Here is a 123,852-nt window from a genome sequence, read left to right as displayed (position 1 = left end):
TAGACACATATTACATTTGCTATTGATACAATGCCTCCAGAATATTGGAGAGCTATTGCCCACAATGACGGAGTGAGAATGTACAGCGGTATGTGTAGTAACACATACAGTACACATACAAAGATACAGAGCGCACACCTCGGAGCTTGTCGGCCCCCATTAAATAATGAAGAGGAGCTCATCTTCCACAGCCAAAACTACACCATCACACGCTCCTCCACCCTGTCAAGTAGAAAACACATGCATAAAACATAGCAACCAGTATCTTTTTTTTTTTTAAAGTGCAATCATAATATTACAATCTCATTTTTTCCAACCAATACTATTCCAGAAAGGATTCCACCTTCAATGATAAAAGTAAACCCCCAGGTCATCATCAACAGCTTTCATGCCAATGTAGTCATCATTCTAAGTCTGAAAACTTCCGTGCTTCAAAATTACTCAGATGATTTTAAATCAATATTTAATGCATTTCTGCCGTGAATTGTGCATGAGTATTTAATGTTAATGCTTCTAGTCTGGAGGATGCACTAATATCACTTTAAGGGGAAGTTTACCCGTTTTTTGTTTTGTTACAGAGAAAATAGTTTTTTTTAAAATATTTTGCTGAGTCATGTTTGAATTATGCTGTTTACAACATCAATAACAACAACAACAAAAATAGTATTGAAATATGGATTTATGGGACAGTGGAACCTTTAAAAAAAAAAAATTGTGCAGAAACATTCAGAATGGCATTCTGATGTAGTAGGAGTTGGTTTGGAGTGTTTTCAAACATACTTTGGACACATTTTCATAATGCATTGTAATCAATGGGCAAGTTATGACTAATGGAGAAAAAAAAAATATATATATATATATAAAATAAAAAGTGGTTTCGGGATGAACTACAATCACAAAAACTGTGAAAAAAGTATATATGTAAAAATGTCAGACAGGACAGAAGGAATGTATAGTCTGTGCTGAAAAAAACACTACAATCATGTAAAGCCACTCAGTCAATGGATATCACAAGATCTTGAAAATACAAACAAATACAAGGTTTGTATGCCCGTTTTGCGGGGGAATACAGCTACATGTCACCTTGACTTGTGCACAAATCAGCAAGGAACATAAAACGAAAAACAAATGATCAGTCAGAGCAGTCTCCAGCCTGCCACCTACTGGACAAGAAGGATATTATCATTGGGTTTGTGATAATCTCCCGTGGGCACCCAGTTGACCAAATGACTCTGTCATGTTTATACTCTGTCAGCATTGGTGTAAAATACTTAAGTAAACATACTTGAAAGTACTACGGAAGTAGTTTTTTGGGGTATCTGTACTTTATTTGACTATTTATATTTTTGACAACTTTTACTTTTACTTCACTACATTCCGAAAGAAAATGTAATTTTTACTTCATACATTTTCCCTGACACCCAAAAGTACTCGTTACATTTTGAATGCATAGCAGGACAGGAAAATTGTCTAATTCACACACTTATCAAGAGAACATCCCTGGTGATCCCTACTGCCTCTGATCTGGCAAACTCACTAAGCACAAGCTTTGTTTGTAAATTATATCTTAGTGTTAGAGCATGCCCCTGGCTATCCGTAAATTTAAAAAAATACAAATTATGCCGTCTGGTTTGCTTCATATAAGGAATTTTAGCAATTAAATTTACTTTTGATACTTAATTATTATTAAAGCAAATACTTTTAGACTTTTACTCAAGTAGTATTTTACTGGGTGACATTTTCCATTAAGGTATCTTTAGTTTTACTTAAGTATGAAAATTGGGTACTTTTTCCACCACCGTCTGTCAGAGAACTGGCAATCACAAGAGGTCCAACTCATTGCCCAGAGATTTCTCTCTCCCGCACGGTGTTTGGGGGGCTTTTATAGTAATCCACATGGTGCCTGCTGTGTCTGTGACCCCTGGGTTGTTCTGTAGCTGAACACGTGCAGCTTGTTTTAGGCTGATTATGCCTGCCTGCCCAACAGTGTGCATCTAAACATACTGTACTGGTGGAAGCTGAGGGTGAGTATTTCATGTGAGAGAAGGCCACGCAGCTGCAAATCAGGTTGCCAGTCTCTATATTTACCCATTAGCAGAGACACACAGTGGTGTTGTCAGTCAAAATATAAGTAACTTAATGTATGTTCCTCTGAATGACTCTGTCAAGCTGACAGTTATTGTCAGCAGTAATCATGCGCCTATGAACCTGAGTTACACTGTTACCACTGAGACGGTTTTCCCTAGCAGGAAGCCCACTGTGAACAGTTCACCCTGGACTATCAGATCAAATACAAATATCACTGTCATGTCTACCTCCGATAAGCCTCTCAGTAAAGCAATTAAAAACAATCAAGCAACCAGAAAAGTGTGAAAATAGGTCACATTAACATACACTGCCTTCAGAAAGTACTCAGACCCCTTGATTTGTTCCACATTTTGTTAAGTTACAGCCTTATTCAACAATGGATAAAGAAAATAAAATCTTCAGCAATCTACATACAACACCCCCATAATGCATTTTCTTTTGCAAATTTATAAAATATAAAAAAACAGAAATACCTTATTTACATAAGTATTCAGACCCTTTCCTATGAGACTCGAAATTGAGCTCAGATGCATTCTGTTTCCATTTTCCATCCTTGAGATGTTTCTACGACTTGATTGGAGTCCACCTGTGGTGAATTCAATTAGACATGATTTGGAAAGGCACACACCTGTCTATATAAGGTCCCAAAGTTGACAGTGCATGTCAGAGGAAAAACCAAGCCATGATGTCCAAGGAATTGTCTGTAGAGCTCCGAGACATGATTGTGTCGAGGCACAGATCTAGGGATGGGTTCCAAAAAATGTATGCAGTACTGAAGGTCCCCAAGAACACACTGGCCTCCATCATTCTTAAATGGAAGAAGTTTGGAACCACCAAGACTCTTCCTAGAGCTGGCTGTCCAGCCAAACTGAGCAATCGGGGTAGAAGGGCCTTGATCAGGAAGGTGACCAAGAGCCCTAGAGTTCCTCTGTGGAGATGGGAGAATCATCTCTGCAGCACTCCACCACTCAGGCCTTTATGATAGCGTGGCCAGACGGAAGCCACTCCTCAGTAAAAGGCACATTCCAGCCCACTTGGAGTTTTCCAAAAGGCACCTAAAGACTCTCAGACCATGAAAAACAATATTGTCTTGTCTGATGAAACCAAGATTGAACTCTTTGGCCTGAATGCCAAGCGTCACGTCTGGTGGAAACCTGACACCATCCCTACGGTGAAGAATGGTGGTGGCAGCATCATGCTGTGGGGATGTTTTTCAGCAGCAGGGACTAGGAGACTAGTCAGGATCGAGGCAAAGATGAACAGAGCAAAGTACAGAGAGATCCTTGATGAAAACCTGCTCCAGAGCATTCAGGACCTCAGACTGGGGTGAAGGTTCACCTTCCAACAGGACAACGACTCTAAGCACACAACCAAGATAACAAAGGAGTGGCTTTAGGACAAGTCTCTGAATGTCCCTGAGTGGCCCAGCCAGAGCCCGGACTTGAACCCGATCGAACATCTTTGGAGACCTGAAAATAGCTGTGCAGCGACGCACCCTATCCAACCTGACAGAGCTTGAGAGGATCTGCAGAGAAGAATGGGAGAAACTCCCCAAATACTGGTGAACGTTTGATATATAGGACACTTTAGTAATGCAGTTATTGAACAGTTGTCAGTAATTTTGGTTTAGATTCATACTTATCAATTATCTTCCTTCACCTACAGATTTTCTGTTTGTGTGACAGAATGAAGTGAAATACAGACAATGTCTTTCACAAAATACCATGCACTTTAAAATGTTGTTTGCTTTTTTTCGTATCCAGAACAATTACTTTTATTCATGTAAACTGTCCACATTTTAAAAGGAAATGTATTTTGATTTAAATAGCGCCTGATGTGCTTTCTTTCATACAAGTATGGTCTAATGAACAAGGGAGTCTCTTCAAATCATTTACAAGACCTAACCCACAGCAGGCAGAAAGCCATTACCAAAAGGGACTTGAGTTGGACTCTACCTCAAAGACTAGTGAACATCTCTGATATACACAGAGCGCTAACATCAATAACATGCATGTCAATATCTCTGGCTCAAAGTAGGAGGTTGACAGTATCACTACTTATCTTTGTGAGAGGTATTGACAAGAAGCGGCAGCAATTGGGGATCCTTAATAAATACAAATACAGACTTAAAAAGCAGCACCTCCACAGTTGCCATAGCAGGAGGGAGAAAATGACACTCAATCGAGTTTTGCCCCTCTGCATAGTAAAATACCATGGGCAGTGCAGCAAGCCAATGCAATTATGTACTGATACTTGCAAAGACATTGAATTCTTAGAGACATGGGTAAATGCATCACTTTCACTGTTGCGACATGTTAAAAGCTTCAACGTGAAAACAGATTACAATAGCTGATGGCATCAACATTAAATAAAATGGCCACGGGTTACATGATTCTATATCTCTGTACATCATTTTATTTACATGATACAATTTTGCAGTAATGTTGTGTAACAAGATTATATGCGCAGTACATAAATATAATGGTTTGTACAAACTTGCATAACTAAAAAGGGTTAAAAAGGTTAAAACATAGATATTAAAGTGAAATCTCACAGCCCTACAGCGTGAACAGCAGGACCAAATAAAACAGAAAAACGAAAAGAATCTAAATCAAGAGTGAGTCCACTGGACCAGTTCTGACTACTGAGGAACACAAGCACTTACTTGCACACATACACAATACTCATCCACCATCCATCCAAGTCTACTGGACTACACTTGTGTTTAATAGATAGCATGTGACACGCACTCCACAATATAATCAAACATATCAGCACACATACATTAAAAATAAAAAATTAACAAAACACAGAAGTGAAACATTGATCAAAAGATTAGTGGACCTAACCCTTCCAACCTCAGCAATCTGGTTCATTTAGGCTTTTTGTCATTGATACAACAACCCATGCAAAACACCCCATATCCTCATAAAAACATGGACACGAGAAGGGAGGAAAAAAAGAACACAGAAAGGGCATCAACACTGTCACATGACCTGAGTGGCTGGATGAGTGAGGTCAAATGACCCGACCTTGATCACATTGCAGGAAGTCTTCCTCCAATTTCCCATCCACCCAGTCAGAGGCAGCGCCAAGTTTCCCCTTCAAATGAGCATCACAGCATCAAACCTAAATACTTCTTTAGGAAATAATCTTTAACGGATACAAGTAAACCTAAGCAATGTTTTTTTAGTGCAGCACACATTGCCTGAAGAATGAACCAGTGGAGCAGGCTTGTATGACACAATGATATTCGGTTTGATTCAGATGCATCTCTGATGAGAGCCAATAAGGTTGGAATAGAACACATCCATCCAGCCATCGTCCAAGTGTCAGGGGTCTGGCTGCTTTCCCCATGCCTACTGGATGATAACTTCATCAATTCAGATTCATAAGCTCCTCCAAGATGTTCTTTAGTTGACTAATAAATCAAGCTTTTTTTTTGCGTCACTACTTCACATCTTATCTCACAATAGGGAAATGTGCTTGAGGACCTCCCCTGAACCGAGGCCCCATGCAGCACAGAAACAAACATGTCTGGTAGTACATATAAAACAGACTCCACGAGGACACCATGACACATTATGAGATAAGTTGAGCAAAAACAGCTATTTCCAACATATGCCAGCTGTGACCAGCCACTGCGGGAGTGATCCAGTCAGGGCTGTAACAGTCTCATAGGCAAGTGTCCCCCCCCATCCTCAGAAATCTCAACAATACACAGAGATAGCCAGTCACAAAAGTAGTTAACACATCAGATCGCCTACTTGACAACAATCAGACTCCCCCATAAACAGTGAGAATTAAGCCAGGTCCAGGCGTAACCGGAAAAGCAACATTTGTAGTCTGTAGTATATATATATTTTTTAACATTTTTGATCTTTCTCATTTTCTTTAATCATAAGCACAGACACCGACAGAATACAAAAGAAAAAATGTGATCGTTCATGCATTGCAGGAAACTGGACCCCCTCCATACTGTAATTTAAAAAACTAGTCCTTTAGAACGCAGGTCAGCACGAGTCCTTTTTTTGAATCCATTCACTCAATGTTCAAGGTCAAAGTGAGAAAAGGTCTTATATTCTCTGGATCTTGTCGGCCACCACCACAGGGTTCTCCTTGCGGATCTTGGCGGCGGCCTCTGCTTTGTAGTCATACGGGCAGTTGTGTTTGTCTGAGTAACGGTGGAGTCCACAGAACAGGTTCCCACAGCGGCAGTCAAAACCTGGCAGATTAAAAAAGGTACAGTGAGTCACACTAATAGACCTGGCTCATATCAACTCATAGAATTATATGATAAGCCACAGCCTTCTTCAGGTGTAACTGACTGAATAAGCAGTAATGGAATGTTTGTCATCACCTGTAAGGCCAACCTTCTTGCGGCACATGAAACACCTGTTCTTCTTCGGTTTGGGGGGTTCGGGTAATTTGGATTCGTTACTTCCAGCCGCACTGGGAGGGGAAGCGGAGGCGATGGGCTGAGTGACCACTGGAAAAATAGGGGAAAGCAAAATAAGACCTCAAAACTGGCCCAAAGAATATTCACAACCACCTCCCATCACAGGCCTGTAACCACTCACACGTGACCCCCCCCCATGAGGCTCTGAACACCCATATGAGTCAGACACCCACCAGGTTCTGCAAGCTCTGCTTTAGGCGATACTTCTTCCTCCACACAGGAAATGCTCATCTCGGTCATCTGTTGGGTAACAGGAAGAGCTGCTCCTGCCCCACTACAGCGAGAGAAAGAGAAGCTACAAAGTTTTACTCCAAATCGTCCACTTCATTCTAGCCGTCTCACTCAGATGTAATGATATAACAAACGTGGTGCAAGATAAGCGACAGTCATTTGGTGTGGATTGGTCTTAAAGAATTGTTTCCATGGTGATTTCTAAGTAGCAACAGACAATCACCTGGCAGCTTCGGCATCAGCTTCAGCGGCAGCAGCGGCAGCATTATTCAATGTGGCCTCAATTCTCTGGATGGCAGAGGCCTCCATTGTGGGGCTACTGGAGACACTGCCACCTAAATGAGAAACTATTGGATTTACTAGGAGAAAAAGGTCATGACCACAAACCTGAGTCTTAAGGCATCTACTTCTCAAACAGATAAAAATGACCAAAAACGATGAACAGTTTATGGAGGAATGGCAGATCTTACCCATTGCACTCAGGGGGCTCACTCCTCCATTGTTCTGTCTGGTCAGGTGGTCCTTATAGCAGACAGAGCACATGCCACTGGTCCTGGGGTTTCCAAAGAAACCACAGCCGGTAGCACAAAGCATGGGTGCTTGGCTCTGATTGGTCTCCTGTGCCATCTCTGCTGGGTAAATTGCCCTGGACAGAATCAAACAGACACGCTCATTAGAGAGTGAGACGTGTGGCCTACAAAAAGTCAGGCAGAATTTCATCCGTCAAAAACAGAGATACGATGGTTCTCTTATTTGGGGGGGGGCATATGGCTGGCTGAGCCCCTTCTAATGATTCTAGTACAGTTATTAGCCTATCATTTGACAAAATGTCTAAACATAACCAATTGTTAGTGAGACAAAGCTGTATACAGTATTTGTCCAGTCACGCATCAGACAACATTCAGTACACAGATTACCGATAGAAGATAATGAACCCTTAACGAAGAAGCAATATTATATTCCAGCATTTTAATCTCTCTGGCCTTGAACTGCTTACCGCCATTCTAAAAGCACTGCCACTTCAACAGTTGAACCTGAATGATCTCGCTCGCCCTGTACATCAGGGTCTCAGTGGGTTTATTTTGAGCCACATTGAAAGTTCTCTAAATCAGAGATTTTATCTCCACCTTTTGATAGCCTCACTGTCCGCAGTTCAGTTTTTTACATCTTCATACGTTTAATCACCATCTGTTTCAAGTCACTCTTTCTGCACTGAGTGAATCAGTGCGGTCTAAGCCTAGTTAAGAGTTAAACATCGAGATAACGTCGCCGGTGGGCTCATCGCAGTCAATATGCAGCTGCCTGCATTGTTATCGTCAACACAAGGTCAACAGACAAGACAGGACTCTTTAAACAGCGGGTGGGATGTGCAGTCTTCAATCATAGGCAAGAAACAACTTGTCCCTCTGGTTGAATCACTCACTATCACAGCCAGAGACAAAATAAAGTGACGTATGAGACTCGGCCCAACCAATCAGCTAACGATTTTCAACTGGACACAAAATTAACAGTCAGTTAGCATTAGCCAAGCTATAGCCCACTAATATTTTCATGGGAAGATTAACTTTCAAGCAAGAGTGGGGGGCGGGCCACAGAAATAATGAATTAAATTACTATGGCTGGGGCAGTTGTATCACTCAGAACCAAATGGGCCCCATGCAAAAAAACAAAAGCCAACAGTATACGCCATGCTTTTTTTGCGAAATGCGTTGGACGGTTTCCCCGGAAATGCACTGCTATCGCCCCATCACGTGTTACTGCTGACTACAGTGTTGTTCACCGTCCCATGCTGCGTTCCTAACCAAGTGGGACGTGGGAATTTACCACCATAGAGTTAAATAGGAATCTAGATGGATAAAACCCATTTGGTATGGAGGGCTTCTACCGTTTTAAATGTAGTCAACTGGGTGGGACCTCCTATGGGTGAAGGAAGGATCACATGATTCCATCCAGGGTCATCAGGAGGAATCAGACAATTAATTATACTTGTGCGCAAACATTCAATAAGTGTAGGAGGCAGTAAATCGCCATCATTGGCTTCATACCGGATTAAAACAACACACTTGTAGAAGTAAATTGACTACTTCAAAATTGATATGTTTTCAACGGTGCTGCTGGTGCGTTCAGACGCAATAATGGGACACACAATATCTATGTTTACCACATACGACTGGGAAAAATCTATTTCAACGGCCCTCCAACTGATAATTATTAGGACTGTGACGGAATTTTACACCAAATCCAAACCGTTAAAAACCTGCTGTATGTATGCATGCATGTAAGGCGTGTGCTATAGCTTGGAAAATACACCGAACAAAAATATAAAAAAAAGCAGCATGTAAAGTGTTGGCCCCATGTTTCATGAGCTGAAATAAAAGATCCCAGAAATGTTACGAATGCACACAAAAAAACCAATTTCTCTCAGATGTTGTGCACAAGTTTGTTTAGATCCCTGTTAGTGCGCATTTTGCCTTAGTCAAGATTATCCAGCCAATGACAGGTGAGGTGCGGGGGGCTGCCTTAAACCGACATCCACGTCTTCGGCGCCTGGGGAACAGTGGGTTAAATCTATTGGTCATGGGTTGTAGGTTTATGGGCTATTTCTCTTAAAATATATATTTCACTGACTTGCTCCAGACTGGTCAGGTAGATGCTGAGTGAGTGGTGGGGAGGGCCTGATGGGTGTGTGTGGTTGAAAAACCACTACAGTTATTGACTGAATCACGTGAGCGAGAGGAGAGCGAGCAGCACGCGCGCATGTCGTGACATCTATTTACCAGTTGTAGGTAGGCTATTTAGATTGTCATTATGGAGACACCCATTTCCAACCCCTTTTCCAGAAAGCATTAAAACTCTACAACTGATGCACATCAAGAAATAATGGAGACAAAGCACTGGAAAATGATTTTGGGCACATGACAAATCCACTCAGAGGAGGTTTAAAATGCATTCTAATGTTGACTGCTGTCAAGCGCAGTGATTCATGCATGCTCAATTCTTGGAGGTTGCCAGAGTGGAAATCTAAAATGGAAGTTGTGGAACTCCCTCGCGTGGTTCTTTTTTTTTGTGGGGGAGGGAGTCCTAAATGTAGACTAAATGTGGATAATTATACATTTGCCTCTGTTGGCCATCAAGTAGCCTATTAACGTATACACCGTTGAAATTACAATATCAATGGAGTCAAATCAATTTGTGCCACCTGTATAGCCTACCTGGAGCCGGCAAACCAATGTAATAAATAGTCTATAACTTCAGTTTATTGTAGCCTGATGTTCTTATGAACGCATTAGATTGATGTAACAGTAGTCAGATTAGGCTACAGAAAAAAATAAAACATAGGAACATTGGCTGTTGACAGCATATTGAGTTAGTCTGTTCATTTTAACTAAGTAAGCTGCTAAATCGTTCAGTTTACATCTAGTCTACATCTTGTCTAGGCTACTGTAGACTGAAATGAGATGTGGTCCTATAGGCAACCTGACTTTATCTAAGCAAACTATGGCATTTAATTAGAATCATAAACCCAGATTTTAGTCTGTGTCCTACGCCTATTGAAATGACAAGTAAATCTGGCAAATGGGCCATTTATAAGAGTTCAGTCTTAACATCTAGCGCATAAGAACAATTGCCAGAAAATAGCCTAACATTAGTTTATGTTCATCCAAGTGTTTCTTGCTCAGAGATTGAGATTCTCTGTCCAACTTTCATATGTCAAACTCCTGACAGATTTATCTATAGTTATGCACATGCTCAAAGGGGATTTATTTACAAATATAAACCTGGTTTGAGCCCCGAATGCAGATTGGCTGAAAACAGTGGTATATCAGACCATATACCACAAGTATATCAAAACGGTACTTATTACTGTTCTAATTACATTGGTAACCAGTTCATAATAGCAATAAGGCACCTCGGGGGTTTGTGGTATATGGCCAATATAACACAGCTAAATGGCTGTATACAGGCACTCTGCGTTGCGCTTAACAGTCCTTAACCGAGGTATATTGGCAATATACCATACCTCCTTGTGCCTTATTGATTAATCACAACAATCAAGCGAGTTAATAAATCGACATTCATTGATGGAAAATGATCTGGCAAGTTTAATAAGGGCAAATTCTTTGCCATAGCTTGCAATAATTATTTTGAGGAACCCCAAATTTTGCTTCTAATGTCTTCACAAGTTAATATGATATTCCTTCTTCATTACCTCGATAACGGTATGAAAAAAATTGCTTATTGTATAGATATGGCAACTCCTCCCTTGCTGTAAAAAAATAAAATAGGCCTAGTTTTCAGGTCATTTGGGCAGGTTTTTTGTTGTAGAATGACGTAGAAACAAAGTTGATTCAACCAGTTAGTGTAACAGTGGTGTTACTCTTCTACACAACTCTTCAATGAAAATATATTACAAAAATAAAGTATTACCTATACCAATTAAAAGAGTGTTGCAGGGTGAGGCCCATTGAAACTATGCATTAACAAATTCCATGACAGGTTTTTAAATATGTTAATGGTAGCTCTTTAGAATACTTTGGTTTAAGCAAATATTTGCGCTCGCTCTCTTACAATGCTGTTACACAAGTTCTCTGAACATTTAAATGAGGGATATCACCTTTTGCTGTGACAGATCTTTCAACATCTCATAAATGTCTGTCTTTTCAGTCCAGCTCTCACAAACACAGCCTGATTAAACACATACGTTCCTCAATGAATTAGTCATTGTGATTACTTGGGCTAAGCTTTAGTTTGTGTTGTACCTCACCAGACTGATCAAACTCTAAAGTGCCTGCTTGTCATCTCTGTAACCACTTCAAAACACAGTACCAGCCAAAAGTTGACACCTACTTATTCAACGCGTTCTAAAACCCTTGAATGAGTAGGTGTGTGTCCAAACTTGACGAACTGTACTTTGAAAACAGCCACTGCGCATTTTTCTAATAGAAATCGCAACTCGCACGTACTCAACTTTTTATTCGCACATGTAATGCTCGCATTAGAGCCCTGCAAATTGACCGCCCGCCAATGTGGCTGGTAAAATCTGCATTCGTAGCCTCCAATACCTAAATCTACTCTCATTTGGCAGGTGTTCATTTTATGCCCTGCTAGACTGCCATTTTTAAGTGTTGCCATATATTTTCAAGCAGATTTAAGTCAACACCAACTAGGCCACTCAGGAACGTTCAATGTTGTCTTGGTAAGCAACTCCTGTCTATATTTGCCTTGTGTTTTAGGTTATCGTCCTGCTGAAATGTTATTGTCCATGCTGATGACAAGCATAGCCATAACATGATGCAGCCTCCACCATGCTTGAAAATACTATGAGTGTTACTCGCTTTGTATTCAGGACTAAAATAATCTCCACATTTTGCAAGCCATTGGAAAACCTCGCTTGGTCGTTGTGGTTGAATCTGTGAAATTCACTGGTCAACTGAGGGACCTTACAGATAATTGTATGTGTGGGGTACAGAGATGAGGTAGTCATTTATAAATCATATGAAACAGTTGTTGCACAGAGTGAGTCCATGCAACTTGTGACTTAAGCAAACAACTTATTTAGGCTGGCCATAAAAGGGGTTGAATATTGTCATTTGAACATTTTTAAACATATCTATAAAAAAAAAAAATCCACTTTGACATTATGGGGTAGTATTTGACATCCATTTTAAATGCAGGCTGTAATCACAAAATGTGGAAAAAGTCAAGGGGTGTGAATACACGTCCCATTGTGGAGTCTGAGCATGCAGGCATCGACATTGAGGCCATCTCCAGTTTGAAGTAGTCAATTTTCTTTCTACTACTTCTTAGTTGGCAAACAAACTGAAAGGGTGCATACTGCCAGCTAGAGTGTTTGAACTGGTATAAAGCCAAGGTTGGCGATTGACTGCCACCTATAGTTATGGAATGTTTACTCACAAGTATAATTCCTTGACTGATCACTCCTGATGACCCAGGTTGAATCATGTAATCCCTCTTCGCCCATAGGAAGGCCCACCCAGTTGGCTACTTTAAAATCGTGTGGAAGCCCTCAATGGCAATGCCAAAACAGGTTTTATCCATCTAGAGCCCTCGAACTCTGGTGGCAAATTCCCACCACACTGACTCACATGGACAGGGGTATTCGCTTTCGCCTGTTACAAGCAGGGTTGACACGCTGATCTCAAACAACCTCGCTAGCCAACAGCTCGGGTGACTATTTTTAGGCAACCCTGGAAGCACCACTAAGGTTTGGTTACATCACAAAAAGCCGGCTGGCACAGCAAGACTGTGCATTGGTTGTTTATTTATACAGGAACGAATGTAGGGCGTTTAAATTTTGTAATATATTTCTCAGTCAATCTTTAGCTACATACCAGCCGATTAAACTCAACTCCACAATACTATGGAGTTGCGCGGCGACTAGTGTGGGCGGACTGGAGATCCGGCTTAACATAAAAAGAATAGCACCCAATTACAACATTATACTGTATAATGCCACGTTCAAAACAACTGGCGAAAAATTGTTTTGAACGGTCATCCATCTCCAGACCTGAAGCTCATCAACGTCATGAACACGGCATAATTGGGTGGTATTCTTTGTGTGCTAAAAATCAGTAGTTTGATAGAATGTCGCTCAACTCCATTGTAAATCGTGGAGTTCGTTAGCTACATACCTACAAGCTGCAAACCCACATGCATATGTCTTGCATTGATAGGAAATGTGTGTTGCTAGCTAACTGATAAGCCAACAGTCCTATGATGTTTAGCTATAAATAATATATATTATATGAAAATCAACATGAAGGAAAATGTGCTGCCTGCCTACTGCCACGACCACCACCCCCCTACATTAGGGTCCAAGGACAAAGTTTACTTTATATCGAAATAACGTTAGCCAACTGACAACGTTATATAGACAATAACACTATAATGCATCTCAACATATAATAAATCCATACAAACAGACTGGCGAGCAAGCTGGAACGAAAGCTCAGGCCAACGATTCAGACACTGCAGCCAGTGGAGGCCTCGACTGCTCTGTAAATCCACTGAGTCATGCTAGCTAACGTTAGCTAGGGAAGATTGCCATTCCGACATCTAGCTAGGTAGCTAACGTACTGTACTAGATATAGCAATAAAGCTACGGCGTTGTTTCCTAACTATACATGACATGATTATATTGCAGTAGCTAACTACCTACTGATGAATAATATATGATTCAACAATATATCCAACGTTAGCTAGCGAAATGTGGTTATTCGCAAATCACCATTATTATATCTTACTAGTTAGCTAACGTTAGCACTTTGTCATGTCTTTGTTCCTGCCAGACTCTTCCTGTTTTGGCAGTTTAAGATGAACAAATACTTTCGGTACACCAATGACTAATTACATACATCTAACGTACGTTAAATAAAATGGATGCCCATTTCGACAGACGTTGGTTGCTAGCTACGTTAACCATATAAAATATTCGAGGTTGAGGTTGCCTCGAGATGATCTGCACATCACACTCTCGTCAACCATCATCGACCACGATGATGGAACTCAAATGGTTGCCGTTTTAGGTAGCTAGTTAACGTTAGTTAGCTGGCCAGTTCTGTGATGGTTACAGTAACTCCAATGTTCCCTAACGGTTGTTTTCCGTGGTGAAACTGTTCTGACCCCCCCGAAGAAAAAGCTAGATATACGTGACGCCAACTAGCCATTTTCACTTCGTGGACAAAAACAGTAAGTTATCTAGCTAACGACGGTAGGTAGCCAGCCGTTTGCCCTTAATACTTCACCATACATTAATTAAACTGGATAAAAATTGCTTAGACTGACCTGCATAGTTATGACATTTTACCTTAACTTGTAAAAGTAAAAACTAGCTGGTTGTAACGTTAGCTAGCTAATACAATTTCGATATCCTTTCAAACTCACAGTAAACAACTGTTAGTTAGCTAACATTGGCTGGAAAATATTTTTAAAGGCATTTCACTTACCTTATTATTGGTGTAGTTTTATAGTAGCTTAATTGAATAAGAGGGTTCTTGCTCCGTGGGTCGTTCGGTGTTAGAAAAGCCCTGGCAGACTCTCCGTTTCCCCTTTCTGCGTTACTAAGGGCTCCGTCAGAGTTTAATCCCACCAGCTGGCTAACCTAGCTACTGTTTTCCATCAGTTGTGCGTTTGTTGCCTTAGTAAGAGGAGGCGTGGCAATACACGTCATGGAAGATAGCGACCCTATGGTTGGAGGAGAGAAAGGTAGGGACACCCCTTTTCGGTCGTCGCGAATATTTTAAACACATACAGGACAAGTGTTAGGTACAATGTAACCATTGTGAAGACCGGCAGTGGATGTTTTGGAAATCAGTGAATTTGAGCAGTCAACGCCCCCAAAAACCATCGGTAATCATTCGTCATCGTTTTTGCATCAATCGTGGCTTGGACACGGTGTAACAGCAAAACAACCGAGTAAACAATGACTGTATATTAGGTAAGTAAATCATGTCGAACTTGAGTAATACCTTGTTGACGTTACACAATGTCATACTAATGTTAGCACTGACTCTTGTAAAGAAAATATTGGGTATAGTTTAATTTCAGTAATGGCAATGAACAATCATTTGAACAATATAAGACCACAAGAAAAGGAAAAAGCACAGAACAAGACAATATAAAATATGAGGGTTATCAGGGCCCTAGCCTTTTGGGGGACCTAAGCGAGAGAACATTTTTAAGTATTACAGCTAATTTCCTGTAATTCTACCCATTCTGCCACAGGTTGAGATAAGTTAAGCAAATTTCCTGCAAATCTACACATTTTGACTGGTAAATGAGTGTCACAGAGGCTCTCCACACGGCCAAAACTGACTCGCTCCTTTGTTCTCATCCTGCTAGATCTATCCGCTGTCTTCAACACCGTGAACCATCAGATCCTCCTCTCCACCCTTTTAGGACTGGGTGTCTCAGGCTCTGCTAACTCTTGGATTGCATCCTGCCTGGCAGGCCGCTCCTACCTGGTGATGTGGAGAAGATCTGTGTCTGCATCAAATACTCGCACTACTGGTGTCCCTGAGGGCTCGGTTCTAGGCCCGCTCCCTCTGTCTATACACCAAGTCACTCGGACTCTGTCATATCCTCACATCAGGGATGGGCAATTTTGATGGGGGTGGGGGCCACAAACAAATCTGAACTCCTCATGAGGGTCTGCAATTGCACACTGGTCTAGGTACCCAGATCCATACCCCCCACATTGCAAGCAAAACATGTGTCCCCACTCTTGACAGCAGATAAATAAATACAACATTGTTTGCAATCTACACATTTTGCCATGGGGTGGAGAGAAATTGATCAGTTTTACAGCAAATTTTCTGCCATTCTACACATTTTGCCATGGGGTGGAGACAATGTTACAGTTTTAAAGCAAGTTTGCTACCATTCTACATATTTTGCCATAGGGTGGAGAGAAATGTTTACAGTTTTTAATATATCTGAGTGAGACAGACTAACAGAATCAATGGGGGCCTCCCCGCAGGCAATTTGACCATGATAAGTTTAGATAGTTGAGCGGCCAGCTAATTAGCAATAAAAAAAAAATGCAAGTGACCTTGGACAACACCTTGTCATTCTCTGCAAACATCAAAGCGGTGGCTCCTGCAGGGTCATGCTCTACAACATCCATAAAGTATGACCCTACCTCACACAGGAAACAGCACAGGTCCTAATCCAGGCACTTGTCATCTCCCGTCTGGACTACTGGCTGGGCTCCCTGCTTGTGCCATCAAAGCCCTGTAACTTATCCAGAATGGATTCCCCCCCCCCAAAAAAAAAAAAAAACCTTTAGTGAACTAACGCTCTCACATGACTTCCTCGCCCACCCACCCACATACATAACTTAATCAAGGCTTTTCCGGCTCTTTTGCACTATAATGTGATCAGAGGTGATGAGCGCAACAAAATGATTACATTTTCACTCTGGTTTATAGACAAAAGGTATCCAAGTTGATTAAGAGACCATTGATACAATGGGAGGGGGTGAGAAAAAAGCTTGGTGATTTCAGTGTCTGATGTCCTAAGCACTCAGCAAAAACCATTAGCTAACATACTAACATGTATTAAAAATAATCCAGAAAATGTGTCTTTTGCCATGCTGAATGCTAGATGTCACTGAAATGTAAAAAGAATCCATTATTCATTTGTTTGACCCAACATTTAACAGCGCTTGTGCAGCAGATAGCTTAGCAGTTACAGCTTTGGGACAATAAGGGGGGGGGTCGTGTTAAATGTGTTATACACATTTTGGTTTAATGCATAGTTGTGCAACTGACTAGGTATCCCCTTCCCCACTTGCATCTAAACAATTGACAATTTACTTTTCTTAGTCCTATAAATCTGAAAGAAAACATTTCGAACAGTGTTTCGAACAGTATTTACAAAATATCTATTAATTTGATGAGAGTATATAAAAACAAACAAATAAGTTGAGCAAATGTGTAAGGGGATGTCAAAATTAAGTGATTGTGCATACTTTTTTTCTGTCAAACCCAAAATTAGGGCACCAGGCGGCCTTCCCTGTGGCTCAGTTGGTAGAGCATGGTGTTTGCAACGCCAGCATGGTGTGTGCAACGCCAGGGTTGTGGGTTCGATTCCCACGGGGGGCCAGTACAAAAAAAAAATGCATGAAATGTATGCATTCACTACTGTAAGTCGCTCTGGATAAGAGCGTCTGCTAAATGACTAAAATGTAAAATGTAAATGCGTTAACTGGTGATTTCACTACTTGACCTTGCGGCGGACACAGCGTCCGTTATGGACACACAGGACGGTCATCTCATCTGCATACTGGAGGTTCTGCAGGAGCTGGAAAGAGAGAAACACACACACACACTGGGTGCGTTCGACCAGATCCATTTGGTCTAGTCGGTGACGCAAATGAAAAGGGACATGAGACTTCTCTCTAACCATTGAATCGTACACACGTTATGTTATCAGTTTGTGAGTATGAGATACGGGGGTACAGAGAGTTTTCCAACATTTTAAGAAAAACTTTTAGAAACAGTAGCAGCTACTGTTTGTTGACATTGCCATATTGATCGGAGCCTTGCTATCAGAAAACCACTGCTGTGTCTGACATTCGGCTGTCGCAGAGGCACCTCCCTCTAAGGATGGGCATGAGTAATCAAACAGGTGTCAAAACTATCTTTAACCAGAGATCTACATTTTGTATTGAAGACAACATTCATTTGCTTTGACTTTAGTGTTCCATTTGTACGTACGCATTCGCAGGGCATAGCAAAAAAGAAACCCAGCCAACCCTCACTCAATTGCGTTCTGACCACTCCCTCAACATGCGTGCTGAGTGCGCACACAAGCTCCCGTTAGGCCTACAGAAATAAATGCCTAGAAAAACATATCTAACTGACAGGATACACAAGTGTCATCCCTTGCCAAATGACAGTTTTATCACACATTCTAAATGGACTGGTTGATTGAAGTACGGAAATGTGTTCAACAACAAGCTGCAGTTTTGGAATAATTGGGTCCCTCTAGGCTACTTTTCTAAATGGCACTAGCAGTTTGCATTAGTTAGCCTAGGCTATAACCTCTCTAAACATAACACTGAAAATATGCAAAAACATTTGTTTAATAAAGACAAACAGCGTATTTATCAGAATCATTAAGCCTAGGCCTACTCACCAAACAGATGCCGTGGTCGTAATTCATCCCCATGCAGTGTTTAATGTGGAATTGTTACATTTTGAAAATCCCAAAGTACAGGCAGAATAAACTAAATCTCTCGTTGAGAATAAGTTCCAGACGCGAGATGCACAGCACAAAAATATTCTGTTACATTTTTATCCTGTTATATATTACATGTGTTTTTGTTTTACTATAAAATAGGTGTCTTGACTGTGATAAGGGCTTGGGAAATAATAGCGTCTTGTCTGCTAGATAAACAAAACAAGGCTATGCCATTGCACAGCCATAGGATTTTACAAGCAAGTGCCACTGCTGAGGTTACTGCCTTTTTGAAGATTGTTTTCTAACATATAAAATAGTTGTTATTACAGCTTCAAAAAATGAATCTTAAAAATTGCCCTTTTTTTATTGACTGGATAGAGATATATATTTCTATGGGCAATTTGGTTATGATAAATGGTTATGACACATTTTTTCCAATGAGGGCCTTGTCTAAAAGTAGCTCTTTTTATTTTATTTGAGTATTTGAAGAAGAAAAAATAATGCAAAAAAAATTCCACCCTAGACTTCCCTCAACTTTTGTCTAGTCTACAGTCCGTTTCTTTAGCCACACTTGTCGCAACACACCCACTCACTAAACAGTAAGTCACCACCTAAGCAGTGTGATACTTACCTTAGGTGTGATGAAAAAGTACTGGGAGGTAGTCTCCTTGCAGGCTGTCCGTATCACAATGTCAAAGACTCTCCTCTCATTGACTGGGTCCATACCCTGGTTGGAAAAGGAAGAAAAAGCCTGTGTGAATACAGTTTGGATATTTAGGTGATTTAGCACTCTTAGCGGCAAGTTGGTGTTAGGGATGGGAATTGCCAGGACCGTACGATACATGGGAGCCGATACGATATGTATTGCGATTCTATACAGTACCAGTCAAATGTTTGGACACACCTACTCATTCAAGGGTTTCTTTTTTTTATTACTATTATCTACATAATAGAAGACATCAAACCTGAAATAACACATATGGAAACATGTAGTAACCAAAAAAGCGTTAAACAAATCAAAATATATTTTAGATTTGAGATTCTTCAAATAGCCACCCTTTGCCTTGATGACAGCTTTGCACACTCTTGGCATTCTCTCAACCAGCTTCACCTGGAATGCTTTCCCAACAGTCTTTGAGTTCCCACCAGCAAAGCACCCCCACACATTACACCTCCTCCATGGTTGCTAATGGCAGCCTGCAGTACCCCCCTACCCCTGGCAGCCTACAGTACACCTGTTGTCCTTCAACTTGAGTTACTCAATGAGAGAGGGCAGCATGTGTTCTAGAGACGCCATCTTAACCAACTTAATTTGGCTATTGAGTCGTCACATACGACTGAATGGTGCCACGTGATCGATGGCTTTGTCCATTCATATACAGTCATTGGCTGCCACAAACATGTAAGAGGAAGACACTGGCACCTCCTCTTAGTCCAGAGATATAGAGCAGGTTCCCCAAATGGCAGCCCGCAGGATAATTATTTTAACAAAAAATAAAATACACATTTTGGTTGTTGAACATAAGACTAAAACCACCAGGAAATCAGCTCAGTGATTTTCATTTTAGGAAATGTGTTCAAGTATTCCCACGCATAAATAGAGAGGCATATGTGATCGTTTGTTTGAAATTATTATGTTTTACGTCAAATACTATCTGTTTGGGCTTCTTAAGATCAATTTGCATTGTACACATTTTTTGCCTCCCGGCAATCCACTCAAGAACAAAAATAGTCTGAATGTAGTTGGAGACCCCTGATAGAGGGTACAACAGCGGGCAACAGCAAATTCAAGGACTTTCAAGTACTTTTTCAAGCACTAATATTTATTTTCAAGGACCATCAATTTGTCAGTTCCTATTATGCAATTGTTTCTAGTCGCCACCAGATGGCAATATATCACCACAACCTCATGAAAAAAACTACTTACTATTCATCACTACCTTACAAGTTCTACTCAATAATACGTATTTTACTACATACAGGAGTGGTAAGTCAGTACTGGTGTTGACTTATTTCCTTATATGAACTGTAACTCAGTAAAATCATAGACATTTTTGCATGTTGCGTTTATATTTTGGTTCGGAGGACATAATATTAAATTGTCTTTATATTTTCATTAAATGTTATGTCCCACAGGTTGTCCCAACACATGACATGAAAGTGAATTCTGACAGTATAAAAGGCCCTTAGTTGGCTCTATACCCATTTGAAGAGAAACAAGTTATTGTGTTTGAGAAGATTAAAAAGATTCTCTCATGGGACCCTATTTAAATGTTATGGGACTCCAAAAATGGGTCCCCAACCACAAGTTTGGGAACCACTGTACTACTAACCCCTCTCCCTGTTTGCTTCAATGCTTCCTCTGTATCTCCTTTGCAGCCTGACTCACCACTGTCTGTAAAGAAAAGGTATTTTGTTATGAGAACTCATAGTAGCCCATCTTTTGATTATAGCTATCTTAATTTCAGTCAATTGTTCCTGCTAAAGTCAGGCTCCATTCAACGTTAACTTCATCCTTGTAGCCAGCTAGTTATAGCTAGCTACCTGGCTAACAGCCAGAGCCCTTGAGTACCTAGCTAGCTAGACATCTGACTGAAATAGCAGCGACTCTTTTCCAGTTGTACACTCATTCTCCAAGAGTCAGGGGGCTTTTATTTGGGGGATGTATTGACACGGTAGGAGTCGAGGAATTTAAAAAATAAATCCCACTGTCAGCGGTGTCTCTGCTACTTGCCACTCTAGGTCTGGGCTGAAGTAGTTTGTTTCACCTCTTGGGCCTATGTCCTGAGCGGAGTTTCCCGTTCGACAGAGTGGTGAATGAATGCGCTGCTAACAAGGTTAATCTGAGGAAGCAGGCGAACATAACGAGCATACATGAATCATTCATAATCCCACTCGTTCGCAGAGGTAGGCGTGATTAGAACTCAGATCTAGAAGCCTTCTGAGCGTTGATCAACGTTGGAAATGCAATAAGTGAGTAAACCATATTTCACAAATATAAAACGGTGTGTAAAAGGTGTTTACTCTCCACGACATCCCTGGTTGGGTCTGGCAAAACCAATTCATAAACATCAATATCCTGCCAGGCCGAATTGAATCTACATTGCTCGGCATTTTAGCTATCGATGTGATGTTTGTCGCCACCTAATCAGTCAGTTCTGTACCTTCCTGGCTGAGTGGCAGTGTGGGTGGAATGAGCGAGCTCTCCTGACAACCAGAGCGCGAAACACGTAGGGAAATAAATCTCTGTAGTGTACCTGGAAATTAATTTGCAAGACCAATACATTTCTAATATTTTTCATATTAACATACAGTGCAGTCGGAAAGTATTCAGACCTTCACTTTTTCACCATTTTGCTACGTTCCAACCTTATTCTCAAATGGATTAAATTAATTTTCCCCCCTCAATCTAAATACAATACCCCATAATAACGTGAAAACAGGTTTTGAAAAACAGAAATGCCTTATTTAAGTAAGTATTCAGACCCTTTGCTATGAGACTCGAAATTGAGTTCAGGTGCATCCTGTTTCCATAGATCATACTTCAGAATTTCTACAACTTGATTGGAGTCCACCTGTGGTAAATTAAATTGGACATGATTTGGAAAGGCACACACCTGTCTATATAAGGTCCCACAGTTGACAGTGCATGTCAGAGCAAAAACCAAGCCATGAGGTCGAAGGAATTGTCCATAGAGCTCCGAGACAAGATTTTGTCGAAGCACAGATCTGGGAAAGGGTGTCAAAACATTTCTGCAGCATTCAAGGGCCCCAAGAACACAGTGGCCTCCATCATTCTTAAATGGAAGAAGAAGTTTGGAACCACTAAGGCTCTTCCTAGAGCTGGCCGCCGGGCCAAACTGAACAACTGGAGAAGAAGGCCTTGGTCAGTGTGCTGACCAAGAATCCGATGGTCACTGACAGAGCTCCAGAGTTCCTCTGTGGAGATGGGAGAACATTCGCAGCACTAATCAATCAGGCCTTTGTGGTAGAGTGGCCAGACGGAAGCCACTACTCAGTAAACAAGGCACATGACAGCCCGCTTGAAGTTTTCCAAAGACTCTCAGACCATGAGAAACAAGTTTCTCTTGTCTGATGAAACCAAGATTGAACTCTTTGGCCTGAATGCCAAGCGTCACATCTGGAGGAAACCGGGCACCGCTCCAATACCATCCCTATGGTAAAGCATAGTGGTGGCAGCATCATGCTGTGGTGGTGGCAGCATCATGCTGTGGGGATGTTTTTCAGCAGCAGGGACTAGGAGACTAGTCAGGATCGAGGCAAAGATGAACGGAGCAAAGTACAGAGAGATCCTTGATGAAAACCTGCTCCAGAGCGCATCTATCTCATCCAGAGTGTTGGGCAACTGACTGAAGGCCTACACAACACAAATGAAAAAATACACAAATGAATGAATTAAACATGGTAGAATGAATGGATGACTCCGTTTTGAGTTGTGCCGAGGTTACTGTACTGACCGTGTGTAGGTCTGGGGGTACAACACTCTCCCCAGGCTCCATGTTACAGATCTCCCTGGCCCTCTCTCAGCATGCCCTTACATTTCTCCAATAGACGGGCCTTACGCTGCTCCAGCATGGCACACGCTTGCTGCGAGGGGGAGAAGAGGAAACACACACACGGTTAGCACTCAGCAAATGATACATTAAATATTGTGTTGTGTAATAGTTTTTGTGTGTGCGTGTATGACCTCTAGGACCCTGAGCTCAGCCAAGCCCTCCCTGCAGTCAGTCTCCAGCTTGGTCTTCTCTGCTGTCATGCCCAAGGTCTCTAGAGCCATGTAAACCTTCTCCATGCTCAACCTAGCCTTCAGCTGGAGAAGGGAAAAGAGAAGGAGAGAGTTGAATAAAAAGAAAGGGTTTTAGTATACACATCTCATGTAACATAGAATCTGTGTATATAGAGCCTTCAGTATTAACCCGTGACAGTACCTTCATGTGGGCCATGAACTCAGCCACAATGTCCACCTTCTGGGAGTTGACTGCAGAGATCTGGGCCTTAGTCTCTTCCTCAGCCTTTTGCAAGTCAATGCCCCCCTGCTCCATCTGCCAAAGACTACACACAGAAGATGAAATGGTATGTGAGAGAGAATGAACAAATACGAAGCTTATTCTCTAAACGTTTACACTGTGTGTGTGTGTGTGTGTGTGTGTGTGTGTGTGTGTGTGTGTGTGCCACCCACCTGTCCTGCTTGGTGCTGATCTTGTGTTCCAGCTGTCTCTTTTTGCCCTTCAGCTCCGAGAGCGCCTTCTTCTGGGCCCGCAGCTCGTTGTCGCGGCGATCCTGTTTGGCAGCACATTCCTGCATGGCTATCATCTGTGCGTCGATGGCCTGCATGCTCTTCTCAGCTGCCTGGGCATGGCCAAAGGTTACACTTCACTTTCAAGGTGTAATGCTATGCTAAGCATCTGGTTTTTACTACATTACTGCAAGTTATCTATGCCAACTAGCATCATTGTGTGTCTATGATATAAATGTATTACTATGGCAGGTGTCGAGTCAATCTTAAGAAAGTTCCTTTCCTATGTGAAATGACAAAAGTATACTGACTGCTAATGGACAGTTTATAGCATGTGTTATTTCAAATTCATATTGTTCCTGGCCTCACACTGATCTGCTCCTCCACATGGCGTTTGTCCTCGGCGTCCACGGCCATGGTGAGGTACTGAGAGGGCCGCACAGCAGTTTACTGGTGCTGGTCTTGCCTGAGTAGGACTTCTTCAGGGAGTGCTTCTCCTCAGCCGTGTAGAGCACCTTCAGATAAGGCTCCTCAATCACCTGACAAACATATATGGTCGAAGGATTATTGAGGTGAAATACTAGGGATGTGACAAACTGACCGATTTTTTATTTTATTTTATAAAATCGGTTTTCCGTTAAAACGATAACAAACAAAAAAAATCATACAATTCCACGTCAATTACCAATGCAGAATAATTTCCCTATTATGCATGCATGTCTGCTAGGGCTAAATTATATCTACCAGACAGGACGCAACTACAGTAACGTGTCAATAGCAACAATTGAGAACTTTTCAGACAAAAATACATTAAAAAAGCTGCATCAGAAGTGTCTAACTTTTCAGAATTCTGCTCCGGCATAGAATGTTCTGTATTGTTTCCCTGACAATAAACAGGGGATTGATGTGCTGCTGTGTTTTTTATGGTAGGGTAGCTAGATTTTTTTTCTTCTACTAAATGTCTTTGTATGTCACAGTATTTAAATGTCTGCGTGCAGGCAACAAACAGGCAGGTTGCGCACAGGCAGTTTGAGATTATTTGATTGACAGTTCTGGTCGCCTGGTGATGAATGTTAGTCCCGCTTCAGAAACGGCATTCCTTTACAGACAAGTAAAATGCCCGTTCATATGTCTAGAGGTTTCGTGTCGGCATTTAAAAAGCCATAGTATACTACCCTAACAGGCGAACATGCCAGTAGCCTAATGTAATTTCATATGAGATAAAAGCACCCCTACCCACTCAGTAATGAAGAGTAGGCTATCCCGTGCTCGTTAGACTGGCCTGAAGATACCTCTGTATCCCGGCAACATCGGTGTCATGAAAAGGCTAGGATATTCTACACGCAACAGACCAAAGAATGAACACACACACTTGCATCATTAGTGAAGAGAAAAAGCAGGCAGGCCAACACGAGGGAGAACCATGAGCATATATTTTGGTAATCTGAGTCTCACAATGTCTTGTCTCGCATGCTTTGCAGTAGCCTAAAGTTCACCTCTTCTTCTCTGCTTTTATTTACGTTACACAACTTTCCCCAGGCCTTTATAGCCTATTGTCTAATAGGCTATAATGCGAAAAATATTTTGTTAGGGATTTTCTTAACATTAGGGATCCCAATTTAACAGTCACACCCCTAGTTTTGAGCATTTTATATTCCAGTCTGTTCAGAAATCAAATAAGATATGAAAGTGACATTTGTTGAAATTCCCCCCCAAAAAACTCTCCATCCTCCCAGCCACTCTGGGGTATGGAACGTACCGTCTTGATCATGGCTTTGGTTTGGTCCGTTCCCACGGGAACATCGTGCACCTTGTACTGGTTGCAGAGGTAGCTCATAACCTCTTCTGGAGCATCGAAGAGCTCCCGCAGGTACGCAAAGAACCCGAAACGTCTACAGACAGGGGGGAAAAAAATGCATTTAACACATACAAATGGAAGGGTTAGGATTAGGGTTGAGGTTAGGTATAGGCTTGATACATTTACAATCCATATTGGGACAGTATGAGAGGACTACTCACTTCAGGGACTCAATGGGTCGGGAAGGGGGCACAGGACTCTTCAGAAGCAAAGACTGAATTCACCCTCAGGTTCTGGCTGTCACGTACCTGAGGCCAAGGACAAATCCATTACAACTTTTCCCACTGTATATAGTTCCTTTAACTAGAGCCTATAACTAGGGCCTTGGCGTTACTCTGGACCCTGATCTCTCTTTTGAAGAACATATCAAGACTGTTTCAAGGACAGATTTTTTCCATCTACGTAACATTGCAAAAATCAGAAACTTTCTGTCCAAAAATGACGCAGAAAATTAATCCATGCCTTTGTTACTTCTAAATTGGACTACTGCAATGCTCTACTTCCGGCTACCCGGATAAAGCACTAAATAAACTTCAGTTAGTGCTAAATATGGCTGCTAGAATCCTGACTAGAACCAAATTTGATCATATTACTCCAGTGCTAGCCTCCCTACACTGGCTTCCTGTTAAGGCAAGGGCTGATTTCAAGGTTTTACTGCTAACCTACAAAGCATTACATGGGCTTGCTCCTACCTATCTTTCCGATTTGGTCCTGCCGTACATACCTACACGTACGCTATGGTCACAAGACGCGGGCCTCCTAATTGTCCCTAGAATTTCTAAGCAAACAGCTGGAGGCAGGGCTTTCTCCTATAGAGCTCCATTTTTATGGAATAGTCTGCCTACCCATGTGAGAGACGCAGACTCAGTCTCAACCTTTAAGTCTTTACTGAAGACACATCTCTTCAGTAGGTCCTATGATTAAGTGTAGTCTGGTCCAGGAGTGTGAAGGTGAACGGAAAGGCTGGAGCAACGAACCACCCTTGCTGTCTCTGCCTGGCCGGTTTCCCCTCTCTCCACTGGGATTCTCTGCCTCTACCCCTATTACAGGGGCTGAGTCACTGGCTTACTGGTGTTCTTCCATGCCGTCCCTGGGAGGGGTGCGTCACTTGAGTGGCTTGAGTCACTGACGTGGTCTTCTTGTCTGGGTTGGCGCCCCCCCTTGGGTTGTGCCATGGCAGAGATCTTTGTGGGCTATACTCGGCCTTGTCTCGGGATGGTAAGTTGGTGGTTGGAGATATCCCTCCAGTGGTGTGGGGGCTGTGCTTTGGCAAAGTGGGTGGGGTTATATCCTACCTGTTTGGCCCTGTCCGGGGGTTTCATTGGATGGGGCCACAGTGTCTCCTGACCCCTCCTGTCTCAGCCTCCAGTATTTATGCTGCAGTAGTTTATGGGTCAGTCTGTCACATCTGGAGTATTTCTCTTGTCTTTTCCGGTGTCCTGTGTGAATTTAAATATGCTCTCTCTAATTCTCTCGTTCTTTCTTTCTCTCTCAGAGGACCTGAGCCCTAGGACCATGCCTCAGGACTACCTGTCTTGATGACTCCTTGCTGTCCCCAGTCCATCTGGCCCTGCTGCTGCTCCAGTTCCAACTGTTCTTCTTGCGGGTATGGAACCCTGACCTGTTCACCGGACGTGCTACCTGTCCCAGACCTGCTGTCCCAGACCTGCTGGAACCCTGACCTGTTCACCGGACATGCTACCTGTCCCAGACCTGCTGTTTTCAACTCTCTAGAGACAGCAGGAGCGGTAGAGATACTCTCAAAGATCGGCTATGAAAAAGCCAACTGACACTTACTCTTGTGTTACTGACTTGTTGCACCCTCGACAACTACTATGATTATTATTATTTGACCATGCTGGTTATTTATGAACATTTGAACATCTTGGCCATGTGCTGTTATAATCTCCACCCGGCACAGCCAGAAGAGGACTGGCCACCCCTCATAGCCTGGTTCCTCTCTAGGTTTCTTCCTAGGTTTTGGCCTTTCTAGGGAGTTTTTCCTAGCCACCGTGCTTCTACACCTGCATTGCTTGCTGTTTGGGGTTTTAGGCTGGGTTTCTGTACAGCACTTTGAGATATCAGCTGATGTAAGAAGGGCTATATAAATACATTTGATTTGGACAGGTGGGTCACATGGTCAGTAAACTTTTGAAGTAAGCGTAATGTTGTATCGACTCTGGGAGGATGCTCTCTGATCCCATGTACCATCACATGTCGTTGTGCAAGGCATTTAAGCCCCCACAGTGCAGAACACCTGTTAGGTAACTACATAAAACACGTGGTCAACCCTCAGTGAGCTACTGGGTGTCAAGGCTTTTGATCAAGCTCTGCTCAAACACAGAGCCAGTCTATCAAGGTCCGGTTGAGCAGCTCATTTCTAAAATGTGGTTGGTTAGAGGGCGACTGGAACAAAGCCTGCACACCCAGTAGCTCTCCTGGAGGATGGTTGACCACCCTTGATGTAAAATATTACAACAGTACAAACAAATACTTTATGCCTTTCGAAATAGTTAGCTCAATCAATATATCAAAGATCAGATAGCTATCGTAGGTTACAAATATTTTTATTCAGCTGAAGCAAGCCCACAAATTTTCTTCAGGAAATATACCTTTTCGATTTGAGTCATATTTATATATCTTTAGCTACCTTAGTCGTGTTTACTTTGCAGGCTGACTAGCATCTATTGAGTTGCAATGTCCCATACATTGGCTGCCCAAACGAACTGGAAGTATCCACATAAACCAAAAGGCTACATCAAATATTTTTCCCTAAAATTACTATTCGCCATTCACAAATTATAATTTTTATTCACATAATTAGAGTCACCACAATTGAATCGTATCCCAACTAATATAATGGCAAAGTGAATTGTTTGTTTTGTCAAAAAGAATAGTTTCAATTCATTATACAAATTGTTCAAAAAAGATTGTGATATATATATATATATTTATAACACACACAGTGAGGGGAAAAAGTATTTGATCCCCTGCTGATTTTGTACATTTGCCCACTGACAAAGAAACAATCAGTCTATAATTTTAATGGTAGGTTTATTTGAACAGTGAGAGACAGAATAACAACAAAAAAATCCAGAAAAACGTATGTCAAAAATGTTATAAAATGATTTGCATTTTAATGAGGGAAATAAGTATTTGACCCCCTCTCAATCAGAAAGATTTCTGGCTCCCAGGTGTCTTTTTTATACAGGTAACGAGCTGAGATTAGGAGCACACTCTCCTGGTCACCCAGGTTAGCCACCTCTGCCCGCAGGTCGTCAATCATGCATCGGGTGTTGCTGATTCGCTTCTGCCGGTCCGCCTCCTCAGTCTGCTTCAGGCTGAAGGCCTGCTTGATGTCCTCAATCTAGAGGGATAAGGGAGATCAAGCATTTGTACATGTATTTTTATATCATACTTTCTCATTGGTATCAAGAGAGTATATAAACAAGGCAGAAACAGAAAGAAAACAGCACTAGACCTCTCTGTGCTTACTGTCCAGATGGTCCCGTTTCTGTTGACGCTGGCCGTCTGGAACACAAGGATACGTCACCACCAGTCCCTGGGCTACACAACACACTGGTTCCCAAATGTCTTTGCAGTATCACCCAACCAAGTAAATATAACCCATACTTCTATCCAGGGCCCCGTTTCAAAATGAATCGACCCTGGAACTAAGTGGAATAAATGGACATCCCCATCCAGCCCAGCTACACAGCCCAGGGAGCCTATCTGACCTTGTCTTTCATTTGGTTCTCGATGGGCCTCAGCTGGCTGTCGATGTGCTGGATCTTCTTCAGCATGGGGGCCTGGGACTCCCTCATGGTTTTCAGCTGCTTCTTGGCATCCTCCCTCTCCTTCTTCACCCCCCCCCCAGCTCATTACGGGCGGTCTCATATTCCTGGAGAGGACAGAAAGGGTTGACAAAGATTAACATTTTCACATAACATTCATATAAACACACTCACATGCAATTTGTTTTTACAAGGAGGATAATCTACCCATGTCCAGTGTCTTATTGCAAGCTATGAATGACTACAGGGTTGTATTCATTGGTGCACAACATAGCAAAATGTTTTGCAACAGAAACAGTTTACATCACGTTGTAGTGTCTGGAGTAAGCGGTTTACGTTGGTGTGCATAATAAATACGACCCAGGTGTGTCAGATGATCTTACTATTGAAACTCACCACCCAGGGTTTCTTCTTATCCAGCATCTTAATCATGTCCAGGTGTCTTCTCATAGTAGCGCTCCACGTCATGCTTGTTCCGTTCGTTCCTCTGCTTGAACTTCTCCAGGGCGCTGGCCTTCTCCTTGCACACATTCTACCAAAAAACAATACCAGCATACCTTTGAACTTGCTCTCCCCTGAGCGGTCAACACTGCAGCAAAAACCTATTTATAAAAGAAGAAGCAATGAGTCCCCATTCATCCATAGAGCTAGAGTTAAAACTGTGCTCACCTCCAGTTCCCTCTCTTTGGTGCGGAAGGTCTTGAGCTTGCAGTGGAACTCGTACATCTCTGGAGGCCCCACTGACTTCTCTGTGGCCTCTAGCAGCTCAATCTTGGTCATCTTGACAAACTCACCCACCTTCTCCTGCAAAGTCACAGGGCAGGAGGCAAAGGGTGGTCAGATAATTGGAACGAGTAGGACGTTAGCGTTCAAGTAAAAAAAAAAAGAAGGAAAAAAAGAGTTACCTCCAAGTTTACACTCACCTGTGGCAGGAACTGGCAGAGGTTGCTTACTTGGATCTATAGAGCCTTCACCTCCTCCTCCACAGCCTTCTGGTTGGAGTGTCTCCCATTCAGCATCCACACTGACTGGTTATTCTCCACGTGGATCTCTCTGTTGATCACCAGGTTCCCCCTGGCCTTGTACCTGAAAACACAGGTGGGGTTCCATCCATGTTATTATACCCACTATTGGAGACATATGGGAATCAGTATGATGGCATTTCTGATTTAATCAATAACCGACTTACTTAATCTCAACCGATCCTTTGTTGCACCCATGCTTCACCTACAGCCCAACCTAGTCAGAATAATACAAGTTATCAATTAAATTCTGTACAATCAAATACAAAACCCAAAACAATGAGAAATGAAGTACAATATACAGTGCCATACATGCAACAATCCAAAATAATAAAGAAAGTTTGAAGCTCTTGAAGTTAAAAGTTAAATAAAAATTGACAACATATCCCAGTTGTAGCTAGCTAACATCAGTAATGTTACACTTGTTAATAAATAGCCAACTACCTTGTCCCTTCTGCCCAGGATGATAGTCTTTCCTGCCAGACATATGGCAGAGACAATACTGGACTTCCCAGTTCCATTGGCTCCCACAATCATGTTCAGGTTTGGTCCAGGGTGCGCTATGGAGTGGTCGTAGGTTCTGTGTGAAGGAGTGAATTGTGTCAGCTTAACTTAAGTGCAGCAACTTTATCTAATAGTTAGCACATTCAGTTAGTTAACGTTCGTTTTTTTTTTATTGTAGCCGAGGCTACCTATGTCGGACACAAGCACATTCAGCAACTTTGAAGCTTGCTAGCACATTTAGTTAGCTACAAGACTTGGTCATATATAGAATTACCATACTCTTTGACTCGGTTGTTCATGGCAAGTAGGGGTCTCTCTGCAAAACAGCAACATCTCTCACAGCTAGCTAAGTTACCTAATTAGGTAGATCAGCTTACTTCAAACATTTCACAAGGCTAACGTATGCTAGCACACAAGAGAGACCCCATCACATTCCTGTCGTGTATTAGCTGGGGATGACAACCCGCTGGGAAAACCCCATCACATTCCTGTCGTGTATTAATTATCGAGGCTAGCTATCTTCGTCCTCCTAACGTAGTCAACACTGTTAGCTGCTAGCTAGCTAGTCATCACTGCTAGTTAGCCAACTTCTACCGACTAGCAGCACTGCAGAAACTATTACATTACAACGTAACGACTTGATTAGTGTGGTGTTAGTGTTAGTTAGCCAGCTACATAGTTGTCTTTGCTGTCTCTGTATCTAAGATAATTGTGTAGTTTGAGTTTGAGTATTATCGAGGTGAGCTAGCCAGCCGCGACGCGGCGCCTGACTTAGTCAACACACCTAGTCATCATTAACCCACTGCCAGCTAGCCAACCGTTACCGACTAACAGCGCTGTAGATACTAATACTTTACAACGGAACGATTTGACTAGTGCAGTGTTACCTAGCTAGGTACTTAGTTGTATTTGTCATAACTTGATAATTGTTAGCTAGCCAGCCATCGAGGTTAGCTAGCCAGCTATTTCCGTCCCCCGCGACGCCATTCTTCCTAACCCAGCCAACTATTACCGACGAGCAGCATTGTAGAAACTAAATACATTACAAGGAACGTCTTGATTAGTGTTATGTTAGCTAGCTCCAAAGTTGCTTTGTATCATGACAAGGTGTAGTACTGAAACTATCGAGGTTACCTAGCCAGCTACACGTTCAAAGTCAACAACGCAGCCACTGCAAGCTAGCCTACTCCACCAGCCAGCAGTACTGTATCATTTTAGTCAATAAGATTTTTGCAACGTAAGCTTAACTTCCTGAACATTCGAGACGTGTAGTCCACTTGTCATTCCAATCTCCTTTGCATTAGCGTAGCCTCTTCTGTAGCTTGTCTACTATGTGTCTGTCTATCCCTGTTCTACACCCAAACAAGGGCACTCCGTTCATCCACCTGTGGCCTGCTCGCCTCCCTACCTCTGAGGAAGCACAGTTCCCGCTCAGCCCAGTCAAAACTGTTCGCTGCTCTGGCACCCCAATGGTGGAACAAGCTCCCCCACGATGCCAGGACAGCGGAGTCAATCACCACCTTACGGAGACACCTGAAACCCCACCTCTTCAAGGAATACCTGGGATAGGATAAAGTAATCCTTCTACCCCCCCCCTTAAAAGATTTAGATGCACTATTGTAAAGTGGTTGTTCCACTGGATATTTAAGGTGAATGCACCAATTTGTAAGTCGCTCTGGATAAGAGCGTCTGCTAAATGACTTAAATGTAAATGTAACGTTAGGTAAAACGGCATTGTGGTTGGTTGGTTAGCTAGCTTGTTTGTTTGTGAGCATTTCAAAGGGGAGTTGACTCACAGGAAGTTTTGCATTATAATGCAAAGTATGGATCCTTCGACAAAACCAGCCATTTTACCATCTCCAACGGGACGTGGGTCAGTACCAGAGGACGAGCTAACTTCATTATTTGATGTTTGTGTGTTCGTTACGTTACTTACTCGTTTTCTCTTGCCCATAGAAGCCATGTTCTTGAAAATTATAAGATGCCCTAGCAGTCTTTCACTGAGATTCGAGCGCCTAGTGTGGAAGGTTTTCGATTGATGATTGGACAAGATGGATCACGTGTAGTTCATCAACAAAACATGCAACACGTTCTTCTTCGGTGGGTTTTATGGCGGACTACAACCCCACAAGGTGTATTGCCGCGACCAACTGGACAAGTTGAAACCAAAACAAGGTAAAAAGAAAATCCATACGTGATAGGGAAACTAACTTACTTCACACAAATAAAAATAGTACATTTACAAAACAAAACTCCCTTCTTTCAATACTCCATATCTCCCTTCTCAGGCTCTAGGACCTAAGAGGGTGGTACAGCTTGTGATAATATTCCATGTTACTCCTTCACCGAGAAGTCTTTCAGCCCCAGGAACCGCTCCTCCTCTTCCACAATGATTTCTTCCTGGACTTGCTTTCCACCTTGGCAATGCCATTTATCACCATAGCTATAAAGGCCACAAAGTCCACCTTTTTAACCTTTAAAATGTCAGGATCCTGCTGGTGAAAGGCAACCCCTGCAGCCTGCAGTGAAGGCCAATCCACAACCATGGACTCTTCATGTGCACCATTCCCACCATCAACCCCTTCAACACCCTTTAACAGCTGCTGCATATGATATGCTCTGGATAGCCCCGACGTTGGGAACCTCGTTCTCTTTCACCCTTGTGGGGCATTCGAAAGACGTAGCTTCATGGTTCCCACCACAATTGCAACGTCACATTTATCACTTTTATACCACATAATATGATATTTTCCACAACTTGGACATCTTGTCTTCTCCCTTCTGCAAACACTTGAAACATGACCAAAAGCTTTACAATGATCACACTGTATTGGTCTGTATTCTCTAACTCTGTAGTTAATATACCCTAAATGTACTTGAGTAGGGAGAGACTCCATATCGAAAAACAAAAAGAACAGAGACTTCACTTTTTCTTCATTCACCACACAATTAATCCGATGTGCATCAATCACTCCAGGAATAATTTCTTTTTATTTAACCCTTATTTTACCAGGTAAGTTGACTGAGAACACATTCTCATTTACAGCAACAACCTGGGGAATAGTTACATGGGAGAGGAGCGATGAATGAGCCAATTGTAAGCTGGGGATGATTAGGTGACCATGATGATATGATTGAGGGCCAGATTTGGAATTTAGCCAGGACACCAGGGTTAACACCCCTACTCTTACAATAAGTGCCACGGGATCTTTAGTGACCACAGAGAGTCAGGACACCCATTTAAAATCCCATCCAAAAGGCAGCACCCTACACAGGGCAATGTCTCCAATCACTGCCCTGGGGGCATTGGGATATTTTTTTAGACCAGAGGAAAGGGTGCCTCCTACTGGCCCTCCAACACCACTTCCAGCAGCATCTGGTCTTTTCATCCTGGGACTGACCAGGACCAACCCTGTTCAGCATCAGAAGCAAGCCAGCAGTGGGATGCAGGGTGCTTCATCTTTTCAACATCTACTTCCCACAAGATATAACCCCCTTGAGGGGTGTCCTGTTCCTAAAAGAAACACACAACACTTCAAACTTATTAAATCAGGCGAGACGCAATACACGTTTCTTCTGGAAGCGCAAAAAATCAAAACCAGCCTGTCTCTCGTGATCCTCACAGCCTTCACTCTACCCAGCACTCTCTCCACCAGTTTGGATATCTCAAATGGATTCCTCAAGATTAGTAGTTTGATCAGCTGCTCCTCATTTACAAACCGTGCTCCTACAAGATACTTAGTGACATTCTCATCATTGTACTCTACTGTGATCCGTTTTCCTTTCTTTTGGACAATATTCAAATTCTCCTTGATTCTACAGCCAATAGATTAAGAATCCACTTGAGCCATCTTTTCTCTACTGCTCCTGTTACCACATGCAACTCATGTCCACTAAGTGGGGCAGTAACAGTTTGTTACAGTAATTACAGTAATTCATTATGTCGGCCTTCCACATTAGCAGTGGAAGGTGGCCGAGTTACAGCGGTGTTTGTCAGACAATGAGACATCCCAAAACTCGGTATTCTCACAAAAAAGTCTGTTGCGTCCGAAAGGTTCTTGATAGCACAAAGGCATGCTTTGTGATTTCTGATAAAATCAAGACAAGGACACATTTGAAGCATGTTGAAAAAGCTTCCCTCTTTCTTTTTTATTTACCATTAATCCAATTCATATTCATCTGAAGACAAAGTATCCTCTATTGCTGTGTGAATGTTGACTGACTATTACCAGTTTCAATACAAAGAGCAAGTATAGCCAGGTGTGACGTAGTTAAAACGTTTACAGTGATATAGCAATTTGATTGGTTGTAAATGCAGGATCTCTTTTACTCATCATGGCAAAGTTGTATTTTGTGTTTGATATGATTATGTCTTTATATTATCTCTTTATATATTGCATATTGACCTCATTTCGACAGTAGAGGATGCCTGGTTATTCTTTAAAAGTGCTTTCTCACCATCTTAAATAAGCATGCCCCATTCAAATAATTTAGAACCAGGAACAGATATAGCCCTTGGTTCACTCCAGATCTGACTGCCCTTGACCAGCACAAAAACATGCTGTGGCGTATTGCATTAGCATCGAATAGCCCCCGCGATATGCAACTTTTCAGGGAAGTTAGGAACCAATATACACAGGCAGTTAGGAAAGCAAAGGCTAGCTTTTTCAAACAGAAATTTGCATCCGGAAGCTGAAATTCCAAAACGTTCTGGGACACTGTAAAGTCCATGGAGAATAAGAGCACCTCCTCCCAGCTGCCCACTGCACTGAGGCTTGGAAACACTGTCACCACCGATAAATCCATGATAATTGAGAATTTCAATAAGCATTTTACTACGGCTGGCCATGCTTTCCACCTGGCTATCCCTACCCCGGTCAACAGCCCTAAACCCCCCACAGTAACTTGCCCAAACCTCCCCCCTTTCTCTTTCACCCAAATCCAGATAGCTGATGTTCTGAAAGAGCTGCAAAATCTGGACCCCTACAAATCAGCCAGGCTAGACAATCTGGACCCTCTCTTTCTAAAATTATCCGCCGAAATTATTGCAACCCCTATTACTAGCCTGTTCAACCTCTCTTTCGTATCGTCTGAGATCCCCAAATGAGCGCAGGGGGAGACACTCTAGACCCAAACTGCTACAGACCTATATCTATCATACCCTGCCTTTCTAAGGTCTTCGAAAGCCAAGTTAACAAACAGATCACCGACCATTTCAAATCCCACAGTACCTTCTCCGCTATGCAATCTGGTTTCCGAGCTGGTCATGGGTGCACCTCAGCCACGCTTAAGGTCCTAAACAATATCATAACCGCCATCGATAAGAGACAATACTGTGCAGCTGTATTCATCGACCTGGCCAAGGCTTTCGACTCTGTCAATCACCGCATTCTTATCGGCAGAATTAACAGCCTTGGTTTCTCAAATGACTGCCTCGCCTGGTTCACCAACTACTTCTCAGATAGAGTTCAGTGTGTCAAATCGGAGGGCCTGTTGTTCGAACTTCTGGCAGTCTCTATGGGAGTGCCACAGGGTTCAATTCTTGGGCCGACTCTTTCTGTATACATCAATGATGTCACTCTTGCTGCTGGTGATTCTCTGGTCCACCTCTATGCAGACGACACCATTTTGTATACTTCTGGCCCTTCAATGGACACTGTGTTAACTAACCTCCAGACGAGCTTCAATGCCATACAACTCTCCTTCCGTGGCCTCCAACTGCTCTTAAATGCAAGTAAAACTAAATGCATTCTCTTCAACCGATCACTGTCGACACCTGCCCACCCGTCCAACTACTCTGGACGGTTCTGACATAGAATATGTGGACAACTACAAATACCTAGGTGTCTGGTTAGACTGTAAACTCTTCTTCCAGACTCACATTAAGCATCTCCAATCCAAAATTTAATCTAGAATCGGCTTCCTATTTCGCAACAAAGCATCCTTCACTCATGCTGCCAAACATACCCTCGTAAAACTGACTATCCTCGACTTCGGCAATGTCCTTTACAAAATAGCCTCCAACACTCTACTCAGCAAATTAGATACAGTCCATCCGTTTTGTCACTAAAGCCCCATATACTACCCACCACTGCGACCTGTAAGCTCTCGTTGGCTGGCCCTCGCTTCATATTCGTTGCCAAACCCACTGGCTCCAGGTCATCTATAAGTCTTTGCTAGGTAAAGCCCCACCTTATCTCAGCTCACTGGTCACCATAGCAGCACCCACCGGTAGCACGCGCTCCAGCAGGTATATCTCACTGGTCACCCCCAAAGCCAATTCCTACTTTGGCCGCTTTTCCTTCCAGTTCTCTGCTGCCAATGACTGGAACGAACTGCAAAAATCACTGAAGCTCACTAACTTTAAGCACCAGCTGTCAGAGCAGCTCACAGATCACTGCACCTGTACATAGGCCATCTGTAAATAGCCCATCCAACTACCTCTTCCCCCATACTGTTATTTATTTTATTTATTTAGCTCTTTTGCACCCCAGTATCTCTACTTGCACACTCATCTTCTCCACATCTATCACTCCAGTGTTTAATTGCTATATTGTAATTATTTAGGCACTATGGCCTATTTATTGCCTTACCTCCCTTATCCTACCTCATTTGCACACACTGTATATAGACTTTTTTCTATTGTATTATTGACTGCATGTTTGTTTATTCCATGTGTAACTCTGTTGTTGTTTGTGTCGCACTGCTTTGCTTTATCTTGGCCAGGTCGCAGTTTGTAAATAAGAACTTGTTCTCAACTAGCCTACCTGGTTAAATAAAGGTGAAATAAAAATAAAACTTGTGCAAAATGAGTCGGTGCCATCAGTACAACAGAAAATGTTTGTCCGCGTGTGCAATTTTCAACTCAGTTTTGATGCATGCATCATATTCAGCACTATTCCCCTCTGCTGCTCCTTCACTCAATGTCAGTTGCGTTTCCAGGGGAATGGGTCATTTTGACTTCAATATCTGTGGACAAAAAAGAAAACCAACTGGAGTAATGAGTTCCATGAAAGACACAATCTCGTCCCCAGCCGGATCTCGAACTGAGCCTGGGGACAAGGTTATGCAAGACTACATGAAAGCAAAACAATACATTTTTGGAGAGGTTGTATGACCCTTATAGGGCAACAGATACAATACCTGGACACGGTCCACTTTCAAACACAATGTTGTCAATGGCTATATCACTTCTTATTGAGGAACCCTTGATGGCCTCAAATACAATCTAGAACAATAGGAGAAAAAGAACAAGTGATGACTCAGTAAAAAAGTATTTGGCCAGAGCACATGTTGTGAATAAGACTGGGTGCAGTAGTAGTGAGTGTAATTCTTCAAACCCTTGCCTGAATATCTTTTTGTAATTTGGAGGTGGTGTTATTAAAGAAAAGATGGTGAATAAATGAATATATACTGAACAAAAATATAAATGTAACATGCAATAATTTCAAAGATTTTACAGAGTTACAGTTTATATAATGAAAATCAGTCAATTGAAATAAATAAATGATGCCCTAATCTATGGATTTCACATGACCAGGCATGGATGGGCCTGGGAGGGCATAGGCCCACCCACTCCTGGCTGTCCCCAGTCCACACTATTCTGCCTGTGGCTAGGGAACCCTGACCTGGTCACTGGACGTGCTACTTTGTCCCAGACCTGCTGTTCTCTCTCTATTCTCTCTCTCTCTCTACCGCACCTGCTGTCTCGACCACTGAATGCTTGGTTATGAAAAGCCAACTGACATTTACTCCTGAGGTACTGACCTGTTGCACCATCTACAACCACTGTGATTATTATTTGACCCTGCTGGTCATCTATGAACGTTTGGACATCTTGAAGAGCAATCTGGCCTTAAATGTCCATGTACTCTTATAATCTCCACCCAGCACAGCCAGAAGAGGACTGGCCACCCGTCAGAGCCTGGTTCCTCTCTAGGTTTCTTTCTAGGTTCCTGCCTTCCCAGGGAGTTTTTCCTAGCCACCATGCTTCTACATCTGTTCTGCTTGCTGTTTGTGGTTTTCGGCTGGGTTTCTGTATAGCACTTTGTGACATCTGCTGATGTAAAAAGGAATTTATAAATACATTTGACTTGGGAGCCATCAGCTGTCCGGGTGGATGGTCTCAGACAATCCCACAGGCGAAGAAGTCAGATTCTGCGGTTGTGAGGCTGGTTGGACGTACTGCCAAACTCTCTAAAACGACTAAGGAGGTGGCTTATGGTAGAGCAATTAACATGAAATTATCTGGCAACAGCTCTGGTGGACATCCCTGCAGTCAGCTTGCCAATTGCACGCTCCCTGAAAACTTGAGACATCTGTGACATTGTGTTGTGTGACAAAACTGCACATTTTAGAGTGGCCTATTATTGTCCCCAGCACAAGGTGAACCTGTGTAATGATCATGCTGTTTAATCAGCTTCTTGATATGCCACACCTGTCAGGTGGATTGATTATCTTGGCAAAGGAGAAATGCTCCCTAATAGGGATGTAAACTAATGTTGCAATTTTATAACACGTTTCATGCAATTCCACTCATTTTGCCATGGGATAGAGAAAAGAAATGTGTCGTTTTACAGCAAATTTCATGCAATTCTACCTATTTTGCCATGGCTTGGAGAGAAATGTTTGCAGTTTTAAAGCAAGTTTCCAGCAATGCTACACATTATGTAATGACTGATGCCATGTCTATATGATATGAGTGAGAATGAATAACAAAATCAAATGGGGGGCACGTGCCCTGTGTGCCGGTCAGTATTCGGCCATGATTTCTACAAGTTTAGATTAGTCTAACCAGCTAACTGCCAATCTAAAAATTGTTAGCTGACATGGCTAGTTGAGTGACTGGTGATGCACAAGCAAACTTCAGAATTGCACCTGGTGTATTCTACTATTATTACTCTCACTTGTAAGTTGAGACCCCGATTGAGCAGCCGGGGGCCCTAAGCAACCGCTTATGTCGCTTATACCTATAGATTTTACTATGGGGCGTTGAGAAAATGTTGCAGTTTTAAAGTAAGTTTTCAATTGTACACATTTCGCTACGCTCTGAGAACTGAAATTATAGGTTATTTGGGGATTTTTTAATAACTTCCTTTAAACTTACACTGAATGTTTCAAGAAGACAAACGATGCCATCTTATTTTGGGTTAACTTTCTTAAACTCCAAGCACTGATAGGACACATGGAAATTAATTTCCTTAGGCATTAATCATGCAAACACATAATTTGTGCAATTCTAACCTATAATCTTCTGTTCTCTATCCATGAAATTAGTCCACCGCACCACCAGGATGGAGCTAGCATGCCAAGTTTTTTTATGCATGCAAAGCTGTTCATTTTTGTCTATTTAAAGAGACCCCATTAAAAAGGAAACAAGCAGATCAGGTGTGACCAATTAGTGACCAACACATCTGAACGCACTTAACAAGACACAAGAGAGTTTTGTTGATGTTGAGAACGGAATGTATGTGTTTAAATAACATTCTTAGAACATTACTAAAGTTTTCTTGTGGTTTTTATGGAAAGTTTTCTTAACTTTCTCTGAACAATTTGAGAACATGACTTTAAATAGAACCAAGAGGAAACATGTAGGTAACGTTCTGCTTAACAAATTGTTTCTTAACGGTCTCTGAACTATGAGAACATTCCCAATGTCAAACCAGTTGAAGAACGTTCTTAGAACGGAAAAGTTCCGTTAAAGTAATAAAATACCAATTAATAAAAATGTTTTTGTCAAGTTCCTTAAATGTGCTGAGAACGTTCCAAAGCAACTATTCTGCACCGTTCCCAGAAAGTTTTGGGAAGGTTGTATGCAAAATAACAAAAGGACAACCAAGCTCTAAGAAACATATGGTTCTCAGAACATTATGTGCTAGCTGGGAGGTGTGTGTGCATGATATCATACACTTTCAAAGTCTTACAAATCCCATGGGTATATGATATGTGTGCGATTCACTGACCTAAGCAGTATCCAGAGCTGATACGTATCTCAAAGATGGCCACACTGCTGCCTGTGCTCTCACCGGGTCTGCCATCAATGACAATCTGATGAGTAGCAGATGTTCAGTAATGGCCCTCAATCAGTAATGAAGAAGACGGGGAAATGGAGGTATAGTATGTCTGTGCTCCATTATCACTGCTGAAAAAAAACAGCATAGACCAGCACACATTTCAAGCTGGTCTATTCTGGTCCATGCTGGTTTATGCTGGTCCATGCTGGTCAGATGCTGGTCAAGTTGTCCTGACCAACATCATCTAACAGGTTCTGCTGGCCGACCAGCATGGTCTAGCTCAGTGGTCACCAACTGGTCGATCACGATTGAATGGTCGATCTACAAGGCATTCCTAATTGATCACCAAACATTTGTTTGTTTGTTTTGTTTTACGCTGTTGGCGGTAGTAGCACTTGATTCAGCAGCCCTAGCCCCCGGGATGGCAAAGTGTTCCCATTTTGAACCATTTCATGTGTCTGAAGGTAGAACTCCTACTCAGCAGGCCCAGAGAACAAATCAAGTGCACCTATAGACCTACAGGTAGTTTATGAGATAGCTTAGATCAACATGTCTGCACAGTTTCCTCGAGCTATAGACTGTAAAATTATGCCTCGAACGCACAGGAAAGTTGATACAGTGAGATTTCAAAACGTTTAAAACTATGACCACAGAGACTCAACGAATACAGAAAAGAGCTGCTGTTTTTATGACTAAGTCCATGTTTAAGTTGTTATTCAGGACTATTATAAGCCATAAAATGCATGTTCTCCCTACTTCCACTCACACTACAACCAGCACTGCAGCTACAATGAATGAGTAGCCTATTGCAAAGTGTTCCAATAAGCTTGCGTTGTTATTATTAGTGACTTGCATCTTTTTTAATTGCGAGGGATATTTTACTTTCTCTGGTCATAGGAGTAACAACATGAATTAGTGCATGAAGCAAAAAATAATGCAGTGCAACTTGAACTTCGCCATCAGCTGGAAGACTGTGTCCTTTTTTCTCATCAGAGGGAGAGAGGAGGGACGTGAGTCGGGTGAGAGGCAGCCTCACCGCTGCTCCCTCCCCTCAGACTGACCATAGGGGCAGGCTATCAGTCCAGTAAAAAAAATATGCTTATGCTCACTCAGCTGTGCCTCACAAGTAATCCAACAAATGATCTATTACCAGTGTGATCATTTACTGTACCTACATTTTTTTCAATATAATTTCTAAATGGTCTGAGAAGAACAACATTGGCAGGGTAGTTCAAGCATAGCCAATATGCAGTGATAATGTACTGGGCCTATATATAGCCTACTGCACAAACCTAATTGCTACAGAACTCTTTTCAAATGGTTAAATGTTGCATAGGCTTATGTTTTAAGTCATGTTTAAAAAAATCTGAATGCTAGTTCTCAGGCATTTTGACCCAAAAAGTGATCTTGACTCAGAAAAAGTTGGTGACCAATGGTCTAGCTGGTTATGCTGACAGACCAGCATGGTCTAGCTAGTTATGCTGACAGACCAGCATGGTCTAGCTGGCTATGCTAACAGACCAGCATGGTCTAGCTGGTTATGCTGACAGACCAGCATGGTCTAGCTGGTTATGCTGACAGACCAGCATGGTCTAGCTGGTTATGCTGACAGACCAGCATGGTCTAGCTGGTTATGCTGACAGACCAGCATGGTCTAGCTAGTTATGCTGACAGACCAGCATGGTCTAGCTAGTTATGCTGACAGACCAGCATGGTCTAGCTAGTTATGCTGACAGACCAGCATGGTCTAGCTAGTTATGCTGACAGACCAGCATGGTCTAGCTGGCTATGCTAACAGACCAGCATGGTCTAGCTGGCTATGCTAACAGACCAGCATGGTCTAGCTGGTTATGCTGACAGACCAGCATGGTCTAGCTGGTTATGCTAACAGACCAGCATGGTCTAGCTGGTTATGCTGACAGACCAGCATGGTCTAGCTGGTTATGCTAACAGACCAGCATGGTCTAGCTGGTTATGCTGACATACAGGCATCCATTCACATTAGTGATGTTTAAATCCGATTGGAATCCAGCCAAAGTGGATTCTCACAATCTGCATTCAGAATGACTGCCAGGGTTAGAAAGAGACTACCTCAATGTTCTAAACTGGAACAACTATTTCAGTAACGGGTGCAATAAGTCCAACTAACAGTTGGATTAGTTTAGAAAAATGTATGTTATTTATCTTTGTGTAGCGTAAGATTGATTAATTAGTCAATTAATTTATCAACACTGGCATACCACACACCCCCACGTGGTCTTTTCTCTCTGCCTCATTGCAAAATGTGTAGAATAGCATTAGATTAGCTATAAAAAGGCATATGTTTCTCTCTGCCCCATGGCAATGTGTAAAATAGTATGAAATTAGCTATACCTTGCGGGGCCCCGCGAAACTGTGGTATGTCACTGTCAATCAATGTACATGCAAAAAACAGATTCAGTGAGCTCCAAAGAATTGAGACAGTGACACATTTTTGCTTGTTTTGGCTCTGTTAATGTGCAGACTGACATATTTCATTTGAGGGTATTGTCATCCATATCAGGTGAACTGTTTAGAAATTACAGCACTTTTTATACATTTTCCCCTCATTTTAGGAAACCAAAAGTATTGGGACAAATTCAATTGGGTACCCTTCCCCAGATCTGTGCCTTGACACAATCCTGTCTCGGAGCTCTACGGACAATTCCTTAGACCTCATGGCTTTGTTTTTGCTCTGACATGCACTGTCAACTGTGGGACCTTATATAGACAGGTGTGTGCCTTTCTGAATCACGTCCAATCAATTGAATTTACCACAAGTGGACACCAATGAAGTTGTAGAAACATCTGAAGTATGATCAATGGAAACAGGATGCACCGGAGCCAATTTTGAGTCTCATAGCAAAGAGTCTGAATACATATTTTTAAATAAGGTATTCATCTTTTTTGTTTTTAATAACCATGGCAGCAATTCTGAATGCAGATTGTGGGTGAATACAAGTGAAAATGTTTTGATATACCCAGTCAGGCTGGATTCCAATAGGAATTTGACATCACTTTGCAAGCCATCATAATGTGACATGATGCTGGTTTTGCTGGTGAACAGCATATGCTGGTATGCTGGTGACCAGCTTATGTGTCCAAAGGCTGGTCACCAGCGAAAACACAACAAAGGCAGGTCACCAGCGGAAACACAACGAAGGTAGGTCACCAGCGGAAACACAACGAAGGCAGGTCACCAGCGAAAACACAACAAAGGCAGGTCACCAGCGGAAACACAACGAACGCTGGTCACCAGCGGAAACACAACAAAGGCTGGTCACCAGCGGAAACACAACGAACGCTGGTCACCAGCGGAAACACAACAAAGGCTGGTCACCAGCGAAAACACAACAAAGGCTGGTCACCAGCGAAAACACAACAAAGGCTGGTCACCAGCGAAAACACAACAAAGGCTGGTCACCAGCGAAAACACAACAAAGGCTGGTCACCAGCGAAAACACAACAAAGGCTGGTCACCAGCGAAAACACAATGAAGGCTGGTCTCCAGACCATGCTGGTCTATGCTTTTTTTCAGCAGGGATGTTTGTGTGAATGTTTGACATATGGACTATGTAGCCTTGGGCTAATGGTACAATCCACAGCTCCCAAGTGAGTCATAGCTAAGGCAGGCCCCTCCAGGCAGGTTCAAGGTCAAGTGCATGATTAGTTCCTGTAATATTCATACCTGACTGCCTGTGTGCAGTGCACCACACGTTTCTACCATGCTCCCTTATTTCTATCAATCCAGTCAGGTTGTGCAGCAAAAAGCACCTTTAAGAAGTTACATGCCATACAACAGGGGTCGGCAACATAGGGCACGCCATGGCTTGGCAAGCCACCCAAAAACAAAAAAAGGAAATATTTATTTTATTAGTTTTTTTGCGTGGTGTGCTAAGCCTTGGCTGGACGTTTATTATCTCACTTATTTTTGCAGTATTTCAAAAAATATATATTAAACTGGAGAAAAGAATTGAAATTGCATGCATTGGTTTTTCGAAAATGCATTGGTATTCACTGCAATGAAGTAGTTCAAGGTATGCCAATCTTGATTAGCCAATGGAATTTCATGATTTTGTAGGAGTTTCATATTATTAGATCAGCGCAAGACGATCCGCCTCTCCCGACAAATTCAAAACCAAGGCAGCACTGAAGATGAGAGATTCGTTTTCACATGGCTAGCAGCTAGCAAGCCTTCTTTTGTTATTTAAAAAAGTTCAGGGTGAAAAATGTCATTAGCAAAGAAAAATAAGGCAGATGTCCGCTCATGTATTGCCTCTTGGACAAAGGAATATGGATTGTTTTACTCAAGGACCGGTCTGTTTGCGCTCTCTGTTGTAAAACTGTTGTTTGTCGGACATCAAGTGTATGGCGTCATTTTGAAACGAGACATGAGAAAAACTTCAAGGATGAGGCGGTTAAGGCTGAAGGAATCAAGAGGGCCGTGTCCTGGTATGAAAAGCAAAGCAATGTGTTTACAAATCTACATGTAGTCAAATATCAAGCTACAGAGGGGAGATATAAAGTTGTACAGTGCATTGCTAAACATGGAAAACCATTTCCTGATGGGGAAATATATCAAGGAGGCTTTCCTCAGTAGTTCACAGGCTTTATTTGATGGATTACCTAACAAAAACACAATCATCTCAAAGATAACAGAGATGCCTGTGTCTGCCAGAACAGTTGAAAGGCACATTACTGAGATGGTTGAAAATGTAAAGGAGCAGCAAACTGTAGCGTTAAAAGATGCCCCTGTGTTTAGTGTGGCTCTTGGTGTGGATGTGAATGACGTTCCACGTCTGGCAGTTGTTGCAAGACACTGTGACTCAGAGCAGGTACATGAAGAGCTGCTTTGTCTCAAACTCTGCATGGTACTACGAAAGGGGAAGATGTAGCAAAAGCCTTCACGCATCATTTTGAGGAGAGAGGTGTCGATATTAAAAACATATTCGCTATTACAACTGACGGTGCCCCCGCTATGGTGGGGAAACATAAATGATTGGCAAAGCTGATTGAAGATAAGATTGGCCACCCCGTGGTTAAATCTCATTGTATCATTCACCAAGGGAATCTGTGTTCCAAGATTAAGCCCGTCGTGCTAATGGACAGCGCCTCTGTTTAGTGAGCTATGGAATTCTTCCGTTTGTGGGCAATTAGATATTCACTAGACACAATTAGTTGTAAAGCACATATGAAAATCATAACTGGCATGCAGATCATTAGAAACTGTAGGATAAATTGTAAATGGGCACTCCACACTAAAAAGGTTGCTGACCCCTGCCCTGCATAGTAGCAGTACACAGACGTGAGAGATTGAGTAGCAGATACGAGAAATGCATGTCATTTGATGTTTGGTCTAATCAATGTGAGGGCGCTAACATTTTCCAGGCCCCATTCCTCCACCTAAGTATGGCAGTGTTTAGATTAGCACATATGTTTTAACAGTCTGTATGTGCCTCCCATGTTCCTGAGGGTGTATTATTTACCCTGTACGGCTCTGTGGTGTCCTGGAGGTCGATGCTAGAGATGAGCCAGCTGTCAGAGGCGGTCTGGGTGTTCCACAGTGTCCAGTCGAAGCTCTCTCCCTCCCTACGCAGCTGGACCTGCAGGGAGCCCGAGACGGAGAGTTGGTACATCAGCCTGAGACAGCTCCAGTCCTCTTGCTCCATGGCCGGGCTCAGCAGAACCCCCCTGCCCTCACCCTCGGACCTTTCCTCTCCCTCTGGCCTCTTCTCCTGTCTATTCTGGTACTCCTGGCCTGGATCCATTGAGATACAATACCCTGAGAAGACAGAGGCAGTTTGAATAGAGGTACTATGAAAACACACACAGAGAGAGAGAGAGAGAGTATAACAGAATCTACTTCATCTATTGTCAATTGACCTTATTTCAAAAGATGCCAAGGGCGACAGTGGCAGGGAAGGATGGATAGAAAAAAAGATGAGAGGAATCAGATGATGAAGATGAAGGATGGGAGAAGTAAAAGACAAACACAGGAGGAGACATTCTGTTTGCTCAGCGAACAACAGTTTGTGTCCCTGTCTCAGGGCAAAACAGAATCATTTACAGAGCAATGATGATTACATGGTTGCCATAGAATTTCACCTGCTTTCTTATGTGTCCTTTCATCATTCTGCTTAAGTGATGATGGACTTATCTGGGTTATAAATATGTATCTAGGACTCTTCAGAATAGTACCACCTCATAGAGCTGTGAATGCCTAAATGTGCTATTTCACTGTCTCCAGATGTGCTCTGATGTTGGAAACAATGCATTCCAGATGTATCTCTCTTGCTATTGTCCCTCTCCTTTCCATCAGAACAACTGCAGAAACCACATCAACAAGTACAACAACTAGTACAACAACTACTATAGGCACTAGAACATACAAATATTTGTAATAAGCCCCAATAATCTTTGCTGCATAGAAGAGGTCACTGTCTTCTTGTGTTTTCCACACACAACAGGTTACCATGCATTTCAAGCACTTCAAAGGGTATAAGCTACTGTATTATAGGCACTTGTCAGTGTAATTTAAAGGATATAGGCTTCAACCTTTTTCCAAAGTCTCCTACCATCTTTGTTGAGCGTCCAGCTCGTAAAGTCTGGGTCTGATGTGTATCCGCAGGTGCTGGACTCAAAGCTACAGGAGCCTGGCAAGGGTCTATTCTGGGCTTGGACTATGGCTGGGAGAAGAGAGAAGATGGAAGATAATGAATCATACACATATACTAAAACAAGCATCACTTCACGTACAAAACCATGCACATATTCACTGCAAATTAGTTTTCTATACTCACCAAACAGGGTGAAGAGGTAGAATGGAAGCATTGCAGTCTTACAAAAAAAGTATCCAAGACCAGGAGACAAGCTGAAGTACCGTCAAACTAATGCAGGAGCAAGTGTACGTGCCAACTAAAATCAATGCCACACCGAGGTCCACACCTTCAGTATCTCTCCGTCTGGTCATCTGTCAAAGTCTGTTCCTGTCAGTATCAATCTGTATCAGTGGCTCTGTCAGTGTCTCTCCAGCTCACAGACTAGCAGAACACTGTAGAGTCTCCGATTGGAAGACTGTCTGGAGAGCATGCGGAGGTGGAGAGGATGAGAGAGGGAGGGAGGGAGTACTAATCTGTGCCAGAATCAGACTGCAGAACTTTCTCACACTTCCCTCACCTCAGATTCCTGGAGAGTTTGTCTCTAGTTACACTGTTGTAGGTAGCCTTTAAGTTACACTGCTTTTGTATTTATACATATCGGCTAGTCAGTCCCCGGTAACCTTGACTCCAGCAGTTCTAGAGAGGTTTCTTCAGAATGTCAAGCACTGATTCTCAATTCACGAGAATATGGTGATGACCTGAGATATGGTTTGCAGTCTATAGGAGATCGAAAATAATAATACAAGAGACGTAAAAAATGTCCAGCAAGTAAGACATGCTACCAATAAAAGCTGAACATTTTGCAAGCTGCTATGCCTTTTTCCTGGCTTGTCTGTTATCCCAGCTAGCACATTTGGTTCCTTGGTAGTAGTGGGATCGTAGGTTTTTGGTTTCACATTGGTTGTTGGAACAATTTGAGAACATGACTTTAAATAGAACCATGAGGAAACCTGTAGGAAATGTTATGCTGACGTACTAAATTCCCACAGAAGAATGTTGTTTCTTAACGTTCTCTGAACTATTTGAGAACATTCCCAATGTCAAACCATTTGAAGAACGTTCTTAGAACATTACAAAAATTGAAATTAAATGAGACCATGTTTGAACTTTTAGGAAATGTTCTATTAAAGTAATGAAATACCAATAAATATATATTTTTTCTTCAAGTTCCTTCAATGTGTTGAGAAGGTTGTATCCAAAATAACCATAGGACAGCCATGCTCTCACCAAGCTCTAAGAAACATATGGTTCCTAGAATGCTATGTGCTAGCTGGGATGCGTGTCATATGTTTGTATACATGTCCTTGACAACCAAAAATGAACATTGTGAGCTGGCCCTTAAATCCCTGCTCTTAATTAATAATGTTTACAAAAGGCTGACATTTCAACACACACACACACACACACACACACACACACACACACACACACACACCTTTGTGAAGCTTCCTTTGTCAGAGAGGACTGGCAGTATTCTGTGGCATGGAAACTTAACTAAAAAAGTGACCTGATGGGAATTACAGGTTAAAATGATCAGAAGTAAATATCAAGAGGCTGAACAACAGCCATGCTTTGAGTGGCTTTTATAATAAAAAGATGGTTGTCTGTCCCTTCGTGTTCGCCTTTCCCTCTTTCCTGAAGGTGCAGTGAAATGCTACACGGGAAAACAGGTCAGTTCTGGGTGAAATATTACAGTATACACACTTGATTATGTGAAGAAGGACTTCAGCAATCAATGGATCTCCTCGCTAAGAGAGAAGAGTGGGGTCATTTACAGTGTTAGACCAAGTATTGAGAGAACTGAACCAGCAAGATACACAGAAATCAATTAGTGAGGAAACTACCACAATCATCATAAAATGACAATCAACAAAAACGGGAAAATAACACGTCATTTCTCAAGCACCTTGTAAACACTGGGAGAATGGTTTCATAAACACATAAGTGTGCTTGAAGAATATGACATCTGTAGCCATCTGGGTCGACACAGTGCTGTTGTGTGTTAGTTGATACCCTGACGGGTTCTGTGCAGAATGTGGCAAGGGACCAGAGGACTCTATGCGTCAGGTCCTTTTGGGCCCCACCCATCCCTGAGGCCAGCCCAGCCCAGAGGGCCTCATCAGGGGCCTGGATGTATAAAAGCTAGTCCCTCCTCCCAGAACAATCATCGACTACAGAATCCCCAAATAATGTCTCTCAACTAACTGCTGTTATCAATGTGTGGAGTTTCCAGGCCGTCATTGTAAATAACAATTTGTTCTTAATGACCTGGATTTTTTTTTTTTAAGTCCCTGTTTTTGAATGGGACTACCATATGGTTGGTCAGCTCATATAAAAAGATTAAGAACAGTTCAGCCATTGGACAGCACCACCTGCAGCCCAGCACAATGACAAGTACTGGGAAGATAGGAGAGGAAGAAACAATACTACACCATGCAACCCTTGCTTTCTTCAGTGCAGTCTAAGCCAGTAATACTGGAGGTCTTGCATGTGGGCCATGGGTTTGCGTGACAACACTGCAATGGATCTGATCAAACATTTATGAATGATAATTTCAAAGATGGGTTTTAAACATGCTCTCAAGCCTGTCATGTTACTAAATAACTTAAGACAGAATATATACCTTCCTCAATGAATGAAAAGAAAGGAGCAGAAATTATTGATGCCCAGTTTTAAAATAGAACAGCAAATGTGTGAATGGGAGCATGAAATGCTAGGTGGCACCAATAAGAAGGGGGTATATGATAGGCTACTTTGGGAATCCAACATGGATGAATCCACATTTGCCAAACCAATCACTCCCTTACTGTTTATCAATAATGAGCTGAAATGATGGATGTGCGGGGAAGAGAGAGGGAGATGGGACAATCAGGCCCCTCTAGGTTTAAATGCTGACACAGATTGGATACCATGGTTACTACTCACATTTACTGCAATCCGGAATCCTTGAGACGTCCCTGCCTAACGCTAAATTTAACCCCTACCCTTAATTTAACCATAAACCTTACCCCAACATTAACCGTTTTAAACTTCAACAGGTTGACGTCAGAGTTGGGACGTCCCAATGATCTCGTTTAGACTGTAGAGGAGATAGCAGTAGAGGTGTGAGTGCGCTCTAGGGAATATTTTCCTAATAGATATTGTAGACTAGTCTACATACATAGGCTATTCTGATAAAATGCGGTGAGCGAGGGTCCTGGAATAGTTTGTTTTGTGTGCTTGACACCGGTGTTTCTTAGCCCTAGGGCGTGCATTGTGGGCAAAGGAAGAGTTTGAGGGCTCTAATATCTCACTGCGCGTGGGAAAAAGTGGTGCAGACCAAAGCAGTGTAGCCTACGTGGAACACGATCGTTGCAGCGCCATCATGTTGAAACACAGCAGTGTAAAGTCGCGTTGTGCATCGGTAATCCGCTCAAATGTCACGATGCAGCAGGAGTTGACCGATCGGGCCTAATCCATGCAAATTGTTTGACCGTATCGAGCAGAGGGACCAGTAGGATAAAGATGGTGAAGCGGAATGTTACGCGATCGACCAGTTCCTAGTCATGAACAGGTAAGCGCCTATTTATGATCCAGGAGATAGGGCAAAGAGCCTACATTATGACGACTCGCATAACACCACCGAATCGATAAAGGTACCAGTGGCGCCGATGATTTGACCATGAAAAGCACCTGGCGGATCATTTTATTAGAGACGTGTCACATCGTATAGGCTTTCATCGTCGTCGGACATTGACAGGTGTCTGTTCGTTAAATAGGATGTTAGCCCGTTCGTTGAGCAGTTGTCAATAAGTAAACATGTATTAGAATATTTCATCGCAGAGCGCCTACTCGTTTTGCTTTCCTTTTGGGTTACGTCCCACTCCATACATGGTGACAGAATCGGAAGACCGTTTTCTGCACAAGTTACCTGCTGTCCTACCCTTTTAATTTCCTCACGTTCAGGCAGATATAAATAAACAAACAAAAAAAGTCCTCCCAGCAGCCATTCAACGTGGGACTTGAATGGTCTACAAGCGTTTGCCAGTAGTCACACCACCTTGCTTAGTCTATGCATTAATCCTGTCCTGCTGAAACCACAAATATATCAACAAAATATAACCAATTGGCCTATTGATACTAGGGGAGAGTGGGGTTAGTTGAGCCACCCCTTGTTTCTAAGAAACCATGCACAAAATGAATCATGTGACAAAATATTTAGGAGTCTGTGAAGGAAGAAACCAAATGGAAAAAGTGGTAAGCAAGATAGGTCCCAAAAAATTGATTTTCACAAAGTCAAATGAATTTGTTATACGTTTCATGTTGCTTGTATCTAAACCAATGTTTTATCTAAACCAAATATTGTTTTATACATAAATTGGGGTCTCGATAAACTACAAATGAGCAGGGGCGAAAATCTGATATCAACTTTGGGGGGGACAATTACATGAAATTTTCTCAAGAGCAATTCCTGAGGGGGACACCAAAAGTAGTGCTGTAACACATAGCCTACATTGTAATATGGTAAATGTATATTGAGGAACCAAAGAAATAAGGTGTTTGCCGTACTCCTAACTACCGGTACCCAAAACTACACAACTACTCACAACAGCAATACCATTGCCTTTAACAAATCTTAGTTCAGTCACCAGTTTAAGTTGAGAGTGGGGGTATCCATGGCATTTTCCAATTATGTTCCTATTTTACAAGTAAAAAAATGGAGAACCTTTCATAATGTTGCCAAACAAAGACTCAACAAACTTACCTGAGACTCCCTGTCTCTGCCAGTCTGTCCCTGCATATCTGTCCCCAACTCTGCTGTCTGTGTGCCATCTGTTGCCTGCTCTGCCTAATGACATCATTGTGAAACATTTCCATTAGAATTTCATTTCTTTCTTATGAACATTTTATCAACTAGTCTTTGAGATATTAGGCTACTAGGGTTTTTACTTTGCGTTTTGGTGTACTGAAAAATACTCTGATGTCCGTCTTTTATTTTTCTGCCATTTTTCTACCTGGCTGGCTGGCTACACACACACACACAGTGTGTAGGTTATTTACAGTAGGAGATGGGCTTCTATCATCTTATCTTTTACCATTCTATTTGGGCTTCGATCTAAAAGGTAGCTAGCAAATGTGAAACGGATTAAAATGACACGAGTTGACAGCTGTATGAGTTCACCATTTACACAACATATGCTGCAACCTTTTGTAATTTTAATAGTTTGTTTCATATTGGCTGGCTTCCAACAATAGCTGAATTTGCAAAGCTAGCGAGCACCAATTCAGTTTCAGTGGTGTTTGCTATAATCTTTGCTACCCGGGTTAAATAAAATAAATAAATAAAAGTTCCCTTGCGACAATTTAGCTTTTGCAACGAGACCATTAAATATATTTAAGACAATGGTAGAAGAGAGTGTAGTTCTGTTCAGTTTGGACTTCAGTTTATCGCTAACCTTACCACAGGGACTTTGAAGCACTAACTTACATCATCTGCATGCTGATCTCGGAATAAATTGACGATAGCAAAGATTCCATCTTTGACGAGGCCACATAAATGGAATAGGTACTAGCTAGCTTAATAGTTAATATTTGCGCGCTAGCTCTGCATATTCAGCTAGTGTGTGTGCGCGATTGACTGGATTAACCTCACGTCAGTTACGTTCATTGAGTGCCTTTCAGACAGTGGCTACAACCCCTCTGTTACCTTGCCAGTGGATCAAACCATTGTGAGGAAAAGGGTGGGGGGGTCGCAATCTTTTGAAACTTAAAAACGCGCTATTAAGTGTCTATAATCAGCACAATTGCTTTCATTGCGTATTATTAATATTATTTAAATTACATAGTTATGTTTCAGTGATATATTGGGGGGGACAAATCATATTTTTCCCAGGATGGGGGGGTCGTGTCCCCCCCGCCCCCCCCGGGATTTCCGCCCCTGCAAATGAGGTCCTTAATCTAGCATGAAAGTGCATCCTTGTAGCTGTGTGGGCTAATATTGTCAAAATGTTTCCCTTGGGGTAAGTGAGGCAATGTCCACCATACTCCATACAAATTATGATTACATTTTGTCAGTTTTATGCATAATATGCATAGTATTTTTGCAATGTGTCACGCATATGAGCTCAAGTGCATTTTTGTTGTTGTTACAGAGCAGACGTCATTGAGGTTCTTGAGAGAGCAGCCAAGGAAGGGAAGAAGTCCATTTGAGCAGCAGCAAGGGATGAAAAACATCTACTGAATGACACTGAAGAGGTATATTGACAAAAAAGAAAAGGAATATGTACCTGTGTGAAAGAGTAGCAGACGCTCATGAGGTCTCATCTGCTGACATGGAGTCTGAGCTTGCTAAACATATTAAGAATCTCGCGTACCAGTTTCATGGGCTTAGTATCCTCAAAAGCAGAGCACTTTCCTACGAGTTGGCACATTCAAACAACATCCTTGTCCCAGACAATTGGTCAAGAAATGGAAGGGTAAGTGAGATCTGTATCTGAATGTAGGCATATATTTAATATATACAATATACCACACCCCCATTCCATGAATTCAACTTTGACCTACCAGCACCATCACCTACTGTCACAGGACACTATCACCCACTTACCCCCAAGGCGGCTCAATTTACCCTGTACATGTGCTAAACTTACCCCCTTACCCCGGGGAAGTTGTGCCAAGAGACCACTTTGTTTTGAAAACTGTTAAGTTTACATTTAATTCTGGTTATTTCCAGGGACACACAATATCAATAACCATTATGATCACCTGCTCTTTCCGTGGCACAGACTGACCAGGTGAATCCATGGGAAAGCTACAGTATGATCCCTTATTGATGTTACCTTGAATCCACTTCAATCGGTGTAGATGAAAGGGAGGAGACAGGTTAAAGAAGGATTTTAAGCCTTGAGACAATTGAGACATGGATTGTGTATGTGTGCCATTCAGAGGGTGAAAGGGCAAGACAAAATATTTAAGTGCCTTTGAACAGGGTGGTAGTAGGTGCCAGGCACACCAGTTTGAGTGTGTCAAGAACTGCAATGCTGCTGGGTTTTTCACGCTCAACAGTTTCCCGCGTGTATCAAGAATTGTCCACCACCCAAAGAACATCCAGCCAACTTAACACAACTGTGGGAAGCATTGGAGTCAACATGGGCCAGCATCCCTGTGGAATGCTTTTGACACCTTGTGGAGTCCATGCCCTGACAAATTTAATCTGTTCCTAATGTTTTGTACACTCAGTGTAGCTATCTTTTAGACATAATACTATATTTCCCTTGATGTAGTGATGCTGAATGTAGAAAATGGCTCAACATACTCTCCCCTACATGTAAACACTGTTTTAACATTGGCCTGTGTGTATTAGGCTAGCGTAAGATCAGTGAGTCAATGACTTGGTACTGTAAATCCCCTCCCTGTGGCTTTCACTGGAGCCCTGACAGATGGAGGATCTGCTCACAGCTCCCTCCGCCTGCCGTCTGGCCGACGTTGCCCACAGCCTGACCATCTGTGACCTGGGCACTGCCCCCCCAGGGGCCCACCCAGTCAGCAGCACCAATCACCGGGGAAAGGGCATATTTCTAGCATATAATCTCCACTCTTTGTCCTCCTTACATGTCTCCTCTTCTTCGGTTCTCGCCTGCACTCAGATGACTTTTCATTCTGAGGTACTGCATTAACCTCTGCCCCTAGTCTCCAGATATCCAGCCTTTATTAAATCTGTACACTCTCTGCTTTCTGTATCCATCACATTTGAATTTCAGCCACTAATTCATACAGTACAATGGGCTATTGCTCTTAAAGCCACAAAATACTGTACCTGCAATACTGTGCACAATTTTGAAAACTGATCCTATATAATACTGTGAAGTCAGTCTACTGATTGATGCTGAGTAGACTGCACAGTCTCTCTAGAGTTCAGACATCAATATTCTGTACACCGAGCGTAAAGTTTGGTATTCAGCCTGACCTCCTCTCTCTCAGGTCAGTGACGTCAGGGCTTTGTCCCTCCTCCTGGTCCTCCTCCTCCTCGCGCCATCTGCCAGCAGCTGTGGTGTGGCGTGGTGCCGCTGCTGGTGCAGGGAGAATATGGCTGAGATTAAACACACCCAGATGAATCCCATGGGATTTAGGTTTTACTTGAGTATAGGGAGCCCCTGCGGCTCTGCTTGTCTATCAGGATCTGGTGCGAGCGTGTTTTGTACTTTGTAGATGTGTGGGGGATTGGCAGATCTCTGAAAAATTGAGGATAGAATTGACGTTAAAATGGATATTGGGAGAGTGATACATAGATCTCCTTCATAACCACAGGGGTGCTCGCTCACAATCACAATCTCCTGTTTGTAGACATGCCTTCCTGATCCTGCTGTTTCACCCATAACCCCTGAACTATCTGTTCACATTAATTTCCTGTCTCCCTGCAGGCAGTGCTGTGAGTGGTGTCTCCTAGGAGACGGAAGGACCATGTTCTAAAGGTAAACAGACCACAGCAGAGGGATGAGCTACAAGCAGCAGGGGGAGGGGCTAGGTGATGCTGTCTTGGAGGAGCATAAGGCTTCACCTGCTTCCAGAAACCGGCAGCCCAATGGCACAGCAAGAGAAGGGGGGGGAGAAGGAGAAGGGGTCCCTGTCCGGAGAAGTTGGAGACCCTGCCAAATGATCGGTCAGGATGGGCAGGGTCATCACCACCACCATCATCCTCCTATTCCGCACCAAGGCTCGGGCCGCGGCCCTGCACGGCACCGTAGGCGAACTCCCTCAGGGCAGGGCCCATCCAGACAGTGGGAGGGAGCAGACATGGATCCTCCTCGCCACACCCAGCCGCCCCGCCCTGGCGTGGCCCACTACCGCCGCCAGGGAGAGCCCAGGGTCAGAGTTCACAGACAGAGACCGCCGACGAGAGACGGCCAAGACACCCACGCCCCGCCGTTTCAACAGCAACGGTCATCTGGCACTCCCCTGACGGAACAGAGGGACATGACTGGTCCCGCAACAATGAAGCAGCAGCACCCCCCACACTCCTGTCCACCCCACCACACACAGAACAGTGGAGCACCTGACCTTACTGCTGGTACCTCTCCTACCCCCACACACCACATACCATGTCCTACTGCCCCTGATCCCCCTTCCCAAGACCTGCATCCACCCCTTCCCAACATAGAGTCTCCCCAACCTGAGGAGGAAGAGGTGGATGGGTACAGCTCATCCATAACGCAGTCTGTTAGTACTCAAAGTGGATTTGACAACCAGACAGACCTAGAGAACCAGAGGGAGGGGGGCCGTGGAGAGGGGGAGCTAAAAGAGACAGGTCTGGGAGAAGAAGACAGAAACGAGAGGGGTCTGGTAGAGGACGACCAGGAAGATGGAACTAATGAGTACTGTTCTGACACTGAGAGTGCTGCCTCGCTAAGCATGGAGGCTCCGCCCAAGAGTTCACCTCCTCACCAATCACCATTCTTGCCCCCTCCACTTCAGTCTGAGAACTCGGACCAATGTAGTGACGAGTTTAGCCCAAGCCCCACCTATGAAAATGACATAATGCCTGATGAGAGCTGCACTGATTCCCCACTGTCCCACCCCAAATCCTTCACCTTCAGAGACTCGTATCCTAAGACCTATGCAGAATTTTATAATGAGTCCTACCCACAGTCAGAATCTATCACAGAGTCCTACACAGAGCCCTACGCAAAATCCTACCCTCAGTCTTTCCCTGAACCCTTGAAATGGATTAATTATCCAGACGGGAGATCTGAGGCTGACCCTGATGAGCCATATTCAGAACCTCACCCAGGGCCCTACAGCCGTAGACAGAGGGAGCATTTTTATAAGGGAGCTACAGACACTGAGCCCCAACCCCGTGACTCCTGGCCAGGTAGGGATGTGGGGTTACCACAGACCAGCCCCCATTGGCAGGGACGCTCAGTCGGCTTAAGACTACACCACTACGATGACACTACGTCTGACGGGGAGAGCGACAGCCTCAAAGAAAGCCCCAGATCCCAAAGCCTGGGGCCACCTCCCTGGAACGTGCAAGGTGAAGCCCAGTCAGAGCGTCCCAGCTCTGGGCAGCCTGGTTCAGGTGAGTTCCAGGATGAGCAGGCCGGGATGGAGCTCCGACCTCCTGTGGAAGGCCTTTCAGAGGACAGTGTCACAGGCTCAGGGGATGCTATCTCTCTGGCCATCAGGGACATCCGAGAGGCCATAGAGGAGGTGAAGACTAAGACGGTGCGCTCGCCCTACACTCCTGACCAGCCCATAGAGCCTGTGTGGGTGATGAGACCGGAGGTCAGTCCTAATGAGGACGAGTCCTCCCCAGAGCAGCCACCGGGAGGCGACGTGAGTATGAGCCTGCTCTGGATCGCTACAGAAATCACCATTTTGAAATGTTTACATAGTGGAGTAGAATGGATGTTAGTCCATTTATTGCATCAGTGATAACATTATTACCACAGAGATCACTCTTATCTACTCCTGTTTAAATGTGCCACCAGAAATCTACTGAGGTTTTCTCTTATGGATCTCTTAATCTGTCCTACAGCCTGTCTCTCAGTCTCCTTCACACTATAACCCAGTTCCAGCCCCAGTCTGTGTTCCAGTACCAGCTCCAGCCCCATCCCGAGTTCCATCCCGAGTTCTGGTGCCAGTCCCAGAGCATGTCTGTCCTGTGAGGGCAGAGTCCTCCAGAACACACCAGGTTCAGCAGAGGGAGCATAGAGAACAGAGGGAACCGCCTAGGCCACCATCCATTGAGGAGGTAAGTGACTGCTCTGCATTGTGTCACACGCACCACTGTGGAAAGAGAAGTGCTATTCTACTGTTACTGTCACCATTACTGATGTGTAATATTCTGTTTTTAATTTCAGATCCAGAGGCATATGCCGTCCTTCCCTACATACGTGGAAGGTGAGTGTCTCTGTGGTTGGGGGGGGTCATTAGTGAGATAAGAGGAATGTTTTTGTCGATAAAGCTTTGCTGTGGTATAAAATGCATTTCAATTACTTGATGGAAAAAGTTAGGCATCAGTGGCATGTTGTCACTCACTTTTGATTTTGTTTTCACTCAAATCAAAAGTGATGACTATTGATTGTCGCCAACCTCAATGACCGTCTTGTCCACAGTCCCAGGGCCATGTGACCCAGAGGACCTGATCGATGGCATCATTTTTGCGGCCAGCTACCTGGGCTCCACCCACCTGCTGTCAGAGAGGACTCCCACTAAGAGTGCCCGCATGCAGCAGGCCCAGGAGGCTATGAGTCGTGTCAGGGTGAGCCACACGGGGGTCACATCAGTAATCATTCTCATGTCCTTAGTTCCATATAATTATGTGTATTATATTGTGCGTTACATTTCTTTACTAAATAGCTATTGATACATCTGCCAAATAACATTATTTCATGTCCATAAAGAAGTATTGAAGAATGCCCATGGCATCTGTCAGTCTATGTTGTTATGACATGCAGTCTGTTTGGTTCTTGAGGGGTGCTAATGTCAAATTGATGAAGGGGCAACTTTTGAAGATGTTTGCTTCATAACCTCTGGGCCAGTAACTTTTTTTCAGATGTGATAGACAGCTGAAATCACCACCTGCCCACACAAGGCACACACACACACACACACACACACACACACACACAGCCCTAATACTCCATATGGGATGGCCAATCTTCTGTGAGCCAATCCAGTGTCGTCCATACCCTAGCCCCATCTTACTATTCTTGACGGAGCACTGTCTTGAACGCTTTCTCTCTCTCTCTCTTGCTTTTGCTATTCTATACGGCAGACCACACAAAAGCAATCTAATAACAGAAAGAAGGTACAGTGACAGTATTACGGCTGTAACATATTTTTCTGTCTGTTCTGTGTCTTTTTTTAAATGATTCTAAGTAAGTCATATTTGCTGTTTGTCTGTAATGGTTGTTTGAATGTCTTCTGCTCTCCCTAAATGTGCAGACTGGGGGTGAGATTCCTTCTTCCACTGAAGTGGATCTCTTCATGTCTACTCAGAGGATCAAAGTGCTGAATGCAGACACTCAGGTAAATACGGTATAATATTGACCTTTACATGGACTCCACTCAAGGATTGCTGATTGCTATAGTGTTAGTAAATCTGGTCGTTAATCTGGTCGTTCCATGAAATGAGTGTCTTTTGATATATTAAGTAGAAATTGTGCACCAATATTGGATGTTAAAAGCCTGTTATATTAAATGAAGTGAGCTTTAATATAGACCACATGGAGAATTCAATAAATGCTAGTGACAAAATTTGGCATATTGACATTTCTCTCCGTGCACCCTCTGTGACTTCTAGAACGATTTTAATTAAAAACTTCGTAGGGCTAGGCCCCTTTTTTCTCAATTTCCGCCTGAATGACATGCCAAAGTAAACTGCCTGTTGCTCAGGCCCTGGTACCATTGGAAAGAAAACACTTTGATGTTTGTAGAAATGTTAAAATAATGTAGGAGAATATAACACAATAGATATGGTAGGAGGAAATCCAAAGAGAAACCAACCAGAATTTTATTTTTTTGAGAGACCATTCTCTTAGAATGGCAAGCATAAGGTCATACTGAAAATGAGCTCCCTGGATGCAGTTCATATGGCTTCCACAGGGTGTCAGCAGTCTATGTTCAAGGTTTAAGGCTTTTAACTTCCAAAACGAATAAGAAATATCAGTTTTAGTACAGGGACACTGTCTTGGAAATTTGCGTTTGCACGCGCCATGAAGACAGGACGCACCTGATAAAATCGGTTTCCTATTGAACATACTTCTTTCCGTAAGAAATATTATAGTTTGATTACATTTTAGGGTATCTGAGGAGTAAATATAAATGTATTTTGACTTGTTGAAACAAAGTTTAGGGGTAGATTTTCTGATTCCTTTCTCTGCATGTTGGGGTGGCAGGTAGCCTAGTGGTTAGAGCGTTGGACTAGATCGAATCCCCGAGCTGGCAAGGTAAAAAATCTGTCGTTCTGCCCCTGAACAAGGCAGTTAACCCACTGTTCCTAGGCCGTCATTGAAAATAAGAATTTGTTCTTAACTGTCTTGCCTAGTTAAAGAAAATGTTGAACGAGTGGATTACTCAAATCGATGGCGCCAACTAAACTGACTTTTTGGGATATAAAGAAGGATTTTATCTAACCAAACGACACTACATGTTATAACTGGGACCCTTTGGATGACAAATCAGAGGAAGATTTTCAAAAAGTAAGTGAATATTTAATCGCTATTTGTGAATTTATGAAACCTGTGCCGGTGGAAAAATATTTTGATGTGGGGCGCCGTCCTCAAACAATCTCATGGCATGTTTTCGCTGTAATAGTTACTGTAAATCAGACAGTGCAGTTTTTAACCCACTTAAACCCAAAATGTCTCCAAGTATTCACCATCATTGTAAAGCCCTAGTTATTTTATAGCTTTGACAAAGTCCTTTATGAAGATTATTATTTATTTTATGTGGTTAGTGATTCATTTACTTCTGTCCCTCATTTTAAGGCCAACCCTGTTACGTGAACTGAACTCTCGTTTTTAATATGTCAAATTATAGTGATAAAGCAGGTGAGCTGGTTCTACCCTTTGTCCATTTTGTTGTGGAAAACTGATTGGGTCAAGCATAACTATTACCCATAGATAGGCAGGCTAGAAATGTTTTAATTTCTTCTTCTTTTTCATTCACTTGTCCCTCCCTGTTGTACACAACAAGCTTCCATTCCCCCTGTCACAAGGGGAGTTATGGCTGGTTTAAGATGAACTCGTCAACCCTGTTACTTTATTTGACACTTAATGGGCACTTACTATAGTCATTTTTTTTTTATTTAGCCTCTTGAGATGGGGAAAAAATGTTTTTTTTTAATGAAGTTAAACATGTGCTCTTAATGACAATGTTACAATTAGGTGAACATTTTAATTTTAATTTGCCACCTAATTGGTGGAACGGCACAGTTATCAAACTTACCTCTCCACACACACACTTAAACTACATCCACATACAATACTGCCAAACACCTCTTTCCCTCTACAGCCACATAACCATGTCCTTATCCTGTGTTCCTATCAGGCGTCCATGATGGACCTGCCACTGAGGACCATCTCCTACATTGCTGACATAGGCAACATGGTGGTGCTGATGGCCAGGGGGAAGATGGTACGCTCCAGGAGCGCTCAGGAACATCTGAACCATACAACTGACCACTCTGACCACACCAACAGCCCAGCCCGCGACGACCTCCCCCAGTACAGGATGGTCTGCCACGTGTTTGAGTCGGAGGATGTAAGTGTGTTTACAAATGATTTGTTTGACTCGGACACAAGTGTGTGTATGAAGGAACTTTATGACATACAACGTAATATGTGTGTTTCTGTGTTCATCCAGTGTATTTGATGCCACTCTTACCCTCTGTCCAGGCCCAGCTCATAGCCCAGTCTATTGGCCAGGCCTTCAGTGTGGCATACCAGGAGTTCCTGCGGGCCAGTGGCATCGACCCAGAGGACCTGAGTCAGAGGGAGTACAGCGACCTGCTCAACACTCAGGACATGTACAACGATGACCTCATCCACTTTTCCAAGTCAGAGAACTGCAGAGATGTGAGTCAACCACCAGGGGGCAGGCCAGTGTTGCATGCTTTAGTATTTTGATATGGGATTTTAGACTTTAGTGGCTATGCCTATTAGTTCTAAAACAGTGCGAGAGGTAGACCTGTAATATACAGCCCTTCATGTTAATGCAATGCTAACTGAAAGCATGAAGACATTCAAGTGAACAGTTGCCTTGACCTTATTGGTGTAAGTAGTGGCATTTGTTCTGTGTGTATCCTATTGCAGGTTTACATAGAGAAGCAGAAGGGAGAGATGCTGGGCGTGGTCATAGTGGAGTCAGGCTGGGGCTCTATTCTGCCCACCGTCATCATCGCTAGCATGATGCATTCTGGGCCTGCGGAGAAGTCTGGTCGACTCAACATTGGTGACCAGATCATGACCATCAATGGAACCAGTCTGGTTGGACTGCCCCTCTCCACCTGCCAGAGTATCATCAAGGTTTGCCTTTCTTTTGTCTCTGTTTGTGTTCTTTCACCTTTCTTTCAGCCTCTTTCCCTCGTCTCCCTGCCTTCACCTTTTCTCTCTTTCTGTGTCACTGCAGCCCAACTGTGCATTTCTGCTGAAAATGCAAATGCACTTGTCTTGTGGTCAGGCAGACAAAGTCCATTGTTTTAAATCTAAATAGTCTACCCCTCTGCAAGCTGGCACACACTGAAAACAATTGACTTTGACTGCTTGACCAGGCAGTGCTGTAAGCACATTTTTTCCCTCTTCTCTTGGCTGTCTCCTCCTGTTATAATCCACCCTTAATCTGTCCCCCCAGGGTCTGAAGGCCCAGTCCAAGATTAAGTTGAACATCGTCAGGTGTCCCCCCGTCACTATGGTGCTGATCCGCAGACCAGACCTCCGATACCAGCTGGGCTTCAGCGTACAGAATGGCATTGTGGGTATCATGACAATGGGGGGAGGAGAGATGACCCTTAGCTTTGAGTGCTCTGTTTCCTGTAGTATTGCACATTTTTAAAGTAGATTCGATTTCTTGTAGTTTTCATTATCAGCTGTTTGTGTCCCTCTCCTCTAAAGATCTGCAGCCTGATGAGGGGGGGCATTGCTGAGAGAGGGGGGGTCCGCGTCGGTCATCGCATCATTGATATCAACAGCCAGAGTGTGGTGGCTACGCCTCATGAGAAGATTGTTCACGTCCTGTCTAATGCAGTGGGAGAGGTACAAGAACGCACGCGACAGTAACATGTAATACAGTCCAGTGTTCGAGGTCAAGAACTTAAGTAAATAATCCTAATTGAATCTGTAAATGGCATTACAATTACTTTAAGGAGTGGAGATAGAATTGACAGTCAATTCAAAACGGCAGGAAAACTCTGATCAAACCACAGCCGAGCATGCAACCTGTGTTACTTCTTTGTGCTGCAGATCCACATGAAGACGATGCCTGCAGCCATGTATCGTCTACTAACTGCCCAGGAACAGCCTGTCTACATCTGAGACTTGCTCTCGCTCCCTCCCTGGACATAACTCCATTCCAGTTCACATCACTGTTTGCTTAAAGTCAAAGTATTTTCATGCATCTCTGCACTGACTTGCCTTAATCTGAACCTGTTAAACATGAATGACAGGTGCATCTCTGAAGTAAAACGGCACAGAGTAATTTACCAGGCAGATTGATGTTTGATCAGTAACCAAAGATAACTGAATTTAAATATGCGTATTGAGGAAAAACATAGGATCCTGAAAGACCAAAGGTATTCCTTGCTCTATGAATGTACTATAAACTGTCTCCATGGGGGCGTGGTAACCCACATGTGAGCTTTTCATTGGACCAAAACCTGGTTGAATGAACTCCCAGAAACCATCCTGCCTGAGGCTGCATTAGAAACACAACAACATAGTCACCACTATTTATAGAATGAACTAAGACATGACACAAATGAAAGTTTAAAATAGATTTATTTGAGAAAGTTAACTAGACGATATCAGCCGCATGAGGACCATGAATCAAATAGTAAATGCATAGACGGGTGACACCCTGGTAAAACAAGAATGTCCCCTCTTCAGCGCATCTATACTGTATATGCCATATAAATGTGTTTTTTCCATCACCTCAGAGCCTAGTGCAGACTGCTTCTTTCAGTGATCTGACACTGCTACACTATATAAGGCACTTGGTATGCACTGATCTCTAGTATTAAAATACACAAAAGGACAGAGTACAAGTAAATCAAAGGGTATGCAATGCATGATTTAAAGGAGAGATTACCCACCACTCACTAACAGGCCAGCTGGAGACAGAATGACCCATTGTCTGTCCAGATAAGCATTATTTGTTACATTGAAATAAACATAACATGTAAAAAGATCATATATACACACACGGTTATAAAGTGTACTCGAACCCTATTGGTTTGGATAAATATGACTGAGGGGGTGAACATCGCGGGGTTGGGAGGTTAAAAGGCAAAAACGCCATCCACACAGTGAGGCAAACGGTCAATGTAAGGACACCTGAATGGGATATATGGTCCTGCCACTAGGTGGGGCCACAGGACAGGCACAGGGATAGGGTGTTTGAGTAACCACAGTGAGAACAGTAAGGTGTAACAGGTGGATCTGTCTGTCCTACATCTCAGTGTCTTTGTATTTCTGGGGGTTGCTGTAGTAGCCTCGTCTGGTCTGGTTGGCCAGCTGTCTGCGGTACTCTTCCTCATCGTCGTCGTAGTGACCCCTGCTGTCAGAGTACGGTGGCCTGGAGGACTGGGTCTGGGGCTCTGGGTTGGAGCTGGAGCTGGACACACAGGAGAGAGACATTTTCGTTCATTCAGATTGTTGGGCATTGAGTCTGTAAAAAAAAAAAAAAAAGTCTTGAACCCAACCTGACAGGCCGTGGAAAGTTACGTAAAAATGCTAATTTGTGTGGTGACCGACGTGGTTAAATAGATGAACTTACCCTATTGGCTGTGGGCGGTTGGGCTTTGGTAGTTTCACTGGGACTGCATAGATGTCTGGGTGCTTCTGGGCTATTTCCAGCTACAGTCAAGAGAGCAGGAGGAGTTTGACAGTTATGTCAACACACATATTGTACATTGCGAACATAAAGCAACATACACCTTAGCCAAATACATTAAAACTCAGTTCTTCACAATCCCTGACATTTAATACCAGTAAAAATTCCCTGTCTTAGGTCAGTTAGGATCACCACTTTATTTTAAGAATGTGAAATGTCTGAATTATAGTAGAGAGAATGAGTTATTTCTTTCATCACATTCCCAGTGGGTCAGAAGTTTACATACACTTTAAATTGTTTTAATGACTCCAACCTAAGTGTATGTAAACCTCCGACTTCAACTGTATGCACTTGAATATACCTTTTGGTACTTGCAATAAAACATTTAATCAGAATATATTAAATGATCCCTTTCCCCTGTAGATCCATTTGGTTCTGTTTCTGAGGCGTTACATCTTACTGCTGGGGGCGCTACTGTCTTTTCTACCAGTAGTACTGACCCGTGCTTGCTCGGCCTCCTGGAGCTCCAGCATCCTCTGGGCTCTGGCCAGGTGGTCCATCTTTTCGAAGGCCTTCACCTTGCCAATGAATGAGCGGTTAGCCGGGTCCTCTCCCCCCTGGACACTGTAGTCCTCAGATGACTGGCCGAGGGCCCTTAGGGTGGGTTTGAGGGCCACAGGGGGCGGGGCGGGCTTGGACCCCCCGGCCGCATCACTGCTAATGGTGCTGCTGGAGTGGGAGTCATAACCCCCTCGAGACTGCACCCTCACCTGCTGCAATAGAAGAGGGTATTATGGTCATTTAGCAAGCACTTATAAAGCCTTAGTATTCTAAGTCTTATAAGCAAGCACAAGATGTGGTACAGGGTTTGGGGTTGAGGGGATTGAGAGCTGAGGGTGGGGTTCAAGGGGGTCTCACCTTGGGGGGCTCAGGGACGAAGGTGGGGGGCGGGCTGGGGTCTCTCAGCACCTCTCTGCTCCCTGATCTCCTCATACGAGGTATGGGGGCAGGATGCGGTCTCTACAAGTGGGAATGAAGGGATGTACATATGTCAACAAACATAGACTAGGTCAACACAACAAGTCAAGATTGTTGACTGGCAATGAGAGATGAGACAGATGCCAGTCTCCATCTCTGACACTGAATGAGTGATTGACAATGAGGGATAGTGATTGACAGTAGTAAAGCCCACCCACCTCCTCTGGCAGTACGGGCTCTGAGGAGCGGCTGATGGCCGACACCGGCTGATGGGGCTCGTCCATTGGCTCATCCAGCTCGTTGTCGGTGTAAGCCCCACCCTCGTCGGCCGTGTCGTCGAAGTCGCTGGTCAGTCGGCTGTCCATGCTCAGGTAATCGGCGCTCATCGCTGACAGGTACGACATGTGGTCATCATGGATATCCAGTTCCTCTTCCGAGCCGTCCAACTGAAAGAAAGAAAGAGAGGAGAGTGAGAGAGACGCAAGTTGGTATGAAAGACACACAAAGACACTACACAGTACATAAATTCACTGTATGTATATAAATTTCTTTGAAATTGCTGCGGTTGATATTTTTGTGTACACACACACACACCAAAAATATAAAACGCAACAATTTCAAAGCTTTTACTGAGTTACAGTTCATATAAGGAAATCAGTCAATTGAAATAAATTCATTAGGCTGTAATGTATGGATTTCATATGACTGGTCACAAAAAAAAGTAGCGGCATGGATCAGAAAACCAGTCAGTATCTGGTGTGACCACCATTAGCCTCAAGCAGCGCGACATCTCCTTCGCATAGAGTTGATCAGGCTGTTGATTGTGGCCTGTGGAATGTTGCCTCACTCCTCTAATGGCTTTGTGAAGTTGCTGGATATTGGCGGGAACTGGAACATGCTGTCCTACACGTTGATCCAGAGCATCCCAAACATGCTCAATGGGTGACGTACTACCAAATTCTCTAAAATGACATTGAAGGTGCTGCTAGAGAAATAAACATTCAATTCTCTGGCAACAGCTTTTGTGCACAGTCCTGCAATCAGCATGCCAATTGCACGCTCCCTTAAACTTTAGACATCTGTGGCATTGTGTTGTGTGACAAAACTCCACATTTTAGAGTGGCCTTTTATTGTCCCCAGCACAAGGTGCACCTGTGTAATGATCATGTTTAATCAGCTTCTTGATATGCCACACCTATCAGGCGGATGGATTGTTTTGGCAAATCAGAAATGCTCACTAACAGGGATCTAAACAAATTGGTGCACAACATTTGAGAGAAATAAGCTTAATGTGCGTGTGAAAAACTTCTGAAATCTTTTTTTTTCAGCTCATGAAACATGGAACCAACACTTAAAATGTTGCATTTATATTTCTGTTCAGTGTATATCTATTAAATAAAAACAGAGCTTACCTTGCCCTCACAGATCCACACAGCCCGCTCCTGCTGTGCCCGGATAGAGTCTTTCACACTCCCATACCACCCGTCATTGGCCGAGTTCAGGTCAACAGTCGCTGTGCAGAGAAACAATCCAGAATGATTGGCACAACAGAAACAGGAGTAATACAGCTTAATCATAGTTTATTACTGAAACAATGTGGCCTCAATAGACCAACCATAGTGTTCGGGCTTCATAATACTAGGGATTTACCTGGGGACTAGCATCAGTGACATGTACAGTGGCATATACAGAGGAGCCATTTAAAAAAAAAAAAAGACAGATAGTCAAGGTGTGTGTAGTCAAGGTGTTTGTGACTGACCAGTGAAGAGGTGGGAACAGGTCTTCCTCATTTTGACCGCCTGCTCGTAGAGTTTGCGGGCGCTGCGACTGGAGCCGGGCACAAGGCGGTTCCTCATGGTCTTGATGCCCCCCTTGCTGTCCGGGTTGAGGAACACCACAATGGGGTACCACTGGGTGTAGTTCAGGGTGTCCACTGCCTTGGGAGTCACGTCCAGCAGGGCATGGCGGTCCTGGGGAGACAGGGTCAATGTAAGAGGGAAGCTGGAGAAGATGATAATGAAGAGGAAGAGGATGATGACTATGGTGATGAAGGTAAGGGGTGTATGATGATGGTAATGATGATTAAAATGGGGAGGATGAAGACGCTGGTGTTGGTGGCGTTTACCTGTTCGATGATCTGACGAATGGTATTGAGTCTCACCACACCGGAGGACTTGTCAGCGCCTGCATCCTTGGGCTCGGTCTCTGTGTGGTCAAACAAAAACACGTCAGCTTCTCACCAATACTACATAAACACACATGATCATAGAAGCCATAAGGCAACGCTCAATTTAGTATGCCTGGTCAGTGCAGGGTGAACAAATTTGAAACTATTCCATTGAAATTAAAAATCCTAAATTGAGCGCACATAACGTAAATACATGAAGCACCTTCGTTCAAAAGCAGAAGTTAGGAGCACCATACTCACTAGCTATGACAAACTCCTCAGGCAGGTCGTTGGCCAGTTTCTCATTGACTGCGTCTGCAATGGGACCGAACACAACCACAGGTCTCCTGAAGCCAGCTGAGGATCAAAACAGACACACCGTTAGTATCTCACATCTGTAATATACAGTTGAAGTCGGAAGTTTACATACACCTTAGCCAAATACATTAAAACTCAGTTTTTCACAATTCCTGACATTTAATCCTAGTAAAAATTCCCTGTCTTTGGTCAGTTAGGATCACCACTTTATTTTAAGAATGTGAAATGTCAGCATAATAGTAGAGAATTATTTATTTCAGCTTTTATTTCTTTCATCACATTCCCAGTGGGTCAAAAGTTTACATACACAATTAGTATTTGGTAGCATTGCCTTTACATTTTTTAACTTGGGTCAAACGTTTCGGGTAGCCTTCCACAAGCTTCCCACAATAAGTTCCTCCCATTCCTCCTGTCAGAGCTGGTGTAACTGAGTCAGGTTTGTAGGCCTCCTTGCTCACTCAAGTTTTCAGTTCTGCCCACAAATTTTCTATAGGATTGAGGTCAGGGCTTTGTGATGGCCACTCCAATACCTTGACTTTGTCCTTAAGCCATGCTGCCACAACTTTGGAAGTATGCTTGGGGTCATTGTCCATTTGGAAGACCCATTTGCGACCAAGCTTTAACTACCTGTCTGATATATTGAGATGTTGCTTCAATATATCCACATAATTTTCCTGCCTCATGATGCCATCTATTTTGTGAAGTGCACCTGTCCCTCCTGCCGCAAAGCACCCCCACAACATGATGCTGCCACCCCCGTGCTTCACAGTTGGGATGGTGTTCTTCGGCTTGCAAGCCTCCCCCTTTTTCCTCCAAACATAACCATGGTCATTATGGCCAAACAGTTCTATTTTTGTTTCATCAGACCAGAGGACATTTCTCCAAAAAGTACGATCTTTGTCCCCATGTGCAGTTGCAAACCGTAGTCTGGCTTTTTTATGGCGGTTTTGGAGCAGTGGCTTCTTCCTTGCTGAGCGGCCTTTCAGGTTATGTCGATATAGGACTCGTTTTACTGTGGATATAGATACTTTTGTACCCGTTTAATCCAGCATCTTCACAAGGTCTTTTGCTGTTGTTCTGGGATTGATTTGCACTTTTCGCACCAAAGTACATTCATCTCTAGGAGACAGAACACGTCTCCTTCCTGAGCAGTATGACAGATGCGTGTCCCATGGTGTTTACACTTGCGTACTATTGTTTGTACAGATGAATGTGGTACCTTCAGGTGTTTGGAAATTGCTCCCAAGGATGAACCAGACTTGTGGAGGTCTACAATTTTTTTCCTGAGGTCTTGGCTGATTTCTTTTGATTTTCCCATGATGTCAAGCAAAGAGGCACTGAATTTGAAGGTAGGCCATGAAATACATCCACAGGTACACCTCCAATGTCAATTAGCCTATCAGTAACTTCTAAAGCCATGACATCATTTTCTGGAATTTTCCAAGCTGTTTAAAGGCACAATCAACTTAGTGTATGTAAACTTCTGACCCGTTGGAATTGTGATACAGTGAATTATAAGTGAAATAATCTGTCTGTAAACAATTGTAGGAAAAATTACTTGTGTCATGCACAAAGTAGATGTCCTAACCGACTTGCCAAAACTATAGTTTGTTAACAAGAAATTTGTGGAGTGGTTGAAAAACGAGTTTTAATGACTCCAACCTAAGTGTATGTAAACTTCCCACTTCAACTGTAGCTCTGGTTAGACATGCTATATAGTTTGTCTGTGCATTCCATTATGAGAAAGTTCCTAATAATTCAGTTGATAGTTAAGTTCAATCAAAAGTTTAGAACTTATTCTGTTCTATCCAGTCAAGTGGCTCTTAGACCAAACCCCAACAGGAGATAGGAGTCTTTTGCGTTGGGAGACGTACCTTCTCGTAAGACCACCCTCTCGTAGGCAGAGAAGCGAGTGGTGACAGGGGTGGCAGTCAGATCCTCTCTGCTCTTACGGAGGTCCTTCTTCTTCGCCGCCCTTTGACCCCTCAACCTCCAGAAGTCTCCTCTGTCATTGGCTGTTCCTCTCTGGGCATTCTGCACATTTGACATTTGTTCCGCCCTGAGAAGCAGAGAACACCAGGAATCATAAATTAGCACTTAGTCTCAATCATCACACATTCACACAAATTGCCATTTTCAAACACTTGGGTGAAAACTTGGTAATTCCATCAGACATGGTTAAAACTACTGTCAAGGTAGAGAACATCGCTTCTAAAATTGAGATCATATGAATTACTACATACGGTGCCAACTGAATACAAAGCCAAATTAAACAAATATCTTCCAACATTGTTATAGGCTACATACAGTATGATAATAGATAGGATTATTTCACCTACATATTAACAGACATACATTTTTAACATGATCAAAATAGTCTGCTATAAGCACAGCACTAAATCATTAATAACATGATTTCCTATTTCACCATTACGAGTTCTTAAATAACCTAAGTTAATTATTTATTCAGGCAGCCATAGGCTGCAGATGGAATAGGAGTCTTATGATTGTGTAATTATGTATAAGTAGCCTCAATCATTTTTATAATTGTAATTATGAGTCAAAGTGCCTTAAAATCATGTAACACGTAGCCTACAGATTGCAAGGTGCAGCCTGTGTACAAATATTTAAGTCTGGTCCACTCATTCAATGCGACACGTTTCAACGTCTACCTTAAAATGTGTTATACAGTGTTGGGATGGCGACTTGGGAGATATATGTGCGAGATGGAATATTCCATCTCCTGTCCAGCTTGTTAATCATCTCTTGAAGCCGTCTTTGCGAACTGTACAAATAGGGACCGTGTCTTTGGCTATGTGATGGGTGATAACCTCTGATTTCTGTTCTGCAGGATGTTTCTTCGTAGGCCTTACACTTGAAAAACGCATCGGCAATCAATGCCTTTTTAACCGCACGCTCTAAGCGGGGATGATTGTGATTGGCCAGCATGTGCAAGCCATGCAGCGAGTGAGAGACCCCGCTTGTGATTGGTCAGCATCCTCTGTGCATGTAGAGAGTGAACAGTCTAGTGCATCTCATTGGAGGAGGTACCGTAGTCTAGTTTTTGTAGTATTAATAGTGTCAAAAAAAGGGAAAATCATGGCCTCTTGCGATATGGATATTGCACATGTCAATAGCTCAATTTCAATCTGAATTTGATTCCACGTGCAGCCCTACCTCAAATACACACAAGTTCTCCTGCTACAGAGTGATCAAATTAAAATCTTACATCTGTATGCGCACACACACCTGCTCTTGTTGGGGATGATGCCCTTCTCCAGCAGCTGGTTGTCTTTGTCAGTGCGGATGGCCAGCCAGTTGCCCAGCTTGCCATCATAGAGTGTGTCAGTCACATTGAAGATCTCTCCTCGGGAGAAGGGCAGGCTCTGGGGAACCTCTTTCTCATACTCAAAGTGGGTCCTGATGAAGAACGAGTCCCCCCTGCCCGATGCCAGGATGTCCTTATAGACTGGACCAGAGGACAGGCACCACAAGCATCAAACCACTTCACCTGCAACATGAACTGAAATAAAATGACAGATTTGTCTTTATCTACAGAGTGAAGCCGTGACTCACCATCAGGTTTGCTCTGAGCCAGGATGGTGACATCATCTCCCTTTGGAATCTCCAGCAGGTACAGGACAGCATCCTCACGCACCATGCCCCTGAAGTCCATGTTATTCACCTGACAGACACAAAGACATCAGAAGACATAACAGAGATCATATGTAAAGCACTCATGAACAGACATGAGGAATTTCACAAACATTCATATTTATTTAAGGATCCACCCGTTTTTCTTTTATTCCCCGCCTAAAATGACATACCCAAATCTAACTGCCTGTAGCTCAGGCCCTGAAGCAAGGGTACTGTATGCATATTCTTAATACCATTTGAAAGGAAACACTTTGAAATTTGAAAGAAATGTGAAAGGAATGTAGGAGAATATAAAACAATAGATCTGGTAAAAGATAATATACTGCTCAAAAAAATAAAGGGAACACTTAAACAACACATCCTAGATCTGAATGAAAGAAATAATCTTATGAAATTCTTTTTTCTTTACATAGTTGAATGTGCTGACAACAAAATCACACAAAAATAATCAATGGAAATCCAATTTATCAACCCATGGAGGTCTGGATTTGGAGTCACAATCAAAATTAAAGTGGAAAACCACACTACAGGCTGATCCAACTTTGATGTAATGTCCTTAAAACAAGTCAAAATGAGGCTCAGTAGTGTGTGTGGCCTCCACGTGCCTGTATGACCTCCCTACAACGCCTGGGCATGCTCCTGATGAGGTGGCGGATGGTCTCCTGAGGGATCTCCTCCCAGACCTGGACTAAAGCATCCGCCAACTCCTGGACAGTCTGTGGTGCAACGTGGCGTTGGTGGATGGAGCGAGACATGATGTCCCAGATGTGCTCAATTGGATTCAGGTCTGGGGAACGGGCGGGCCAGTCCATAGCATCAATGCCTTCCTCTTGCAGGAACTGCTGACACACTCCAGCCACATGAGGTCTAGCATTGTCTTGCATTAGGAGGAACCCAGGGCCAACCGCACCAGCATATGGTCTCACAAGGGGTCTGAGGATCTCATCTCAGTACCTAATGGCAGTCAGGCTACCTCTGGCGAGCACATGGAGGAAATGCCACCCCACACCATGACTGACCCACCGCCAAACCGGTCATGCTGGAGGATGTTGCAGGCAGCAGAACGTTCTCCAACAACGTTCTCCAGACTCTGTCACGTCTGTCACTTGCTCAGTGTGAACCTGCTTTCATCTGTGAAGAGCACAGGGCGCCAGTGGCGAATTTGCCAATCTTGGTGTTCTCTGGCAAATGCCAAACGCCCTGCACGGTGTTGGGCTGTAAGCACAACCCCCACCTGTGGACGTCAGGCCCTCATACCACCCTCATGGAGTCTCTTTCTGACCGTTTGAGCAGACACATGCACATTTGTGGCCTGCTGGAGGTCATTTTGCAGGGCTCTGGCAGTGCTTCTCCTGCTCCTCCTTGCACAAAGGCGGAGGTAGCGGTCCTGCTGCTGGGTTGTTGCCCTCCTACGGCCTCCTCCACGTCCCCTGATGTACTGGCCTGTCCCCTGGTAGCGCCTCCATGCTCTGGACACTACGCTGACAGACACAGCAAACCTTCTTGCCACAGCTCGCATTGATGTGCCATCCTGGATGAGCTGCACTACCTGAGCCACTTGTGTGGGTTGTAGACTCCGTCTCATGCTACCACTAGAGTGAAAGCACCGCCAGCATTCAAAAGTGACCAAAACATCAGCCAGGAAGCATAGGAACTGAGAAGTGGTCTGTGGTCACCACCTGCAGAACCACTCCTTTATTGGGGGTGTCTTGCTAATTGCCTATAATTCCACCTGTTGTCTATTCCATTTGCACAACAGCATGTGAAATTTATTGTAAATCAGTGTTGCTTCCTAAGTGGACAGTTTGATTTCACAGAAGTGTGATTGACTTGGAGTTACATTGTGTTGTTTAAGTGTTCCCTTTATTTTTTTGAGCAGTGTACAAAGAAGAAGAAAAAAAACATTCTAGCTACTGTAAATTGGACAGCGCAGTTAGATTAAGAAGAATTTAAGCTTTCTGCCAATATCAGATATGTCTATGTCCTGGGAAATGTTATTGTTACTTACAACCTCATGCTAATCGCATTAGCCCACGGAAGGGACACCGATCCCAAAGAAGACAAAGACTAAGAGTTAACCCTTCCCCTACCTTCATGATCTGGTCCCCTGTGTGAAGACCCTCCTGTTCTGCAGGACTGTCCTCCTGAATGCCTGCGATGAAGATTCCCACATCATTTCCTCCCGCCAGCCTCAGCCCCACGCTCTCCCCCTTCTGGAAACGCACCATCACCGTGTTGGGTCTGGACAACACACAACCCATTTAAGACAACAGGCAAGTTATAAAATTTTGTACATTTCTATTCATAATCTAGATTAGAGTACACAACTCTTGAGTTAATAGTGAGTCTGTACCCTAGACCCATTCTCTGTAGATTTGCTTGTGGAACCAACACTTACCCGTATATCTCCTGATCCTCTATGCTTGGCGTCAGTGGCACCTTTGGGGCAGCGTGGACTTTTGGGGCAACAGTTACTGCCGGTGCTGAAAAACAAAATGGAAATCCTCATTGGTGAGCATTGCTACGATGGATGTGTAAGTTAACTGATGCACTGCTTATATAACAGATAAATGTGATAACGGGAAATAAAAAAAATGTACCATATTCAGTTATTCAAAGTCATTGTGCTTACCTGGGGGTGTTTCTGGGCGGGGCTCCACCCTCTCTGCTGGCAGAAGGGGCGTGTCCTCCACAACTCTAGCCGGTTTTCGCGCCGGCATGGCGAACGGTGTCGGCATAGCGCCCATTTTAGCCAGCCTGCTGGGAGGTTCCTCCCTGATCATAAAAACACACATAATCCCATGATTCTCAAACAGTACAGCTACAGTAGGCTTTCATCTTCTCCGAAATGCCATAGTGATGGAGTACAGATACTCAACGTAAATATCATCTCAATTTGACAATATTATATGGTACAGTACATAAGAGTGATCCATACTGCAGGTGGGAGCAGAGGGTGACTGTTTACCTGGGTTTGTCTCTGAGCCTCTCATTGGAGGAGTGGGAGGACAGGTCTGAGTGGGGGGCCCGTCGGTCATCCTGTGGCGAGTAGGAGCGATAAGACTCGATCTCGGAGATATCTGGAACACAAAATATTACCAACATCTAGTTCCTCTTCAGACAGATCACCCAAGTCAGGCTTTATACACGTAACACAAACTCAACTTTTCCCATAAGAAATGTTACATTTGGTATTAGTGGAGTGGAGAGAAACAGACAAACACAGCAAACCTCAGACAGTTCCGTTTCTTGCAGATACCTGACACAGACAAGCACCCCAGTTCTCAATACAGAAGCTGCAGTTCCAATCTTAGATCGCACATTTATTTGCTACATTTCAGACCATAACATAATGAAATTCTGTCATATTCAATAAGTGGATTATCGGGGGGGATTATATTCCCCTGCCAAGCGCTCACACACCACGTCCCTGAATGGACCGAAGTGGGTCAGAAGTCCCTGGGTGTGTGACAACGCCCCCCCCCTCAAACGCTTTGGGTTAGCGCATCACCCCACCCTCCCATTTAATTACACAACCCAATCATAACCTGCACTTTGATCACGTGACAAATATACCGAAATAGAGCCAGTAGCCATAGAGACAGCCAGGTGACACTGAAGAGAACACGTTCTCTTTATCATGCATTATTTCTATAGAAATGTGAAATGTTATTGATGGAATAGACTAAAATGTCATCAACAAGGTGTCTGCTTGGCTGACATGCATGGGTATACCATTTCATATTCTCTCTATACCAATGACAGGTCGGGTGGAAGGTGAGTAAAGTTGAAACAAAACTTTATTATCCCTAAGGGGAAACTTTTTGTTGTTGTTGCCAGAATCAAACAAAAAGAAAACAGACAATTCAATAAAACCAGACATGGACAGGACAATAACACAACCGAAAACATACATTTTCATATCAGTAGACAATACAGAAGGTTAAAACACTCAATGAAAGACTTATACAAAGCACTGGGACCGTTCTGAATCTGTCCACATAAAGAGGTATTTTTCCTTAAAAAGGAAAGGAGCTGCTGCCACAGAGACTGAGAGTGGAGGGTCTCTCACCATCGAGCTCAGAGTCGCTGTCTGCCAGGGGAGGAATCCTGACGAGGACCTGTCTCCTGTCTCTCTGCACCACCAGCTGCAGCTTTCCTCGAGACTTCTCGATCAGCTTCCCCGCATCGCTCAGAGACAGGTTCTCGGTCACCGTACCATTGATCTGACACAGAGAGAGAGAGAGAGTCACATCACATTCACAGTGTATCGTAGCAAACGGTCACCATACCATTGATCTGACACAGAGAGAGAGAGTCACATCACATTCACAGTGTATCGTAGCAAACGCGCATAATATCTGAAGCCCACTGTGCGAGACGGATCATTCTTAAGTAATATGGCGAGGAGATAAATCCCATTATAGTTTTTGGCCAACATAACATGTAACTTTTAAAGAGGCAGCAGTGAAACAAGGAGATTTAACAGTGGTCTGTATGTGAAGCCCTTCCTACCTTCAGTATGATGTCTCCCTCCTGGAGGTTGCCATCCCTGCAGGCCAGACCTGTACTGGTCATCTCCTTAATGAACAGCTGACTGCCCAGACGCAGACCATACTCTACAACACACACAAAACACGTGGTGTAAATAGAAAAACATGGCTTAACTGATAGTAAACATTTAGCACAGGCAGTCTTAGAGGAATGAGCATAGTGGAGATATCACTGTAAATATGGAGTGTTAGTACAGTATGTATGTATGTATGCATGCATGTAGACCTTCATTGGGCCTGTTCTTCAGCAGCAGCACGTTGAGGGGTTCCTCCAGGGGCTCCTGCTCCCGAGGGGGGCGGGCTTTGGGGACTGGCATGGCGGTGGGCGAGGGTGAGCGGTCCAGACGCTCCCTGCTCCCGCTCCTCTTCATCTGCTCTTTCCTGTGGTCGTGGTCACTGGGAACACGTTCACGGTTACGTTCAAAGCTGTGGTCGCGACCATGGCTGCGGGCGGGACTGTGACCGGCTCTGTACCGTCGGTCGGGGCTGTTAGTGCGGTCCAGAGTGCGTTCACTACGGAAACGCCTGTCGGGGCTGGGGTCGCGGTCAAGGGCCCGTTCGCTGCGGTAACGCCGATCGGGGCTGTGGTCGCGGTCAAGAGTGAGGTCGCTTTTGTAACGGCGGTCAGGGCTACGTTCACGGTCCAGAGTGCGACCCATGCTCCCGTCTCGTCTGTACTGCCTGTCTGGATGGAGGTCCCTCTCCATACTTCTGCCCCGGTCATCTCGACCGTAATCACGGTCAAAGCCCCGTCCCTGATAGCCAGCGTCTGTGTAACCACCCCTCTCCTGGCTGTGGTCGCGGTCTTGATGACTGCTGCGTCCGCTGTACACACTGCGGCGGTCCTGCTCGTAGTCATAGTCATCGTTGTAGTCGTTACTGAAGACGCGGTCATCAGGGGAAGGGGCGCGTTTCAGCAGGTTCACCGGAACCTTCCTGGGCCTCTTGACCGTCTGTCAAAAACAAAGACCACATCAGGAATCACTGACAACTGTTATTTATTCAAGTTGTATTTATTTGTATTTTCAAATGGTGCCCTGAGGACAACAAATTCAACATGATTCATGAACATCAGGCAGCCCATATACGTTTTGATTTAAAAGGTTTGTATCATTCTTAACTTAAAGGTGCCAAATAACTCTAAAGCTAGCATATAGGACCTGTTTCAAATGATCACTTTTATGCTCAACATAGCCACTTCATATTGGCACTTCCATGCCGGAATGGGAAAATACCCTTTATTTTTATTCAGCTAAAAATTATATATAAAATAATGGCATGGGACTTATAAGAATATATTGTCTGCTAATTGAACTAGCCTACGGCATGGCATAGTCTGACAACAGAGTAGGCCGACTCAAATTCTGTTCTTTTAAAATTGACTTCATTTTATTCATGTTTCTTTAGACCTGCCCAAAATAAATCATGGATTTATTGTGAGTGTATATTAAAATAGATTTATTGACTTTTTAAAATGAAAATGTTCCCAATACCGAACCCCAGCGGTACACCTTTTGTAATATCCAGGAAACAAGACTTAACACCATCAGAAATCAGACATTGTGTCCTGTCTGACAGTTCATTCTCAAACCACTTGCAAGAAGCCTGATCCAGGCCTATTTCAGTCAACCTTTGAATGAGAATGTGACGGCCAACAGTGTCGAAGGCCTTGGAAAGGTCTATAAACAAGGCAGCACAATGATGATTTTTAGGACCTAAGCAATTTAGCACATCTAAAACAAGTGTAGCAGCTGAAACGGTGCCATGTCCAGGTCTACCCTCAGATCCCAAACACATCTAATTGTGAATCTTGCCACCATAATCAACAACAACAAAAAATATATATACACAATGCATTCGGAAAGTATTCAGACCCCTTCCGTTTTTACACATTTTGTTACGTTACAGCCGTAATCTAAAATGGATGAAATTACGTTTTTGTTTCTCCATCAAATCGACACACAATACCCCATAATGACAAACCAAGCCATGAGGTCGACAGAATTGTCCGTAGAGCTCTGAGACAGTACTGTGTCAAGGCACAGATCTGGGGAAGGGTACCAAAACATTTCTGCAGCATTGGAGGTCTCAGGAACACAGTGGGCTCCCATCATTCTTAAATGGAAGAAGTTTAGAACCACCAAGACTCTTCCAAGAGCTGGATGCCAGGCCAAACTGAGCAATAGGGGGAGAAGGGCCTTGGTCAGGGAGGTGACCAAGAACCCAATGGTCACTCTGACAGAGCTACAGAGTCCCTCTGTGGAGATGGGAGAAACTTCCAGAAGGATAACCATCTCAGTGGCCAGACGGATGCCACTCCTCAGTAAAAGGCACATGACAGCCCGCCTGCAGTTTACCAAAAGGCACCGAAAGGACTCTCGGACCATGAGAGACAAGATTCGCTGGTCTGATGAAACAAAGTTTGAACTCTTAGGCCTGAATGCCAAGTGTCACATCTGGAAGAAAGCTGGCACCATCCCTACAGTGAAGCATGGTGGTGGCAGCATCAGGCTGTAGGGATGTTTTTCAGCGGCAGGGACTGGGAGACTAGTCAGGATCAAGGCAAAGATGAACGGAGCAAAGTACAGAGAGATCTTTGATGAAGTCCTGAGTGCTCTGGAGCAGGTTCTCGGACTGGGGTGAAGGTTCACCTTCCAACATGACAACAACCCTAAGCACACAGCCAAGACAATGCAGGAGTGGCTTCGAGACACGTCTCTGAATGTTCTTGAGTGGCCCAGCCAGAGCCCGGACATGAACCTGATCAAAAATCTCTGGAGAGACCTGAAAATAGCTGTGCAGCGATACTCCCCATTCAACCTGAAGAATGGAATAAACTCCAAATACAGGTGTGCCAAGCTTGTAGTGTCATACCTAAGACTCGAGGCTGTGATCGCTGTCAAAGGTGCTTCAACAAAGTACTGAGTAAAGGGTCTGAATATTTAAGTAAAAGTAAAGTTTTTAATTTGTAAAAAAAAAAAATGGACATTTCTAAAAAGCTGTTTTTGGTTTGTCATTATGGGAGTAGTGTTTAGATTGATGTAACAAAATGTGGAAAAGTCAAAAGGGTGTGAATACTTTCCGAAGGTACTGTATGTCAAATACTCACAACTTTGGCTACTTTTCCACACTTTCTGAGGGTCTGTACAGCGAAGGAGTGTGGCACGTTGTCCATGGGAATGGCGTTCACCTGCACCACCCGGTCATTCTCACTACAAAACACAATTAACATACGAGGATATACAAACTGTACACACATTAGCTCCTGAAAATGACAGAACACTTGATTTCTTATAATAACTGATTGACAAGAAGTACGTACAATAGCAGGCCATCGGCGGGCCCTCCCTGAAGTACGTCAGATACCACTATGGACATCTCCCCGCTTTCCTCGTTGGGGTTGTCCCGCCCCCCAGACACTGCAATACCAAAACCCATCTTGGGGTCCTGCAGTGGAGAGGACATGTATTAGAGATGTGTTTGTATGGGTGTGCGAGTACCTGTGTGACCTCGTCTGTTCAGGTTAGTGTGTGAGTAAATGTATCTGTCTGTCTAGGTTTGTGATGAAGTCTTTATGTAAGATAAGCCATACATCCTACCTAGTGTTTACGTGTGTGTCTCTCCTTGTTGTCTGTGTGATGTACCTGCCCCTGTGCTGACCAGATGTGATTAGAGCAGAGATTTAAAGACCCCCATCTCCTCTCCCATCTGTACTAAAAACATTCCCTGCTCCGCTCGCGAGAGTTTGGCCGACAGCGTCGGCATGTGAAGGTCGGTCGATAATTCTCTATGCTATGCCAAACAGTACCTATTCTGTAACAGCGAAAGGAGCATCACATTAGCCCGTCACACTCACTCTCTCTCTCTCTCTCTCCTCGCTAGCAGATTGTATGACAGCTGGATGTGGAAGGGTCAGTGATGTGGTGGTAAAAACACAAAGCAGCTTTATAGCCAGAGCAGAGTGAGTGGAGGAGACAATGAGCATGAGCGCCACACGATTAACTGTCCTGGGCAGATGTGATTGCATGCATGGCATTATTCCAGTCTGTGTGCTGTAGACGGGTGAACATGTACTAGAGTGCGTCAGATGTTCTGAAACACATCTTAAAAAAAAGGACCCACGGTGTATTGCATTGTAATCTGGTGGTGTAGCTGCGCATGACAATTACAATTCAATTCTGTTTTGGTTATAAAAGTACACATTGAAATGTGATCCAGTTGCAGTGAAGAGTGTTGTAGTGTGTTCTGGTTGCAGTACTTAAAACGGGTTGTATTGTGTCGTAATCCAGTGTGGTGCTGTATGTGTGTTGTTGTAAAGCTGGACTCACCCTCTGCAGCGTTACTGTGTACTGCTCCCACACGGTTTCCTCCATGACTGGGCTCTATGGGAGAAGGACACATTCCACAGTAAACAGGAGATAACCATGTGTCTCTCTCATTTCAACAGGACATACTGAGGTGCACACTATTAGCCCATGAGGGACCATGCCAAACATCATGCTCAAAATCTCATATACCCATCAGAAAGGTCACATAAGATAGCACTCTGCTTTTCCCGGCACAAACAAATTCCATGTTCCCAATCTGAGCACATGGTACAGTACACACCAAATAATCAGCAGAGTCACACATGGACTACTGCCACCCTCAGCCTTACACAAACCATCCAATACAGTACACATACCAGCTGAAAACAGAAAACTTGACCAAAGTACCCACCCACATTTTAACCAACTACTGCACCCACCATGAAACACCTGCTTATCGGTCTACCTTTCCACCCAGAGACCACCTGTCTAACTAGAGCCAAGCTGGAGTCACTCACGAGCCCCTGGAGGATACGGATGGCCTTGTAGGTGTGGATCCATTTCCTGTGCAGGTGGAGGACAGTCTTCATGGTTCCTTCTCTGCTCTATCTACCTCCACTGATTCTTGGCTCTGGCTGCCTGAGCTGCTACGCCACTACCTCATCCATTTCCACAGCAGCAGTGGCAGCAGCCACACCCTGCATTTATCTGCCTGCCTAGCTTTGACGTAAGCTGTATTCTGCTGGCCTACATTCAGCCCAAATCCCACCGTCCACAGAGTGTAAACACACAACTGCAAACGCGGCGATGATTAAATACACATGCACACAAAATAACGTGCATAGAGTCACCAAGATAATCGCACACCGACATATACAAATGAGTATATGCAGATGTACGTGTAAACGCATTTAACTCAAATAGGGCAAATCCATTTTAATTCAATCACTTTTTGACAGCATCCCTTCTGATTTAAACGGAACCTAATTTTCCCATTGTAGAAGTGGTCAGAAAGTGACTTTTTTGACCCAAATGCCAAAATATTCAAGAGAAAGGTGCACAAAGTTGACCCATTTTTCATACACCATCATACCATGTTGTCATCACTAAAAAAGATAAACGGTTGAAATTGATGTAATTTAAAAGCTTACAAAACAGGGTTGTCTAACCATTTTAGAGTGCATGTAAAAATATGACAAACATAACATTTTTTATAATTAAAATGTAATTTCACAATAATCTCAAGCACCACCCCAATATCAACATGTGAAAATGGCATGTTTCTATGTATTAAAAAAATATCCTTTCTTTAAGTGTTTCCAATGACATAATCAACCAATTCGTAGACAATTAGTAGGCAATGCCTACTCACAATTGGTCAAAAATCACACGATGAAAACCGACGAGGTCATTGGAAGCACTTATCTTCCTCGTGATTTTTTTTAACTACAAAACATAGAAACACACCATTTTCAAATATGTTGAGGTGGTGCTGGAGTTGATGAATATGAAGTTGAAAATGGTTTAGTTCCCCTTTAACGTCAAGTATCTAAAAACACAAACTCTGATTGTTTACATAGTCGCATACATTGTAGCGTAGACCCTATTTTACATTAGCTAACGCGTTCGTTTTCTGCCTGCCATTGGATGAGACAACATGCTCTTGAATACAGGGTGGGCGTCATGTTTTGGCTGATAAATGCACTAAAATTTGAATAAAATTTACATTTAAACTTTCAAAATGATACCAAAAAGGATGGTTGGATGTCCACTCATCAGAGCATGTTGACTTGAATGGGAATATATGCTGTTTTAAATTATACTGTCAATCCTTCATAGGAAATCTATTGAAATCATAGAAATATAGTTAATAGAATAGACATCAAGACCTATCATTTAAAAAGATTATCTGGTACTTTTGTATACTTTAGAGTCAGTAGCTCTGAAAGTAGCACTCACCAGCCAAAAGTGGTCCCCAGAAATTGCATACTACATCACATACAGTACAAGTCAAAAGTCTGGACACAGCTACTCATTCAAGGGCTTTTCTTTATTTTATTTTTTACTATTTTCTACATTGTAGAGTAATTGTGAAGACATCAAAACTATGAAATAGCACATCATGTAGTAATCAAAGTGTTCAACAAATCCAAATATTTTTTAGGTTGTTCAAAGTAGCCACCCTTTGCCTTGATGACAGCTTTGCACACTCTTGGCATTCTCTCAACAAGCTTCACCTGGAATGCTTTTCCAGCAGTCCTGAAAGAGTTCCCACATATGCTGAGCACTTGTTGGCTGCTTTTCCTTCACTCTGCGGTCCAACTCATCCCAAACCATCTCAATTGAGATGAGGTTCGGGTGATTGGAGGACAGGTCATCTGATACAGCACTTGGTCTTTTACCAAATATGGTAATCTTCTGTATACCACCCCTACGTTGTCACAATACAACTGATTGGCTCAAACGCATTACGGAAAGAAATTCCACAAGGCACACCTGTTAATTGAAATGCATTCTAGGGGACTACCACATGAAGTTGGTTGAAAGAATGCCAAGAGTGTGCGAAGCTGTCATCAAGGCATAGGGTGGCTACTTTGAAGAATCTCAAATATAAAATCTATTTCTATTTGCTTAACACTTTTTTGGTTACTACATGATTCCATGTGTGTTATTTCATAGTTTTGATGTCTTCACTATTATTCTACAATGTAGATATTAGTAAAAATAAAGAAAAACCCTTGAATGAGTAGGTGTCCAAACTTATGCTTGGTACTGTATGTGCACCATGTCATTGCTCTCTCCCTCTGTTGTGTTGACAGAGACGTTGGGCCTGCCCTGCAACCTTATTGGATATCACTGGGCAGGCCTCTTGCTAGCCGTCACTCAAATGCGAGGGGCTGAAGCTCATTGGCTAGAACTCAAATTGCTAGGGGGCTGGCCCACGTGGGGAAAGATTTAGGGAAAATTGCACAGCATAGCTTCAAGAGAACAGTCGCTTTCAAATTAAGGATTTCTTGGCTAATTGAGGTAAGACCGTAATTATGCTCATAGATTATGCATATATGAACTACACATTGACACATCCAGCAAAAAGCGGGAGGTTTTAAAAAAATGCTTTCTTAGTCACCAAAGTACCGGAGCATGTTTTTAAGTTAACATTCGCTTGGTGGGTGGACCAGCAGTCATCTTTGTTTTTTGGTAGTAATTAAAAGTTACAATTTCTATTAAATTAAAATGTCAAATGGTCTACCAGCTAACTTGCAGTGGTTTGAAGGGATAGGTCCAGTCTATGAATTATATTTCTGCTTGAAATGACACCCACCCTCTATTTAAGAGAATGTTGTGTCTCAACTGATGGCGGACACAACACAAAAACCTCAGATGATGTGAAATGAGGTCTAAGCTACAACATATGCTACCATGTATGCGAATATTTAAAAAAACAAAATGGAGTTTCTGCGTTTAGATAACTGACACATGAAAAGGATTGTTTTGGATTGTTTTGACAACAATTGTTTGTAATCATTTCAATTATTTGTGTTGGCATTCAGTTCCAAAAAGTCACTTCTTCCATGGGCAAACATGTATGGAAGGTTTAAAATCAAAAGAGATGTCAAAAAATGATTGAATTTAAATGGATATACCCAATATGCACACACAAAAGCAAACGTTTTCACCACATGCTTTAAAATCACATCCTTTATTCTTGTTCAGACAAAACAGAACAACAAATGTCATGCACACACACACACACACACTAGAATAAGACAACACAAACAACCATACATATCTGCTACAAAGCCTTACACAATACACATGCCAGGTATGCCTATAACTCCAGCACTGCAATTCTATACAGTTCCCATCATGGTGTGGTTTTATCTACAGGGCAGCCATCCTAGCCATCAGACGAGTCCACTCTGGAATGTCTTCTTGTAGCAGTACGCCCTCTACTTGCAGTACAGCTAGCTACACTACACAGAGTGCCCAAATGCACTCTATCAAAGACACTAACAGATTTCAAGGGGTAACTTTTACCTACAGTACTGGATTAAAACCACTAGTAGGCTAGGACCTTAGAGTTATTTCTAACTTGTCAGAAATGTCCAGATCAACTAACCCATGTCAGCTAACACTTTATTGTAATGTTACTCAAATATTACAAAACACATGGCAAAATGTGTAGAATTGCAAATGTTCTCTGTCAACAACACGGGGGGGGACAGTTTGTGTCATGAACAGTGCTTGTGCCCATAGAAATAGACGTGGGGGAGGATGTTACCCAATGCTGGAAGAAGAGTCTGAGTTAAAACGTTTTTTAAAGACTCTGTAAAACAAGTCAGAGTGCCAAAAGAGACGACAGTATTAGGATGTACCAATTCAAGATGGGGGTAAGTGTCTCGATATTTTTATCTCAACAAATACGTAGACCTATAAACGCAGTCCATTACCACAACCAAATCATTTATATAAAAACACCCCCAACTAATGTTCAAACCAATAAAATACAACACGCATTCATTATCGTTTGGAATTCTGTCAATTTTATTTTGACAAAATGGATCCTTCCAGATTATTTTAATAGATGTTTTGCCCCTGGGTGTCCCAAGACTAACAGAGGCAAGTCAGTCAGTTCCTAAATGGACAGTATGATTGTTAGTTGTAGAGATTTAGTGTTGTAAAAAGGACAGGTATTTCAATCTAACAATGCAAGCTGAATAAAAATATTAATACGCGGGTGTGTCGGTCCAATATCAGATTCAGAGCTGTCAAATGATGTAGCCATCAAGCGTAGCTCCATATCATTGCATCAAAGTAAAGTAGATAACAGTGCTACTAGTAGCCTTGAGCAAACAGCATTTCCGGTTGCACATGCATTTAGCACAATAATCTGTTGTGATGGGTGGCCTGAATCTTTTCCTCTGAGTTCTCTTTTAACTGCTTCTATGGAAGAGTCCTAATATTCCTGGTTAAATATGCATTGGGTGGGGTGCGTGGGCCAGCAACTTCCAAATAGGGCTAAGGGACATAGGCCTTGGATACATTGTGAATGGGAACATGAATAACTGAAGGACGATCCAAGGTAATAGATATCCAGCAGAGATTTTCAAACTGACTTTTAAACCATATCCTACTGCCAAAACCACTCTCGATTTCCTGTTTACCGAGTAGATCACAAAATGGCACTGTGTAAATCATATGTCCAACCACACGCACTCACGGTCTTAGGGCAGAATAGGATGAGTAAAGAATACATGTACAAAGTTCGCAGAAATGATGACGTACCGTCAGAATAGCAGAGTAGCTGGGTGAAGAGAGTCGACGGAGACACAGGTACTGGGCTTCTTTGGTCCAGTAGAACCTATCCCAGGAGCAGCTAGATCGGTACAGGTCAGTGTTGGACTGGTCAGTACTGGATGGGTCCCTGTGGGGAGAGACAAAAGAGCGTTCGATAGTCATTATTCAACATTAAGATCAGAGTTCAACTTTGTATAAGGGGTTTAAATTGTCAACCTATGTAAAATGTAGCACGGAAGAAAAGAGTAGAAACTAATTAAGACAAATATTTGTTATTGTAATGGTGGAATCAATTAGCATAACGTACTGTTACTTTGTATGTCTGTGCATGTGTAAGAGTTGCTTCCGTCCCTCTCCTTGCCCCAACCTGGGCTCGACCAAGGGACCCTCTGAAAACAACAACTGCCTCCCACGAAGCATCGGTACCGATCGCTGCACAAAAGCCTTGGCCCTTGCAGAGCAACGGCAACAACTACTTCAAGGTCTCAAGAGCGTGTGACGTCACAAAATGAAACGCTACTAGCACGCAACGCTAACTAGCTATCCATTTCACACCGGTTACACATGTACTATAAATACCTTATTTTATTGATTAACATCTGTATTATTGAATGTCATGTGATACGGACGTGTGGCAATAAAGCATTTGTCTAATGCTATTTATTCTGCCCGTTGAATTAAAAAAAAATACACAATTTTTTATTTTTTATTGATTGCATTGGTAAGAGGGCAGAGGGGACAACAAGGAGAGCCAGTGTAGCTGTAATCTGTTTGCATTTGAGCCAAACATATGCTCTGCTATTTGGACTTGTGTCAGAACAGGAATAAATACACTGAACAAAAATATAAAAATGCAACATGTAGATCCCATGTTTCATGAGCTGAATAAAAAAAATCCCACAAAACCCATATGCACAAAAATAAGAATTTCTGCACAAACTGTCAGAAACCGTCTCAAGGAAGCTCATCTGCATGCTCGTCGTCCTCACCAGGGTCTTGACTGACTGACTGACTGCAGTTCGACGTTGTAACCAGCTTCAGTGGGCAAATGCTCACCGTCGATGGGCACTGGCACGCTGGAGAAGTGTACTCTTCACGGATTAATCCCGGTTTCAACAGTACTGGGCAGATGGCCGACAGCGTGTATGGCATAGTGTTGGCGAGTGGTTTGCTGATGTCAACGTTGTAAACAAAGTGGCAGTGCGGTTATGCGAACACAATTGCATTTTATATGATGACAATTTGAATACAGTGACAAGATCCTGGAGGTCCATTGTCGTGCCATTCATCCGCCGCCATCACCTCATGTTTCAGTATGATAATGCACGGCCCCATGTCGCAAGGATCTGTACACAATTCCTGAAAGCTGAAAAAGTCCAAGTTCTTCCATGGCCTGTCACTCATTGAGCATGTTTGGGATGCTCTGGATCAACGTATACGACAGTGTGTTCCAGTTCCCGACAATATCCAGTAACTTCACACAGCCATTGAAGAGTGGACAACATTCCACAATCAACAGCCTGATCAACTCTCTATGCGAAGGAAATGTGTCACGCTGCATGAGGCAAATGGTGGTCACACCAGATACTGACAGGGGTTCTGATCCATGCCCCTATCTTTTAAAAAAGGCATCTGTGACCAACAGATGCATATTTGTATTCCCAGTTATGTGAAATACATAGATTACTGCCTAATGAATTACAATGTACTGATATTAACTGTAACTCAGTAAAATCTTTGAAATTGTTGCATTCATATTTTTGGTTTGAGCAAATGCTCTGCTCGTGTTGTTTGCCTTTTCCTTTCCAACTATCTCCCCAATACCCTGACCCAAGCAGTGTTTAGATGTGCAGGGAAACTACAGGCAAGATTCTATCAGCATATATTTATTTTTATTTAAATTTTACTTGACTAGGCAAGTCTGTTAAGAACACATTTTTATTTATAATGATGGCCTACCCCGGCCAAACCCTAACCCGGATGACGCTGGGCCAAATGTGCGCCGCCCTATGTGACTCCCAATCACGTCCGGTTGTGATTCAGCCTGGAATGAGACTACACGATTAGGAAATCTCCAAACTAAGAATACTGCAACCTATGCATCTTGGGAGAATGACTAAGACCCATGTTGTGCATAGTGAATTACTGATCTACAACAACCTCAAAAGTGGGTGAGGGATCACACACACAAATCCTCAGTGGGTGAGGGGTCATATAGCACTTTGTGACGTGCTGATGTAAAAAGGGCTTTATAAATACATTTGATTGATAAATAAATATATACACACACAGCACACACACACACAAACTAAAGAACGGTTCCATAATGGATCCAGTGATTGACTGGGTCAGCTATGGAGAGCCATGAGACTCACAGGATCTCTGCTACATTCATCTGCTGTGCATTTACAGTCACACTCAAAGCTCTATGACCTGAGCTGGAACTAATGACAACACATATGCTCATGATGTAGCATGTAGGCTAGTACCATCTGGCTGAAACATCTATACATTACAAATCATGGTTGTCAATCGCCCAGAGACATTCTGGCGCGCACACGCACACACACACACACACACTTGATTATTTGTAGTGCAAATGATTCAACTACATTAGACGTGCAGTAAATGCTTGTACTTGAATCCACCAGTTAAGCTACATACACTAAACAGTAGACCCACATTCATTTCACGCAAACACGCTCATATGCCACACCTCTGCTTCACTCACCCTGGGGGTTTCCATAGTTTCCTCCCAGGTGGTAGGAGCTCTCTTTTGTTGAGGGGGACGATCCCCATGGCCGCCTGCATGATAGTAATGAATTTCTTAAACTTCATCTTTGAGCCCTCAGTCGTTTCTTCACTTACACCCCATGCTACTCACAACGGTTCCACGAACGTCACACTTCCCTCCGTAATATTCTAAACCCCTGACTACCAACCCTCTCTCCCACCACTGTGCTCACTGCCATCACACATACACACTACACTGAACCCTGCCCACTAGCTACTATATGTGCGGTAACGAGCCCTGTGTCCCCTACCATCAGCTCTGACAGATGTATTTTCCCCCTCAGAGAAACAAAATGGACAATTACAGCCACATTACAGGCGGTGGGCAGGCCCAGAGGGGATGACAAGTCACTCTTATACAATTCTGGAGATCTCTTAACATTACACTAATGAAAACGCTGCTGCCGGGATAATTCTGGTACTAAGCCTTGATAGATCATGTATGCACCCCGCCCCATTTTCTCATAATCCCCACGGAGGCTTAGTCCTCTGGCCATTAACACCCAGAGCCCCTCATCATCATTACACACACACACACACCTTTCCATCATCACACCATACCCTCTTCAGCCCCAACAGATCATTCATCTAGCATGTGACAAATACAACAGGTACGTACGTACCTTACAGTGAAATGCTTACTTACAAGCCCTTAACCAACAATGCAGATGGATATCGGTATTCCCAGTGATGTGAAATCCATAGATTAGGGCCTACTGAATTTATTACAATTGACTGATTTCCTTATTTATTTATTTTTGTAACTTTATTTAACTAGGCAGGTCAGTTAAGAACAAATTCTTATTTTCAATGACGGCCTAGGAACAGTGGGTTAACTGCCTTGTTCAGGGGCAGAACGACAGATTTGTACCTTGTCAGCTCGGGGATTCGATCTTGCAATCTTTCGGTTACTAGTCCAACGCTCTAACCACTAGGCTACCTGCCACCCCATGAACTGTTACTCAGTTAAAAACGCTGAAATTGTTGCATGTTGCATTTATATTTTTGTTCAGGATAAATGGAATGACTCGGATTAACGTACAGAATAATACGAAATGCTTTGAGACCAGTTTATGTAATGATGTCCCTGACCCTGAGGAATCACTGAGACAGTCAACATCCCACAGTTGAGAACTAATCTAAGTAAAGCGTGCAGTGATTTTAGGAAATCATTTAGTAAATGAATGCACACAGATAGTAAAGCTGAAGGTATCACGATGAATGGTGATGAATCTCATTCTAAAACAAATGCCTAAACCTGCAGCATTCAGAACTGGCCATGACTCCGATCAAAGAAGGCCTCACATTAAAACATACATTCAGTTCTTACAAACATAGTCTGGGCATGTAGACTGAAATAAAGAAATGGAATAAAAGGAGATGATATATCTCAATAAATCTCTTCTCCACATGGTGTGTAGTGAACCTTATCTCAAAGTGATGTTTTGACTGGGATTTGCTATTCTGAATGTCTCGGTGCTTTGGGTTAGACATACCCATAGCCCAATAAATGGACTAAAGGAGTCAAACATTACTCCTTATAGTCAGTCCAAGGACCCTATATGTTCACGGTAAAGTCTACACTTGTTGTATTCGGCGCATGTGACGAATACAGTTTGATTTGATGTTCTGTTAAAAAGGGTAATTGGCTCTGGATGTCAAAACAGCCAAATACTCTCGGGCTGGGCGGTATACCGTATTTTACGATATACCAGTATTGATTCACGAACAGGTTTGGGTTTTTACTTTACCTTCTATAACACTATTTGAATGTTTTGTTTGTTAAAATGTAATACACTGTGCGTAACGTTTATTTTTATAATTTACTTCACTACTTAATTTAGTCGTCTCTCTCCATGCCGCTTTTCCCACACAGACCGAGTACCGCCCCGACACTCAAGGAGAGGAGCTTTGTTGTTCCACGACTGAGACACTTGCGTTCAATCTAGCACATGCAACAATGTTGATGACAACGACGCATTTTTAACTTTGCTTCTTAATATAAATTAACTAGTGTTCTATAAATTACACTATTCGTTTGTATTTCTTACATCTGCAAACAGCTAGTTTGTCTTTTCTTAGGAAGTTGGGCCTAAATCGTGTTAGCCACCAATGCTAATCGCTAGTTAGCTGGCTAGCAAATAAAATGTGCTGAGTCAGAGCAAATGTAATTAGCTAAACAGCCTGATAATACCAGTGATGGTGTAGACCTAAATCAGCATGTTGTTTGTGCAACAGTATCTTCTAAATCAAAGCCGAATATGCAAAGAAAGAATGTTAGCTACTTCATGTAGCTAAGTGAAATCATTCAATGTGGCCAAAGATTATTGGGAAACTCTTATCAACACTGTTCCTACCCTATCACAATAACTCCTCACTGGCATTTTCAATCATTGTCATGTCAAACACTATTCAAAGTGCCCACTATTATATTGTAACTATATAATTAGAATAATCATTCTAGTTCCATGATTCCAACAGTTCACCCATGTGTTAAAAAATAAGGCAAAGAGTTCAAATTACTCTGCAAGACACCAGTACCCAAAGTGATAGCCTAAATTGCAATGCCTACAAGTTGAAGTCCTATTTTATTTGGATAGGCCTAAATTAAACATTGAATTATTAAAATGATAGTCTGAAGACCTTTGCAGAATTTCTATGATTTTGAATACACACATATGGATTTCAATAAACAAATGGATAAGACTGTTCTATTCTCGTTGATTTAGTTCCTATTGCAACTCAGGTAAGTTACAGAATGAATGACATACTGAACTAAATGGAGGATGAATTTAATGTTAAAATATGTTTGAATATGAGTTGCATGCATCATGCATGCTCTGCACTTTTTCTTGCTAGTAGGCATTCATTAGGGTATAATGACTGACTAGAAGGGCATATTCTGAGGCTGAGGGGTGCTTTTCCAAAGGTGCATGGTGCTGCTGCAAGCAGATCACACGCTCTTCAACTGGGCAGCAGTGTCGAGGGAATAGCCTATACGGAGACTACCTAAAACCACTGCAACAGAGTTATTGTAAAGTGTGGTAATAAGTTTATGCCAGACATAGCCTCTGCTTAGCCTCTCCCTAGTTCATTTCAAAGTCTATATGTTCATGGCCCGATTCATACAAATCATGTAAAATTATTTTAAATTCATATTAACCCACCCTAAAGAATATGCTTTGGCAAGATTGAGTGATGAAATAAATGTCCAAATATTCAATAAAAAATATATTTTGAGTGTCAAAAGCCTCCAGTGGTCATACATAATTAATAGATTCGCCAAATATATATTATAGTCTGTTTCATTATTCCTGGTATATTTAAACTACTGATTATGATTGCAGACAGAGCCCAGAGAATGGGATGGTGCAATATTGAATTTGTCATATTCTGATAAGATGCATGCATGGGGATGTCCACATCTGTAGAGATACACCTAGCGGACTGAAACTTCACTGTTGTTGGCATAATACAGCTAGTGTTATAAAACAGACTTGGCAAACAAATCCATTACATTAGCTACCTAAATGTGAAGTAAACTCAACTGAGGAGTAATAGAGACTCCTAACTTTGAAACATGCAGGGTACCTCTTTCCGGTCTCCCTGACCATTTTTTTAAATACTGTGTTATACTTGTTAGCGTAGCACTCCTCACAGGCCATTTGGTGTACATTTTTTGTTGTTGGTGAGATGAAACTGCCAAAACTCTGAAAGGTATTATTGTACGTCAGAATTGCAACGCAAGATTTGTTGAAGAATAAAATGTAAGTCCGTAATCGTAACATGGTGTTTGTATGTTCACTGATTCAATTTCACATTGACGATTCATGCATGGCTTTTCTTACTATCCTAACGATAGCTGCCAAAAGGTTGAACGTAACGCAAGCAATGCGTGTTCATGTGCATCGGCAAAAAAAAAAAAATACATACAGAAGAAGCTTTCATCCAATGACTTGTGTGTGTAACATAACGACACAGTCATGATCAAGGGCTAGAAACACCCATAGCCACACTCAGACACCAGTTAATATTTACAGAATTATAAATCTGTATAAAATAGGTTTAAGTTGCCCCAAAAAGCAAGAGTGGATGAATAGTTGAATAGGTCAACTACTAGACATGAATAAATGGAAACGGTTCAGTAGTAACATTTAGTTGAGGTCTCCTCAATGTAGGCCAAATGGTAACGTTTCTGTAACAGAATAGCCCTCGTGAATGGGCTACAAAGGACAAACAATGAGGCAGGCCCAAGCCTGATCAGTTATAATTGTACTATATTTTCAGAAGTTTGATGTTTTTCTTTAGTAATAAAGCGCATGATATGGCTACTGTGAACAATGGTCAATACCCAAATAAGGCAAGAGAAGCAAACTGAGCGATTATACACTACGTTACGAAAGGCAGTTTCGAAGTTTGACTTACCTAATGGAAATTCTAGATATTTGGTCGTTTGCTGGAAAACCACGATTAAAAACCGAATATGATAGTACACCAGCAGAAGGTGAGTTTTGACGTAACAAAAAAGCAGTTCGTTTTGCGGCAATGCTTTGCGTTTCCTGGTTTTTGCAGGTATGGGCGTGTTGTTGAAACTGCAGGTGAGTCACGCACGGCGCTGTAGACTACCACGTGACCATACGTAGGTGAGTTCAGTTCCGTCGAAGGGCATGAGTCACCCCTCAATTGTAAACTTATATAGCCCACTTCCGGTTAGGATGTCCACACTCCACTGTGAATTGTACAGAAACTGAATGTCAGCTCATTAATATGTAAGGTGAGACAAAGCCTACTCACTCCTGCCAATCACACACTCCTTAGAATTCAAAGTAGGGCCTAATCAGCACTGAAACTGTATGAATCATACCTGGGAAGTGAAACATAAAAGGAAACTCATCATCAACTCAACCATTTTTTTCTCAACCATGACCACCCCTACCTACATGTTATCAATAGGCTACAATTTTGATTCAGTGCTTCTACTTCTGGTTTGATTGCAGTTTGTGGTTTAAAAACATTTTTTTGCCCCCTCATCAATCTACACACAATACCCCATAATGACAAAACGAAAACAGGTTTTTAGAAATGTTTGCAAATGTATTAAAACAAAAAAAACATAAATATCTTATTTACGTAAGTATTCAGTCCCTTTGCTATGAGACTCGAAATTGAGCTTAGATGCATCCTGTCTCCATTGATCGTCCTTGAGATGTTTCTACAACTTGATTGGAGTCCACCTGTGGTTAAATTCAATTGATTTGGTGGTTCAATTGAAGGTGCTTCAACACATGACTGAGTAAAGGGTCTGAATACTTATGTAAATGTGATCAGATTTTCATTTTTAATACAAATGCAAAAATATTAAAAAAACAAAAAACTTTTGCTCTGTCATTGTGTGATATTGTGTGTAGACTGATGAGGTGTAAACAACTATTTAATCAATTTTAGAATAAGGCTGTAATGTAACAAAATGTGGGAAAAGTTGAGAGGTCTGAATACTTTCTGAATGCACTGTATGTTGATAGCCTGTTGTATGTTTCCTTGATGTCAGCTGTTGCTTTTCTGCATTTGAAAATCATGGATGGGTTCATTGTTTTCAAACAGGGTATATTGATAGCATTGGCCTGCAATGTCCATAGAAGAGTGTTATCGCGGGATTCCCTGATGTGTATAAATGTAGTGGTCTCCAAACTGTGATCCACCAGAAGCCTTTTGAATTTGCCTGTGCGTCTCCAGATAATGAAACAATGTTTGAAGCCACAACAGCCCATTCTTAAACCGTGACCCAGGAGGACTCGGCTGTGAATCACCAGGGCCCAGTTTTTCTAAGATTATCTATCTGAATTTCGGTGATCGGATAGGATAAAAAATACACAGGTATGTTGATAGCCATGATACAATTAATAGAACGGGAGTCCCCATTCAAGCCCATGTTTTTAAACTCACTTACATTAACAGATAAAATGTATATATTTTCTATGTCTAGTTTTCACGGAAAAAGCTTCAATATGGAATATTGATAGCGTTTGCATCTATCATAACGTAATCCTCGACGAGGAAAGAAACATAGATCAGTAATTCTATACACATTTTGCCCCCTATTGATCATTTATGGGCATGGCAATGATAATGCGATCCTATAAGGGATGGAACATTTTGAGATGGAAACATACAATGCTACTGCATAAAATCAGATTTTATTTGACAGACAATTAGTCTTCTATAAATATAATTTATTTTAAAATACAATATACATATGCCAACTGTACATTACATTTATTTTTACATTTGATCTTGAAATACATTAATAGGCCTACACCTACATTAAATGCATTATAAAATATGTGATGAAAGGAAGACACTTCGTGATATGGCATAATCACGTCTTTAGCTACACAACGTAAGCCTGAAATGGTATTCTTTCACCATGGCATTGTTTTACAATCTTGACTAATTAAATGAATGGAACACTGATTGGCAACTAAGGGCTCAGACACACCGATAGCGTTTGCTGGCCAAGAGTAGGACTAGTTAGCACGTCTGAACGTAATTTGCGAAGAGTGCGAATCAATTTTACATGTAGAATCGCCAGAAAAATTTTGGCAGTCAGACGTGTACAGCGGGTGGTCCCTAAAACACAGCGTGCTGAACGATTGGCAGACGAACGCTAGAACCACATTCGGTGCGATGTGTGCGAGCCTTAAGTCCCCACTACATTGTGTGTTCCCTGGTGTCCAAGGTCTACTGCACTGATTGTGATATGACTTAATGGGTTGACATCTGGGGTCTCAAAAGTATGTCATGTAAATAAAGCATTTGCTCAATACAGTATTTTCTTGTACTATTCTAGATTTATTTTCATAAAATGCTGTATCTTTATGCATGTGTATACATTTTTTTAATGCTTCCTATTTAATCAAATAACATTTACAGATGTCATTTTTCAGGAATCCAGCCTCAGAGATTTGAACATTGTTATTAGTGATATTTCAACATTAAAATCCATAATCAATCAGATGGATGTACATACAAATAGAGCTTTGCTAGAGAAGCATTGAATAGAAGTGATTTGGCATGTTCCACAAGGTGACTGTTGCTAGTAATCTCCATTCAAAAACCTTAGGATTGTCCCTGATTTTAAAGTAGCAGCAAAGTGTACAGTAGCAGGAGAAAGCTGCTTTACAGTGCAGGTCATGACATCAAAATCAAATCAAATCAAATTTATTTTTATATAGCCCTTCGTACATCAGCTGATATTCTCAAAGTGCTGTACAGAAACCCTGCCTAAAACCCCAAACAGCAAGCAAAGCATGTGAAAGAAGCACGGTGGCTAGGAAAAACTCCCTAGGAAAAACTCCCTAGAAAGGCCAAAAACCTAGGAAGAAACCTAGAGAGGAACCAGGCTATGAGGGGTGGCCAGTCCTCTTCTGGCTGTGCAGGGTGGATATTATAACAGAACATGGTCAATATGTTAAAATGTTCATAAATGACCAGCATGGTCAAATAATAATAATCATAGTAGTTGTCGAGGGTGCAACAAGCACGTCCGGTGAACAGGTCAGGGTTCCATAGCCGCAGGCAGAACAGTTGAAACTGGAGCAGCAGCACGGCCAGGTGGACTGGGGACAGCAAGGAGTCATCATACCAGGTAGTCCTGAGGCATGGTCCTAGGGCTCAGGTCCTCCGAGAGAAAGACAGATAGAGAGAAAGAGAGAATTAGAGAGAGCATATTTAAATACACACAGGACACCGGATAAGACAAGAGAAATACTCCAGATGTAACAGACTGACCCTAGCCCCCCGACACATAAACTACTGCAGCATAAATACTGGAGGCTGAGACAGGAGGGATCAGAAGACACTGTGGCCCCATCCGATGATACCACCGGACAGGGCCAAACAGGCAGGATATAACCCCACCCACTTTGCCAAAGCACAGCCCCCACACCACTAGAGGGATGTCTCCAACCACCAACTTACCGTCCTAAGACAAGGCCGAGTATAGCCCACAACGATCTCCGCCATGGCACAACCCAAGGGGGGGGCGCCAACCCAGACAGGAAGACCACGTCAGTGACTCAACCCACTCAAGTGACACACCCCTCCCATGGACGGCATGGAAGAACACCAGTAGGCCAGTGACTCAGCCCCTGTAAAAGGGTTAGAGGCAGAGAATCCCAGTGGAAAGAGGGGAACCGGCAAGGCAGAGACAGCAAGGGCGGTTCGTTGCTCCAGCCTTTCCGTTCACCTTCACACTCCTGGGCCAGACTATACTTAATCATAGGACCTACTGAAGAGATAAGTCTTCAGTAAAGACTTAAAGGTTGAGACTGAGTCTGCGTCTCTCACATTGGTAGGCAGACCATTCCATAAAAATGGAGCAGGACAGTCTGTATTGGAGCACTGTCATAGTGTTTTTATGTGCAGTTGACGCTTAAAGAGATCATTATCTATTTAGTGATGCTGTGGGAAGGGACTTTTCATCTTCTTCCACCTGTCTTCACTAGAACATAAGAGGTTGAGAATCAGAGATGTAACAGAGAGGAGATGTTGGAGATGTCATAGATTACCAAACAAACAGGGATTTCACAGAGAGGATTGGTAATAGAGAAGAACAAAAAAAAAACGATGCTGATGATGTCAGAGACAGACATATACGGGAAATGTCTAAATACATCTTAGTGATGTCATACATAGGAGCTAAGTTAGCGATGATGTCACAGAGCGACACAATCAGTGACCTTACAAAAGGCATGGAATATTTATGATATCATAGAGACAAGCAGAAGTGATGATGTCATAGACACTATTAAACAGATAATGACTCCTAACTAAATGTATAGTGTATCTTGTACACCCACCATTAGACATTGCGTAGAGTCTGGGCTGCCCTGGGTATGGGGAGAGGGGACAGTGTCATCCAGGGCCACATTTGCATTGGAGTCACAATGGTTATCACTGAGGAGACAGTGGGAAGAGTTACAATGGACAACAGAGATAAATAACTCCATCACTGTCTAACAGAACAAACTGTTGGTTCCATCAAGGGGTGAGCCTTGAAAGGTATAAGGGTGCTAAGGTGGATAAGAAGTGGGTGAGGTCTGGTGTATATGAAGTGGTGCGATGTACAATCAGGGTGAGGACCCACTGGGCACACCACATCATTTCAACATGGACATTTGGGTATTATTTGGTTGAGACGTTGACCATTGAGATTTCAACCTTTATTCAGCCACTCAAAAAGACAGCCAGATGTTTGTTGAATTCCCAATGTGTTATCACTATGCTTTCAACCATTTAAAAGTACAAAGTTGAAATGGGAATACAATGTCAGATCTTTTTTATTTATACAACAACTTCATGTGTTATCACTGTGCTTAATCTAATTGCACAACCAAATGACCTGGATTGCAGTTGAGATTACATTAAAAGTACATAGTGCAAGTGATCAATGCTGTTTGAGATTCTGCACAGATTATTATAGCAATTGTGAAGATCTCCACAGACCTGCGACCTTTGCATGCCGTCTTGAACATGCATGCTTTCTATGATTACATAAGACATTTATAGTTACAGTAGGCTAACCTCAAAATGTGGCAATGCATGTGTTACTCATTTTAAAGTTGAATAAATACTGGTACATCAGTTTGTAAGAGCCTTAACTTTAGGCTATTGACTGTATTAAAAAAGTATTATTGAATTGTGTTTGGTTGACAACGCAGCCAAATATCAACATTTAAAAGGATATCTAATTCTTGTATACATTCATCTGAGCAACTGGCATAATCCTATTCTTAAACGTTTAGTTTTGGTTGAGTTGGAGACGTGAACCCAACTTATTTGTTAACTTGTCGACAAGTTAATAGGCTATTTGTGTTTGGTTGTCAACGCAACCGAATATCAACATTTGAAGGAGATGTATCTTTGTGCCAATGACCCAGTCTGGCTTTATTCCCAGTTTGTCTACAAATGAATGATAAGTTGGATTCACGTCTCCATATCAACCAAGAATCAAAGTTAAAGAATAGGACTAAATCAAACTTTATTTAAAGTGCATTTAAAGTTTAATTTAGTCCTATTCTTAAACTTAGATTTTTGGTTGAGATGGAGATGTTAATCCAACATATTCATTTGTAGACAAACTAGATTAAGCCAGTGGCACAGATGGAACTATCCAAGCAGAAGATCTCCTTCAAAATGTTGATATTTGGTTGTGTTGTAATTCATTTCCAGTTTGTCTACAAATAGATATGTTGGATTCACGTCTCCATCTCAACCAAAGATCTAAATTGAACCCTGGGTTGAATTGAAACAATAACTGTTGATGAATTTGCAAATGCTTCGTAGGCCTAAATAGTAAATTGATGATGTGACTTATTGCCTTCAGAAAGTATTCACACCCCTCGACTGTGTTACAGCCTGAATTTAAGATGTATTACAAACCTAAATAAGTTCGGCAGTAAAAATGTGCTTAACAAGTCACATAATAAGTTGCACGGACTCACAATTGTGCTTTAACATGATTTTTTAATGACTACCTTCTCTGTACCCCACACATACAGATAATTGTAAGGTCCCTCAGTCAAGCAGTGAATTTCAAACACAGATACAACCACAAAGACCAGGGAGGTTTTCCATTCCCTCGCAAAGGGAATTGTAAAAAAATAAATAATAATAAAAATAAATAAAAAAACTGACATTGAATATCCCTTTGAGCATGGTGAAGTTATTAATTACACTTTGGATGGTGTATCAATACACCCAGTCACTACAAAGATACAGGCGTCCTTCCTAACTCAGTTGCCGGAGAGGAAGGAACCCTTTATTGATTTTCTCATGAGGCCAATGGTGACTTTAAAAACAGAGTTTAATGGCAGTGATGGGAGCTAAACTGAAGATGGATCAACAATGTTGTAGTTACTCCACAACACTAACCTCATTTACAGAGTGAAAAGAAGGAAGCCTGTACATAAAAATATTCCAAAACATGTATCCTGTTTACAATAAGTCACTAAAGTAAATACTGCGAAAAAATGTGGCAAAGCAATTCACTTTTTGTCCTGAATACAAAAGTATTATGTTTGGGGCAAATCCAATACAAAGCATTACTGAATATGACCATATATTTCCCCATTCCCTTTCTTCGTAATTTCACTCTCCATATTTTCAAGCATAGTGGTGGCTGCATCATGTTATGGATATGCTTGTAATTGTTAAGGACAGGGGAGTTCTTCAGGATCAAAAAGAAAGGGAATGGAGCAGGCAAAAATCACAAAAGGCACAGGCAAAATCATAAGCACAGACAAAATATGCTTTCCACCACTGGGAGAGGAATTCACCTTTCAGCAGGACAATAACCTAACACACAAGGCCAAATCTACACTGGAGTTGCTTACCAAAAAGACAGTGAATTATCCTGAGTAGCCGAGTTGGTTGACTTATTAAATGTACTTGAAAATCTATGGCAAGACCTGAAAATGGTTGTCAGGCAATGATCAACAACAAATTTGACAGAGCATGAAGAATTTTGAAAATAATAGGCACATGCTCTCAGACTTACGCAGATAGACTCACAGCTGTATTCGCTGCCAAAAGTACTTCTTTCTACAAAGTATTGACTCAGGGGTGTGAATACTTATGTAAATGAGATATTTCTGTATTTAATTTTCAATACATTTGCAAACATTTCTAAAAACATGTTTTCACTGTCATTCTGAGGTATTGTTTGTAGATCGGTGAGAAAACAAATCTATTTAATCCATTATGAATTCAGGCTGTAATAAAATGAGGAATAAGTCATGGGGTATGAATATTTTCTGAAGGCCCCGTATAGTATGGTTACATTTGATTTGCTCTGTTAAACCTACGCTTTGGAATGACTTCAATAGAAACAGTGAATATAGAGTTAAGAGATCTCTCAATAAATTGTTCTCACGATAACACATTGGTAGTAGTCAGTGACAAATATCAAAGCTAGGCTGGGCTTGGTTAAAACCCTGGATGGGAGACCAAATCAATAGTTGTAGATCAATTCTCCAGTAGGAAGTGCTGCCCAGACAATTTTTTTCTTTTTCTGAAAGTGGATATTACATTGAAGATCTGACGTTGTTTCAAATGTACAAAGTCAACATATTTTATACAGTTTGTCTATGTTGAAAATTGGTTACAAATATGACATATGTAATCTGGTGGTTGAAATTTCACCCTAAAAAAAAATAGTTTAATTTTTTTCAAGTCCAAATGTATTTTCCATGTAGATTCCATGTCACAATAAGTTGACAAAAGACGTTGAAACAATGTTGACTCAACCAGTTTGTGCTCAGTGGTGAAGGTGTAAAGATTTAATGTGCAGTCAACACTGTACCTATTCTCCAGGTGCTCCTCAAGGTCTTTCTTGATCTTCTCAAGAGTGGAGGAGGATGAGGAAAAAGCCTGATTGAAACATTTAGGGAGTAGGACTAGGTCAGGGTGCTTGAAGGAACTCATTACTGTTGAACAAAACAGAGAAATACAAAAAAAGGTCAACGGATAAAGAAGCGAGTGCATGACGTGTGTACAGGCCCAATAGATTGTGGGTTGTGTCGTTTTTTTTTATAAAGGGTGACTACATTGTCCGCCCAGGCTCTCCATGCTTTGGGCCTTTCTCTCGTCCTTCTTCTCCTCCTTTTGGGGGGGACAGTACCTCCTGGGAGGCTGACCTCATCGCATGGATGGAGCTCCTCTTCCTCTTGGAGATTGCTCCTCTTAGAGCTGAGAGAGAGAGAAACAGAGAGCATTAGTGAAATTACGAAGAAAGGGAATGGGGAAATATATATGGTCATATTGAGTGTGTTTAAGTGAAAGAAGTCACTTACGATGGATCTTTTTGAACTTCAAAAATCTGTCTGCATAGAAACCAGGCCTTTGAACTGACACTGTATCCTGAAACACAAAGATACACAGGTGTCAGGCCACTATGAGAGCAAAATGGAATATGAATACAATCACACACACACTGAGGGCTTTCCAGGAGTGCTCCACCTTCTTGATGAACCTTAAAAGAAGCACTGGTGTTAAAGATAATTTATGTTATGTGTAACATTACGTTTTTCTTGATGGAAATGATGAGTGGTTCTACAAAAAGCTCTCACCTGTAGGACGTCAATGATCCCTAAGAAGATCTGCAGCTTCTCATCTTTGTGTTTAGCTGGAATTCCACCCATTCTAATGGACAAAAAAGGAATTTACATCGCACACAGCTGCTATGCAGTGTTTGACTGAATTATGGTGTGAATAATACAATGTACTAATGTTTACAATGACTCATTGTGTATTCAGTGATATGTCATTGGTTAAAGGGCCTTATGAAGGTGAACGTTGTCTCACGTGTCATCGGCCACTGGCTCTGCAACCTTGCCGTCCCCTTGGATGGACTCCAGGGCGGTGGAGTAGAGGACCCTCTGGCCATTGAGGCGCTTTCTGTCCGCCCTGGTCCCCCCTGTTCAGACACTTCGTGTCCAGCACATGCACCCCCAGCAGGAGACTGTAGTCCATGATCTTAAAACTCTCCAGGACCTGACCGAGACATGACCACATTTTGTTCCCGCTTAAATTCTCAACAATCCTCTTAACTGACCACTCCACGTGACCTTCAACAACCACCCATGCTGAAAGGCCTGTTAAACTGGCCACCAAAGATGGATTAGCAAACCAAACACACTTAAACCTCTAGCCTTCTGACCAATGTTCCCTCAATTTTTTTTACATTTTTTTTTCGCCACTGAGCACATTTCTGGTCTGCTGAGCGCAAACTTGAACGTTGTGAAAATTCTGAGCAACTTCCGGCACGCGTTTATTGTGAACACTGAGGCTGTACCCACTATTAAAGTTAGTTTCAACAGTTGCCAAGTATGTTACTGTGGCTATTTGATCATAATGTAGGCCTATCAGAGTGGCCTACCATCAAAAACAATGGAGAAAAAAATATTCCCATAACATTTAACATGGAAATACCTGTTCTATCGTTCAGCCTACAGTAGCAGCCAACGTGTGGTGTTCAATTTTTATTTTCTCTTTATTTAACCGGGTAGGCAAGTTCTCATTTACAATTGCGACCTGTCCAAGATAAAGCAAAGCAGTTCGACACATACGACAACAGAGTTAAACATGGAGTAAAACAAACATACAGTAGAAAATAAGTCTATATACAATGTGAGCAAATGAGGTGAGATAAGGCAGGCAAAAAAGGCCATGGTGGCAAAGTAAATACAATATTGCAAGTAAAACACTGGAATGGTAGATTTGTAGTGGAAGAAAGTGCAAAGCAGAAATAGAAATAATGGGGTGCAAAGGAGCTAAATAAATAAATACAATAGGGGAAGAGGTAGTTGTTTGGGCTAAATTATAGATGGGCTATGTACAGGTGCAGTGATCTGTGAACTGCTCTTGACAGCTGGTGCTTAAAGCTAGTGAGGGAGATAAGAATACTAAGAATACCTAAGAGTGAATTAAACTATTTTGAAAAAGCAATTAATGGAATTAACTGGAATGATCTCTTGTCCTATACAGACGTGGAAGCTGATAGTGAGGTTTTTCTATCCACAATCCAGGCTACAATAAATGGTTTCCTAAAGAAAATCAAATCCAAACCTGGCCAAAAGAGCACTCTTCCTTGGCTAAATGGAGAAATTTGGAAATTGATAAAATAACGAGATTATGCTCTAAAAACAGCCCTAAAATCCAAATTAGAGCATGACAGACGTAGGTTTACCATGTTGAGAAATAAGGTGATGAAAGAAATCAGACAGGCCAAGGCAAACTTTTTTATTAACATAATTGGTGAGGCAAAGGGAAATTCTAAATTGATCTGGGAGAATCTAAAAAAGTTAACAGGGAAAGAACATAGTAACACCGCAAAAAGACTAGAAATCATGGTGAATAACAATCTAACACAGGATGCGGTTGAAATAGCAATAGCCTTCAATTCCTACTTTATTGACTCTGTCAAGGTACTGACACAGAACCCCTCCACTGGTTTATTGGGCTCAGTGCTAGTGAATGACGCTCAACCTGTCTTCATCATAAGGGAGGATTTCTGAGTCAAAGGTGAACAAGGTGATTAGCTCACTAAAGAACTCTAAATCCAAAGATGTGTTTGGGCTGGACTCTACCTTTCTTAAAAACTACAAAGAGTCACTCATTGGCCCCATTACTAAGGTCACCAACACATCTATTGGTCTGGGGGTGTTTCCAAGGGTATGGAAGTCAGCCATAATAACGGCCATCTTTAAATCGGGCGACCCTGCTGATGTGAGTAACTACAGGCCCATTAGTATACTACCTGTAGTGTCGAAGGTTGTTGAAAAGTGTGTAGCAGAACAACTGATTTCCCACCTCAACAACAGCCCCTTCACATTACACTCCATGCAGTTTGGCTTCAGAGCGAAACACTCCACAGAAACGGCCAACTGCTTTCTTCTGGAAAATGTGAAGTCCAAGATGGACAATGGGGGCGTTGTTGGGGCTGTGTTTCTGGACCTAAGGAAGGCTTTCGATACTGTTAACCATGAGATTCTCATCACAAAATTGTCCAAGTTCAACTTTTCCCCCGATGCCTTGAGATGGATGAAATCATACCTTGAAGGCAGAACTCAGTGTGTCAGAGTGAGCAATGAGCTGTCGCCCACTCTTAGCTATGATGTGGGCGTGCCCCAAGGGTCAATACTGGGGCCCCTCCTGTTCAGCTTGTACATTAATGATCTGCCTTCCGTCTGCACTGGGTCTGAAGTTCAAATGTATGCAGATGATAGTGATATATGTGCATGCAAAGAGCAAACAACAAGCTGCACAAGAACTCACTACTGTAATGGTCCAGGTTACAAAGTGGCTCAGTGACTCGTGTTTGCATCTCAATGTGAAAAAAACAGTTTGCATGTTCTTCACAAAGAGGGCAACAGATGCTACTGAGCCAGATGTCTATGTGTCAGGGGAGAAGCTCCAGGTGGTATCTGATTTTAAGTACCTTGGAATCATACTTGATTCCAACCTCTCTTTTAAAAAGCATGTGAAAAAGGTAATTCAAATAACCAAATTCAACCTAGCTAATTTCCGATTTATACGAAATTGTTTGACCACAGAGGTAGCAAAACTGTATTTCAAATCGATGATACTCCCCCACTTAACATACTGCTTGACTAGTTGGACCCAAGCTTGCTATACAACATTAAAACCTATTCAGTCTGTCTACAAACAGGCTCTCAAAGTGCTCGATAGAAAGCCCAATAGCCATCATCACTGTTACATCCTCAGAAAGCATGAGCTCCTGAGTTGGGAAAATCTTGTGCAATACACCGACGCATGTCTTGTATTCAAGATCCTAAATGGCCTGGCTCCCCCTCCACTCAGTATTTTTGTTAAACAGAAAACCCAAACATATGGCAGCAGATCCACAAGGTCTGCCATGAGAGGTGACTGTATAGTTCCCTTAAGGAAAAGCACCTTTAGTAAATCTGCTTTCTCTGTGAGAGCTTCCCATGTCTGGAATACACTGCCATCAGACACACATAACTGCACCACATATCACACTTTCACAAAATGCATGAAGACATGGCTAAAGGTCAATCAGACTTGTGAACATAATCCCTAGCTGTGTATTGCCGCTTTCAATGTTGTCTGTTGTCTGTAGCTTGTGAGGTGTGGAAACACTTTGTTGTTTTTATGGATTTTGTCTTGTTGCTTTTTGTTCTATGTTGCTCTGTCTGTATGCTACATCTTGCTTGTCCTATGTTGCTCTGTCTGTATGCTATGTCTTGCTTGTCCTATGTTACTCTGCGTGTGCTCACTGTTCAATGATTGTCTATATTGTAATTGTTTTTAATAACCTGCCCAGGGACTGCGGTTGAAAATTAGCCGGCTGGCTAAAACCGGCACTTTTACTGAAACGTTGATTAATGTGCACTGTCCCTGTAAAAATAAAATAAACTCAAATAAACTCATAAGTGTTTCCAGTTTCAGAGATTTTTGTAGTTCGTTCCAGGCATTGGCAGCAGAGAACTGGAAGGAGAGACGGCCAAAGGAGGAATTGGCTTTGGGGGTGACCAGATGCCTACATTCCATGAAAACATGCAGGGCTTGCATGCAACCCCTCATACTGTAGTCTAAACAAAGTCCAGTTCAAAGTGAATGGTACAGATCCATATATGGCAATGACTATTTGCATATAGGCCTACTGCAGCTCTGATTGGTTATGGCGGGAAGGCCCTAGGTGGGGAAATGGAGACTGTGCTTGAATCTGAATGTGTGGGATAATGGATGGAAAATAGTGAAATCAAAGAATAGAACAAAACGAGCAAAAGTTGTAGTAGAAGACCGGCCCAATTTATTTCTTATTGGACTGCATTTTTTGGACAAGGAGTTTCATTTGAGAAATCCATTTGTAATATCGAGGACTGGGAAGAAAGCAGTGGGAAAGGTGGATTCAATCAAGGTGACTAGAAGCAGCCTTGTTTTGGTTAATTGTGTCGAAGAACAGAAGCCTGCGCTGCATCTGGCAAAATTGCCCACGTCAGAAGTAACCTGTATTGATCTTCGGAGCAGTGCTCCTGCCAAAGGAGTTATAGTTGGAGTCTCATTGGATATATAAGACGAGTACCTTAGTCAGAAAATCCCAGGAGTGGTCAGTGCATGTCGCCTGACCCCTATGGTAAATGGAAGGAAGGAGATAAGCCTATTATTGTTGTTTGAGGAGACTACCTGAACATGTGAAGCTTGGATATGTACGGTATGCGGTGAGAGCATTTGTGTCCAAACCATTACAGTGTGGGAATTGTAAAGGATATGGGCACGTGTGAAATGTTTGCAGACGGTTGAAGTATGGTATTGAAGAATTGGTGAATAAAAAATGTGGTGGGGATCATACTCCGGACTTTGAGTGCCCTGTTAGGGTGAAGGAGGTTGGAGGTGTCAAGGATCAGAGCTATGTAGCGGTTCTCCTATGTGGAGGCGGTGAGGAGAGTCAAAGGCCAAGAGGCAACAGTGTTGAAGATATGGCGGTGGATGCAACGCAACCAGTTGTTAGTGTTAAGTAAATCGAGTGATCTGGATACACTCATTGTAAAGAACATGGAATTTATAGCCACAGTGATTAATTGCACAGCACAATTGTCATTTTATCTGCATCCGATATGTTTTTGGAGTGCAGAAGCACTGCAAGGACTAATGCCTCTAGGAAATGTCCCACCCTCACAGGCGTCTTCTGAACCTGTGTAGGGACCTGATTAGAATTAGTGTTTTACAGAAAAGCAGGTTGATTATGTTAATTTCTTTTTTTGATAGTTTGTACGATATTTTTTACCCATATCATTTCCTTTTTTGGGATCCTTATGCACCTGCACAGTAGGTGGCAGAATGCACATCTAATTGTTGAGAATGCCATTATACCATAGAAGAAGATTGTTTATGGCGCACTGGTCTGTGTACGTAGCTAATATTGCATTGATTCAATCACAATTCCCACAGTAGAGCGAATTGTTGATAGTGTTTACTGTAGAAAATTGAGTGAAGTTCAATCTCTTGCGCAGCTTAGAGGGAACATTGCTTCTGACGATCACTGATGTGACACTATAACTCCTAAACAAAGGCCTTAACGATGCCCAAGTTACCTAACTGTGCTGCTGCCTACCTACCACATTGTTTGTGTTGGGTGATTGTTATTCTGTCTCTGTCCAGTTCCTCTGTTGAGTAATAATGCAGTCATTCAGAAGGGCTCAAGGTCATGGAGAAGAGGCCGGTCATCCTTATGTAACATTATTGCCAGTAAGGGTTCAAAGTTCAATGAGAAATATCCAACCAAATGCTACTGAAGGAACTAAAATGTCCCTCTGATAACACACAATTGACTAGCCTTCATGTTTTGAATATGCAATACCAATAAGTAAGTGAATCTACTGCGAGTGGCCTCACCCTGCAGTCCCTCTGCATTGTCTTCATTAAGGTACTGTACGTGTCACCATCAAAGTGCATGCCCTCAAGCATCTCCTGGAAGTCCAGGTCTTTGAAGGTGGGTGAGAACTTGGCGCGTTCCTTGCACGAGGCGCGGCGTTTGTAGGTGGAGCCCCTCAGGTCGTATTTCAGGTCGTAGTGCATATGGAGGGCCCTGGGCATCACGTTGTTCATCACCGCCAGGCAGATGTTGACACCAGCACACTGGATGCAGTACAGGCCATAGAACTTGGGTAGCAGTGTCCTCGGGTTCTGATTCAGAAATAAAACAAGATGGAAAAAGAGATGAATTTGAGAATAGTTCACACGTTGCCAACATTTAAATTAAACTATACAATCTTTGAATAAGAATATCCTGAAGGCGCTAGAACTGATAAGAGTTGCCCTATTTATTATGCCAGGAATGGTGTTTGTGTTAAGGGAGGGGCTCACCATGTAGTATCCAGGAAGGAGTTTCTGCAGGAACTCAGCCTCTTTATGCTGCACTGTCTTATTGACAAACTCATCGTCGCTGGTCAGGTAGAACCAGGAACTGCTGGCCCCGGGGTTGGACAGCTCAATCAGAGGCTCATTACAGATGGAGTACTGGAATTCATACAGGAAGAGCCAATAGCATGCATTCATAAAGACAGGACAGTGTCACGGCTGTTCGAAGGAGCGGACCAAAATGCAGCGTGTTCGTAGTTCCACATATTTATTAAACATGAAACTGAATACAAAAACAACAAACCATGACACAGAGGGGACAACGCACTACTCAAAAGATAATAACCCACAAACAGGAAGACCCCTAATTAAATATGATCTCTAATCAGAGGCAATGAGGATCAGCTGCCTCCAATTAGAGATCAACCCCAAACAATCCCAACATAGAAATAGAAAAACTAGAAATTAAACATAGAAATAGAAAACATAGAACACCCCAAAACACACCCTGCCCTACTCTACTATAGAAAATGACATCTTACTAGGGTCAGGACGTGACAGACAGCAACAAGGAAGTTTTCAAACAACAAAGAAACCCAATGGGCAAAAACTGGTTGAATCAACATTGTTTAGAAGTAATTTCAACCCAAAAATGTAAATGTGATGACGTTGAATTAACGTAGAAAACTGATTGGATTTGAAAAAAGACATCAACATAAGGGAATTGGTTTTTTTCTCACCCAACTTTTAAAAACTAAATGCAATGACATGGTGAAATGTTTTGTTGATTTCACGTTGAATTCACATTAGTTGACAACTCAAATGTAAATCCAAACTAAACATTGAAATGACATCTGTGCCCAGTGGGAACACTGTGCTCTTACTTATCGATCAGACAACTCTAATGGGGTGTATTACTACATGATTGTATGCTGTATTATCAGAGAAGCACATGGTGTGTAGGAGTGTTTTCTGTAAAGGGCTTTCCACACTAACCAGGTAGTCATCTGCTTTGATGCCAAAGAGCTCCCTAAACCAGGGGCGAAAATCTGATATCAACTTTGGAGGGGACAATTACATGAAATTTTCTCAAGAGCAATTCCTGAGGGGGACACCAAAAGTAGTGCTGTAACACATAGCCTACATTGTAATATGGTAAATGTATATTGAGGAACCAAAGAAATAAGGTGTTTGCCGTACTCCTAACTACCGGTACCCAAAACTACACAACTAATCACAACAGCAATACCATTGCCTTTAACAAATCTTAGTTCAGTCACCAGTTTAAGTTGAGAGTGGGGGTATCCATGGCATTTTCCAATTATGTTCCTATTTTACAAGTCAAAAAAATTGAGAACCTTTCATAATGTTGCCAAACAAAGACTCAACAAACTTACCTGAGACTCCCTGTCTCTGCCAGTCTGTCCCTGCATATCTGTCCCCAACTCTGCTGTCTGTGTGCCATCTGTTGCCTGCTCTGCCTAATGACATCATTGTGAAACATTTCCATTAGAATTTCATTTCTTTCTTATGAACATTTTATCAACTAGTCTTTGAGATATTAGGCTACTAGGGTTCTTACTATGCGTTTTGGTGTATTGAAAAAAATACTCTGATGTCCGTCTTTTATTTTTCTGCCATTTTTCTACCTGGCTGGCTGGCTGGCTACACACACAGTGTGTAGGTTATTTACAGTAGGATATGGCCTTCTATCATCTTCAATCATTCTATTTGGGCTTCGATCTAAAAGGTAGCTAGCAAATGTGAAACGGATTAAAATGACAAGAGTTGACAGCTGTATGAGTTCACCATTTACACAACATATGCTGCAACCTTTTGTAATTTTAATAGTTTGTTTCATATTGGCTGGCTTCCAACAATAGCTGAATTTGCAAAGCTAGCGAGCACCAATTCAGTTTCAGTGGTGTTTGCTATAATCTTTGCTACCCGGGTTAAATAAAGGTGAAATAAAATAAATAAATAAAAGTTCCCTTGCGACAATTTAGCTTTTGCAACGAGACCATTAAATATATTTAAGACAATGGTAGAAGAGAGTGTAGTTCTGTTCAGTTTGGATTTCAGTTTATCGCTAACCTCATCACAGGGACTTTGAAGCACTAACTTACATCATCTGCTTGCTGATCTTGGAATAAATTGACGATAGCAAAGATTCCATCTTTGACGACGCCACATAAATGGAATAGGTACTAGCTAGCTTAATAGTTAATATTTGCGCGCTAGCTCTGCATATTCAGCTAGTGTGTGTGCGCGATTGACTGGATTAACCTCACGTCAGTTACGTGCATTGAGTGCCTTTCAGACAGTAGATAAGACCTCTCTGTTACCTAGCAAGCTAAGGAACTGGCAGTGGATCAAACCATTGTGAGGCAAAGGGTGGGGGGGGTCGCAATCTTTTGAAACTTAAAAACGCGCTATTAAGTGTCTATAATCAGCACAATTGCTTTCATTGTGTATTATTAATATGATTTAAATTACATAGTTATGTTTCAGTGATATATTGGGGGGGACAAATCATATTTTTCCCAGGATGGGGGGGGGTCGTGTCTCCCCCCGTCCCCCCCCCGGGATTTCCGCTCCTGCCCTAAACTAGCGGAAGGTGAGAGGGGCGTAGGTTTTGAGGCGGAAGTCTGGGAAGTGGTACACTGGGGTCATGTTGCTCCGCTCACTGACAACACAAGCGTTATCACACAAACAGATCAGTGTTATCAGTGACAAACACTCATTTATTACAGAAAATATGTACATTTGCATCCCAATAGAACAGGGTACAGTACACAAATGTATCAGTTAGAGCAGCAGTTGCCAAATGTTTCCACTCGGGGCCCCCCTTCCATCATTGGGGAACAAAAAAAATGGGTTAAAAAACCTAGATTAAAAAAAACTTTAGCTGACATGGACTAGTAAGTTGGTTCTGGTCATTTCTAAAACATTATAAGGGATACCTAGTCAGTTGCACAACGGAGTGCATTCAACCTAAATGTGTATTCTACATTTAACCCAACCCCTCTGAATCAGAGCGATGCGGCAGGCTACCTTTATCGAAGTCCACGGCACAGTGTAACTGCTTTGCTCAAGGGCAGAATTGCAGATTTTTCCACCTTGCCGGCTCGGGCATTCAAACCAGCGACCTTTCGGTTACTGGCCCATCGCTCTTAACCGCTAGGCTACCTAATTAGCTCTCTGAGGGAGCAATGACGAGAGGAAAACTGCTAATGCACAACCTCATTTTGAAGTATTCTACTATTACAGCTTTAAGTTGGCCCCAGAGTTTGGGAACCACTGAGTTAGAGCAAACAGAGAATATTATGGCGCCACACCAAACTGAAATGGCGCCACACCAAACGGATATGGCGCCACACCAAACTGGAAGTCTTCCGACTAGCTTGGAAAGACAGTACCGTGCAGTATCGAAGAGCCCTCACTGCTGCTCGATCATCCTATTTTTCGAACTTAATTGAGGAAAATAAGAACAATCCGAAATTTCTTTTTGATACTGTCGCAAAGCTAACTAAAAAGCAGCCTTCGCAAATGGAGGATGGCCTTCACTTCAGCAGTAATACATTTATGAACTTCTTTGAGGAAAAGATCATGATCATTAGAAAGCAAATTACGGACTCCTCTTTAAATCTGGGTATTCCTCCAAAGCTCCATTGTCCTGAGTCTACACAACTCTGCCAGGACCTAGGATCAAGGGAGATACTAAAGTGTTTTAGTACTATATCTCTTGACACAATGATGAAAATAATCATGGCCTCCAAACCCTCAAGCTGCATACTGGACCCTATTCCAACTAAACTACTGAAAGAGCTGCTTCCTGTGCTTGGCCCTCCTATGTTGAACATAATAAACGGCTCTCTATCCACCGGATGTGTACCAAGCTCACCAAAAGTGGCAGTAATAAAGCCTCTCTTGAAAAAGCCGAATCTTGACCTAGAAATTATAAAAAACTATCGGCCTATATCGAATCTTCCATTCCTCTCAAAAAAAATTGAAAAAGCTGTTGCACAGCAACTCACTGCCTTCCTGAAGACAAACAATGTATACGAAACGCTTCAGTCTGGTTTTAGACCCCATCATAGCACTGAGACTGCACTTGTGAAGGTGGTAAATGACCTTTTAATGACGTCAGACCGAGGCTCTGCATCTGTCCTCGTGCTCCTAGATCTTAGTGCCGCTTTTGATACCATCGATCACCACATTCTTTTGGAGAGATTGGAAACCCAAATTGGTCTACATGGACAAGTTCTGGCCTGGTTTAGATCTTATCTGTCGGAAAGATATCAGTTTGTCTCTGTGAATGGTTTGTCCTCTGACAAATCAATTGTAAATTTCGGTGTTCCTCAAGGTTCCGTTTTAGGACCACTATTGTTTTCACTATATATATTTTACCTCTTGGGGATGTCATTCGAAAACATACTGTTAAATTTCACTGCTATGCGGACGACACACAGCTGTACATTTCAATGAAACATGGTGAAGCCCCAAAATTGCCCTCGCTAGAAGCCTGTGTTTCAGACATAAAGAAGTGGATGGCTGCAAATGTTCTACTTTTAAACTCGGACAAAACAGAGATGCTTGTTCTAGGTCCCAAGAAACAAAGAGATCTTCTGTTGAATCTGACAATTAATCTGGATGGTTGTACAGTCGTCTCAAATAAAACTGTGAAGGACCTCGGCGTTACTCTGGACCCTGATCTCTCTTTTGAAGAACATATCAAGACTGTTTCAAGGACAGCTTTTTTCCATCTACGTAACATTGCAAAAATCAGAAACTTTCTGTCCAAAAATGACGCAGAAAAATTAATCCATGCTTTTGTTACCTCTAGGCTGGACTACTGCAATGCTCTACTTTCCGGCTACCCGGATAAAGCACTAAACAAACTTCAGTTAGTGCTAAATACGGCTGCTAGAATCCTGACTAGAACCAAAAAATTTGATCATATTACTCCTCCCTACACTGGCTTCCTGTTAAGGCAAGGGCTGATTTCAAGGTTTTACTGCTAACCTACAAAGCATTACATGGGCTTGCTCCTACCTATCTTTCCGATTTGGTCCTGCCGTACATACCTACACGTACGCTACGGTCACAAGACGCAGGCCTCCTAATTGTCCCTAGAATTTCTAAGCAAACGGCTGGAGGTAGGGTTTTCTCCTATAGAGCTCAATTTTTATGGAATGGTCTGCCTACCAATGTGAGAGACGCAGACTCAGTCTCAACCTTTAAGTCTCTACTGAAGACTTATCTCTTCAGTAGGTCCTATGATTAAGTATAGTCTGGCCCAGGAGTGTGAAGGTGAACGGAAAGGCTGGAGCAACGAACCGCCCTTGCTGTCTCTGCCTTGCCGGTTCCCCTCTTTCCACTGGGATTCTCTGCCTCTAACCCTTTTACAGGGGCTGAGTCACTGGCTTACTGGTGTTCTTCTATGCCGTCCATGGGAGGGGTGCGTCACTTGAGTGGGTTGAGTCACTGACGTGGTCTTCCTGTCTGGGTTGGCGCCCCCCCTTGGGTTGTGCCATGGCGGAGATCGTTGTGGGCTATACTCGGCCTTGTGTTAGGACGGTAAGTTGGTGGTTGGAGACATCCCTTTAGTGGTGTGGGGGCTGTGCTTTGGCAAAGTGGGTGGGGTTATATCCTGCCTGTTTGGCCCTGTCCGGGGGTATCATCGGATGGGGCCACAGTGTCTTCTGATCCCTCCTGTCTCAGCCTCCAGTATTTATGCTGCAGTAGTTTATGTGTCGGGGGGCTAGGGTCAGTCTGTTACATCTGGAGCATTTCTCTTGTCTTATCCGGTGTCCTGTGTGAATTTAAATATGCTCTCTCTAATTCTCTCTTTCTGTCTTTCTCTCGGAGGACCTGAGCCCTAGGACCATGCCTCAGGACTACCTGGTATGATGACTCCTTGCTGTCCCCAGTCCACCTGGCCGTGCTGCTGCTCCAGTTTCAACTGTTCTGCCTGCGGCTCGACAACTACTATGATTATTATTATTTGACCATTCTGGTCATTTATGAACATTTTAACATCTTGACCATGTTCTGTTATAATATCCACCCTGCACAGCCAGAAGAGGACTGGCCACCCCTCATAGCCTGGTTCCTCTCTAGGTTTCTTCCTAGGTTTTTGGCCTTTCTATGGAGTTTTTCCTAGGGAGTTTTTCCTAGCCACCGTGCTTCTTTCACATGCATTGCTTGCTGTTTGGGGTTTTAGGCTGGGTTTCTGTACAGCACTTTGAGATATCAGCTGATGTACGAAGGGCTATATAAATAAATTTGATTTGAATTTGATTTGATATTATGACTGAGTGATGGACCACTACAAGGAAACTATTGAAGTATACAAGAAGCATCAGCTGTGCGGTAAGCAGTGCCTAACAGATGCCACAACAGATGTGCATCTTTCAGTGAAGCTTCAAAGGTCCCGTATGTCTGGGTCAAGTGTCTTCACTGACATTTTCAACCTCTCCCTGACCGAGTCTGTAATACCTACATGCTTCTACATCTGCATTGCTTGCTGTTTGGAGTTTTAGGCTGGGTTTCTGGGAACTAAAATAATGTCAATTAGTCTATCAGAAGCTTCTAAAGCCATGACATCATTTTCTTGAATTTTCCAAGCTGTTTAAAGGCACAGTCAACTTAGTGTATGTAAACTTCTGACCCACTGGAATTGTGATACAGTGAATTATAAGTGAAATAATCTGTCTGTAAACAATTGTTGAAAAAATTACTTATGTAAAACAGATTCCAATTTTCCTGCATTAAAATCACCAGCCACTAGGAGTGCCGCCTCTGGATTAGCATTTTTTTGTTTGCTTATGGCCCTATGAAGCTTGTTGAGTGCGGTCTTAGTGCCAGCATCGGTTTGTGGTGGTAAATAAACAGCTACGAAAAATATAGATGAAAACTCTTGGTAAATAGTGTGGTCTACAGCTTATCATGAGGTACTCTAACTCAGGCGAGCAGAACCTTTAGAATGCGCACCAGTCTTTGTTGACAAAGAGAGACACCCCACCCCCACGGATTTTACTGGATTCTGCTGTTCTGCCGATGGATGGAAAACCCAGCTAACTGTATATTATCCATGTCCTTGTTCAGCCATGACCCCGAAAAGCATAGAGTATTACAGTTCTTAATGTCCCGTTGATAGGATAGTCTCAAACGGAGCTCGTCCAGTTTGTTCTCCAGCGATTGCACATTCACCAATAGAACAATCAATCAAATTTATTTATAAAGCCCTTCTTACATCAGCTCATGTCACAAAGTGCTGTACAGAAACCCAGCCTAAAACCCCAAACAGCAAGCAATGCAGGTATAGAAGCACAGTGGCTCGGAAAAACTCCCTAGAAAGGCCAGAAAACAGGAAGAAACCTAGAGAGGAACCAGGCTATGAGGGGTGGCCAGTCCTCTTCTGGCTGTGCCGGGTGGAGATTATAACAGAACATGGCCAAGATGTTCAAATGTTCATAGATGACCAGCAGGGTCAAATAATAATAATCACAGTGGTTGTCGAGGGTGCAACAGGTCAGCACCTCAGGAGGAAATGTCAGTTGGCTTTTCATAGCCAATCATTCAGAGTATCTCAGAACAGAGGGTAGGAGCGGTTTATTCACTCGTCGCTGTAGTCTCATCAATGTACCCGCACTGCGACCTCTATAGCTATGTTTTTTCCTCTTCCGGGGATTAGGGCCTGGTTCGAGATGAGCAGTATGTCCTGTGGCGTAGACTCATTGAAGTAGATGTCTTCGTCCAGATTGAGGTGTGTGATTGCTGTTCTGATGTCCAGAAGCTTTTTTCAGTCATAAGAAACGATGGAGGAAACATTATGTTCAAAAAAAGTTACAGCGCCATCTGTGGGAGAGATAGCTTACCTTTTCATGGTTGTTTGATCAATAGGACTGTAAAGTCTGCAAATGTAAGAAGACTCCCGTGGGATTTACATATTTGCAGAAATCCATTCAGGTGTATTTTGTGGCTTTTACCGAATGCGTTCTAATGATCTAAAGTCGTGCTGTTGCTACTGCCTGTAAACACACAGTCCAGTTCAAAGTGAGTGATGGCACGCCTGTGTGGCAAATGTTCTATTTGCATATAGGCCTACTGTAGCTCCGATTGGCTATGTAGGACCGGTCTGTGTAGAGTCCGGTCCTGGACAAGACAGATTTTTTTTATTAGGTTTTATTTACTGCAGTGTTTATTAACTGTCTGAACACACCGCCACTTTCCCACTCTATATTGCTATTCAAGTTTCACATATGCCTTACTCTACGTCATTCCCAAACATTCCATGAATGTATGAAAACGTGGAAATGAGCAGGTGTTAAATGAGGTGAGAAGGAGACTGGAGTAGCACTTTTGTAGTGAAAGGGACTTCTGTGTCAATGGGAAAATCTGTCCAATGAGGTTCAGATAAGCTTCTTTAACAGTGTTTGTGCTGTATTCATGTCACTAACTAGTGATGTGTATAAGCCTGCTGAGTGATGCCAGTGCTGTGTCCTGTACCTGGGTAGAAAGACACTCTCCACCATGTAGAAATCCTGCATGAGCACATCTCTGTCAGGCTTGGATGTCAGGTTCCCCACAGCATACCCAATGCCCAGCTGGATGGCTCCTTTCAGTGCAGCAGCTGTTGGCTGGGACCACACAAACATAATATTCTCAATCAATACAACACTGATTATAATGTGTAGGATTTCAGATCAAACCATACCATTTTTGTACATCTGAAAGGTACATCTGATGCATGTCAGACAGCACGTTCATGGATACCAGGACCACCTGTAGCTTTGTAACTGATATTGGCATTTCCGTTCTGAACCGATGGAAGGCAGAGAATCTACAGGGCAGTCGGCGTGCCTCTCGTGTGGCTAAACACAGTGGCTGATCTACCTAATCACGTTATCCGCCACCCCGGCATCAGCAGACACAAACAGACAGACTGAGCACCGTTATGTAACGCTCAACCACAACACCATCTCCAGTCCAGGGAGGGCAAAGCATTGTCCAATATTAAGAGGAATGGCAGTAATCCTTCTTGAAGCTCAGTTCACCAATGGGACCTTGTTCACACTCAGAAGGACATTATACAGGATTTGTAGATGTGTGCCATGAATTAGAAATCAATTACCGGGGCCCAAAGACTCCATACCTTTTTGTAATCTTTTGACCCACTGGTTCCTCCACCTCCATTCTCAGTGGTTGTTGTTTCCATCTTTTGGACAGAAAGAATATAGATTAATCTAAGACAAGATTAAGTATATACTCTTTCACCCTGTTTAACATGACATAATAATAGATGTATTATAATCTAAATCATGGTTGTGGTTTCATTTCATTATTAACCAATTAATCACATTTGTTTCATAAAGCCCTCTTTACATCAGCAATTATTAGAGTGCTTTAGGTATATCCAGCCTAAAACCCCAAAGAGTAAGCAATGCAGAGGCAGAACCACAGTGGCAAGGAAAACCTCCCTTTTGTTAAGTATAAACAGGGAACAGGTGAGTTCCTATTCCACGACACAATAAATGGTGTGATATGAGGGCTGATTTTACCTTATAAAGCAAATATTTAGCAATTACTGCCAATCACAGTTTCACACTTCCCTGTAGCTCAGTTGGTAGAGCATGGTGTTTGCAACACCAGGGTTGTGGGTTCGATTCCCACGGGGGGCCAGCACAGAAAAAAAAATGTATGAAATTGTATGAAATGTATGCATTCACTACTGTAAGTCGCTAAATGTGTAAAATGTAAAATGAGATGGAAAGAGAGGGTCAAGTCCAAAAATTCTCAGCACTGTATATCAGTATAGTGAACACACAAAACATCTGTATCCCATTGTCCATATCAAGTTCCCCATCTACAAAATGGAGACGTTTTCACAATCAACAAGTAGCACTGAGGTAAAGCTGCTGGGTGAAGTGGACACGAGACCCATTGTTATAAGGGCTTATTCATGATTCATTAATTAATTCATGATTTAGTCTCTCTGCCAATATGATGACCACAATAACACACCACTCAAAATCTTGGAAGGCAAAGCAATTATTCGACACATTCTCACATCGTGTTGGGAAAAACAATGACAAAAAAAGTATTTACTTGTGCTACTTTATCAACAGACTCAATGTAAATTCAACTCATCTGCTAGCCTCATACCAACCACTCGCATTCTCAAGCAACTTATATGAGCATCTAAGTCGTCATAGAGTTAAAGTGTCTGAAGGCACCATCAATGATGCATCAAATAGATCATGTATCCTGCTTCAAAGTGCCAAAGAATGTGCAAGTGTTCAATTTGATGTTTAGGTTCACCATAGCTCACATTCCCTGACTTTTTTGGTACTGTACTGGACTCTTGTACTGTACATTTTGTGTGGTAGCCTTTCATTGTGGGGGGTTCAGTTCATACTGGTTAACTTGGTTGGGAAATTAATGTGTATTTCTATGGGCACAAGCACTGTTCATGACACAAACTGTCCACACCCCTCTTGTTGACGGGGAGAAAATGGTCTTGCAATTCTATACATTTTGCAATGTCTAATGTGTATTCATGTGATATTTCAGTGACTCATTATTACAAAATCTATGGACAAAATTTTTTTTAGCTGATGTGGAAATTTCTGACAAGTTACATACTGAACAAAAATATTGTAACGGCTGTCGTATAGAGGGGACCAAAGCACAGCGTGTTGAGTGCTCATTATGATATTTATTAACTCAAAAAACGGAAAACGATCAACTTACAGTTCTGTCAGGTACAGAGACTAAACAGAATGCAACTGCCCACAAACACAGGTGGGGGGAAAAAAAACTACTTAAATATGATCTCCAATTAGAGGCAACGAGGACCAGCTGCCTCCAATTGGAGGAGATCAACCCCCCAAAAAACATAGAAACATAGAAACCTAGAATTAAACCTAGAAATAGAAAACATAGAAAACACCCAAAAACACCCCCTGTCACGCCCTGACTTACTCTACTATAGAAAATGACATCTTACAAGGGACAGGACGTGACAAATATAAATGCAACATGCAACAATTTCAAAGATTTTACTGAGTTACAGTTCTTAAAAGGAAATCAGTCAATTAAAATATTCATTAGGCCCTAATCTATGGGTTTCACATGACTGGGCATGGTTGTAGCCATGGGTAGGCCTGGGAGGGCATTGGCCCACCCACTTGGGAGCCAGGCCCAGCCAACCAGAATGAGTTTTTCCCCACAAAAGGGCTTTATTACAGACTGACATACTCCTCAGCACCCCCCCCCCCCCCCAATATTTGTCCAATAACTTTCAAGAGTAAGTTGAAAGACAGACTGAGTTCGTTCCTTAAAAAAATGTAAAAGTAGAAAACAAAAATGTAGAGTAAATCAATCCCAAGTAAAATGCAACGGCTGTTTAGCATTTAGAATGGCTGGCTTTAGGACCACGCGGAGCATCGCTTGGAGAGAAGCTGCCAGCCTGCTTGCCTTTCATTTTAAGCAGAGACAGTGCCAGACAATTGCATTGAATTTGATGTCTGCATTTGAACTCCGCCTTGTAAGCCTCAGGGCCAGCTGTTTTATGCAGCGGTTTCATTTACATTGATGTTGGCATAGGCGGCGTGTTCAATAGCCTCGGGAAAGAGAAGCTTCCCATAAAGTAAATTGAATTAAATTACCCAAATTAGCTATAATTACTTATGCCTATACAGAAATAAATACTATCATTCAAAATACTAAACCAAAGAGCATGATTTGGCCACAGAGGATCATTCATTTCTTTTAAAGAATGAGCTGTGAATTGTTTTAAGTGCACAGATTGGGTAGCGTGCAGCAAATAGCCTACCAAATCAAAGTTTATTTGTCACGTGCGCCGAATACAACAGGTAGACCTGTTGTATTCGGCGGTTGGGGGGTAGTAGCCATTTGATTAGCTGTTCAGGAGTCTTATGGCTTGGGGGTAAAAGCTGTTGAGAAGTCTTTTGGTCCTAGACTTGGAGCTCCGGTACCGCTTGTCATGCGGTAGCAGAGTGGCTGGAGTCTTTGACAATTTTTAGGGCCTTCCTCTGACACCGCCTGGTATAGACGTCCTGGATGTCAGGCAGCTTAGCCCCAGTGATGTACTGGGCCGTACGCGCTACCCTCTGTAGTGCATTGCGGTCGGAGGCTGAGCAGTTGCTGTACCAGGCAGTGAAGCAACCAGTTAGGATGCTCTCGATGGTGCAACTGTAGAACCTTTTGAGGATCTGAGGACCCATGACAAATCTTATTCGTTTCCTGAGGGGGAATAGGCTTTGTCATGCCCTCTTCACGACTGTCTTGGTGTGTTTGGACCATTCTAGTCTGTTGGTGATGTGGACACCAAGGAACTTGAAGCTCTCAACCTGCTCCACTACAGCCCCGTTGATGAGAATGGGGACATGCTCGGTCCTCCTTTTCCTGTAGTCCACAATCATCTCCTTTGTCTTGATTACATTGAGGGATAGGTTGTTATTCTGGCACCACCCGGCCAGATCTCTGACCTCCTCCCTATAGGCTGTCTCGTTGTTGTCAGGGATCAGGACTACCACTGTTGTGTTGTCTGCAAACTTAATGATGGTGTTGGAGTTGTGCCTGGCTATGCAGTTGTGGGTGAACAGGGAGTACAGGAGGGGACTGAGCACACACCCCTGAGGGGCTCCAGTGTTGAGGATCAGCAAGGCAGATGTGTTGTTACCTACCCTTACCACCTGGGGGTGGCCCGTCAGGAAGTCCAGGATCCAGTTGCAGAGGGAGGTGTTTAGTCCCAGGGTCCTTAGCTTAGTGATGAGCTTTGAGGGCACTATGGTGTTGAACGCTGAGCTGTAGTCAATGAATAGCATTCTCACATAGGTGTTCCTTTTGTCCAGGTGGGAAAGGGCAGTGTGGAGTGCAATAGAGATTGCATCATCTGTGGATCTGTTGGTGCAGTATGCAAATTGGAGTGGGTCTAGGGTTTCTGGGATAATGGTGTTAATGTGAGCCATGTCCAGCCTTTCAAAGCATTTCATGGCTACAGACGTGAGTGCTATGGGTCAGTGGTCATTTAGGCAGGTTACCTTAGTGTTCTTGGGCACAGGGACTATAGTGGTCTGCTTGAAACGTGTTGGTTTTACAGACTCAATCAGGGACATGTTGTAAATGTCAGTGAAGACACCTGCCAGTTGGTCAGCACATGCCCGGAGCACCTGTCCTGGTAATCCGTCTGGCCCAGCGGCCTTGTGAATGTTGACCTGTTTAAAGGTCTTACTGACGTCGGCTACGGAGAGTGTAATCACACAATCGTCCAGAACAGCTGATGCTCTCATGCATGCCTCAGTGTTGCTTGCCTCGAAGCGAGCATAGAAGTGATCTAGCTCGTCTGGTAGGCTCCTGTCACTGGGCAGCTCGCGGCTGTGCTTCCCTTTGCAGTCTGTAATAGTTTGCAGGCCCTGCCACATCCGACGAGCATCGGAGCCGGTATAGTACAATTCAATCTTAGTCCTGTATTGGCACTTTGCCTGTTTGATGGTTCGTCTGAGGGTGTAGCGGGATTTATTATAAGCGTCCGGGTTAGAGTCCCATTCCTTGAAGGCGGCAGCTCTACCCTTTAGCTCAGTGCGGATGTTGCCTGTAATCCATGGTTTCTGGTTGGGGTATGTACGTACAGTCACTGTGGGGACGACGTCATCGATGCACTTATTGATGAAACCAATGACTGATGTGGTGTACTCCTCAATGCCATTGGAGGAATCCCGGAACATATTCCAGTCTGTGCTAGCAAAACAGTCCTGTAGCTTAGCATCTGCATCATCTGACCACTTCTTTATTGATCACTGGTGCTTCCTGCTTTAGTTTTTGCTTGTAAGCAGGAATCAGGAGGATGGAATTATGGTCAGATTTGCCAAATGGGGGGCGAGGGAGAGCTTTGTATGCGTCTCTGTGTGTGGAGTAAAGGTGATCTAGAGTTTTTTTTCCCCTCTAGTTGCACATTTAACATGCTGCTAGAAATTAGGTAAGACTGATTTCAGTTGTCCTGCATTAAAGTCCCCGGCCACTAGGAGTGCTGCCTCTGGATGGGCGTTTTCCTGTTTGCTTATTTCCTTATACAGCTGACTTAGTGCGGTCTTAGTGCCAGCGGTCTTAGTGCCAGCATCCTTCTGTGGTGGTAAATAAACAGCCACGAAAAATATAGATGAAAACTCTCTTGGCAAATAGTGTGGTCTACAGCTTATCATGAGATAAGGGGAGCAAAATCTAGAGACTTCCTTATATTTTGCGCACCAGCTGTTGTTTACAAATATACACAGACTGCCCCCCCTCGTCTTACCGGAGTGTGCTGTTCTATCTAGCCGGTGCAGCGTATATACCATCAGCTGAATGTATTCCATGTCGTCATTCAGCCACGATTTGGTGAAACAAAATATTACCATTTTTGGTAGGATATTCGTGATTGTACCTTGTCTAATTTATTGTCCAATGATTGTATGTTGGCAAGTAATATTGATGGTAAAGGCAGATTTCCCACTTGCTGTCGGCGGATCCTTACAAGGTACCCCGCCCTGTGTCCTCTATACCTGCGTCTCTTTCTCCTGCCAATGACGGGGATATTGGCCTTGTCGGGTGGTTGAAGTACATCCTGTGCATCTTGCTTATTGGAGAAAAAATCTTTGTCTAATCCGAGGTGAGTGATTGCTGTCCTGATATCCAGAAGCTCGTTTTTGCCGTAAAATATGGTGTCAGAAACACATAATAGGACCATTGGTTAGGCGCCCATAAAACGGCTGCCATTTCTTCCAGCGCCATCATAGTTGATTGTTGAATTGCTGCAGTCTGTGAAAAGCAGTTAAATAGGCCTAGGCCTTTCGCAATATTTCAAAAATACAAATCGTAGGAAAAACATAGTTTAGAAAGCAAATGACTATTGCTGAAAAGAGAAGACAAGAATATACTCATCTGTCTCTAGTTATCAAAATTCTCAACTCCCAATTGAGCGAACAGTAGCATATCTTATTGTGCATATTCACTGTCTTTATCATTGGATCAGTTCCACTGGAAACATTTTTGGGGATAACAGAATCCTTTTCCAGGCTAGATGTGCATCATATTGTAGAATTTGTGTTTCCCCTTTTCGTAGGTCTAGATTAGATGGTTTCATTCAAGACAAGGTCATTTTTACTGATCTGTTTGTCAGTGTCAGCAGAATAGGCTACTAATGTGTCAGATTAAAACAATACGTTGCTTATGTC

The 123,852-nt window shown here is 42.7% G+C and overlaps 5 protein-coding genes, 1 long non-coding RNA gene and 1 pseudogene across 11 annotated transcripts; 2 read left to right on the top strand and 5 right to left on the bottom strand.

Annotated features, from left to right (window-relative positions):
* Positions 1-4,480: 4,480 nt before the first annotated feature.
* LOC106563319 (AN1-type zinc finger protein 5) lies at positions 4,481-14,919 on the bottom strand. Of its 3 annotated transcripts, none has more exons than XM_014128825.2 (6): positions 14,746-14,919; positions 7,249-7,424; positions 7,002-7,125; positions 6,721-6,821; positions 6,449-6,577; positions 4,481-6,313 (listed from the first exon to the last, which is right to left on the bottom strand). In XM_014128825.2, exons 2-6 carry the CDS (start codon positions 7,403-7,405, stop codon positions 6,165-6,167), a joined length of 660 nt encoding a protein of 219 aa, XP_013984300.1. In that variant the 5' UTR covers positions 7,406-7,424; positions 14,746-14,919; the 3' UTR covers positions 4,481-6,164. The 3 variants fall into 3 exon arrangements, with proteins under 3 accessions (XP_013984300.1, XP_013984301.1, XP_045545920.1); XM_014128826.2 differs by having other exon boundaries at positions 7,002-7,113; XM_045689964.1 differs by having other exon boundaries at positions 7,249-7,472; positions 14,746-14,899.
* A 2,599-nt stretch (positions 14,920-17,518) lies between these two features.
* On the bottom strand, positions 17,519-31,218 carry LOC106563348 (structural maintenance of chromosomes protein 5-like; annotated as a pseudogene).
* A 13,922-nt stretch (positions 31,219-45,140) lies between these two features.
* LOC123725190 (uncharacterized) lies at positions 45,141-47,509 on the top strand. Its single transcript, XR_006757652.1, has 2 exons — positions 45,141-45,402; positions 46,464-47,509. It is a non-coding gene; the product is annotated as an uncharacterized lncRNA (long non-coding RNA).
* Positions 46,267-48,014, bottom strand: LOC106563321 (thyroid hormone-induced protein B). Its single transcript, XM_014128828.2, has 3 exons — positions 47,751-48,014; positions 47,526-47,636; positions 46,267-46,732 (listed from the first exon to the last, which is right to left on the bottom strand). The coding sequence occupies exons 1-3, from the start codon at positions 47,779-47,781 to the stop codon at positions 46,389-46,391; spliced, it is 486 nt and encodes a 161-aa protein (XP_013984303.2). The 5' UTR covers positions 47,782-48,014; the 3' UTR covers positions 46,267-46,388.
* Positions 48,015-50,714: 2,700 nt separating this feature from the next.
* Positions 50,715-64,241, top strand: LOC106563324 (amyloid-beta A4 precursor protein-binding family A member 1). Of its 2 annotated transcripts, XM_014128833.2 has the most exons (14): positions 50,715-51,162; positions 53,741-53,843; positions 56,009-57,920; positions 58,123-58,338; positions 58,448-58,487; positions 58,703-58,848; positions 59,365-59,397; positions 59,535-59,618; positions 61,641-61,853; positions 61,988-62,167; positions 62,405-62,617; positions 62,943-63,062; positions 63,203-63,343; positions 63,551-64,241. In XM_014128833.2, the coding sequence occupies exons 3-14, from the start codon at positions 56,082-56,084 to the stop codon at positions 63,620-63,622; spliced, it is 3,297 nt and encodes a 1,098-aa protein (XP_013984308.2). In that variant the 5' UTR covers positions 50,715-51,162; positions 53,741-53,843; positions 56,009-56,081; the 3' UTR covers positions 63,623-64,241. The 2 variants fall into 2 exon arrangements, with proteins under 2 accessions (XP_013984308.2, XP_013984310.2); XM_014128835.2 differs by lacking the exon at positions 59,365-59,397.
* Positions 64,066-93,895, bottom strand: LOC106563322 (tight junction protein ZO-2). Of its 3 annotated transcripts, none has more exons than XM_045689963.1 (24): positions 93,635-93,895; positions 86,405-86,543; positions 81,140-81,193; positions 80,134-80,258; positions 79,921-80,023; positions 77,038-77,764; positions 76,774-76,877; positions 76,331-76,484; positions 75,227-75,338; positions 74,891-75,033; positions 74,657-74,741; positions 74,349-74,499; positions 72,178-72,286; positions 71,851-72,070; positions 70,476-70,660; positions 68,545-68,640; positions 68,242-68,321; positions 67,876-68,086; positions 67,529-67,629; positions 66,335-66,562; positions 66,057-66,158; positions 65,639-65,911; positions 65,082-65,161; positions 64,066-64,973 (listed from the first exon to the last, which is right to left on the bottom strand). In XM_045689963.1, exons 3-24 carry the CDS (start codon positions 81,182-81,184, stop codon positions 64,949-64,951), a joined length of 3,459 nt encoding a protein of 1,152 aa, XP_045545919.1. In that variant the 5' UTR covers positions 81,185-81,193; positions 86,405-86,543; positions 93,635-93,895; the 3' UTR covers positions 64,066-64,948. The 3 variants fall into 3 exon arrangements, with proteins under 3 accessions (XP_045545919.1, XP_013984307.1, XP_045545918.1); XM_014128832.2 differs by having other exon boundaries at positions 64,066-64,919; XM_045689962.1 differs by having other exon boundaries at positions 64,066-64,919; positions 65,639-65,908.
* A 3,617-nt stretch (positions 93,896-97,512) lies between these two features.
* On the bottom strand, positions 97,513-108,820 carry LOC106563349 (phosphatidylinositol 4-phosphate 5-kinase type-1 beta-like). The gene is given in 9 exon segments (XM_045689961.1): positions 97,513-98,164; positions 101,571-101,694; positions 101,815-101,956; positions 102,061-102,127; positions 102,337-102,409; positions 102,572-102,700; positions 102,702-102,760; positions 108,146-108,436; positions 108,617-108,820. Coding segments are annotated over 8 exon segments (978 nt in total). The 5' UTR covers positions 108,809-108,820; the 3' UTR covers positions 97,513-98,164; positions 101,571-101,669.
* Between the last annotated feature and the right edge of the window lie 15,032 nt (positions 108,821-123,852).

This window comes from Salmo salar, chromosome ssa11 (assembly GCF_905237065.1).
Source record: "Salmo salar chromosome ssa11, Ssal_v3.1, whole genome shotgun sequence".
Taxonomy (NCBI): domain Eukaryota; kingdom Metazoa; phylum Chordata; class Actinopteri; order Salmoniformes; family Salmonidae; genus Salmo; species Salmo salar.
The sequence above is the reverse complement of the archived record's forward strand: the minus strand, read 5'-3'. Positions and strand labels throughout refer to the sequence as shown.

What these genes read in the sequence shown, in the direction of transcription:
- LOC106563319 (XM_014128825.2), bottom strand. Translation starts at nt 7,405, where the DNA reads ATGGCACAGGAGACCAATCAGAGCCAAGCACCCATGCTTTGTGCTACC. An exon ending in GCTGATGCCGAAGCTGCCAG is followed by an intron (nt 6,822 to 7,001) that starts GTGATTGTCTGT and finishes CTCTCGCTGTAG; the next exon opens with TGGGGCAGGAGCAGCTCTTC. An exon ending in CAAGAAGGTTGGCCTTACAG is followed by an intron (nt 6,314 to 6,448) that starts GTGATGACAAAC and finishes TTAATCTGCCAG; the next exon opens with GTTTTGACTGCCGCTGTGGG.
- LOC106563324 (XM_014128833.2), top strand. Translation starts at nt 56,082, where the DNA reads ATGAGCTACAAGCAGCAGGGGGAGGGGCTAGGTGATGCTGTCTTGGAG. An exon ending in TGCTGAATGCAGACACTCAG is followed by an intron (nt 59,619 to 61,640) that starts GTAAATACGGTA and finishes TGTTCCTATCAG; the next exon opens with GCGTCCATGATGGACCTGCC. An exon ending in CCTGCCAGAGTATCATCAAG is followed by an intron (nt 62,618 to 62,942) that starts GTTTGCCTTTCT and finishes CTGTCCCCCCAG; the next exon opens with GGTCTGAAGGCCCAGTCCAA.
- LOC106563322 (XM_014128832.2), bottom strand. Translation starts at nt 81,184, where the DNA reads ATGGAGGAAACCGTGTGGGAGCAGTACACAGTAACGCTGCAGAGG. An exon ending in ATCATCCCCAACAAGAGCAG is followed by an intron (nt 70,661 to 71,850) that starts GTGTGTGTGCGC and finishes TCTGCTTCTCAG; the next exon opens with GGCGGAACAAATGTCAAATG. An exon ending in TTCGTCAGATCATCGAACAG is followed by an intron (nt 68,087 to 68,241) that starts GTAAACGCCACC and finishes CTGTCTCCCCAG; the next exon opens with GACCGCCATGCCCTGCTGGA.
- LOC106563321 (XM_014128828.2), bottom strand. Translation starts at nt 47,781, where the DNA reads ATGCTTCCATTCTACCTCTTCACCCTGTTTG. An exon ending in CTACCTCTTCACCCTGTTTG is followed by an intron (nt 47,637 to 47,750) that starts GTGAGTATAGAA and finishes CTCTTCTCCCAG; the next exon opens with CCATAGTCCAAGCCCAGAAT. An exon ending in CTGGACGCTCAACAAAGATG is followed by an intron (nt 46,733 to 47,525) that starts GTAGGAGACTTT and finishes CTGTCTTCTCAG; the next exon opens with GGTATTGTATCTCAATGGAT.